Source organism: Strongylocentrotus purpuratus, unplaced genomic scaffold (assembly GCF_000002235.5).
Source record: "Strongylocentrotus purpuratus isolate Spur 01 unplaced genomic scaffold, Spur_5.0 spur5_scaffold_11, whole genome shotgun sequence".
Taxonomy (NCBI): Eukaryota; Metazoa; Echinodermata; class Echinoidea; order Camarodonta; family Strongylocentrotidae; genus Strongylocentrotus; species Strongylocentrotus purpuratus.
In genome coordinates, this window is record NW_022145596.1 from 26600298 (window position 1) to 26727900 (window position 127603).

General features: G+C 38.7%; 4 protein-coding genes and 1 long non-coding RNA gene across 6 annotated transcripts in view; 1 reads left to right on the forward strand and 4 right to left on the reverse strand.

Moving 5' to 3' along the window:
- Positions 1-8041, reverse strand: part of LOC763865 (post-GPI attachment to proteins factor 2) — a 21763-nt gene extending 13722 nt beyond the window's left edge. Inside the window, exon 1 of the mRNA XM_001199979.4 lies at positions 7789-8041. The gene's annotated coding sequence lies outside the window, so the exon portion shown is untranslated. The remainder of the gene's footprint in view (positions 1-7788) is intronic.
- Positions 8042-18620: 10579 nt separating this feature from the next.
- On the reverse strand, positions 18621-51348 carry LOC581674 (nuclear pore complex protein Nup54). Of its 2 annotated transcripts, XM_781661.5 has the most exons (13): positions 51191-51348; positions 48329-48559; positions 47109-47228; positions 41113-41178; positions 36918-37102; positions 35504-35691; positions 28584-28780; positions 27391-27445; positions 26633-26726; positions 25714-25821; positions 23986-24105; positions 21214-21324; positions 18621-20014 (listed from the first exon to the last, which is right to left on the reverse strand). In XM_781661.5, the coding sequence occupies exons 1-13, from the start codon at positions 51282-51284 to the stop codon at positions 19907-19909; spliced, it is 1677 nt and encodes a 558-aa protein (XP_786754.3). In that variant the 5' UTR covers positions 51285-51348; the 3' UTR covers positions 18621-19906. The 2 variants fall into 2 exon arrangements, with proteins under 2 accessions (XP_786754.3, XP_030836901.1); XM_030981041.1 differs by lacking the exon at positions 41113-41178.
- A 9633-nt stretch (positions 51349-60981) lies between these two features.
- On the forward strand, positions 60982-70655 carry LOC593831 (5-hydroxytryptamine receptor 1-like). Its single transcript, XM_011673440.2, has 2 exons — positions 60982-61556; positions 69652-70655. The coding sequence occupies exons 1-2, from the start codon at positions 61379-61381 to the stop codon at positions 70653-70655; spliced, it is 1182 nt and encodes a 393-aa protein (XP_011671742.2). The 5' UTR covers positions 60982-61378.
- Positions 70656-78478: 7823 nt separating this feature from the next.
- Positions 78479-110191, reverse strand: LOC105441868 (lysosome membrane protein 2-like). Its single transcript, XM_030981042.1, has 11 exons — positions 110137-110191; positions 108867-109008; positions 108096-108299; positions 101590-101731; positions 99388-99457; positions 98709-98890; positions 96447-96565; positions 91230-91303; positions 88110-88161; positions 80202-80390; positions 78479-79222 (listed from the first exon to the last, which is right to left on the reverse strand). Exons 2-11 carry the CDS (start codon positions 108945-108947, stop codon positions 79148-79150), a joined length of 1188 nt encoding a protein of 395 aa, XP_030836902.1. The 5' UTR covers positions 108948-109008; positions 110137-110191; the 3' UTR covers positions 78479-79147.
- Positions 110192-110195: 4 nt separating this feature from the next.
- On the reverse strand, positions 110196-112797 carry LOC115922314. Its single transcript, XR_004063420.1, has 3 exons — positions 112646-112797; positions 112083-112226; positions 110196-110294 (listed from the first exon to the last, which is right to left on the reverse strand). It is a non-coding gene; the product is annotated as an uncharacterized LOC115922314 (long non-coding RNA).
- Positions 112798-127603: the final 14806 nt, after the last annotated feature.

Below are 127603 nucleotides of genomic sequence, written 5' to 3' on the forward strand. Positions count from 1 at the left end.
CAATTTTATTGTTATGTTTATCAATTTTATTGTTATGTTTATCAATTTCATTTTTATAATTATGTTTATCAAAAAAGAAAAGAAAGAAAGCTAAAATTTGGTTGTGAAATTTATAATATTTTAGTCACGTGTTCTGAGAGTATTTTAGAGCAAGCTCTATTCTCTGCACTATACTTTTTCTTTCTCCTCAAACAAAGAAGTAAATCAAACAGCAAAGACAACATATTTTGCTCCATAGCAGCACAAATAACCTACAGCCTGTCAGGATCTTAAACTTCAGGAGATAATTATTATACCAATTTGTATACAATGTACGCTACCCATCGATCTCCGCTCCTGCATGTCAGTCAGTTAGCAAGCAGTTACAGCATATATATGCACCCCTAACGTAACATGATCATGGAACAGCTCCAGTACCTTGGGTTAGGCATCTTTTCCTAAAAGAAATGCTCTATTTCAAAATCTGGCACCCTTGCTATGTGAAGGACCAACAATTGATGGAGAAAATAGAAACAAGAGCAACAAAAATGGTACTAGAGATAATGAAAAACACCAAAGCTACCATGAGAGGCTGAAAGTTTGAAGCTTAATTCCCTGGCTCATGTCACCGCAGCCACCGAGGAGACATGATTCAGGTGTTTAAGTTGATGCAAAGCATTGACAGGTTGGACTGTACCCAATTCTCCACACCTGCAATCAATTCAACAACGAGAGGGCATGCTTTCAAACTAACCAAACCCAGGTGCAATACACCAAACTCAGGCAAGATTCATTCAGCCACAGAGTCCTCAACAACTGGAACTCCCTCCCTGACTCAGTACTAGTCGGTAGTATCTGCAACCTCGGTGAAAAGCTTTGAAGCCAGACTTGACAAACACTGGAAGAATGACCAATGTAATTCACCCTTCTCCCAGTAGACACTCCTAATTATGAATTATGACAATCCTGATATGACCCAGCAAGCAAGAGACAGAAGTAAAATGACCATGGTGCAAAGTCCGGAAGCTGGGACATCCCCCCTCCCCTGAAGTTAGACCTGAAAGCGCTTGGCAGCTGGAGACAGCTTTCTCTCAGAAGATTTGGTATTCAAGGTATTCAAGGTACATAAGAACAACAAGTTTTCAGAATTTGGCCAGTTTTTTTAGTATTGATCATTGAATTGAAATAAAGAGTAAAACAAAGTTAATCCTTGATTTTCATTCGTTCATCCAAGGGCAACATTCAGGTTTGACGGATTACACCATTAAAACAAAAAAGGACATTTAATACGACATGTTGCATTAATTTTTCAAAGGCAGTAACTGGATTTTCCCCCCTAGAGAATATACATATTTAGCTACATGTAATTGACAAAAAGTCTATCAAGATGGATCTTTCTTGGGTATTAAATGAGTTGCGTGAGCTGACTCTTAAGGTCCACTTTCAAGATAATAGCGAGCGAGAGGAATTAGGACAGGTCCATGGACAGGTCAGGGCAGAAAAAAGCAGGAAAATTTCTTCACACTAATTTACTTCACGCAGACAGCGAACTATGGCCGGTCACTTATTACTATTAGGACTTCAGGAGAAACAATGGCATGGTATATGACTATGATCTGTTAGAAATGTTGCTACAAAGAGATGTACACTGTAGCTAACAACTGTATAATTCAATTCATTTTCAGAGAAGTTACATTTTTCTGTGTAAAACTTCTCAAGAAATCAAGCTAGTACTTTTGTAGTAGTATAGTACAACCAGGCAGGGTGCACTACAGTAAAAAAAAAAAAAAAGGTAAGACAATTGACACAAAACAGCTACCGTAATTAACGTTGTATAAACCGCCCTCGTGTATTAACCGCATCCCCTCTTTTTCGCCCCTAAAAAAAAAAAAAAAAAAAATTGTGGGCCGACTCTGTCGGCAGCAAGCCAGGTCCATGTTATAAAACCCACACGGGAAGGCCTTTCATTTAACTGCGAGGTGCAGCTGAATGTGTAAGATCATTAATGTAAATTAAAAAACAGTAGAGGACCTAGGATTGAACCTTGTGGTACACCATGTAATACATCCTCATAAATGCTGCAATATTACAATAATTATATTAAAAAATAAAAATAACATATATAAAGCCAATTTGACTTACGATAGCTTGCTCATTTAGATCCTAAATTAATGATTAATCCAAGAAAGTCTTGTAGTCAACATAATTACTTGTCATCCATCTTGGTTTTAGTTGATGAATATTCATTTTTTCTTTTTGAACGTCCAATAGCTACGTACTAGTCAGCCCGGCTTGACCCAGTGATATATGAATATTCGTAAATCTAATATTAAACGAGTGCTCCGATTGGCCATTGGCTATGTTTTGGTAGATTGACCTGGAAATATATCGGCCGCCGGGTCATGTCATTAATAGTTCGAATGGATGAACGTACTGTTTCACGGTTCTGAGATAAAAATTGGATACGGTAACTCATATAAGTAAGTCCGTAAATTTCTCATTTAGAAATAGATAATCAAAATTTAATTACTCCAGATAGGAGTATACAAGTACATGTACATAGTATTTGTCTATCTGCTTTATAGATCAGAAAATTAGATCTAAATAAAGAAAATCGGGGGAGAAAATGTCGGGAATGAAAAGATGCAGGCGCGTAGCCAGGGGGGGGCGGTGGGGGCGGTCGCCCCCCCCAAAACGCCGGCCAAAAAAAAAAGAGAGAGAGAAAGAGAAGAAAAAAAAGAAAGAGGACGAAGGAAGAAAGAGGGAAAAAGAGTCGAGAACGGTACAACGAATCGTCAAAGCTTCCGCGCTTCGCGCGGGAAGGGGGAGACTGAGTTCAAATTAAGGATTAAGAGTCGGGAAAGGTACAATGAATCGTCTCCTTTCTCTAGTAATATAATGAAACGTCAAAGCTTCGCGAAAGAGGGGGGAGGGACTGAATTCAGACAAGGATTACGAGTCGAGAAAGGTACAACGAATCGTCTTCTTTCAAAGCTACCGCGCCTTGCGAGGGAGGGGGACTGAATACAGATAAGGATTAAGAGTCAGGAAAGGTACAACGAATCGTCTCCTTTCTCTAGTAATATAATGAAACGTCAAAGCTTCGCGCAAGAGGGGGGAGGGACTGAATTCAGACAAGGATTACGAGTCGAGAAAGGTACAACGAATCGTCTTCTTTCAAAGAAACTCCCCCCTCCCTGCACCCACCCCCCTAGGGAGCGCGCTTCGCGCGCCCTTAAAGTGATTCGCACGCTTTGCGTGCTCACTACCGCCCCCCCTAAAATGAAATCCTGGCTACGCGCTTGAAAAGATGTTCTGCTCCGGCTCTAGATTATCCCCACGGTGCTAGACATTTGGAGTACCATCTGTATTGGGGAATGTCAACAAATGTCAGTTTCATTAAAGAAATGACCCATATCAGATGGTTATTTCTGTCTACTTGTACTAGGGTATCTCCACGCTGGAGTTACGGGTCCAAATTATAGTATGGTCACAGTTGAGCGCCACATTACTTAACAGTAGACCAGTATAATATAGACCGAAAACTTCAGTCTCTGATGTCGACGGTTAATAGTTCCGCTGAGATTTCATCTGGCTTCTCCGACAGTGAATGTTGACAAATGTCAGTCTTAAAGAATGACCCATACCAGACGGTTATTTCTGTCTATAAGTATGTATAGACTAGATCTAGTAATGCTAACAGTAACACTAACAACACAGTATTTACACTACTACTAGTAGGTCTAAACTCTATACAGTAGGCCTATCAAGTAACAGTACTTTTAAACTAGACCCCTACTAATAAATTTAATAGTAGATATCTAGATGTCTAGTACTAGTAGTAGACCTATAGTAAACCACACATAGCTGCATTATTATCCTGGCTGTGTATTAAAAGTAGGGTGTCTGATCGCGCACCTGATGTTGTGTGCTAAAATGCTCCCAATAGAGATTGCACGCATCCCTATGTGGTCTACGTGCATTGCGCGACCATGCAAAATTGGTCAATGATTTTATGAACAAATTTGAAATTCAAACCTTTAGGCCTCGTGATCCTGAAGGTGAAACTCAATAAATGAGGTGTCATATAAAAGAGCAGGGTTTTCTCCATATTTCCCATAGGGGGCCACCCCCCGGAATTCTAAAAATATCTTGGTCAAATCAGCGATTGAAATGTTGTTTGCATCCTAGCTCCAAAATTTGCCACTTTCCTGAGCCGCCCCCCGCCCCCCCCCCCCCCCCCCCCCCGCAGCTTTAAAATAATAAAAAAAATTCGCTAGCCCCAAAGGATCATTGTGTTATGTGTGTGTATGGACTATTTGTGAGTGCAATTCTGCCTATTAACACATAGTGCAGTGCTAGAGGTCAATACGCATTAGCATTGACTCTCTTAGACCGAAAGCTTCAGTCTCTGATATCGTCGGTTGTTCCGCTGACATTGCATCTGGCTCCTCTGACCACCTCTAGTATTTCTAGGTCTACTGTATAACATACAAATGTCAGTTTTATTAAAGAAATGACCCATTTAAGATGTTTATTTCTGTCTATGACTCTCTAGAATCTATGCTTTACTGGAGTGTAGTAAACTAAAACTAGTAATACAAATAGATCTAGAGGTCTAGAAGATCACCCTTGGCCTTGTCTAGATGCTTAACAGGCCACTTTCCTGAGCCCCCCCCCCCCCCCCCCCCCCCCCCCGCGCGGCTTTAAAATAATATCCAGGTGCTTTTTTTTTCGCTAACCCAAGGGATCATTTGGCACAACGGTTTGAAAATACCCTTCCCACATATTTTGAATTAGCTAATTAGGGAGGCGTGAGCTCTGCTCAGTCCAAACCATACACTGTAGTATACATCGCGTAACATCTGCGCGTATTGTGAATGAAAGTATGGATAGCCGTTATCGATATTGCCATTGACTATAACGTGTAATCACTTCCGGGTACTATTGTACGAACGGCTAGCCATACTAGTCAATGGCAAATATCGCTGAGACAACGAGGCTCAAGCTGCAAGTTGCGCATGACATGCGTACGCTATGCATATGCTTGCATATTGCGCGATACAGCTGTTTGGCTAAATTAGCAAAACAACATAACTCTGCGTGTACGTCTTTTTCGTCGATTCTGATCAAAATACTATGAATATTGCAGCGTTTCGAAGGGGCTGTATCTTTTGGTAGAAACATCAGTGAGACTTGAAATTTGAAATGTATTATTCTGATTACATTTTTAATTCAAATATCAAACAAAAATGGTGAAAAACGATCCCAAATTGAAAATTGAATAATCGTTCAGACACCCTATGAAAAGCTGAGCTATTTATTCTCAAAATTTCGAACACCAAACTCAACTGGTTTCACTCAAAATCGGTACTTTAGTGACGATTGATGACACCTAAATAGCAGTAAAATATAACTTTTTCAACTTACCGATATTAGAAAGAATAGTTGAAAAGTTCAAATCGTGAGTCTACTGTCAAACTAGACCGAAAAATTTGGTCTACTGTCAAACTTGCCGATCAGCCACATCGTCTTTATTGCGTACATTTGTGTGTTAAACTGTTATGTGTGTGTATGGACTATTTGTGAGTGCAATTCTGCCTATTAACACATAGTGCAGTGCTAGAGGTCAATACGCATTAGCATTGACTCTCTTAGACCGAAAGCTTCAGTCTCTGATATCGTCGGTCGTTCCGCTGACATTGCATCTGGCTCCTCTGACCGCCTCTAGTATTTCTAGGTCTACTATATAACATACAAAAGTCAGTTTTATTAAAGAAATGACCCATAATATATCAGATGTTTATTTCTGTCTATGACTCTCTAGAATCTATGCTTTACTGGAGTGTAGTAAACTAAAACTAGTAATACAAATAGATCTAGAGGTCTAGAAGATCACCCTTGGCCTTGTCTTGATGCTAAACAGGCTTGTTTGACACCCGGCCCCCCCACTCCGGGGTCGGAATGACCCCATGCATGCGTGTTACCAAAATGTCCGGTAAAGGGGTACTTTTCGTGCGACAAAGTCCGGCCAGAGAATTGTAAAAAAAGGGGTGTATTAATTTTTCACCCGGAGATTCCTTTAAAAAGGGGGTGTTTTTTTTTTTTTTCTCTCATCTCTTTGGACTCTAGCCTATAATCTAGGCGGAGTGCCGAGCTTTTTTCTTTGCTGCTAGACTAACCCTAAGCAGAACGTCTGATACGGCGAGACTACGAACCGTGAGTCGCGAAGCGGCTCACCGCCTATAATCACTGGTCTAGCTTTAGTCGTTGTTTTTTTATTATCGACCATGAATCCGTGGCAGTTTTTCGTACGAAAAAACCTCATGAATACGAAATGAACTCAACCAATCAGAAACACGTATGGAGAAGAGTCTATGCATATGCATATTATAAATCATGTGACATTACGTCATTTTCTTCATCCAAGATGGCGGGTAGTTCATGCGACGACGATCTTCTGCGAGAAAGTTTATCATATGCGGCCAACAAACTAGGCATTCCTAATGGAAAATTCAGAGAACTGCAGGAATCCGCTATTCGTAGCGTTATTGAAGCCGGCAGGGATATTTTTGTTGCTTACCTACTGGTTTTGGAAAGAGTGCAATATACCAAGCAATCCCCTTGTGCTGTGATTTTCTACGCGACCACAGATTCTATGATTGGTCGAACGTAACATAAGTGTACCTTATTTGGTAGGGCTGTTGAATGATTCATAGATCCGCCATTTTGAATATGAATATTGATTAGCTAGACCAGTGATTATAGGCGGTGAGCCGCTTCGCGGCTCACGGTTCGTAGTCTCGCCGTATCAGACGTTCTGCTTAAGGTAAGTCTAGCAGCAAAGAAAAAAGCTCGGCACTCCGCCTAGGCTATTTGGACTCCTGAGAAATTATTCTGAATTTAGGGGGGTAGAGGTATACATGCATTGAGCATTTTTCCTGATTTAGGTCTAGGGGGGTCTCCAAGGCAGGAAAAGGCAGGAAAAGCCCGCAAAAAGCCCGGGGGTTCGGAAATGTTGGCAGTCCTCAGATAGGGGGTGCTTTCAAAAAGAGGGAACGAGCATATGCGTACCCTAAATAACACTGAGTGGGGGGGGGGGGGGGGGTTGGACAAGTAGCAATATAGAGGTCTAGGTCTAACAGTTAGAAGCACTCCAGCAAAGCATAGAGAGTCATAGACCGAAAACTTCAGTCTCTCTAATCGTCGGTTGTTCCACTGAGACTACGTCTGGCTCCACTAGACCTCAATAACCATCTGATTTGGGTCATTTCTTTAATAAAACTGACATTTGTTGTCATTCCCCAATACAGATGGCAACCCAGAGATCTCGTACCGTGGGGGTAGCTATAGCCAACAATGGCAGCTTTTTCTGTCAAAACATTTTCTCCCCGATTTTCTTTATTTAGATCTAGTCTAGGCCTAGACTCTAGATCTAATTTTCTGATTTCTAAATCAGATGTAAATTAGGTCGGTAGACTATGTCATTTGTCCTAATTACAGTTATCAAAATTTGACAACTTAATATTAAATACATAATTTACGGACTTACTTATATGAATTATCCAATTTGTATCTCAGATCCGCGAAGCAGTAACAAATGTCAGTTTTATTAAAGAAATGACCCAAATCAGATGGTTATTGCTGTCTAAGAGAGTCAATGCTAATGGCTGCGTATTGAATAACTCCGGGAAGCTGCGGCGCCGGTGTTGGAGCTTCCCGGAGTTACGTATTGAATAGAAAAGAAGTAAACTAGTGTTAGAGTCTAATTGAGGAAGAATCCGGAGAATTACCAGCGCTTAAACTTACCGGTATAATTATGATTAGATATCTGCTCCGTTAATGTAAATTCATCCTTCCCTATCTTGAAGTGCACAACACACAGTCTCCAGTCTCCAGTCTCCAGCTTGCTCGAGCTCGATTCAGATAGCGACGCGACGAGATGGTCATGCACGATATACTGGATGCATACTCTACGGACAATCAATGCGGGTGCCTTGTCTTTTGGCAAATAGGGGACCCACACTATAATCAGCTGATGCTTAGTCTACGAATGTAGTCCTGTTTTATCGATATTGCTGATGAAAACGGTGTACGTGTACGCAGGGAGATGTGATTTTTAAAAAAAATACAATTTAATATGTTCAAATTTGATAAGTCTATAGGCCTCAGGGGCGGCGATCCCGGGGGGGGGGGACGGGGGGGGGGACACGTCCCCCACTCGATTTTTGTAAGGGGGGATCGTCCCCGTCCCCCCCGGAAAATTTGAAAAAGTGCAAAAAAATCATGTGCAGCAAAATAATACTGACTGCAACACACTATTAGACTTTGGAGGGCCAAAGAGTGCAGCATTTAGACAAATAAAAATGCAAAAATCTTCTGGCTCGGGAGCTATGCTCCCTCGCATAATATCCTTCAAAATGTACAAGTAAATATTGTAGAAAAGTGAAGTGTGAAAAAAGTATATTATTTGTTTTCATACTGTTTTGCTAAGGAATATAATTTTGTAATACAACAAAACTTCAAAACCTGTAACGGGATAGTCACTTTCGTCACCTTCACCCCTAGCTCTCGTTCACTATGCTCACTCACCCGTGCTTTGGGCAGTTCCCCCTACCCCCCCCCCCCCCTCCGGCCCTCCCCGATAAAATTCAAACGTGGTTTACTTCTAATTCTACACCAGTGACTAATTTACAAATGTTACTGAAATGGCATGATTTTCCCTGAGCTTCCGGGGGCTCTGCCCCTGTTCCCCACGAAGGACCCTAAGGCGGGCCCCTAGTTGCTCAGCTGACCATAATTAAATGCCTAAAACCGCTGAGCTTCTGGGGGCTTCGCCCCCTGGACCCCACTCCGATTAGTGACCTGCATGCAAGTGTCACAAATAAGGTATCAAAATATGCTCATCTGTCCCTTATTAAATGCCTAAAAACTCTCTCCGCCCCTTGACCCACGCCAAATTTACACCCCATTTAACTGCTTTGCTCTATCTGATCGCAAATACTTTAGCCCCCCTCCCACTCTGAAAAACGTTCCGCGGGGCCTCCATAAATTATGTGACATGTAAGAGCGGTAATGATGCAGATTTTTTCTTCCCCCCCCCCCCCAAATAAACGTTTTTTTGCTCATTACGTCACTCCTCCCTCGTTCCTCGCATTTCGTCCCCCCGGTCATGAAAAGAAATCGCCGCCCCTGATAGGCCTACTCATCAATCGACACACTTGTTAGAAGTAATCAGCTTTAATAGGGTTATTACTAAATTTTCCACTAGTGATACCTAACAAAAGTTGACACCATGCAGCTAGAGTAAAAACATTGAGCACTGAGAAGGATATGAGCTAGCATGCAAAGTGCGTCCCAGAAAAAAACAAAACCGAGAATTATCGATGTTTTATCATAACTTAATCACAATTAATATGATTAATAAATGACACGTATTTGTAGGCCTAAAGCTTAGATCTTCCTCTTTTTTAATTTGATGCAACTAATATAATGCATAGTTCACGCATGAATGATTAAAATCAATTTAGCAGGGACGGGGACGAGGGGCCAAGCCAAAACGTTGTGGGGATTGGGGACAGGGGGGGGGGGGCTAAAGTATTAATGATCAGGTAGAGCGTAGCGATCGAGCGAAGCGAGTGGAGCATAAATTTACATGGGGTCCAGGGACAAAGCTCCGGCGGGGGTTAAGGTGATCCCCCAGAAGCTCAGGGGTTTTAGGCATATACGGTCAGATGAGCATATTTTGATATCTTGTTTGTGACACTCGCAGGTAACTTGCGTGGGGGATCGAGCCCCTAGCTATAAAGCTCAGGTTTTTCAGGCATTAAATAAAGGTCAAATGAGCATCCAGGGGCCCGCCTAAGGGCCCTTCGTGGGGTCCGGAGGGCAGAGGGGTTTTATGCATTTACAGTCAGATGAGCATACAGGGGCCCGACTTAGGGTCCATTGTGGGGTCCAGGGGGCAGAGCCCCCGCAAGCTTAGGGGTTTTAGGCATTTAATTACGGTCAGATGAGTATATTTTGATACCTCATTTGTGACTCTGGCAGTTTACTATTTTTCCTTTCTTTCTATAATAATAATCCGTTTTTTATATAGTGCTCAATACACCGATCCAACGATGTGCCTAATTAAGCGCTTTACAAATATCATTACCCCGGTCATCGGATTCAGGCTTACCCGCACACAGTGTGTGCACATTTTCCACTCCCTGCATGGGGGGGGGGGGGGGGGAGCATTCCAGCCAGTCGCCATTTTACAAGCGCACACTTGCTCGTCCAACCACATGAACGTTCGCATCCTACCGGGTACCCATTTAACACCTGGGTGGAGAGTAGCAAGTGCAGGTAAATATCTTGCCAAAGGATATTAATGCCGTGTCGGGATTCGAACCCTCGACCTTCGCATCTACAGTCAAGCGCCTTAAACCACTCGACCACGACACTTCTATCTTTCTATTTCTCTTCAACATACTTTTTCGAAAAAGTGAGGGGCCGGGGGGGGGGGCTCAAACCCCCAGACCCCAGCGATATCCGCGGACCCTGACATGCAGGCTTCTAATTAAGCATATGTTTCGCTTGACTGATAATTTGGGAATTGGTCATATTCCATAAACGCATGCAAAAGTATAATTTACAAAAAAGTGAGAAAAGCGTTTGAATTTTATTGGGGGGTGGGCAAAGCCCAAGGGTTGTAAAAATCAGTTTAGTAGGTAAATATAAGTAAGTACTAAGTAGCTTGGGAATGGATGGGATTTCTTCTTCTTCTTCTTCTTCTTCCTCGATCGGTAAATGCTACTTCATACAACGAAGATTACGCATTGCAGTGTGGTGTGTGCCATGTCCAAAATGTCTATTTCCCACTCTAGGCCTCTGTCATTATACGTGCATATTGATATCATTATGGGAGTTGAATTGGCAAATATTAGCCTGATAAAATATGTAGACTATGTTGTAGTGACTCCTTACTGTAGCGGAATTTGTGTAGCACTGATCTATTTCTATAACTCTTAATCTTGTAAACATACAGTGTAAACTGTGCTTACGTGATACCAACGTAATACAGATTTTCTACAATATTTACTTGTACATTTTGAAGGATAATATGTGAGGGAGGTTAGCGACCGATCGAGAAGATTTGTGCATTATTATTAGTCTAAACACTGTACTCTTCAAGGGCCCTCCAGGGCCTAAAAGTTTGTTTCAGTCTTTAGTCAGTATTTGCTTCATTTTTGTGTGTGCACTATTGGAAATTTCCGGGGGGATAATCCCCCCTAAAAAAATTAAGGGGGACGTGTCCGCCCCCCCCCCCCGTCCCCCGGGATCGCCGCCTCTGGAAGACAGGGTACCAAAAAGTCATTTAGCGGACGGTATCTGAATTTAAAAGAGAAAATCACATTTCTGAAAAGTTCATTTTCTGACCTTTCATTATAATGACACCTCAATCAGGAAAATGAGTTATGTTAATTTTGTTTAAAGTAATGCTTGCATTTCCATAATTGTATTAAACGAATTAAACGATCTTATCTCTTTAGAGGGAAAATAACCTACGAAACAATCATAATTATGAAAGCACACAATCATGTTTGTAGAAATGAAAAGAAAAATACTTCGTATCCGCTGCTCGGGATTTTTTGCGGCCGCCTTCTATTCAATAACGTCTCCCAAGCCTTCTGGAATGATCCCAAATCTTCTGTTTACAATTCTGCTCCTCTTTGTAAGGGCCGGGCGCGGCTTTAATCATGAGTGCTTTTACATGAACCTTTTATTGTCATTCCTCTTTTTTTCCTTCTCTATTTTTTTTGCGCCGCCAATAGGCCTGAGCTAGGGGCCCGTTTCTTAAAACCCCAGGAAAATCCCAGAAGTTTGTCATCGAAACTCCCAGGATAATACGTCGATGCATGTGGCGCGACATGATTCTGATCATGAATAAATATGTTGTAATGTTGACTGAAGAGCCAGAGTTCGTAAATTTGTAAGAAATGCAGTGGTGGGTACGGGAACATGTCCCGGCCCCCACTCAGTGTTATTTAGGGTACGCGTATGCTTGTTCCCTCTTTTTGAAAGCACCCCCTATCTGAGGACTGCCAACATTTCGGAACCCCCCTTTCGCGGGCTTTTCGCGGGCTTTTCCTGCCTTGGAGACCCCCAAAATCCAGAAAAATGCTCAATGTACCCCCTATATACGGAATAATTTTTCAGGAGTCCAAAGAGATGAGAGAAAAAAGAAAGAAAAAAACACCCCCTTTTTAAAGAAATCTCCGGGTGAAAAGTCAAATACACCCCCCTTTTGTTTTTACAATTCTCGGGCCGGACTTTGTCGCACGAAAATTACCCCTTTAACCGGACATTTTGGTAACACGCATGGTATCCCTCCGTTCTCGGAGTGGGGCCGGGGCCGGGGAGCATGTACGGAAACTGAGTGACTTTTGACTCGACTGCAAATACTTAAAGGGCGATCCTACCCTTGTAATATGTGTGAATTCAGACAAAATAAGGTAAACAGAATGGCGAAAGTTCGAAATAAAGCGGATCAATGATAAGAAAGTTATGATGTTTGAAATAGGAGATCACTAATTCTATGCGAATCTCAAATTGGCAGTTTCTGTTTTGTCATTTGGTTATGACGAATAGTCACAGCGTTACGAACATTTCGGGTTGCGGAGCGACTTCCAAATTGTGGGGGGGGGGGGGGGGGGAACAAAAAAAGGCACCTATAAAATGAAATATTTAAGCGAAAATATAAAAATGTTTAGACATTGGTATATACCCCTATATTGTGATTACATTATCAGGGATGATTACAATATATGTTTCTATTTGTACGTCATACAAGATATGCAGTTGGTTGTGATGGTCTGAAAATTCATTTGTGAGCAAGCGAAGTGTGCGAGGAAATTTTTTAAAGATTTGTAAGAGCAAAAGAGGAAAAACCTAATTCTGATTGGATTATAACTTATAAGCACATTCTCACAACGGAAGACTGAAAACACCTTCGATAAGTAACATAATTATATCATCTTTAAATGCGAGCGAGCGTATTATTGCGTTAAGTCGTTTGAAATTAGAGGCACGTTTAATGAGAGGAAAAAGGGAACACTTATCGAAAGGGATCAGACACTTCTTAGAAAAGTAAAGGAACACGTGCCAAAGTACAAAGGGTAATTGTATCAGAGGTGAAAATGGCCGAGGCACTTAATTCTTACACCTAAAAAAAATGTCACTCACCGGGCGGATGGAAAAAAGGCTCTTACGAGAATGGGAAATGGGCATTTGTCGACGAAAAAGGGGCACCCATCAGATTTTGATAGGGGCATTTATAAGAGAAGAAAAGGGGCATATATAAAAAGGGGATAGGTCCCTTATTAGAAAGGAAAGGAGCACGTGTCATTGTTAAAATGGAAATTAACAGAAGTGAAAAGGAGCACTTCTCGCACCTGAAAAGGGGCACTTATGAGAATGAAAAGGGGCACCGATTGAATTTTAATTGGGGCATTTATCGGAGGTTAAAGGGGGATTTTATGAGAAGGGGAAAGTGGCTCTTATTCAAAAGAAAAAGAGGTACATATTAAAATAAACGGGGCACTTATCAGAGATGAAAATAGGTAATTATGAGAAGTGGAAGGGGCACTTATAAGAAGGAAAAAAACACTTATTAGAAGGAAAAGGGGCACGTGTCAAATAAAAGGGGCAGTTATTAGAGGTGACAAAGACACTTTTCAGGAGGGGAGGGGTACTTGTCAAAGTAAAACGCGTATCTCTCAGATTTGAATAGGGACAAATATCGGAGGTGAAGGGGTACTTATCTGAAGTGAAAAGGAGTATCTTCTCTTACCTGAAGAGGGTCATTTACCAGAGATAAAAAGGGCACTTATGAGAATGAAAAGGGGCACTTTATGAGAAGGGATTGGGGCTCTCTATTTTTAAAGGGGACACTTATTAGAAAGGAGGAGCACTTTACAAGGTAAAAGGGGCACCTCACATATTAGAATAGGACATTGATGTTTCATCAAATAAAAAAAACCTCCAAATGTTATTGTTTATAACTAGAAATTTTAAATTGTAAAGTTGACGAATGTCAAATTATGTGAAGTCTGACATTTCCTAATTTTCTTTGGATAGGATGTCTAGAAGGTTCACAATCTGTATGAAACAGTAATTGATACAGAACATTGGGCCACTGTGCTGGTCTGTAAATGCAATTAATCATAAGCAGTGTTTTCTATTTAATATGTCACCCTCCCACTCCCCACCAACCCTGTAGACTAGAGTGAGCTCACACAGTACACAATAGCACAGAGAACACGCTATGATTTAATTGCCCTGTATTGTAGTAATGCTGATATTTTTAAGTGGCAAGAGAATGAAATGTTATACATGACTATAGAGTTACATAAAAGGTGCATTGCAGGAATTCTATTGTACAGTGATTAGAGATTATTAAAGAATATGGTAGAGTCAAGTTTGATATGTCAAGCTGCTCATGGATGTCCACAGGTTAAACCAGTTATATTGAATAGAAAACACTGCATATATATGCTTATCTGCATCCATGATGTCTCCCCAGCCCCCTACCCTATGTATGCTACCCTCCTGCATGGAGAACACATTGTGATTTGCTATGTTGCAATTCCAAAGACTAAGATTGGGTTGGACCTTACTATGACCGGCCGTTCATGCCACCGTTTTCTCTCACGATTTACCACTGACATTGGTCTCTCAATGGACGTACAAATCATGGTCACATATCTACAGAATTTACATTTTTTAATAGTTCATTATTGAAGGAAAAATATTATCTAAAGATCATAATTGAGAGACCAATGGTGAGAGCAACCAGTGGCATGAATGGCCTGCCACAGTTAAGTCCAACTTAAAGTCGATCTTAGTCTTTGTGAAACACCCCCCAGACGTATCAAAGTGGCAAGAGGGTAAAGAGTCGACTATAGAGTAAATTCTATAGGACTTCCTTTGTAGAATGTATTGAAGATTGGAGATGAGCTTATTTTTGTTATCTCCTTGGTAACTTTTGTACAGTGTATATGTAGTAGAGGTCTTGGGGAGATTGGTAATAGGCTGTTTTCTTGTTATGTACAGTATTCAAATGTAATGCACATGTCTTTAATAGTTAATTCCCTCATTATGAATAATTTCATTCAACTGTTATGAATAATTTCATTCAACTGTTATGAATAATTTCATTCAACTGTTATGAATAATTTCATTCAACTGTTACAAATGATTTGATTCCAATAGTTGGAATGCAAATTACATAAATTGTGTGTTGTAAGGTAAGGCAAGCAATAATGTCCGTCCTATCTAGCAATGACGAATGTATGGATTTGCACTAAAACAATTATTTGTAACAGGTAATAAAAATAATTAATCAGGAGGCTCTTCACAAAGACAACAAAAGACAAAAACTGTACATTTTTTAAAGGAAATATAGCATGGAGTAATGGTTGCTGTAAATCAGAGCACACCTTTAAAGGTTTTATTATTTATTGACAAGCTGTCCCCAATGTAGATGAAATTTCAGATTCCCTCAGCATATTTCAGGGTCAGTTCAAGAATGGGTCTGAAATGTGATGTAATTGAAAAAAAATAACAAACAAGTAGCAAAAGGCTATTTGTTTGTGTGTGAGTGATATTGAAAAAATTTCATTGAGAAGACAAAATGACTTAAATGGGTATATACAAGCCTGACAAAATATATGTAGTTAAATAGGTTAACATACCAAAAAGGATAAAAATGATGTTGTAAAGGGAGAGTCTCATAATAAGTTGCTACAATTATATCTATGTCTCTAATGGATTAGTGTTTGCGTCACGTCTATGGATAGAAAAAATGGATTGGAAAAAAATGTTAAAAAAAGAACAATTTTACAACAAGAAGTACAGAGAAGACTTTACTTTATTACATTATCTGCCAGAAGTAAACAACATGCATTTTGCACGGTATACTGCTGTGACATATCAATAAGTCTTGGTGGCCATAGTGACATCGTTCTGCAAAGTAAATCAAAACTTCACATTGGGAATGTTGAGTCTAAAGCATCGACATCCAAACTTACATCATGGATTTAAACTTTGCAGGATTTGATTTTACGCATAAATCAAGCCGAGTGATTTTTTTTTTACATCATTTCATTCAGAGCACAATATTCCTCTTTTTTGCGGCTGATCACATGGGACCACTGTTGAGGAAAGCATTTTCTAAATATGAGGAGGAGAAAAAGTTTTCAGGTAAAAGATCAAAAACTGCTTGTCTGGTTCATGAAATGGCTTAAAGGTACATGTATAACCAGTTTTGGAAAGCCCCCCTCTCAAAAAATGAAATGGAAGCTCTAATTACCAATCATGTGAAAGAATATGTTTTGAATAATACGTAGTACAAATTTTGCCGGGAAACCGCCTACTAATTGATGTATTTGGTAAATTAACATAAACATGTAGATCCGGCCTGGATAGATATCGCGTAGTGCCATATACATCTTTCTGTTTACAGTGCTTGTAACTTTACCAATTAAGACTGGGCCAAATTTCTTATCATTTTGATGATTCCAGAACCTTGCAGTATACACACCAATACTTATATGCTAGATGATCAACCTTTTCTGATCAATTCCAGTTTCTTTAACAATGCAATCGCATGACCAGAACTAGTCTATACCTTTAGGATGGACAAGGACAGATATTGAAAGCAGGACCCTTCGCCACTTCAACTGATGGGAGAAATACCAGCACCAGTCAATTGTACCCAAGAGCCATCACTTTCTTTTTTAGAAATGGAGGGAAACTTGTGTGAACATCGTCATTGCATAACAGTTTGTGACAGAACTTCAAAAACATGGTGTTTAATGGCAGTACAGCATTGGGATCACACAATTCATCTTTAATTTCAAAGTGAAGAATAAAATAAAGCTGTATAAAAACTACCTTTCTGACATTGCATCCACTGCGAACTACAAACATGAATCTGAATATATAAGACCAGATTTTATAAATAAGACCTGGGCCCCATTTCACAAAACTTGTCATCAGTGACAAATGACAGTTTTTGTTATAAGCTAGTAAAATCCTTGCTTCTGATTGGTTATCAGTAGATTTGTCATTGATTTTTGTCATTAATCATTGAAAAAAGGCTTTGTGAAACGGGTCCCTGATTCCTTACTTTTGCAATGTTCATTACACAACTTTGGTATGTTTTTTCTATTTTTTAAAAATCCAATTATTGTTTATAACTTGATTCCATAAGTTAAATCATACATGCATAGATTTGTTTGTATTTCAATTAAAAATTCCAGTCATATCATGTCAACTTTCAATATATTGCCCTAACCCTTTTCAATCTGACACACTTTTAAAAACTTATGCTTGCTGTCTATTCCTTTGGATTTTATGTACGGATTTGGATTGAGTTGAAGGGTGTGGGACAGAAGATTTGAGGGTCATGGTAATTCATTTCATCTTTTCTTGTCCCAGGTAGCCCCGTTTGCTTTGTTGAAATCTCTTCACCTGTTTTGTATCATGATCAGTCTATTGTTTTGTTATTGATTTTATCTGTTGTATGTACTTTTTTTTGTTCTGAAATGCCGAATACATAATAACAATAATCATAATTTGAAAAAATGTTTTGGACATTTGAATAAAGATTAACAAATTAATGATATGATATACATGTATAAACTTTTGTGAGGTACTTTCACACCTGTGTTTTCTATGTATTCCATTGATCTTTATATCATGCTCTTATTATTTTTACAGTGCCATCATTCCCTGAGGAAACTAGATGGAACTTCGACTGCGCGCAGTCAAAATGATGCCTCCATCATAGAGCAATTTTACAAACCAAAACAGAAGAAATTTTTCAAATTCAAGTTCAATTGTAATCCATTAACAGGTTCTCAGAATATCGTGATTACAAGCAATTTCTCATATACATATATGACCCTTTGATCTTTGACCTCATGACCCTAACATCTACTCAGTTCATTGGCTCTGCAAGATGTCCCGAGTTAAATAGCAATCCATCTGTCAGTTCTAATGAGAATGCGTTCACAAGCTATTTTTGCATACATAATGAGCCCATGACCTTTGACCTCATGACCCAAGAATCTACTCAGTTAATTGGCTCTGCAAGATACATACATGACCAAGTTTGGCAGGAATCCATCAATCGGTTCTTGAGATAACGCGATCATGAGCTGATTTTGCATACATAATGAGCCCTTTGACCTTTGACCTCATGACCCAAGAATCTACTCAGTTCATTGGCTCTGCAAGATACATACATGATTTAAGTTTGGCAGGAATCCATCGATCGGTTCTTCAGATAACGCGATCACGAACTGTTTTTGCATACATAATGAGCCCTGTGACCTTTGACCTTTGACCTAGTGACCCCAAAGTCTAATCAGTTCATCGGCTCTGCAAGATACATACATGATTAAAGTTTGGCAGGAATCCATCAATCGGTTCTTCAGATAACGCCATCACGAGAACGGGACGTACGGACGGACGTACGGACGGTACGACGGACAACCCGAAAACATAATGCCTCCGGCTACTTCGTAACGGAGGCATAAAAAGAAGTTCATTTAATATCACTCTCGATTGTTCCAAAGATTTCCAATATTTTCCATAGCAAAAAACAGCTTTCAGTATCATGATCTAACGAGGGAATCCTAAAAAATGAACTATGGCACTCCACTGCTTAGTATTGGTGCCTACGAGTACACAGAGGGTAGTCAAAAGTGAATAATGCACTAGTATAGTGTTCATACAAAAGACACCATGACACTTGCCTGCAACCTGGTCTACACAATAGTAAGCACTTATACAGTAGGCTTGCTGGTGCACCATGTGAGAGAGAGAGAGAGAGGATTGAGGAGTCCTGAAAAGGACTCCTCAAGCGCTGAGGATGAGTGGCGGGAGTGGCTCGACGTTTCAAACAGGTTGACTATCCGTCGTCAGGAGTAAGCACTTAAGCGTATAAATTGCCGGACAATGAGGTATAGTCATGTTTCCATTGGGATGGGCAGTACTAGTAGAATTCAGTGTTCCCACAGAAATCCGAGAACCAAATTCCATGACCAGATATTACATATTGGTTAGAGTAGCACATTATGATTATTTCATGTTTGTGATGACCTCGACCTCCCCTAAGAATTTCCATGACTTTGGGAGACATTTTTTGCCATAACTTTCTATCCCTTACCACAAGATTTTTTTCCTTATGATGTTCCAGTTTTTTCAATGATTGGGAAACCGTAATTTTCCACAATTCCAAAATTTGGGCATACACTTTTCAAAGGGCGAGTGACTTCATGAAATAATCAAAGGGCGTATATGAATGCAACCCACGAACAGGGGTAATATATCGATCCAAACGACCACTTGGGATGCTGCAAGGCTTGAATTCAGTCAACTTGGACCATGGGTAAACAACAGTCCTGCTGAGGAGCTATACAGCCTCTTCAGACTACGGAACAGCAAATTTGTAAAAAGTTGTAAACAAATGTAGGATAAAGAATCATGGTATAGCAAAAGGAGCGCACAAACTAGTAAAAAAATACATCATATGGATAATTGTTGGATAAAGAAACTAATTTTGAAGAATTATATTGACATGACACCTAATCATAAGCGTGTGTTCACACTAAGCCCTGCTAAATTCACAAAGTTTCTTGATATTCTGGTAGACTGAGTGCAGGGTTAGTACATAGCATATAGCAGCGTATGGGTTGTTTCGAGTAGTCCAGAAAATGTTGATAGAGCCCTTTCTAGGCTTAGGCTTGATCTGCTTCAGAGACAACAGAACATGTGTCATACCACCGGTGAACAACACAAGCACTGTCCCAGATCAGTGGTCAAGATATCCATTATAGAGTCCATTATAATTCAGCAACATTGGTATAAAGTGTGATCAACTGGTTGCTTCCTCCAACCCTCTCTCAATGAGTTTCAAATCTTCCAAGTCCTCTTTGATGATACCAACCAGATGACTGATGCCTTCCTGCTGCTGCTTCAGATGCTGAAGAAATATGTCAGAAACAGAGAGAGAGAGAGAGACAGAGAGGGAACATTAATTTCAACATGTGCTAAAAGCCACCTCATAAACTTTTTTATCTTATGCTATGGTCACATTACTCAAAACAAAAGTAGTCTGCTCAGCGGCCGAGCGGCGAGTTTCTAACCAATTCTGCCCGGCGTCTGCCCGGCCACCGAGCAGCGGCCCCCAGGCACTGTTTGTTTTTAGGGCATCGCTTGGTCGCCGCTGAAGTTTTAGCGCGGAGTTAAAATTTGGGCGGCGCCTGCTCACTTTTTACTCGCCGCCCAAAATACGCTCGGTGCCCACGCGCCGAGCTAATCGCTGGGCGATGCCTAATTCCAGCAGCGACCGAGCAGGCTACTGATCGGTCGGTCGCTGCTCTGATTTGTGACCATAGCTTTATATAATTTCAAACTTTTTATTAACTTGACTAATTTGATTTGAAAAGTGTTAAAGGCCACCTCAAGACCCTCTCTATCTATACACAGTATAATACCTTTAATGATTTGTAAACCACTTGTTTATTTTCTAAAGTCAAATTTATGATAATGGGAAAAGGCAGGCACCACAAATAAAAATAAATAATGGAGTTGCCTTCTAGGCTTGAACCCTCATATGGTACATCAATTAATTAATGTGCACACGAGTTACCTAAACCAAACCCTACCAGGTTCCTAACCAAGTCAGAGCTACGTTTTCATTTTTCACATTAAACAAGAAAAGTGCCATGCTCTACCTGATTTTACAAATTTACTGCCCCAGCCTCCTACTCATTGGTATGACTAATTGGCAGGTTGCTCTATGAAGCCTTAAAGCCCCACTGTACTACTAGTAGCGACTTGCTCCCTCTATATAGAAACAATGCCCGATCGGTGACCAGTGGTCCCCCATATCCTCTTTTTCTTGTGTTAATTAAGAGCTGAGTTTATGAGATAGCCACCTGTCAGTGACCTTGCTGGGTGGTCTAATCCCTCCTGTCCACACTAGTACAGATGGCCTTTAATACTATATCCAGATCTCAAAAAACATTGTGAGAGAAGTGTGATTTTGTCTAATTTTATATTGAAGATAAGAACCCATTGAATATTGCTCACTGGTAGAACTTAATGAAAGGTGGCTCTGTAAAGCCTAACTGTGTTTCCCAGATCTAATGAAAGGTGTGAGAGAAGTGTTCAAATTACCTGTCTAATTTCATACTGGAGATCAGAGTCTATAGAATACTGCTCACTGCTTCGACTGAATGGCAGGTGGCTCTGTAGACGGATCTGGGATAACATCTCATTCAGACGAGCCTGAATTAAAACAAATATACCCGACATGTAGACGTCTGAAATCATTCTACCAAAGTTAAAAGAGGCATCCCACACATATCATGAACTAGAATAGTAATCGGTTCCTGTTGTAAGCCTCCCAATAAACTGGCATTTCAAGTACATCACTCGCACCTACAGACATGTTTATTATGGTCAAGCTAGATGTAATCATGAGAGTCAAAACACAATGGAATACAAGTAAATTATTTGTCACAGAAGTACTTCATTCACTAATTGACATCATTAGGGCTGTACTTGACCCATTGAATAATGAGCCTGAGATAACAAAAATACATGTATGTATTACAACAAAATAAAATCATTAATACCAAATGGGTTAAATACCCAAAAGCCTCTATGTGAATTTTAATATTTTTAAATTGACACATTTGTTAATTAATAATGCAAAAGTTATAACCCATATCAGATTGAGATATTCATATTGTAAATTTGGATTAAGTTTTGTGAATTCTCACAATCGCCAATATATTTTAAAATACCTGTAGGTTACGTGCAGGCCCCATTTCAAATGCACACTGGGACAATTTGTTGATCAAGATGCTTCAGGTCTATTTTGTGGGGCTGCAGCATGCATGCTGGTGTTGATTGTGTGCGTGTGTTTACTTAATTTTCTTAAGTAATCACAGTGATTTATCAAAATTTTCAAACGATTTCTTGAGTGGATCATTACGAAAAAAGTATGAAAATAGTGTTAAACATACTACTAAGGAATAAGATATTTGGATGTGTGAGGGGCAAGAGAAAGTAGCAGCATAGAAATAATAACATCAACTTTCTTTGATTGAGTTCATGGGCAAGTGCGAAAACTCATTTAATGCCCTCCACCCGACTCTCAAATACACAATCAAGATTGAATGTGATGACGCTCTTTCGTTACTTGATGTACAGGTAGAAAAGTCAGCGCACGGCTTCACTACTTCCGTCTATCGGAAACCTACATTTACAAGTTAGTACACGTGCTGGGACTCTTTCAGTCCTACCCGGTACAAAATTGGTCTCATCAATATCCTCATTGATAGAGCACAAAGAATTTACTCTGCATGCAAACTCGCAGCGGAAATCATTCAAGTCAAGGATATCCTGCTCGAAAACGGCTATCCTGACTATGTGATTGATTGCTTTGTCATCCGTAAACTGAACAAACAGACAAAGACACCGGTCTTTGGGCCTAACAAATATCCTATGTATCTCAAACTACCATGGCAAGGGAAAGCTTCCCAAAAGTTTGAGAAATGGGTCAAGCGAGTCGTGTGTGTTGAATTTCTGACTGTTGAGCCGTGCATGGAATTTACTACAACTAGAACGTTCGTGTCTGTCCGTAAAGATGTACTCCCTATTACGCAAACTAGCAATGTGATATTGAATTCAAATGCCGATGTGAAGCTCGGTACATAGGGCGTACAACTCAGAGACTGGCAGATCGAGTAAAACAGCATGTGCCTTCCTTCATTCGGAACCGCCAGACCGGCGCGCGTTCTCAACCGCTGTAATGCAAACAGGGAAACGTCCGTACGGCAGACAACGCCAACTCTGCCATCGCTCAGCACTTGCTGAACAACCAAGATTGCGCTGAACAATACTGTTCATCTTGGTTCAAAGTTCTCTGCCGAGCGAGAAACTTTACTCATCTGCGCATGCTCGAAGCAACACACATTCAGTTGACCGTCCCGCTTCTATGCAGACAGAAAGAGTTTGTTCGGACGCTCGTATTATTTTAGCGATTATCCCGATATAACCAGCTGGCATTAAGCCTAATTTACTGTTACCTTAGACAGCCAATCAGAGCTTGTTCCTTTTAGTTTCTGTTTATATTGATATTTTTCGGCTTTCTGTTTCATTCTTGCGTTTTACTCTGATGAGTGCAAGTCTAAAAGCTTTAGTATGGCTCTTTTCAACACTATTCTCCGATTTTGTAGTACCAATCATCTTTTCAGAAAACTCATTTGAACATCCTAAAAAAGACGACAAACGGACACACAACGGTTTGGTGGGATATTCTAAAGTTAAGCCCTGGACTCTATTATCAAGCATGCACAATAGAGACCAGTGTACAACGTGTACCGCAATGCACAATGCTGTACATTGGTAGTATGTAAGTCCCGGAAATGGCTTGAAATCACGTCCAAGAGGCTATATCTAGGCGTTTTGGCAATAGCGAGAATTATACTTGAATGTTCTTCTTAAAATAATGCATTGAATATTTCAATAATTTTTTACATGAAATGAAGGTCACAATACCTGAATGTACCCAAACTGAATTTGTTACAAAACAATTGCCATTGCCCATGTCAGCTGAAATTGCGTTAACACCGTTTCCCAACCAGGAGCCATGAAATAATGATGCTGGATAGCAAAAAGGTTAACAGATATGATGCACAATGCCAATGGCTGTGTTCTGAATCCAATCATTGATACACACAGATTTTCAGAAAGTGATGCATTATTTTAAGAACAGCATTCAAAGAAATGTCAGGAAAACTTTGTCCAGGATTGACACCCTTTAGCTTTACAATGTCCAAGCCTCAGTCTGATAACATTTATAAGTTTGTGAGGTATGAACACTTGAAATTGTAAATCTAGCTTAGATATCCACAGTACATCACTACTCTAGTATCATACCTTCATCTGAGTTGGGGCATTTAACTCTGCCATCAGTCCCTCATGCTGTGTTCTGAGATGCTCCTCCTCCAACTGAATGGACACTCCCTGTTTTCTCTGAACCTCCTGTTGTGCCATGACCTAGGATTAACGCAGAAAAACGTTTTATAAAACCAACAGGAACTTTAGCTAGCACCTCCCTCATTACTTTTTTGACACAGAAAAGATGACCAGCATTTACCATAACTACCTTTACCTTTTTGCCAACATCATTACTGTCAATAATGCATTATCATTCTTATCATCACCACCCCCATCATCGTCATCATCATTGTCATCACTACATGTATTGCCAACATCACAATTATCATCATCACTAACACCATCACCTTCATCGTCATCACCACACCACCACGATCACCAACATCGTCATCACTACACCACCACGATCACCAACATCGTCATCATCACACCATCACCATCACCAACATCGTCATCACCACACCACCACCATCACCAACATCATCATCACCACACCACCTCCATCACCAACATCGTCATTACCACACTACCACCATCCTCATCACCACATCACCTCATCACCACATCACCACCATCACCAACATCGTCATCACCACACCACCACCATCGTCATCACCGCACCATCACCATCACCATCACCAACATCGTCATCACCACACCACCACCATCGTCATCACCACACCACCACCATCACCAACATCGTCATCACCACACTACCACCATCCTCATCACCACATCACCACCATCACCACCATCGTCATCACCACACCACCACTATCATTGTCATCACTGCACCATCACCATCACAGCACCATCACCATCACCACACCACCACCATCGTCTTCACCACACCACCACCATCGTCTTCACCACACCACCTCCATCACCAACATCGTCATCACCACACCGCCACCATCACCAACATCACCACCATCACCACACCACCACCATATTCATCATCACACCACCACCATCACCACACCACCACCATATTCATCATCACACCACCACCATCACCAACATCGTCACACCACCACCATCACCAACATCGTCATCACCACACCACCACCATCACCACACCACCACCATCACCAACATCGTCATCACCACACCACCACCAGCACCACCATCATCATCACCACACCCCCACCATCACCAACATCGTCATCACCACACCACCACCATCATCATCACCACACCACCAATATTACCAACATCGTCATCACCACACCACCACCATCACCACACCACCACCATCACCACACCACCACCATCACCATCATCGTCATCACCACACCACCACCATCATCATCACCACAACCCCACCATCACCACACCACCATCACCAACATCGTCATCACCACACCACAACCATCACCATCATCGTCATCACCACACCACCACCATCATCATCACCACACCCCCACCATCACCACACCACCATCACCAACATCGTCATCACCACACCACAACCATCATCATCACCATTACATTCATCATCTCCACTAGCACAAACTTCATTATCATCAACCATTATAGTCAACACCACTGTTATCATCTTCTTCATAAACACCTATATCCATATATCATTCATATCATCATCACCAACATCCTCTTCTCGATGTGTTTCATCATCATCATCAGCACTGTCATTGTCCTCGTTGTCATCATCATCATCACCAATATCATCACAATTCCAAGGCCTACCTGTAAAACCCTATGGGACAATTCCAGATGCCTCCTCTTATTCTCTGCTATTCTGGCCTGCAATGTGTTCTGCTGCTCTTGCAATCTTTCCAAGTCTTTGTTCACAAGCTGTCAATACAAAATAATTACTATGAAACAAGCACCACAAGATATTTGGTGGCCAGTTTTTATATACTTTGATTTATCATATAAAAAAGTTTTATCTAGTGCAATGATGAAAAATATGGAAAATGCTGCAACATTTTCAGATAAAAGAACACAAATAATGGCACATCGTTTCGCACAGTTTTCACATATTGAAACGTGATTTGACTACTAGCTGTAATATTTATGAGTTAGAGTAACTCTTCTCCTTCAATGTGATGTATTGATCATTTCATTTGGTAGTTTTCTGGTGCAAGATTTGCAAGTGGTTTAGCTTAAACAAGTTGTTTACTTAATAAAAATTAGACTTCAAGGACGAGAGCTTTCAAGTAGTTGATTGTACCCTAGCTCCCTGCCTGTATTGTATGTTTTCATTTTATTGTTTTCATGGCCACGTCTTAAGTCTTCTGAGATTAAAAGGATTGGGTATCTTTGCCTCAGATTCTAAAGACAAAATCTTGGATTTAGCTCATGCAGCAATCATAATTATAAACCTTAAAGTCAGTCAGGAATCCCATGAATTTTACAAGCTGATCATCTGTCTGATTATCAAGATATATAAATTTCAAAAAAAGTTTTCCAAACTGTTTTTATAACACTACAGTCTATTGGGAAAAATGAGTATGGTAAAACCGGTCACTCAAAGACTTATGATTTTTTAAAGAAATTTCATGATCTTTTTGAAGCGCAATTTTTTTAGGGCCACGTATTTCAGATTTGTAAACCTGTAAACATTGTTAAACAGTGCCTTTAAACAGTGTCATAATGAACTTACATCCAACCTTGCTTGATGCTGCTGAGTCTCTTGCTGCTGATACTCTAACCTTGTCTTAATGACATCAAATCCAACAAGTGGGACTGGGATGAGTCTATAACAGGATAAAGCACATAAATGTTATGAATATCCCAAACTGAATGATTTCTTTACTTGTGATAACATTTCTATTTTCCATTCTTTGTTTGCATGAAAAAAAATATTAACAAATGTAAGAATGAAGTTTTTTCCTTTGAACTGTGATGTATACAGGAAGTACAAGTATACCACTTTATGTTCTCCAATAAAAACAATAAAAGAAATTCTTTAAATGATGAAAAAGGGATATCTTACTTTTGTACTAAAATGAATTAAAATTATCTTACATGGCATTACAGTAACAATAAGACTTTACCAGTTTACGTTTCCTACAGAACAGCAATCTCAATATCTAAAATAATTATTAAAAAAAATCAAATCCAAATCAACTTTTCATATATTTATATTTATCCCATCATTTTCCAATGTTCAACAATATGTCTGCCCTCATTTGGATCAAATTGTTATCAAGATGTAGTGCACTTTTACAGCTTGTTATCAGCTTGGCAAAAGGGTCAGAAAGGATGCTTGCTCAGCAGATGTAAATTTGTTGAAAAATTAAAAGTGGTCATTTTAAATGTACTCTCTTATTAGTAGCACAATCAACACAAGGTCAGTATGTGTGACACTGCCAATCCATAAGCCAGGCAGAGAACAGGTTGTATATTTGCATAACATACCTGTCAGGATCTGGATTATCAAGCTGAGCTTGCCTCCATAGTCTTGGGTCATAACCTAGTTCAGACACAGACAGAACATGGATTTAAAGTCAGATTTCAATGCCAAGAATCATCTTCATGCATATGCTTTGAATTCTTAGAAATTTGGGCATTTGGTTTTATTATCAATATACAGTCAACCTCGACAGGACTGAGTGAAATGTGTCAACTTAGGCAATCTTTAACTTGTATGCAAGTCGTAGAAATACGACTTTGACGTATGTACTAGGGGTAGTGTACATGTTCATGTACATTGCCCCTAGGCCTAGCGTAACTGCCCCGTAGCCCTCCAACACCTTTCCAAGTCGTAGCACCACAAGGTGGCGCTTGCACAAATGAGCATCTGAGCATTTTAGTACATAAAATCCCATATTGTGTAAGTAAAATCAGTGTGAGGCACATGCAGAAATTGATTACTGGTACACGTTGCCATGTGAATTCAATGCTTTCCATTTGTTACTATTTTGGGAATTTGATGGACTTTGAGCAATTTGTAACATGTAGGCGATGATTAGACTTAAAAATATACAAGTAGACTAATACAGATGATTAACACGCGTAGGTCTATATAGAAAAATACTATTAATTTTTATCGACTCCGGAGGTTATTCGACACATGCGATGTCAACTTGTGCAAGGTTGACTGTATTCCGTGTCAGCATATATAGTAATGTGTGGGAAGTCTTTCATGCCACCAGGAAAAAGAAATTTGAGGAGAAAAGAGTTAACATTGTAAAAAAAAAATGGCAAGAAATATAATCAGCCAATAAAGAATAAGGAGAGTGAGATTGTGAGTGAAATAATGGTCTGTTCTTGAATAGAGCATATCACATTATATAACGTCCCCATGTGCTACTAAAGAGCTTTGGAAATTATTCCCCTAGCTTTAGCTACAGCAGCCGTTATCAGCGCACAGTGTATTTCAAGGAATCATCATACCAGGTTCCCATTTACCTTACCTGAGTTGAGTGTGGCAAATGTAAATCTTGCCAAAAGACACTAGTGACCTTGTGATCCACAGTACGGTGACATATCATCTCGACCGCAACACCTCTATCGAAAGAGATGTTCTGACTGAGCCTGTGAGAATGCTAGCCAGTTGACATGTGAACAATCCCAAGGTAACCCATAACCTGAATCTCTTTAACACTCACCTAGTGGAGGATTCTGAAGGTAGTGTTCTAATTGAGCCTGTGACAATGCTTGTCTAGGCTGCATGTGAACTACTCCTAGACTACCCAGCTGCTGCTTGTTGCTGGCTTGGTTAAAAAAGGTAAAGGTTTCTGTGGAAGGGATGCGTTTAGTAGCACCAGTAGGAAGACGTTCCAAGATGTAGACTACTACCTCAGCTCTGAAATGAAACAGAAAAGCAAGAAAAGATGCAGAACATGAAGAATACAAATATATTCATGCTTCTTATCATGTTGTATGTTTACATTTTATCATGTGGTATTCCAAGATATTGAACTCTAATAAATAGCTGTGAAGCAAATACAAGTGTACAATGAAGATTACTATAATGATCATTCTTATCATGTCATGTTTAACATGCAGGATTTGATGTTAAAGGGCACCAAAACCTTCATACTAAGTTACTTTTATAAGTTTAAGATATTTGAAAAATATCAGTGAAAATTTGAACAAAATTGGGCAAGGAAAAAGGAAATTAGAGCTTTTTGAAATGACTAGTCACTAGAGGGCGGTATTCAATTTAAAACAAATTACCTTTAAATGTAAAAAACTGTCAAACCGTTAACCTATTCAAAACTAGTCTCAAGACACATTTATTCAAAATTGCGTTTGATGATTAATTAACTCTGTTCACTTTGATGTGTATTCCATATGTATTGTTATTTGTAGGTTTATTTGCATTTTTAGTTTTGTATAAGATGTAATTGTATATCAGTCTATTTTGTGTGTATAGCGCTTAGAGACTTCAGTGGTAAGCGCTTTATAAGTAACGTTTTATTATTATTATTATTATTATTATTATTATTATTATTATCTGTGGACAACTCTCCTTGCCTTTTGAACATAAAATTTCATGTTTTTCCTTCTTTCTTGTGATTGAGATAATCTACTTCCCTGATAGCAAGATATAGAATGCAAAATGATATTCTACTTCACATGTTATGAAGTCGGATCAAGAACACAAATAAATATGAAGACAACAAAAAAAATTGTGAAATTGTGAAATTGTATGTACAAAAGGCATGAAGAGTTGTCCACAGATAATGTCATCAAATTGAATACCGCCCTCTAGTGACTAGTCATTTCAAAAAGCTCTAACTTCCTTATTCCTTGCCCGATTTTGTTCAAATTTTCACTGATTTTATTCAAATCTTTTAAACTTTACAATAAAAGTAACTTAAAATGAAGGTTTTGGTTCCCTTTAAATCTCTCTCGAGGATGTCTTAACCCTATCTAGCCCAGGGGGGAGGGCTTTAGAAGCCCCCCTCCCCCCTCTCTACATTTTTTAAGATAATTTGTTAACGCAATAGAATCTTGCGCTGAAATTTTACGACCTTTTTTCTTTCAGTCTTGTGCATCTTTTGAAAAAAATATTCTCGAAAATCAGACATACCGTTACAAATTCACGTAACCTTTTGTCTTTGAATGTCAGCTCGGAAATCGCTCATTTTTCGTGATTTGTGTGATTTGTGTACAAAACATATGGAAATCTCATTTTTCTAAAAAACAGATAAAACATTGGTTATTCGGTCTTGTTCATAGTTTAGGTGTTTATTATGTGGGTCAAATTAGTTGAATTATTGTTAGAAATGAAATAAAACAATACAATACATACCAGTAAGTTAAAAAAAAAAAAAAAAAATACATAAGATATTATCAAAACAATACATGTACTTAACATAATGAATAACCTGGCTCTTCAAATTTTATTTGTTGTATTATTATTCCAAATGGTCTAAAGAATATGTGTAGTGAAAAGTAATGTTTAAATACCGGTATGAAGAATATATGATTAATGGGTAAAAATGTGAATTTGATTACCTTATATGCATTAACTACCATAAATATGCAAATGAGTGAATTTCTCTTCCAAAAATGAATTTACCATAGAATTCTATACGCTTCACTTGACAGTCACAGGATAATATATGTAATAAAGGTACAATGTCCCATTTGCAGGCCCCAAAAATGAAAAGGTTAAAATCCCAACGGCATTCAAAAGATAATACTAATTTAGAACTATCCTGGGTGCTTGAAAATGTCTTTAAGTGGGAAAAAACGACTATTAGTTGTCGAATCGACTTAAGAGCTATAGAGCCAGTAAGTAATAGTCTAATACCCCATTCACAGTGGTTTTGAAATTTGTAGCGGCGTTGTAGCGGAGCGGCGACACCGCCATAACACCGCTACAAATGCATTCACAGTAGAAAAGTTATCCCGCTGCAGCAGCGGGATAAATATCATGTACCCATTCACGCTGCAGCGGGTGATTTTTATTACCTCCGTAACAAACACGTGTATGCATGGCTCATGACCCGCGAGTGACCCCGATATGACCGGAAATACTTCAGCGCGGGGTTTTCGATTGCTTGAAATTGCGCGCGCTAGCTGTACTTTACACACTCTTCCTCATGTAGCTAGCTCGACGTTTTAAAAAACCAGCATTTTTATTGCTTCCAGTCAGAATATTTTAATTTTTGAAGTGTGAAATATTTTTATTTGGATAATTATAATATCTACATAATAATAAAATCAATTTGAATCCACTGGTTACTTTATTTCTATTTCACTTTATGTTCCCCATTGCTGGAGAAAAGAGGTCAGTGATAGGTAAGTAAACAAATCACACGTGTTTGTCGCGGTGTTATAGCGGAGAGCCTTCACACTGAGTAAACACCGCGACAGCAGCGGGACTGTCCCGCTGCTGTAGCTAGGCGAACCTAGCGATAGTTTGTCGCGGCGTTATCGCGAGGCGGTGTTATCCCGCGATAGTTTATAACGGGTCCGAGCCTTCACACTGAAGACAACACCGCGACAGCAGCGGGACAGTCCCGCTGCTGTCGCGGTGTTTGAGGCCACTGTGAATGGGGTATAATTTTCAGACCATTGAACTAAATGGTTGTATGTTTTATTCTGCGCAAAGATTCAATCAGTTTAATTTTTGCCATTACAAGAAGTGGGTTATTGTCGAAAACTGTTCATGTACCCTTTACAGCTCATTTTATATATATGTTATTACCAAAAAAAAAGCCAGTCAGTCACTCAATTATTGTCTGACAGTAGGTATCACAGAAGAGCTGCATTGAGTGGGGACACGCAGAGCTCAACCATGCAAATTCTCTCTTTTTCAAGGAAGATTTTCATATCATGGAAAAAATAAATATTATAAAATTATATGTCTCTCGAAAGCTCAGGATTCTGTCTTTTATGTCATGTCATTTTCATCAAAATCCATCAATTACTTACGACACAGTTGCTTGAGATTTACCCTCTAATTCGTACCGTGTCACTTCGTTTGTCGTCATTTTTATTTGATCGCCGATTTGTATCCCTAGTTTTACCTCAATGCGCTTGAACGCCATTCGTCTTTGAGTTTTAAAAATCTGCTGGTTGGAAAGAGCACATCTTAAGCTTTATTTTCATATAAAAACTGATGGGGGTATGTTTAAAAAAAATCGTGAAAAATCAGAGTGAAAAGTTTGAAACAATTTTTATATATCAGAAAAACATACTTTAATTCAATTTTGATACAATACGAGAAGAAAGAGAATTTACTGGAGAATACGATCATGTAAATATTAAGAATGATCGCGAGATAGCGCTAGAGCGCCAATCCGATGAAAACAACTATACCCTTAGTCGATACGCTCTGAGCGAAAGTGAGAGAGGCCACGTGGCACCACGTGGCCCCTCACCGCACCTGCCGCTTGCCGTCCCATCAAGATCCGAAACGGAGCATGAATCTGAGGCTTCAAATATCGAAACTGGGCAGGATTTGGCGAACAAATTAGTAAATACATATATATTTCGACGGAATTATTATGCTAAGGTAACCTAAACAGATTTTAAAGCGATCACAAGACCAATAATACATGTTTGTGTTTTTCCACTCGCAATTTTTCTCGCACGTCATGCGAGTGAACTTTGAATTTCAAAGTGACTTTTTAAGAAATTCGAGAACAAACTTGTGTAATCTTTGTCAATTTATAGAGTGAAAATTTAATCAAATTTTGTGTTTCAATCTAAATAAAATAACTGTTATGACGGCTTTTCTGATCTTTGGAAAATTATTATTAACTTCCAATTAAATTCAGGCAGTGTCTTTTCAGTAATCATATCTGATTGATGCACGTCTGTGTATGAAAACCCAATGACACACACACACACTCGGTGATAGCTCGGCGGCAGTGCACCTCCCATACTGGTGTCTCTTTTCTTATGTTGTGATTGTGAACCCATGCCAAGGACTTAAAGGGCATTTATTGTTTTCCCAGAGTTTTTAAATTTAAGATCGTGGATTCAATTTATGAATTTCAATTAAAAGGGATTTGTTATTATTTTTGTTTATATAGTAAATAAGTTAGGTAGGCCTACTCAAATTTTCCTCATTACTTTCACCCCCACCCTCTCTCCATCCAAAGGCAAACTAATGGCAATCTGACAATCTGGACTTCTTGAAGAGTGTATTTCTTTAAGTTTAGAGCCATTTTCAAAAGCCATTTAAACTTTAGTTAAAGTAGGTTGATGGCCCAAAATGCTAAAAAGAAGTGAGTCCCATACAGGCGCGGATCCAGGAATTTCTTGCACTGGGGGGGGGGGGGGGGGGCACACATATAGGGGGGGGGGTAAGGTCACCTTTTTAGGTCAGCCATTGCCATTTTTTTTTTTTTTTTTAATAATTTTTTGGGGGGTCGGGGGTCCCTGTTTTTTAGTACATTTTGGGGGAATTTAGGGTTGTTATTAACATATTTTTTTTGGGGGGGGGGGGGGGGGGGGGGGGGGGGGGGGCACGTGCCCCCTGTGCCCCCCCCCCCCCGGCCCTGGATCTGCCACTGCCATACCTTCTATTGATGTGCCTAAATTCATTCCCCTACCATTAACGGTTTTCAATTTAGGCAGACTTGAAAACGCTCAAAAAAGCTTAAGGGTGCTTTAAAATATGAAGTTTTAAGAGTTTAGAGCCATTTTCAAATGCCATTTTAATTAATTTAAATGGATTTGATGGTCCAAACTTACAGAAATAAATAAGCTATATATCTTCGGCCTTATGCCAAAAGGGCCTTAACCCGATTTTGGGGGTTATTGAGTTATTAACATCACCTTGTAGATTTCATCATTCTCTTTAACATGATGTGCTTCACTTGTTGAAATTTGATTTATTTATGAAGATAATTATGAATTTCAAAAGGGCCTTAACGCGTATCTCATCTTTTTCCTTACGCCAAAAGGGCCTTAACCTACACGGCAAATCTTTTATCAATGACAGATTATTTCGTAATTTCCATTTTAATTCAATAAATATCAGTAGAAACACCATTAAAAACATGATTAGTCTAGAATAGACACAATGTACTTAAAATAATCACTGAAAGTATATGTCATGAATTTAGATCATGAAATCTGAGTGAGATTTAAATTAGGTGTGGATGCATGAAATGCGACCGACTCGTTGAAATATGCAGATGTCAACGTATGGGACTGTGATGAAAAATAAACAACAAAAAAGGTGTTCTAAATGTACGATCTCTAAAAAATAACTTTACCGAAAGCTGCATTATATTAATAAAAATATTCGGATATCAAAAATACTTTTTCAAACATTTTAATTAACCAGTTTTATCAGTTTTCGTGATCCAGTAGCCGTAGGAGGGCCTTTCTGGCAAACCAAATGTGTTGCGAAACAAGAAAATTTCCTTATGCCAGAAGGGCGCTAACTATGCACGCGTACGATAACAGCAGGTTAAGGCCCTTTTGGCATAACGCCGCGTAGGTTACGCCCCTTTTGGCACAATGCCGAGTAGGTTACGGCCCTTCTGGCATAAATACGCTGCATTCAAGTCTTATGCCAAAAAGGCCCTAACATGTTTTTTGCACATAGCATGTACAATTCTGAATATTTTATAACACATTTAACACATTTCATGTAAAACTTAATAACTTAACATATTTATTGAAATTGGCTTCAAAAACGAAAAAAACGACCACAAACTTTTGATTATTAGAGAGGCCAAAACCTTTAAACGCGATTATCTCGGAATGGCCAAAAGCAGTTAAGGCCCTTTTGGCATAAGGCCGACGATATATACCCCAGATATGTTGAAATTCAGCCCCTCTTGATAGACACTCTTAAATCTAGCCATGTTTCAAAACCCATGAAAACTTGTTCCGGCAACACAAAAATAGCCATTTGTCACATGCATCAAAATGGGCTTCATATAATTATTTGAAAAATTCCACAAAAAAAAATATTTGTCTAAAGAACGTGAAAAAAAATAGGCATGTAGAAATCCATACAGAGAACAGATTTCTTGAAAAGAAAGGTGATTCATCAATTAATTACAAAATTATGTCACCTTGAAAATGGCTAATTGTCAGTAATAGCCTAATTACGCAAAATTTGACCATTTCGTCTCTTATGTAAGTGGCCGTATTTTCAGAAGTACTTATTCAAATTTGACAAATGAGGTATCAAAACTCCTCTTTCCATGTGCTCTAAAAGGAAATTGGCAGGGGAAATGAAATGTAGATACTTTCAAACTTTAGCTGTGATACCTACTGACAGTGAAGTCTAGCAAGTAAACAGGTTTCCTTGCATAATTTGAATATTAGGACACTGCTAACGTTTAAATTTCATAGATAGGACATACATGACATATTCATAATTTCTGCAAAATACTACAGAATTTGATGTTGGCAGCAAAAGGGACATACGTGCAGTATCTTTAAAACCATTGCAACTACAGAATTTGTTTTAAAGGGTTTCCTAACGTTTAACCGGAATGGCTGTGAAACCTGTTTTGGATAAATTTTTTTTCAAGTATTATTCATGTATTATTTTATTGAATAGTGATTGGTCCCCTTAAAAAGCTAGTCCAGGTCTTACTTGTCATTTGGAAGGGGTCTGACATCCTCCACGCACACTGACAGAGAGGGCTTACTGCCCAGGATTCTGTAGAGGGAGTCTACCATCTGTTGCTGCTGAGATCTGATTTCTGTGTCTTTCTTGTTGAAGTGTAACACAACCAGGCCATCTTTCGTCTTTGCTGTGGGTTTTACACTATAGCCAACTGCCTATTGAGGATGCACATAATGAAGAAGAGTGAAAATCTTTCGGTGAGCAATCGTTATATAAATACCATTTGTCAATAAAAGGTGCAGGTTTTTGTTTCCTTTCACCAATGAGAATCTTATATTTCATAGTGTAGGACTACCAGGCCATATTTTGCCTTTGCTGCAGGTTTCAGGGTACATACTGTTTTGTGAGCATCTGTATACAAAGAAAGGCTGCTTATTCATGAAAGATACATATTTTCGTTTCCCTTCATCAGTTCTTCTTTCAGAAACCTGTCTTTCTTGTTGAAATGTACGCCCAGCGTTTTTCAACTGGGGTACTGCAAGATATCTACTAGGGGTGCCATTGGAAAAAATTAAGCTACACTATTAAATCATTTAGGAATAACGTCCATTTCATAAAAACAAGATCTTAGAAACTGCTATGTATTTTCGTCAGGAAATGGTATTTAAAAGATATTAAAGTGTACTTCTTTCTTACTTGCTTTGCTTGCAACATGTATAATCATGATGATTTCTGACAGCAAAGAGCGAACATAAAATCTTAGAAACCAATACGTATTTCTTGTGAGGAAATAGCATTTAAAAAACTTAAATCCTGAATACCTCCATCTTTGGGCAATAAGGTGCCATAATACCCTTCTATTTGACAGCCAAGTGCACAAAGATCGTCATATTGGGTTAGCAAGGTGCCCAAATACATCAACAGTACATTTGAATTCGCTTGTTCGCTTCACTCATGTCTTTATTGCGCAGCGAGGTAACTGAATACACAACTTTATATCTTTATTAGTGTGTCGATAACAAAATAAAAAATTACATTAGAATTTTATTTTTTTGCTTGCTCGCTTCGCTCCCTCAAATATTTAGAAAAAATTTGCTCATAAGTGTGTACATGGCACTTGAGGAGTATGTCCTAATGACCACAAAGTAAAATACTGCCAGATGTTTCTTCCTGGCTTTTTACCTTATTTTGCACATGTTGAAGTTTATTGAGATATATTTCTTGAAAAGATTTTCTAAAATCATAAAACAAAGAAAGCTCAGTGGTTGAGGCATGAATATTAAATTTCTGGGTTCATATTCATCCAACTTTATATAGCTTTACATGCCATTGCCCGCTGACTTCACATGCTGGAGTACAATATATTGTTATCTTCGCCAAGCACTGTTTTAAGAATTTGGACCCTAAATTGCTATCATCCTCAATCCTCATTGCTCCTCACTTTAAATCTACAGAAGGGGTTATCTGGGCTGAAGTTGACTGTGGTGTTCTGATTGACGAACCCGCTGCCTGTCCCCCAGAACGCTTGGAGTTGATTCCATTTGGCAAGGAGGTTGTCTCTCTCATCGCCATAGATGCTGGGTACCGAGAGAGCAGCTGCAAGGAGAACTAGGTTGTTGTCAACGCCTGGAATAAGAGCAAAAGGTTAAAGACACAAGGAGTGCATGAGATGTAATATCATGCAGCTTTCAAACATTGCGCATAAAACTTGACTGTTAAAAGAAAATGTGAATAGCAATATTAAGGATGATGCAATGGGAAAGATCCTTTGCAATGCACAGAGTTTTTGATGTTGGATGTGGATGTGGGGACTTCTTTACTGATTTCTTGACTCTATCTATATCACCTTTTATCATGTAGCCATCATATCCATCTCAGAGGCAACCAGGAGTGAAATAGTAGTATAAGGCGTCTAAAAATATGAGGATTTTTCGCTTAAACACTGTTAAAAGACGGGAGTTGCTGCTACCTTGTTTGGCGTTCAACAATAAGGCAGACCTGCCAAGTTGTATTTTGCATTTTCAGTATTCTTATTCTTATCAAATGAACATTCATTACCGTCATTGACTGGACAATTCTTTCAGTCTTTTCTGCAAATGTCCTTCATTTCAGTTCTAACTCTTAACTTAAGTGTCTCTATGTTGCTTCCAAAGCAATGACGTCATTAGCATGCACTCTACTTGCAGTCACATCGCATGCACAATTAGTACATACACACACACGTGTACGCATATTGGCAAGTTGTAGCGCCGATTTCACTTCAGTCCCACACGCAGACAATCGATGCTCGAAGCATCACACACATGCACAGTAAACATACAAACGGATATCCAAAGTCGACACACGTCTTTCAGCGCACGGAGTGCGCACCAGCTTTGCCCATATAGACTAATACACAATTGACACGGCGCGCGCAACGCCCATAGACTTACACACAACTGATTTTTTTTCTTCTTCCGTATTTTAACATGAAAAACGTACGTCCATATTTTAAGTTGATTTCCGTACGGAATACGGCAAATCCATACTTCTTGGCAGCTCTGATAAGGGATAGAGCAACGTCGATCTGGCGCTGCTCAGTGGCTGCCGGGCTCACGATCAATTGGGCAAAAAGAATTTCCATTTTCGGTTTAACTTAATAAAGAATTTGGAGTGGACTTTAAAAGATTAAGCCTGAGTCTATACGGTTGATCACACAGAATCTCGACCGTCGCCATTGGGTCCTGGTGTCGTATTTTGTGAACCGACGCTCCGATAGAAATAATGAAATATATAAAAAATTGCAGTATTGCACACCACAAAAATCACCCACCTTAAAACTCTTAACCCTTACTGTACTGGGCTATTTCGAGCACTCTCTGACTGGGGGGGGGGGGGGGGGGGCCTGGGAGGCCCCCCCCCCTATGATCTTGGCCGTCGAAAGTCTGATGATCGTGAAAATTTGCATGTTTGTAGATATTTACGTAAGAAAAAAGATACATGTAATTAGTTTTTTCCTAATATGCAAATTTTCGTCGTTATAGCCTAATTAATTATGCAAAATTATGCTAATTTTATGCATTTTACAGAAAACTCTACATATTTGTCCGTAGACTTGTGAAAAATCTTGTAAATGTATTAAATAAATGTTTCCTTCATCTCAAATTTATGAGGTTTCATTATTTTATGATATTTGAAAATGCATAGGTTAATTTGCATAAATTATGAATACGCATTCATGAATATCAAATCTAGTAATATATATGGGGAACTAGAATCATTACAAAAATTGTCAGACTCCACTTTTTTTATGTTAATTGAAACCCATTATTCATATGAAACTTCTTTTTTAACACAAAATAGTTATTTGATGTAATTAATAATGATAATTTATGCAAATAGATGCAAATTTGATGCGATTTTCAACTATTTATTTTTGTATGTATTTTATTGTTTTTTATTTCTTATTATATCTAATGTTTTATTTCTAATGTATTCTTTTGTTCTGAAAGTTACTTTGAGAAACATATAAAAGCAATTTGATATCAATTCATATCTTCACATTTCTGCTTGTACATGAATATATGCGATTATAGCACTTTTTTGATGACATGCGCATACTAATTGTTATATAACACCTTACAGGTACATTCAATTTCGACGAAAATGGTATCAAAATGTGCGTAAGACTTGAGGGAAAAAAGTCATGAAACGACAATTCAAAATTCCGAGCGGTTGCGGCGCGATCTCCGAAAATGTCGAGGGGGGGCCTTCCAGTCCCCCCCCCCCCACTACAGTAAGGGCAGCGCTCAAAATACACGGGGGCGGTGGGCGATTCACCCCCATGAGCTCCATAATCGCCCCCGTCAGGTTGCTCACAGGGGCGATTGAAAAATTAAAAATCGCCCCCGTGGAATTATACAATAAAGATTATCTTTTCTGATTTTCCATTTTCAAACCTTAAACCAATGAAATGGAACTTAGATGACGCTTACTCTACGAGTATTACCGATACAAACAACGGAAGCTCGCGGTGGGGCCGTCAGCACATTGGCTATACTGCTGGTAGTACCAGTGTGCACACTGACGCCCAATATCTGCTGTAGCTGGATATCGACGATCGCGCAAAGACTGAAACATGGAGAAGTTTTTCCCCGGCCCCCCCCCCCATTCAGGGATCGGAATGACCGCATGCGTGTTGCCAAAATGTCCGGTAAAGGGGTACTTTTTGTGCGACAAAGTCCGGCCCGAGAATTGTTAAAAAAAGGGGTGTATTTGACTTTTCACCCAGAGATTTCTTTAAAAATGGGTTTTTTTCTTTTTTTTTCTCTCATCTCTTTGGACTCCTGAGAAATTATTCCGAATTTAGGGGGGTACATTGAGCATTTTTCCTGATTTAGGGGGGTCTCCAAGGCAGGAAAAGCCTGCAAAAAGCTCGCGAAAGGGGGGTTCGAAAATGTTGGCAGTCCTCAGATAGGGGCTGCTTTCATAAAGAGGGAACGAGCATATGCGTACCCTAAATAACACTGAGTAGGTGGGGGGGGGGGGCCGGGAGTTTTCTGAAAAGTTTGAATCCTCTGAAATCTGGTGATTCTTAAAGACCAGCAAATAATGTAACTCGACCAGTAAATCAATATTGAGAAGAAAAAAAAAGGCATAAGATGTTGCAGGGGCGGATCTAGGCGGTTTAGGGGGTTTAACCCCCACCCCCCCCCCTCCCACTTGGGCTGCCAAGGAAAAATGTGGCCGCATGTTAGTAGATGCCAGGAAAACACCACTTCCGGGGGTTCAAAATAGCAACAACAAAAATCGCCTCGCCGCTACGCGGCTCGTGATCGATGCTCCACATCGTATTTGGGGTGGCCCCCCACCCTTAGCTAAAAGCTTGATCCGCCCTTGTGTTTTAGAAGGATATGGTAAAGACTAAAAGTAAAGAAAGAATGTAAATAAGGTTGCCCTGAATAATGAGGAGGAAATTATGTGCAGAACGGGAAGAAATGGAGAAAATGTCCTCACAGGGATAAAAGTCAATAACAGCTATGTAACAGATAAATTTCTAAGAGGGAAAATACCGACTTAAATAAATGATATTGATAAAATACCAAGGAGTTTCACGGGTACCAATTCAATGGAAATTTGTATGAAAATAAGAGCCCCCGTCTGCACTAAAAGAGCCCCTGTGAGAAGGCTCACGGGGGCTCTTTTTTTTTGGAAGAGCCCCCGTGGGCAAAAAATTAATTTGAGCCCTGAGTAAGGGTTAAGTATTTGATTTTTACCAATTTGTATATCATATTCTAGCTCATCCTGAATCGATTCAAACTGCCGATATAAATATGGGTTGCTAAGCAGTTCACTGTTCGCAGCATGAGGTTGTTATTGCCAGTGCAGCTAGCTAACGGCCGGCCGGGTCTCGGCAGGATGAACAAATCAGGTTATAAAAACATTAATGTGAGAATAATAAAACGGCTTTAAAAAAAATCTTCTTTACAACATACCAATCGAATACTTTTTTAAAGACAAAATAAATATTTATCTATTATTTTTAACACCGCATGCTTCTTTTAATAGCTGATAATTCATGCAGAAACGGCATGAGATATTTTGGAATTGCAGAAAATAAATAAGTGAAAATAACAATGATATATTATATTATCTACCTTGTTGCTGTTGTTGTTGTTGCTGTTGCTGCTGCTGCTGAGCACCAAAACCAGGCGCTAACCCACCTTTATAAAGAGGAAGAAATAACAACTTTAGTTTGGAATTCTGGGTTTGGCCGACAACATTTTCGTTTACAAATTTGCATTTGAGCACGATTGCCAAATTACGCTTTTGTTTAATTTACTGTTTTTTTGTTGACAGTCACACTTTCCAATATGTCTCATCGTCTTTTGCCAATGAATCCCTCTCTCTCTTTTCCTATTCATTCTTACGTTTGTTTTTTAAACTTTCATTAAAATAATGAAGGATTCATTCAGAAATTCAGGGAGGATTCATTCAGAAATCAGGGAGGTCTCTATCAATTGCATGTAGTACAACATAATAGGAATAATATTTCAAAAAATCATGGAGGGTTGGCATCTCTGTATTATAATTGTATTTGCCCTAATATCTGAGAGCACACACTAACATACAACAAAAACTATGGTCTTAGGGTGATGGCACTAGGGGATAAGACCTGGGGGGGGGGGGGTGATTGTCCAAGAACCCCTTCTCGGTAAACCATATCCCTACCCTGTATCCCTACATACATGTACATATCCATTAAATAAATGCTTATTACTGGTTGTAATAAATAGGCCTACAGCATACTTTTAACTAGGCAACGATTTTGATCTGGAATCCTTTTAAGCATTCAAATGAAACATGTCAGCAAAACACACATGGCCTGCCCTGAGTACTGACCCGTTTTCCTATTAAAGTTTCCTAGAAAAGTTGAGTTGGTGTCTGAGCGCGTAATAGCTGCTCTGTACTCCTCTCTAATATCTTGCTTCTTGTGTTGAAATTTGAGCAGAACACCGAAAACAAATTTTACCATATTGTTTATTTAGAGGAGTAGATACAACAGGACAAATTTCAGATCGGAAATCAGTCCATGAATGCCGATATTTAACTTTTCTGATTTTGCTGGATCTGGCCCTCACTGCACGAAGGGAAAGCTGTATAGCCATTTTATCCAGCATTTAGCTGGCTACTCAGCCACGGACTGCAAGTTTCATTGAGCTGATGTCGAGGGATTAACATTGACGATGATGGCCAGTGTTGTTCCTTTTGTGTTGGTGAGTCTTACTCTATTCATTGCCTCAGAGTGTCACAATAGATGTCCACCACTTCATTCAACCCACTACTGTCATGAGAAAGAAATACATCAACGTACACATTTCTGTGGCAGGAGACTTAGCTACTACAGCAATACTGTTTGTACTTTCCAACTTGAGATATTAAGATCTGGAGATGTGCAGCCTAACCCTGGACCGACTGCTGAAAATTCAGCAGTACCATTGAGATCAACAGAGCCAACAAATTTGATGTGTGCTTCAAGTATAAACGGGGCGATGGGGAGTTCTCGTTCTATATCATATGATCGCAGTGAATTACTGCTGCTGAATCACACCCACGGAGTAACACCTAATGTCTGGAATGTTATAACATCGTTAGGTATAAAGGCTAAAACTAGACAAGGTCATAAAGGTGGAAGGAATAGGCGTCGTAAATTAGCGGAGTCCATAACAAATGAGTCTTTTGGTAAATTTGGATTATGGAATGCTAGATCGATGAACAATAAGATCCCAATGATATGTGATTTTATTCTGTCTAAACACCTTGACATCCTTGCTTTGACCAAGACCTGGTTATCTGGTGATCAGCGAGACAACAAGGTGATTGCAGATCTCAAACTGACACTTCCTACACATGATTTCTTTCATATTCCTAGAAGGAATAGGAACGGTGGTGGTGTAGGCGTATGTATCCGAAAAACATTCAAGGCACACATTAATGAAGAATGGTCATGGAACTCATTTGAAAGTCTCGATCTTCTCGTCACTGAATGTAAAGAAACCCCATTTCGCATGATAGTCGTTTATAGACCACAAAGGGACAGGAAGCAACAGCTAACGTCGTCCATATTTTTTGATGAGTTTTTATCCTTTCTGGAAGTTTTAGCTTCTGAACCAAGAAAACTTCTGATCACTGGAGATTTCAATTTTCACATTGATAATGAGAATGACAGAGAAGCACGATTATTTCTGGATTTGATCGACTCCTTCGGTTTGAGGCAACATGTTGTTGAGTCAACGCATCGTTTGGGTCATATACTTGATTTGGTGATTACACGCATGTCTGATGAGTTTGTACAGGACTTGTCAATGACTCAATATCTTCCTTCAGATCATTCAGCTATAATTGCCCTCTTAAACACTGCTAGACCTCCATCCGTGATGAAAAATGTTTCCATTCGAAAACTGAAAGCAATTGATTTTAATAAATTGCGTGATGATATTCTCCATTCTGAACTCTATACATCCCCTACGAATGAACTACAGTCTTTGGTAGATCAATTTGTTCGTGTTCTCCAATGTCTTTTAGACAGGCATGCTCCTTTAGTGACTCTTAACGTAAGAAGCAGACCAAATGCACCTTGGTATAATGAAAGTCTAAGAGCTTCAAAGCAAGAATTGAGGAGACTGGAGAGGAAGAAAAGATCATCTAAACTTGAAGTGGACCGAGAGATATATATAGCTCATTGTTCTACTTATAACCAGCTCATCCTTCAAGCGAAGACAGATTATCATGTTGGGCAATTTCAAGATTGCGAATTGCGTGATCTGTTCAGAAAGGTAGATCGCATGTGCAATCCTTCTCTGACAGAGACTTTTCCTTCTGATAGCATCTCTGATGATGAAATGACAGAGAGATTTTCGTTGTTTTTTCATGAAAAAATTGAGAATATTTTGCATGGATTTCAATCTACTCCAAGAAACTCGCCTATGAGAGGTATGCATTTCCAGTTTCGACAGGTTCTCAGCAGTCTCAGTCCAACAGGTGATTAATCTCATGAGTAACTCTTCTTCTTCCAGCTGCTCGCTTGACCCAATGCCAACGAGTCTTGTCAAGATGTGTGCTAAGGAACTTGCTCTTATCATAGCTTGCATAATCAACATGTCATTTGAGGTTGGAATGTTTCCTGACTCGCTGAAAGTTGCTCACATTAAGCCACTCATTAAAAACAACAAGCTTAATGCAGATGATCTGAAAAACTACAGACCTGTGGCTAATCTTTCGTTCTTGTCCAAGATGATGGAGAGGGCAGCAGTATTTCAAATGAACCAATACTTGAAAACCAACAACTTGAATGCATTGATGCAGTCAGCCTATCGGAAAAATCATAGTTGTGAAACAGTGCTACTCCGTGTCTTCAATGATCTGCTACTGATGTTGGACAAGGGAGAGGAAGCAGTGTTGTTAATGCTCGATTATTCTGCTGTATTTGACAAAATATCCCATACCATGCTAATTGATCGTCTTCAGCAAAGATTTGGGTTCAACAGTACTGCACTTAGCTGGTTCCAGTCATATTTCACATGTCGCTACCAGTCAGTCACCATTCGAGGCACACTATCAGAGAGGCGATTGGTAACAAACAGAGTTCCACAGGGATCAGTGATGGGACCGGTTCTGTTTACCTTATATTCATCCCCTTTGGAGGACATTATTTCTGCGAATGGTTTCAACTATGCCATCTATGCTGATGACACACAGTTGTATACAGCTTTGAAAGGAGATGAAATATGTACAGTTATACCAAAAATTGAATTATGTCTAAATGAAATCAAATCATGGTCCGCGATGAATGGTCTTAAGATTAATGAGGAAAAGACTGAGTTGTTGCATATATCATCACGTTTTAGAACCAGAAGTCAGCTGCCACCCATAACGTTCGATGGACCTCCTCTTGAACCTTCAAGCTATGCCAGAAATTTGGGAATCATTGTTGATGATCAACTAACATTGAAATTAAGACATGTTGGCAATATGTGTCGGTCAGCTTCTTATGCAATTCACAAAATTGGCAAATTAAGACATTACCTTGATCAAGCCACAACAGAAAAACTAGTTCATGCATTTGTTATGAGTCGTATTGACAATTGTAACAGTTTGTTGTTTGGTTTGCCAGATTCTCTCATAGACAAGGTCCAAAGAGTTCAAAATTGTGCAGCTAGAATTGTCTCACGTAAACGTAAACGAGATCACATTACTCCCGTGTTATATGATTTACATTGGTTACCTGTAAGAGATAGAATCAGCTTTAAACTCTTAACAATTGCATATAAATGTAAACACAGTGATACTCCCATGTATTTGCAAAATATTATTTGAAGTCATCTACCAACTCGCAATCTCCGTTCATCTTCAAAACATACATTCACACCTTTAGTCACATCCACCAAAACATATGGGCACCGTGCTTTCCAGTATGCCATACCAAAACTATGGAACAATCTTCCAGAGTCTCTAAAACGTTGTCCTTCACTACATCAGTTTAAATCCGACTTAAAAACATATCTGTTTCGATCATGCCAGTCTTAAATTTAAATTTGTGTAGTAAACATGTGAATTTTGTAATTGATTTGATAATTGTAATTGCTAAACGGTGAAAGCTCAATATTCTTCATGTCTTTTCTCTCTTCTCTCTCTCTCTCTCTCTCTCTCTCTCTCTCTCTCGTATCTAAGCGCATAGAGACAATTTTGTAATATGCGCTATATAAGAATTGAACATTATTATAAAGGTAATACAAAGTTTTGGGAAATTTTGAAAATTGGGTGGATAGTGATTCTTCACAATTTTGTTTATATATTTGGATGCCCCTGTGGATGTATAGGCACTAGAAAAATTTGTAGCTCCTGAAAAACTTCTGCTTTCGAGAAAAATTGTATACAGAAATTTACCGGTGCTCCTGGTAAATTTTGATAAATTTCAAATAGCAATGGTAGCTGCGACCATTAAAATCTAAGATATCCTCCACGCTATGTGATATGTAATTTCCAAACAGGAATAGATAATCGGTGGTTTTTAGTCAAGAAGTATTGTTTTATACATGTAGCTTAATCAATATTTTGACCTTGAGATGGAGTTATACAACATAAAGAGTTTATTATTTACAATTTCATAACTTTAGACTCGATTTAAACTGCGACAGCGATCACTGAATATTTTAGGATTACATATATGCTTCCAATATGTTCATTTGAACCAAATTCATGACCCCATACCAAAACTTTGTATTACCTTTACCAGATACAAGGCCCTATTTTATAAAGGGCTCTGGAGGCAAGACCCCCTTCCCCATTCAATTTCCAGGACTCAACGCTAATATTTTTTAAAATCATTATTAATGCTGAGGTCAAACGTTTAACCGTCCGGTATCCGACCGTCCATGGCACTATCCGTTTTTAATTGGACGGTTTTGTTTTTTTTTGTTTTTTTGTTATGATTTAAAAAAAAAATTATTGGAAACTGGAAAGTCCAAAATGTACATAATTAGAAACAAAATCACTGAACAAAAACGGAGACTTTACTGACAGGCATACTTTGGAATAATGAATGGGTTTCACTTTGATTATGAAGCTAATAAATCAAGTTTTGCCAACATTATAGTCATCATAAGCCAGCCCTGACTGTTGAATGTTGAATTGCAGAGCAACAATCTTCACAATAACAATCAATTGCAAGATTGTAGATTGAGAAGTTGACTCTTAAAACTAAGTTCCCAGCCTTGAAATACATGAATAATACTTCACTGATGCCATTTATTTAAAATAAAAAATAAATAAAAAAATAAATAAATAAAAAATTGATTTAAAAAAAAAGTTTTGACTAGCGGTTAAACGGCATTGGAAATATCTGTGATGTTACAACACTAATCATTATGGGCTATAAGGTTGAGTCCATGTTAATTTCATTTAAATATGGAGGGGGTCCGGACTGAAAGTTTGGGTGCCCAGGTGTGCTGGGTGCCTGTTATTGTTGAGACCAGATTTTCTATCAATCTGACAACCACTCTGATCCATAATTAGCTAATGAGGTTATAGCTTTATTGAACATTAAAGGGAGGTGTTGTAAACAAATTACACCAGTTATCCCTCCAACACTCACTTGTTGTTGTTGTTCCTGTATTGAGACCAAACCCAAAGTTGAGGGCAGATGTTGAGGGAGCTGTCTGACCAAAACCGCCTCCACCAAAGAGAGACGAACCTCCTGGCTTGGCACCAAAACCTGTAGAAAGAACATAGAATAGTATTCATGCATATCTGCTGCAAATGCTAGTACTGTAGCTAAAAACAGAAAATATTCTTCCAACAAAAAGCAACATCTTCATCATTTAAATTTTCTTCAAAGGTTCTGTACTGGGCTGATGAACTGTTAGGCAGAAATTAGAGAATAAAGAATAAGTATTATCGGTACACTAGTGCTGTAGCTGAACAGCCAAACCGAACCGAACTCGACTCTCGATAATCTTTCTTTCTTGATCTTTCCCAATCCTCCCTCTCTCTCACATGGTGCAACCACAAGCCTTTTGTATGTATATCTACATCACCATGCAAGCCGATACTAAAAAGCAGCAAGAATACACGAGCGTACTAGGCACTGATCAAAACAAGTTCGGCTCAAACCCAATCATTAAAAAAATTAATATTTTAATTGTAACAATATCGGAAAAATTTTACAATATAAATAATGAAATAAATATATATTGTAGTATTTTAATTTTTTTATTCAGGAGAATTAAGAATTTTTTTATCTACCCTATTAAAAATAAACATTCATAACGACAGTAATTGAACGAGCCTGGGCTGTTATATTCAATATGACTTGTAACATTAGACAACATCAGTCTCAGCAAATCTTTAAAAAATATCATATATTGTCAAATTGAAAACACGATTCTTGTAAAATTGCAACTCAAACACGATTAAAGCTTAGCAGAGAGGTACAGGTGACGGCGGCCTGCGGTAGTGAGTTCCAGAGCCTAGTGGCATCTGGAAAGAAGCAAACTTGTGTCCGAGCATATGGCACTTGGTGTTTCTGGTCATGGCCTCTTAGCAAAGCAGGTAGTGATGGAGTCAGAACTGTCTGTCTGTGTGCTTATATAGAGAGGGCCTAACACTTTACTTTATCAGAAGTCTCTAAACGCTCTACAATAATGCAGTATAATCACCCTGGCTTTAGCAGAGCAGCTGTCACACTCTGCATTTCAAGGAAATAAATTCCTACCAGGTCCCCATTTACTTCACCTGGGTGGAGTGTGGCAAATGCCAATACTATCTTTACCAGTACTCTCTACTTTCATAGATAACAATTCTAACTAATCCTACCTCCTGTACTTGTGGAAGCTCCAAAGTTAAATCCAGATGCACTGCTGGTTGTCTGGGTGTTCCCTCCAAGCCCACCGCTTCCAAAGCCAAAGCCCCCTCCAGTGCTGGTTGTAGCTGTACCGATCGGTTTAATCCCAAACCCAAACCCAGAGCTGGTGGTGGTAGCAGTCGATGGAGTCCCAAAGCCAAGAGTTGGAGCTGTTGTTTTGGCTGTGCTACCAAAGGAGAATCCTGCGAGATAAAAAAAACAATACATTCAATTGCATATTACTTCATATACATGTATCTTTACCTTTACACAAGCTTTTGTACGAATGCTGTTGTCTCAGCATTCATTTCAGGATTTCAGTCCTTGCTATTAGATCTTAAGGCAAATATGACATATTTATGTTTGATAAGTGTTCCAAGAAACAACCCACCAAAGACCACCATCATTCATTAAAACATCGTTAAATGGCAAATTCTGAAGTAAAAAATTGTGGGCATCAACAGAAAGACAAGAGAGACATATTGGGAGACTGATGAAATCAAGGTGAAATCTACAATGCAAATTTGTCTTCTCATATTTTATAGTTTGACTGATTCATAATAAATTGTAAATCTTTGTTAAAGATTGTGTATTCAGTAAGGCTGCGACGAGTAGGCCTACTCAAATACTTGCACTGTTGACAATTACTAGAGTTAGGGTGTCTGATCGCGCACCCGATGTTGTGTGCTAAAATTCTTCCCATAGAGATTACACGCATCCCTATGCAGTCTACGTGCATTGCGCGACCATGCAAAAAAAGTCAATTTTTTTTTTTCAAATCGAGATTCAAACCTTTATCTGTTGTGATCCTGAAGGTGATAATCAATGAATGAGGTGTCATATGAAAGAGCAGGTGAATTCCAATATTTCCAAAGGGGCCTAGCCCCCGAAATTCTAAAAATATCTTGGTCAAAACAGCAATTTAAACATTGTGTCCTGGCTAACTCTGAGGTTTGTCACTTTTGAGATATGACGCCCCGATCGATAAGTAGTCCCAGTCCTAAGGAACAATTCTATGTGATTATATTTTCGCTAGCCCCCAGGGATCACAACTGATAACAGTTTAAAAATACCCTTCTCGCTATTTGGTGGATCAGCTAATTAGGGGGCGTGCGCTCCGCTCAGTCCAAACCATGGTTACATCGCGTAACATCTCCGCGCACGAACGAAACCCCAAATTCAATTATACATTATAGTGACTGAAATTATGGTTGGCAATTCCCTCGATAAACCCGGAAGTGAATACACGTTATAGTCAATGGCAATATCGCCAACCATACTAGTCAATGGCACATATCGCGGAGACAGCGTGGCTCAAGCTGCAAGTCGCGCATTGGCTTAGCAACATGCGTACTATATGCATACGCTTGCATATCGCGCGATACAGCTGTTTGTCTGAATTTAGCAAAACAACATCACTCTGCGTGGACGTCGTTTTCGTCGATTTTGACCAAAATGATATGAATATACCAGCGTTTTGGAGGGGCTGTAACTTTTGATAGAAACATCGGTGAGACTGGAAATTTGAAATGTATTATTCTGATAACATTTTTTATTCAAATATCAAACAAAAATGGTGAAAAACGATCCTAAATTGAAAATTGAAAAATCGTTCAGACACCCTACTAGAGTACGATTTCTCGTACTCGAATACTCGGCCGCCATTTTTCCTTTTTTTCCCCCGGTCTCCTGGCACTGTCCAGGCCGACACTTACCCGTGCCCGAGAGCTAGCGCTGGCATGGTACGGTGAGTAAAAATGTTTCCAGCTCAATCACTGTCAACGTACCACTCAGAAACTGGGACCAAAATGTCCAGATTTCTGTTTGGACTCGGAGGAAAAGTAGTCCGTCATCTTTGGTTTTCAAAAATGGATTGTCTACTATTATTATTATTATTAAATTGGCGCCTTCAACGACAAAGTCTCAAAATAAAATCATGTGAGTTTTTGGAGACGGACCTGGGATACTTCAAGGGACATAGTACCTTATACACTACATATTCATAATTCCTGCAAATTAAGTTCTACAGAATTTGAGGTTGGCCGCAAAAGGGACATCTCTAATATTTTGAATTCTTACCTCTTTTATTTGGCAATCTATCCATCAAAAGAAAAGAAATTTATTCCTCTAACAGGATTTTATAGACTAGTCACTTAAAATATAGAATAATGATAAGCAAAATACTTCCGATAGAAGACAGAGCATTTTTCTGCCCAGAATTCAGTCACGCAATTTGTGCGTGGTATCTCCGTTGCCATATGACACCTCATTTTTTGAGTATCACCTTCAGGATCACAAAGAATAAAGGTTTGAATCTCGATTTGAAAAACTAAAATTTGACCAATAATGCATGGTCGCGCAATGCACGTAGACTGCATAGGGATGCGTGCAATCTCATGATCTCTGTATGACTAGACCTAGGGTCTAGATCTAGACTAGTCTAGTCTAGATCTAGGTCTATCTGACTATGGGAAGAATTTAAGCACAACATCGGGTGCGCGATCAGACACCAATCTTTGTTTTATAATAAACAAATTAGTAATTAAAAAGTTAGATTTTGGCATTGGCCTCCCTACTTTAAGAATTATCAGACGGTTACTTCTGTCCAATTTGGCTCTAGACTAGATCAGATCTATTTGTAACTATTCGCTACACTCAGCATGCATAGGAACAAAGTGGTCGAGTATATCCGGTCATAAATACTACTATAAATATCTTTCACTTTTCACAGCTACAGTACTACAGAGCAGACAGTATGAAATCTCATTGTTGAGTGATTTATATACATCTTTAACGTGGAAACATTATAGACCCTGTAAGAGAAAACATCTCACCAGATGTTCCAGTTGACGTAGAACCAAATGCACCAAAAGATGGTTTACTTTGCCCGCCAAAAGTGCTCGGAGTACTTCCAAAATTGAACGACATGTTGATTGATGTTGGTTTGATTGGTTTGACGCGCGCTCGAGAAATTAGTTCTAAGGTTTGACTTGAAATAGTCTGTAGATGGCGCAATTGTGTATGATCCATAGAGATATACAATTTGGTTTTGAGTCAGACCATTTTTGTTCCTTTTGTAGACTAGAAGTAGAGACATACCAACATTTATTTTTAGATTGTCTTAAAGTTAAAAGATTATGGCAGGAGGTAATTCAAAAGTTACATTTAATCGAAATTGACATTGATGATTGGAAACCCTTTTTTATGGGAATATCCGGCAATACTGCGAGAATATTTGTAATAAATTGTATCATATTTTTAGTAAAGTATATCATTTTTATTTCTAGAAAAGAAGGAACTTTGCCATCTGTACAGAAAACAGTACATATGCTTAAAAATTACAGAGACGAGGAATACAAAATAGCCTTCAAAAAGGGGAAACTGGGGATGCACTTACAGAAATGGGAACAAATCGATGCATTTTTACTTTAATGGATGTGGGTATTATTATTATTATTAGTATTATTAATTCTCTCTCGTGTACAGGTGGACAAACCGGAACAGGTTGCATGCAGTGTGTGTGTCGGCGTGAAGGGGGTATGATGAGATGGGTGGGCTAGGGGGGGGGGGGGGGGGTTAACAGTTTGTGTGGTGTGAGTTGAGGGAACAGGTTGCATGCAGTGTGTGTTTGTGTTTGTATGTGTGTTTATGTGTGTGAAAGGTGGTGTGGGGTAGAGGGGAGGGGGGGGGGGGGGGGGGGGTGTGAGAGTGTTGTGATAGGATGGTAATATGTAATTTTAAACCTTCCTCTACTGTTATTTTGATTATTCACTGTTACATGCAAGACTTTTTTTTTTCCTTTTTTTTTTCTCTATGTTCATTGATTGATGTAACTTATGAAATGTCTTGTATCAAAGATCTTGTTTTATATTGCTTATCTTGATAATTTCTTGTTATGTGAATTTCTTGTTATGTGAAATTGTGAGGAAGGAAATAAAATATCATTTAAAAAAAAAAAAAAAAAAAAAAAAAATATACATACCGGTATTAGGGTACAATATATCTCTATGGTATGATCGAATCTCTTTGAAATTTAAACCTGCGGGCGTTCATACAACACCAAAAACACCTAGGTCTAATCTAGGCATAGGCGCCGAAAAAGTAGGGGAATTGGGGGTGGGGGGGGGGGGGGGTTACCCCCCAAATAAAATCAAATGTCGCTTATTTCTAATTTCGATACCAGTGATTTACAAATGTTGCTGAAATGACATGAGGATTTTTTTTCTCAACTTCTTTTGTAAAAAATCTTTTTTATGCGTTTGTTGGAAATTTACTGATTCCCAAATTTACAGTCATGTAGGTAAAACTAAACTTTTTTAGAAGCCTTCATGTCAGGACCTGCAGAACGGCGGGGCTCGGGGATCGATCCCCCGTCACTTTTTTGAAAAAGTATGTTAAAGAGAAAAAAAAAAAAAAGAGAAAGAAATGAGGAATATAAAAATATGCTTATCTGACAGTAATTAAATGCCTAAAACCTTGAGCTTACGAGGGCTCCACCCCTAGACCTCATCAAGGTCCCCAAAGGCGGGCGCTTGGATGCTCACCTGACCGTTATTAAATACCTAACACCCCTGGGGGCTCTTTCCGGGGGCTCTCCCCCCCCCCTGGACTCCACTATAGGACACGGGCCCAGTGAATGCTTATCTGACCATAATTAAATGCCTAAAACCCCTGAGCTTCCGGGGGCTATACCCTTTGGACCCACCAAGGGCCCTAAGACAAGCACCTGAATGCTCATCTGACCGTAATTAAATGCCTAAAACCCCTGGGTAGTGAGCACTATTTTTAAAAAATATATTTTTGCCCCTGAAAATTAACACGAAAAAACACGAATTTAGTTTTAGTGAAAGTCAGAAACACTATGTGTGACGTTAAATGCGTATAATTATGTACAAATACATTGAAACATAATTATTCTAAAGACGAACTTCTACTGAATTGAGTGCTTCACTATACTGATTTTCACCCTGTGTATCTATTTCACGTTTGCATAAAAGAAGTGCTTATATATAAAAACACAATAATACCCTCTACCCAGGGGCGTCGCTAAATGGGGAGGGGAGTGGGGTGCGACACCCCACCTGTCTGGATATTGTCGTTAAAATTGCGCTGCTGTCGGGAAAAAATAAGAAAAGGGGGAGCGGGGGAAATTAGAAGGAAAAGAAAAAAAAAGACAAGGAAAAGAAGGGAAAGAAAGAAAAGAGAAGAGAAGAAAGAAAGAGAAAAGGAAAAAGAGGAAAGAGAGGAAAGAAAGGAACAGAAAGGAAAAGAAAGAAAAGAAAGAAAAGGAGAAAAGGAGAAAAGGAAAAAAAGAAGAACAAAAAAGAGGAAAAGGAAACAAAAAAAACGGGGGAATAAAAGGGAGGAGAGAGAGGGTGAAAGAGCCTGAGAGAAGAGGGGTGGGAGTAAGAAAGAGGGAGAGAGAGAGAGAGAGAGAGAGAGGGGGGATGTTGAAAGGAGTCGCCACGTCGAGGGAGCAAGAAAGATACGCATAGATAATTATGTTGCTGTGTCGGGTCCGCTGTTGGTCCATCCTCATGTTGATTAATAATGTGCTGATAATATTTTAATTTGCATTTTCCTAGTCTCAACTGATGTATTATTACTTTCTCCTTTCTATATTGAATGTTTTCTGTTTTTGTGACATATGGCTGAATTCGCCATAAATGTTTTCAATCTAATCCGGAATACCATTGAAATTGCCAGATCTCTTTATAAACTGAAGACAATGTGGTGAGTCAATTCTTCCTTTATGTATACAATTTCTATATAGTTCAATGTTTTCTTTCAGCGCTCCTTTTTGGCGAGATTGTCTGCAATTTTGTTTCCTCGAACACCGCATTGGGAAGGTATCCATTCAAAGTTTATCTCTATATCTGACATTTTTAGTATTTTAATTTTGTACAAAATATCAGCAACAAGGTATTTTGAACTTTTTGGCTGCTTTCTAGAGCCTGAGGAGCTGACAATGAATCTGTTAAGAAAACAACTGACATTCCTCTACAATATTTTAGCCACTCCAAGGCCATCATCGCTACTAATTCTGCCCTCATTATGTTTATTGATGATAACTTATAAGTTTTTGTTATGCTCAATTCTGGTGTATAAAAAACCAGATCCAGTATCTTTGTCCTCTAGTTTAGATCCATCAGTGTATATTTTTAAACAACCTTTCCTTCTTGTATGTATTCTTTCTAATGCACAATTCTTCATATCTGGAATAGAATTTTGTTTCTTATTAATAACTGTGTGAATATAATAGGATATATTGGGCGTTGAATAACACCAGAAAGGTTCGATTAACACTCTTTTACTCAGTTGTTCAACTTTAAATTTATAAAAGACCGCTATGAATGGCGGTCCTTATGAATTATAGCGAGGTAAATTATGGTTTGCTCGCTATTCAGTAAGGGCCGCTATTCATAAAGGAATGGTGTTCATTTTGTCTCGCGTTATGGATAGCGAGCTTGACCCATTCAATCACGAGCTTGTCATATCCTAGCAACTTATTTTTTTCAATTTGACCTAGCTCGAAAAATGTCATTATACTCATTTTTTCCATCACGAACGGATTAGTTGAAACAAACAGTGGGGGGGGGGGGGTGTAGAGGCCAACGAATACCGACAAAACTAGCGACCAATTTTGACGTTTCATTATTAGTAGAGAAAGAAGACGATTCGTTGTACCGTTTTCGACTCTTATTACTCCCTATTCATCTGAATTCAGTTTCCCCCTCTCGCGCGAAGCGAGGAAGCTTTGACGTTTCATTAAATTATTAGAGAACGTTGACGATTCGTTGTACCGTTTTCGACTCTTAATAAGCCCTAATTGTCTGAATTCAGTTTCCCCCTCTCGCGCGAAGCGCTGAAGCTTTGACTTTTCATTAAATTATTAGAGAAAGAAGACGATTCGTTGTACCGCTTTCGACTCTTAATAAGCCCTAATTGTCTGAATTCAGTTTCCCACTCTCGCGCGCAGCGCTGAAGCTTTGAAGTTTCCTTAAAATATTAGAGAAAGAAGACGATTCGTTGTACTGTTCTGGACTCGTCTAAATGAAGATTTCGCCTTCCGCGCAAAGCGCGGATTTTTTTCTGGGGCGATTCATCACAATATAGAGTAAGGAAGACGATTCGTCGTACCGTTGTTGACTCTTAAACCTTGTTTGAATTTAGTTTCCCCAAAAAATTTTAACCTCTGATTTCTTTAGCTGATATTATAGAAAATTGAAACTTCGAGAAAATACAAATATTGTAGTTGTAGTTACTCTCAAAGTCGTCACAGCGGATAAAAAGTCACAGTTCGTAGGGAAAAAAACTTGTCGGCCGACCGACAATGTACATCTCACCGACTTCAAACTTCTGCATTGATATAGTACACGAGGATCTAGCAAGAATACCGACACAGCTGACCCGACATAGCAATATATTTACCTGTGTCTTTCTTGCTCCCTCGACGAGACGACTCCACCCAACAACCCCCTTCTCTCTTTTACTCCCACTCCTCCTCTCTCAGGCTCTTACCTCTCCCCTCTCTCCTCTCTTTCACCCCCGTTTTTTTTCTTTCCCTTTTACTCTTCCCCCTTTTTTTCTTTTCCTTTCTTTCCTCTCCTCCCTATTTTTATTTTTCTCTTTCTTTCTTCTCTTTTCTTTCCTTTCTTTTCATTTCTTTCCTTTCTTTTCCTTTCTTTCTTTTCTTTTCCTTTTCTTTTCCCTTTCCCTCTCTTTTTTCCCTCCCCCTTTTCTCTTTTTTCCCGACGGCAGCGCAATTTTACCGACAATATCCTGACAGGTGGGGGGGGGGGGGTGTCGCACCCCCCACACATCCCCCCTTTGGCGACGCCCCTGATTAAATGATCAAGATTTGTAAAATACTGGATTATAACCAACATCAAATTGAATTCCGATAAGAACACTACGCTTAAAATGTTTTTTCTTATTTTAAAATAAAAATCCCACATCTGTCATAATTTTGTTTTACTATCACAGGCTCGATAGCAATTTCACTTTTAATTTGGAATTCGATTTTTTTTTTAATGACCGTCCTCCGGCAAGCCTTCTGTTCTTTGTTTGACAGTTTGATCATCCACTTATTAATTACTAACTGGATTATTCCGTTGCTAGAGGGAAGATGTCTCCTGTTGTCTCCGCTACTAAACGGCCTACTAGCTTGCTCTTCTAACAACCCTTCATCTTGACGTATTCTGTGGCAGGTTCAAGCTCTCCGGTATAAGAATATAACTGGAGTACAGGAGTAGAGCCGGATTTTAGAAATAGAGGGGGGACGTACTGGGTGTCATGGAGGCACTTTAGAAATAAAGAGTATAATAGAGCGATATAAGGAGACCGTAATACAGTGAGGGGATGGTATGAGACGTGATCTAAACATTCTCGCTTAACGTTCCTCCTTCTGTATGTCTCCCCTTCCCTCCTGTTTTCACCATTCAATGGAATGGGGCACATGTCCCCCATACCCCTCATTGCTACGCCACTGTGATAGACTGTCGTCGTCGAGACGGACTAACCCTTGGTAATTTTTAATTAGAGTCGCTCATAATAGTTTGTGTCGTCTCTAATTGCCTCTGGCGGCATCTTGATAGTTATAGGAGAAATATGACAATAATTCTTCCTCTCTCCCGTTTATACGCTTTCCACTGATCACTTTTGCAAACCATTGAGAACAAGAGGGCTGAAAAGAAAGAGAGAAAAAATATATCTATGCTTCAAGTGGCTCTATTCCTCCTAAGCATCATAAACATGTCAAAGATGAAGAACAGATCCGTGTAAGTCCTTAGCGTCGTAAGGTGGTGCTCCGAAATTAATCACGAAGTCGATGGGAAAACGAAAAAATAGGCATGATAGGGATTCTTTTTTTTGGGGGGGGGGGGGGCTTGATGAAGCTGTTTTATTTAATTTTTTTTTTTACTCCAAATGAATTACATCTGTTCGCAGGCAGTGGCGTAAAGGTACAGAGACGGGGATCGATGGGGGATGGGGTAGAAGGGGGTGGAGAAAGAAAGGAAGTCATAAGAGAGAGAGACAAAAAGGGGGGATGTGAGATGGTGAGATGATGAGATGATGATGGGCAGGCGCGCCGGAAGCAGTTTGGGATAGGGGGACATTCCAGGGGGCTCACCTTTCAGGGGTAGTGGCGTAATGAACAAAAATGCTTGGGGTGCGGAAGAAAAATCCGCAACCCCGCGGAACGTTTTTCAAAGTGGAGTATCAACGATCAGGTAGAGCTAGCGTACTGTAGCGGCGAAGCGAGTGGAGCGTAAATTGGCGTGGGGGTACAGGGGCTTTGGCCCGGCGTGGGTCAACGGACGGAGGACCCGGAAGCTCAGGGGTTTCATTATGGTCAGAGAAGCGTATTTAGATACCTCATTTGTGACACTGGCAGGTCACTAATTGGCGTGGTGTCCAGGGGGCTGAGCTCTGAGCCCCATGAAGCGCAGGGATTTCAGGCATTTAATTATGGTCAGATGACGAATTCAGGGGCCTAAAACACTAATTAGGGCTAGTCCTGACCTGAAAACGACACAAATCTCGTCTTTCCGCGCCTGGGAATAGGTTAGGTCGGACGAAAAATAAATACCGACACTGTTTTGTACCGAAAAGCAACCCACCCTTCACATTCATTTAAACACCATTGGGGATGACACCGGGGGATGACACCCTTTCCCATCGCTCCTTTTCCCAACGCCCCCTGCGGCGTTGCTATCGCAACAAGCTGAATGCATCCCATAATCGTCTACTTCGCAGATAGGCAAGAGATACAGTAAAGGTCGCTCTGTATTTGGTCACCGCGGAACTCTGTGATTTTATCATGATTTACTGTCCACATCTGGCCTAGACAGTCAAGTTTATGATTTGTTTGTCACGGTGGAAATACCTGCACTTCCTTCGGAAAGAAGCGATTAAATGATTCTGTAACAATAACCACGAGCATTTTGCGTATAACAAGGTAACATTTTCGACTTACGTCACAGTTTCTGATTTATGGAGCAATTTGATAAGGTTTTGACCGCTGTTTTGCCGTTATGTATACAAATTGTGAAGGCATCTAAATTGCAATTCATATCAAATGTTACGATTGACGCTTTTAAAAGTCCAGTCCAGGGATCGGCTATAAAGTAATGTCATTTATTTTATTTTAAAAAACAAGGAAGTTTCCTCATACGTGTATGTAAAATGGATAATGATGCCTGCATAACAGAGGGAATCTGTTAAAAAGAAGGAGACCCATTTGGCCACCGCAAATATATGAACAATACTCACCATTTAAGCGATCGACGCTGGATATTGGTTCTCTGCATTCGTACTCATTTCGAGATATCCTACTTTCACATATTTCAAGGATCACACCAAAAAAATATTTCTGGCTTCAATGCCCAAAGTATACTTCAAAGTATGGACCGACTGTTAATTGAAATGAGATACTCAACGTATTTTTTCCTGGCCAAATAGGTTGTAGGATTCTTGAAAATACTTTTGTGCTTTTCTTTATTAAGGAGGTTCCTTATTTACAGGGTAAGTAAATTGCTATTATAAAACGCAAATAGTAAGACCTCAGCGCATATGCTAACAAATAATTGTGGTAATAAAGCTTACATTGAAGATTTTATTAAGCATCTCGTTCTAGACCTTGACTGATTTGCGTGCGCTGATCTGAGCGTAATTTCTAGGGTGATTTGGTCATAATTTTTGTTTTTGGTCAAGGTGTTATACACATATTATATTTCTACTTGTATTATGAAGGGGAGTAGGCCTTTTCACGGCGCGGGTACTCTAACATAAAACGAGTAGCAAGACACTTTGATCCTTTGATCCTTTGTCGCTATTTTTGTTCTGTTAGCTATCGAAACATTGGCGCTGGCAATAAGGAAATATAATACCATCAAGGGAGTGAAGTAAAACAGATATTGTCTGCTGACGATAAATTTTTTTTTGTGAAAGATAGAAATTCTATTAATATGCTAATTCGGAAAATTTATCTGTCTTAAAGTCATTAAAGTAGATATTCATTGATTTTAAATCTAGCTTTATTTTCATTATTGCAAAGTTGAAACTTTGATTCGACAAGGTTATCAAAATTCAATGCTTGGAAACATTCGAAGTAAAGATTATTATAAATTACAAAACGCTTAAATACAGCCCCGGCAAAGCACCTGAATAGCTCTCCGAACGCTGCTGAGATGTGTGAGATCACAGCAGGGACATGATTTGCACAAGCAGACGATGTCCCATGACAACTCACACATTTTCAGTGCCTGTGTTTTCATCTTCTCTTGAGTTCTTTCTCTTACTTCACTACCGTCAGGCTAAATGTATAATCTATTGCCTCACTCTAAACCCCGCGCATGGTTTTATTTTGATGACAAATGCAGCGATACAAAAATAAAGGAATCTGTCGCTTGTAAACAAAATAAGACGCCATTGTATATTCAGCTGCACACACCTGGGTATGTTCGGCGTTTCAAGAGGGAACACATGCCGTCCTTAATATCAATCCGGGGGCTTTTCAATTTGAAAGTCTGGTTCATTTGATTGTTAATTAACCCCTATCCTGAGTATTTACAAGCAAAAGATTTTAGTTATCAGAATCGGGTCATGTCCCCTTTTGATCGGTTTGACATGCCATTACATTTATATACACTAAACTCATTATAATTTGAGAAATAATAGCTTTGCAATTATGTTCATTCTTTATAGGATGTCGTCTGCTTGGGCAGTATTGGTCCCTGTTATGACGTCATTAAAACATCGTTATTTTTCTGGCGAATCTCTCGTATATCCTAGCTGCTATGGAGGTGGTTGTATTTTTATTTTTATAAATCACCCGATATGTAGCTGACCTCAAACTTGTACGATGGCCATCTGTTAGCTTACCAGTTTCTAGTGATACATTAGTTGACATATTTGTGATTTTCTTTGAATTTCACCTTTAAATACAAACTTTTTGCGGATGGCCAAGGATAATGATATACCTTAAATACCGAAACTTAGATCAGCAAGTTAATATATTAGGGGTTCATTTTCCTCCTTGTGAAAACATAAGAAGAATTTCAAGGAGGTACTTGAACTCCAAAGATTTACGTAGGCTAGTTAAATAAAAAGACCATTACTATGATGGAAGAGAGGGATTTAACACTTTTGGTTAAAACAAAAATCGTTAAAAACATATAGGCCTTTGCATTGTCAAAGTTAAACTATGTCCCTTAGTGGTTACTTACTGACTGAGGTGGAAAATCAATTTTTAGTTTGTTATGGGCTGAAGAGAGTATAAAGAGAAAAATAATTCATCTACGCGTATACGAGGGGTCGGGTTAAGAATGACGACTGTTAAACTTTGTTAAGACACAACGTATAAAGTGGTTCAATGGAGAACAAAATTTTGGATGGAAACTGTACTTTAATTATTATTTCAAAACAGTAAGAGGAATATTTTTGTTTTCATGTGACTATGATACGTCCAAATTAACACTGAAAATGCCTCAATTGTATGTAGAAATGCTGAAGGCTTGGCAGGATATGGGAAAATATAGAAACTTGGAAAGTGAAGTGAATCCAGTGATATTTGATAATAATAATAATATATGTATAAAAGGTAAGGTGATTTTTGATAGTGATTTATTTGATAAAAGCATATGCCATGTAAACCATATTTTGTATGGTTATGTGAAGCGTGTGGATCATTTTCAAAGTCTTGGGATTAATGCGAATCTATATTGCTTGAGATAATCGACATTGCTCAAGCTATATCAACTAGTCAAATTTCGGCAAGTTAATTGTTTAAAGATTTTGATATAAACTAGAATATTTCTGGGCAGAAAACTGTATTTCACAATTTGATTTATTACTCTTGGTATAGGGCATGGTATTGTTGGCTCTAAATGAATAAAAAAAGGGGTTATTAATTTTAAAGAATTGCTCACTATTATACTGTATCGTTTTCTTCATTTGTTTTATAGTATTATGTTGTTTGTTTTTGTCAGAAAAGAAGGCTATATCTCGACGTTTAAGAGATGTTCCCTGACCACGCACAAGAAGGACACGTTACCATCCCTCAAGATGAGGACGGTCCTCTGGAAACAAACTATGTTGTCTTCTCCTTCACCTTGCTCCTCGTTTTTCTCATTGTCATTGGCAACAGCATCACCATCCTCGTCTTCTCGAGCACGCCTAAACTCTGCAACCAAACTGGTAAGCAATACATATTTAGAACCCCGTGCACTTCGTGTCCGAGGGGGGGGGGGGGCTTTGAGGCTAAAGCCCCCCCCCCCCCCCTCACGCGCTAACCCCCCCCCCCAAAAAAAAAAAAAAAAAAAAAAAAAAAAAAAATGATTGTTCTTTAGAGAGCAACAATTTGAAGACAAAAAATGTGAGTCACATAATGTCGTTTGGACATTATATATCAGAACTGCATATTCTGAGATTTTCATGGTCGCAACTACCATGGAATGGCCGTACCGACATTCTGCTAAATGAGCCAATGCTTTCTGCTCCACTTAACGTCCATATGCGGAGTCGTTTATCAACTAACGGCTAGGCCTATTTGAAATATTTGAAATTTACCGGGAGCACCGGTCAATTTTTGATTATTCAATTTCTCGAATGCAGAAGTGTTTTAGGGGATAATTTTTTGGTGCTTATAATACATCCACAGGGGCATCCAAATAGGCCTATATCAAAATGTTATAGAATTACTATCCATCCAATTTTCAAAATTTCCCAAAACTTTGCTTTACCTTTAATATACTTAAATGGCTTTTGTATTTAAATCATGCTATAAAAAAAAAGAAGAAGCTGAAATCCAAAATATGAAACGAGAAATACAAAGTCTTCTTTTTTCAAAAAATTCAAAACTTTTTCTTGGAAATATCAGAAATATTATGAGGAGAAGTTATGTTTGTTTTTGGGAGGGGGCATATATGAAGATAGCTACATTTCATTCCTAAATTTGTCGAAAATCCAATCGAGATGGATCCCCAGAATGTCTCCCCCCCCCCCAAAAAAAAAAAAGAAAGAAAGAGAAGCTTGGACGGTTCGGGTGCGCCCAGTTTCAGCCCCCTTCACCCCAATGGGTTAACTTGATACAGATAAAAACGCAAGTACTGGTCACGTGATTACACTGTGAAAGAAGCTCTTCAGAAGCCATTGGGAAAGGTTGATTTAATAAATGATAAGGAATTGACTCAATCTTTGTTAAAGTGACATGTGCCGCAAACAGAAATTATATGGAACAAAAAACTCATGTGGCACGGAAGTTTGCACTGGTCCTTACCTATCACCTATTTCTCTTTTAATGTTTTTTCGAATATGAGGGCATTTGAAGCGTATTTTTTAGTAGTATTAACTATTCTTCCAAACTGACATAAATTCAAGGGGAAAGCACACTTACGTTTTACCTTTACTGGAACCCAACCTTTTTTTTAACTTTAAGCGGCGTCATAAATATTGAAATAATTATATTCAGGCCTATTCGGTCAATGACCAAATGATAGCAGTGTTGTTTTTATCGATTCTTATTTATTATCTTAATTTGAGATATAACTGTTTTTAACCCGCATTTTAGAGATTGGCGTATTACACTGCTGTGGACTGTATACAGTCAACACCCCCCCCCCCCCCCTTCTTGAGCAAAAAAATAAAAAAAGGGTAAAATTGTGGTTACCATCTTTAAAAAAAAAACTTTATTTGCCAGGGGTCGAGGCTCGTCTTCTTTTTCTTTGTTTTAAGGTTAAATTGTGGTTACCATCTTTGTTTTTACTACTTTTTTCCAGGGGTGGGGTGCCGGGCTCCCCGTGCCCCCACCCTGGATCCGCCACTGATTGTCTATTTGTTAGTTTGATAATGGCAGCGAAAAAAACAAATGCATAACAATATTATAAAACGTCGCTTATCGAAATTCTCCTAATTTTTTGGTTGCCAAGATCAACGTTCATTCCTGTTGACAAAAGGATCGAAGTCGAAGAAGCCACAATTACACGAAACAAATTAATTTGCGTCATGATTAGGCACAATTCAGCCCCGCAACCATTTTTTTTTATCGGAAGTACAAAATTGTTAAAAACGTTAACGAATTTGTGGAGAAATCCTTTCAATCGTTCCATATGAAAAAGATTTAGACCACATTTGAAATCTTGAACGAAATTAAGTTATATGCCCGTAATAATTTGGCAACAGAATATATTGTGCCAGCGATGGGCAGAATATTGCCCCCTCCCCCACATTGTAGAGGTGTCGTGGATATGTCACTGGACTGTGGATCACAAGGTCTGCGTTTCGAGTCCCGCCGTACAAAAATCTTGGAGGTGGTCCGTATAGTGGGACGGTTTACGGCCCGGCGCGCTGCGGTGCGTTGCATTATACTACTACTATACGGTCTGACATGGCGCGCGCGTGATTGCTATTGCTTGGGAGGATTTTTTTTATACCGTGGGCACAACCGTACGTGCTCCAAAGCTGCTCGGCGTCCAAATTTCATCCGTAGGAAGCCTTGACAGAATGTGAAAAACGTGTTAGACCTTGATTAGAACGTGAGAAACATGAGGCACCCCATCAGAACGTGACGGGCCGGGAGGGAACGTACAGGCATAATGTGGAAGACCTTAGGCCGGACCGTGGTGCGAATTGGAGCCTCCGGGATAGCACACTATGAACATGACTGACAAAGAAAGCGGACAAAATATACAGTTCCTCAGATAGACAATGGAACATCCCTTCACTGCTATTATGTAAAAATGTGTAGAACAGGTGTCACATCAGTTAAACTCACATATCCCTGGTCACATGCGTATTCACTTTTTTACATAATAGCAGTGAAGGGATGTTCCTTTGTCTACCTGAGGAACTGTATATTTTGTCCGCTTTCTTTGTCAGTGATGTTCATAGTGGCAGCCCCCTTTCCCTTCCACGGACCTGTAAGCCCCAGTCCCATATAAAGCCGGACCAGCACGGACGAGCACGGACCACTCCGGACCATCCTGGACCATGGTCTGGGGTGATCCGGGATGGTCCGGGATGTTTTGTTCAAAAAAGTGTGATGCTTTTAAAGCTACAGTCCCATATACGTCCCGGACCGTCCCGGACCATCCCGGACCCCATCCGGGGTGATCCGGGATTCGGTCCGTGTTGACACCGTGTTGGCACCGGGGTGGTCCTGGATGGTCCTGGATGGTCCTGGATGGTCCTGGATGGTCCTGGGCGGTCCGGGAGTCGACCCCGGATGTTTTTGACGGTCAAAAACTGCCGGGGTGGTCCGGGACGGTCCGGGACAATAGTTTGATCCGGGGTGATCCGTGTAGCCACCGTGCTGGGTCCGGGGTCATCCGTAGTGGCGCCGGGGCGGTCCGTGTTGATCCGTGGCAGTCCGGGAGTGAGTTATTGACCGCCCAGGACCATCCAGGACCATCCAGGACCATCCAGGACCATCCAGGACCACCCCGGTGCCAACACGGTGTCAACACGGACCGAATCCCGGATCACCCCGGATGGGGTCCGGGATGGTCCGGGACGGTCCGGGACATATCGTCGGCCTAAAGCTACAGTCCCATATACGTCCCGGACCGTCCCGGACCATCCCGGACCCCATCCGGGGTGATCCGGGATTCGGTCCGTGTTGACACCGTGTTGGCACCGGGGTGGTCCTGGATGGTCCTGGATGGTCCTGGGTGGTCCTGGATGGTCCTGGGCGGTCCGGGAGTCGACCCCGGATGTTTTTGACGGTCAAAAACTGCCGGGGTGGTCCGGGACGGTCCGGGACAATAGTTTGATCCGGGGTGATCCGTGTAGCCACCGTGCTGGGTCCGGGGTCATCCGTAGTGGCGCCGGGGCGGTCCGTGTTGATCCGTGGCAGTCCGGGAGTGAGTTATTGACCGCCCAGGACCATCCAGGACCATCCAGGACCATCCAGGACCATCCAGGACCACCCCGGTGCCAACACGGTGTCAACACGGACCGAATCCCGGATCACCCCGGATGGGGTCCGGGATGGTCCGGGACGGTCCGGGACGTATATGGGACTGTAGCTTAAAAGCATCACACTTTTTTTGAACAAAACATCCCGGACCATCCCGGATCACCCCAGACCATGGTCCGGGATGGTCCGGAGTGGTCCGTGCTCGTCCGTGCTGGTCCGGCTTTATATGGGACTGGGGCTTTATGCCAAAAGGGCCTTAACTGCTTTTGGCCATTCCAAGATAATCGCGTTTAAAGGTTTTGGCCTCTCTAATAATCAAAAGTTTGTGGTCGTTTTTTTGCTTTTGAAGCCAATTTCGATAAATATGTTAAGTTATTAAGTTTTACATGAAATGTGTTAAATTTGTTATAAAATATTCAGAATTGTACATGCTATGTGCAAAAAACATGTTAGGGCCTTTTTGGCATAAGGCTTGAATGTAGCGTATTTATGCCAGAAGGGCCGTAACCTACTCGGCATTATGCCAAAAGGGGCGTAACCTACGCGGCGTTATGCCAAAAGGGCCTTAACCTGCCGTTATCGTACGCGTAACTATGCGCGTAACTATGCGCGCGTACGCGCGCATAGTTAGCGCCCTTTTGGCATAAGGAAATTTTCTTGTTTCGCAACACCTTTGGTTTGCCAGAAAGGCCCTCCTAACGCAAATGGATCATCCGTGTAGGTTAAGGCCCTTTTGGCGTAAGGAAAAAGATGAGATACGCGTTAAGGCCCTTTTGAAATTCATAATTATCTTCATAAATAAATCGAATTTCAACAAGTGAAGCACATCATTTTAAAGAGAATGGTGAAATCTACAAGGTGATGTTAATAACTCAATAACCCCCAAAATCGGGTTAAGGCCCTTTTGGCATAAGGCCGACGATATATGGGACTGTAGCTTAAAAGCATCACACTTTTTTTGAACAAAACATCCCGGACCATCCCGGATCACCCCAGACCATGGTCCGGGATGGTCCGGAGTGGTCCGTGCTCGTCCGTGCTGGTCCGGCTTTATATGGGACTGGGGCTTAAGCTACAGTCCCATATACGTCCCGGACCGTCCCGGACCATCCCGGACCCCATCCGGGGTGATCCGGGATTCGGTCCGTGTTGACACCGTGTTGGCACCGGGGTGGTCCTGGATGGTCCTGGATGGTCCTGGGCGGTCAATAACTCACTCCCGGACTGCCACGGATCAACACGGACCGCCCCGGCGCCACTACGGATAACCCCGGACCCAGCACGGTGGCTACACGGATCACCCCGGATCAAACTATTGTCCCGGACCGTCCCGGACCACCCCGGCAGTTTTTGACCGTCAAAAACATCCGGGGTCGACTCCCGGACCGCCCAGGACCATCCAGGACCATCCAGGACCACCCCGGTGCCAACACGGTGTCAACACGGACCGAATCCCGGATCACCCCGGATGGGGTCCGGGATGGTCCGGGACGTTCCGGGACGTATATGGGACTGTAGCTTAGCCCCAGTCCCATATAAGGCCGGACAAGCACGGACGAGCACGGACCACTCCGGACCATCCCGGACCATGGTCTGGGGTGATCCGGGATGGTCCGGGATGTTTTGTTAAAAAAGGTGTGATGCTTTAAAAGCTCTGTAGCTTTTATACGTCCCGGACCGTCCCGGACCATCCCGGACCCCATCCGGGGTGATCCGGGATTCGGTCCGTGTTGACACCGTGTTGGCACCGGGGTGGTCCTGGATGGTCCTGGATGGTCCTGGGCGGTCAATAACTCACTCCCGGACTGCCACGGATCAACACGGACCGCCCCGGCGCCACTACGGATGACCCCGGACCCAGCACGGTGGCTACACGGATCACCCCGGATCAAACTATTGTCCCGGACCGTCCCGGACCACCCCGGCAGTTTTTGACCGTCAAAAACATCCGGGGTCGACTCCCGGACCGCCCAGGACCATCCAGGACCATCCAGGACCATCCAGGACCATCCAGGACCACCCCGGTGCCAACACGGTGTCAACACGGACCGAATCCCGGATCACCCGGATGGGGTCCGGGATGGTCCGGGACGGTCCGGGACGTATATGGGACTGTAGCTTTACGTGATAGACCGTGAGAAAACTTGGCAAGACCTAACAAAACTTGAATACAGAGAAAAAATGACCAAAATCCTACGTCGCACTACGTACGTTTCAGGCAAACAGGGTTGCCATGGCCGCCGAGAACATCCCTTGGCAAGACATAGACATCAATTTACATTTGCTACACTCAACCCAGGCGAGGTAAATGGGTACCTGGTAGGATCCTTGAAATGCACTGTGCGCTGATAACGGCTGCCAGATCTAAAGCTATAGGGTAATAATTTCCAACGCTCTTTGGAAGCGCATACAGACTTTATATCAAAATGTGTTATGCGCTTTATACAAGAACGGACTAACATTGTCTTATTTTCCATTGTGGCATACTTAAAAAAAAATTCTCTCAGAAATCGACACAATTTCAGAGGAAAACTATTGGAATTATAACTCCAACTTAATTCATCTACATGAGAACAGTAATAGCAGGAAACTGTAAATTGAATTCAGCACGCACAATATTATTAAGCGGACACTTTTTTTTTTTTTTAGAAGTCCAAAAAAAATCGCAACGACTCAGCCAGCCGAAAAGTCGCTGAGTGGGGGGGGGGGGGGGGGGGGGGGGGGGGGGGGGGGGGGGGGGGGGGGGGGGGGGGGGGGGGGCAAGCGGACACTTTTTTTTTTTTTTTGGTCTCGAAATTTCAAAATTTGACATTTTTCTTCGTTGGGGGGGGGGGGATAAGGTCACCTTTTTAGGTTAACCGCGGGTATAATTTTTTTTTTTTTTTTTTTTTTTTTTAATAATTAAAAAAAAAAAAACCCAAAGGGGGGGGGGAGGGGGGGGGGGGGTTTCGGTTTTTTTTAGGGGGGTTTACACACATAAAAATACCAAAGGGGGGGGGGGTTTGAACCCCCAAACCCCCCCCCCCCCCCCCCCCTGCGTACGCCCCTGCGGGCCACAATGTCTGTTATTGTCATGGTTGTTAATGCGATGCAAATTAACACGTGTCTTTTTTTGTCACTCAACATTAAAACCAGCATCACTGATGAATAATTACTCTGTGCTGGTGCATACGTAAATGACATAATTTGTAAATGTGACTTTTTTCCCTCTTTATATTCATCCCACAAGAACAGAAGAAGGCTTACTTCGAATGCTGTTCGGCTTTTACATCTTACTTATGTTTTCATTTTTATTTTCCCCCCATTTTCCCCCGTCAACATTCTCGCTTTATTGAAAGCGACACAATGTAAAAGGGAAGGAAAAAATGTAAATATACTACATGACAGCATTATACGTTAAGTAAACACGAACTGGAATTATATGAACACAACGTGACGTTTGTCGAATGCATAATGATGTATTGTTGAAGTATTCCTGCCTGATCTAATACACAGGTAGACATTTAGTCACTTACATTTTCATCTCTACCGATTAATTTCTTCCATGTATACTATACTTTCATTATTTCTCATCAAATTAGTATAAAAATTCGAATGTAAACAATATTTTGGGTATATAAACGAAAGCACTGACCCGTATTATCTCTTTCATTGACCTAATTCAAATTTATATTTTATTGTCCAATGATTGGAAATTTGTTTCGTTTGCATGTCAGTACAAGATTACGGATTATAAACATCAATAAGACACAAATGGATATAGAATAGTACATTTGACTTGAACATAGATAACACAAAATGCGATAGTTTAACATGCAACATGCGAATAAAATTCGATTCATAATTCAAACTAAGTAATTCAATTCAATTCATAATTCGGATTAAATTAAATTCACAATTCAGATTAAATTCAATTTATGATTCTGACCAATTCAATTCATAATTCAGATCTAATCCAATTCAAATCCCGATCCGTGTAACAAACTCTCTTTTCTCAAATAATTTTAGCGGACAGGGTTACAAGAACTTGGATACGGCACTTTGAATATACATTTTTACATACTAAATGCTTTGATTACATGCAAGATAAATTAAAAAGGCCGTACAACCCATGGACTAAATTATCATGATTATGCTAAACTTAGTACGTAATTTTTGAAGAAAAAACACAGGAAAAAAACTAAATGAATTAAATAAATAAATTATCAATATCGCAATTGAAATAACACCTCGTATGCAACTTGCGTATTACACAATGCAGAATTCAAATCAATCGACATAATCTGCATCCAGAAAAGGTAGCACATTGCGCATGGTTGCTTGAACATGAGCCGATAGCAAATTGAACACTTTAATCTAATTTCATTTTTTCTCTAGGTTTTTGTTTGATCAACCTGGCCATCGCAGATCTTCTCACTGGCCTCATCTATCTACCCTTCAGCCTACCATGCTCCCTCAACGGCGATTGTCTGATAAGGACTAACCGAGCTCTCTGTCTCAGTGTCGTAACGGTGTCGTATACGTGCTACTGCGTGTCAGTCTATACCCTCGTCATTGTTATGATTGACCGTTATCTTCAAATTGACCGACCATTCCACTACAACGATATCTTCAGCAAGCCTAGAACTATAGCAACTCTGGTATCGCTATGGCTCATCATATTTGCCTTTTCTGCCGGTTTTATTCTCTCGCGACCTCAAATCATCGTCTTTGATGAAAATATCTACCACTGCACCCTTGAAGCTGGCAATAAGTTATCCTGGCCGTATACGTATTGCGTAAATATATTCTGTTTTTTTCTACCTGGGCTTGGGATCTGTGGCTGCAGTTTCAAGATTGCGATCATAGCGCATCGAGCGCGCTCGCGCATCGCTGATCAAGAGGCAGCCGTGGCGTCATCAGAAAACTGTCGTACAGAAAGGAATCGAGCCGTCAGAAATGTTCGAAAATCAGACGTACGCGTTGCCCTGCGGATCTTTGTAGTCGTCGCAGCTTTCATCATATGTTGCATGCCATTTAACATTGAGTTGATATACGCACGTCACACCATGCACATGTTCCCGGACAAAGCTGCCGTAACGACGGTTCTCATGGTTGAGATCAACAGCGCATTGAATCCCATCATTTACGTCACGACGTATTCCAAATTTCGACGTGTCTTTAAAGCCAAGTACTTGAAGTTCTGCAGGAGTTCGAATCATGGAGACTCTGTAATCTGGACGGTGACGAGTCAACATCGAGATCAGTACACGCCATCAAGACGTCGAACGATTGCGATGACGATGACTGTCTCGCCTCCGAACCACAGGATGTCTAACGTCATGTTGATAAAGAATGTAGAAGAAAGGATTGATGAATGCGTGGCTCAGCTCGATGTGTGATTCGATCTCTATGCCTCACGATTAATATGCGCCGTTTGTGCTCGCAATTATCGGTTTGATGAACATGAACAAAGTGAAAATTTCCTGCAGTTAAACTTTGGTTTGATAAGTGTTATCGATCATGTGACAGCCGCATGCCGATATGTACATTAATTCGCTACTCGCTCTTTTCCATCATGATCTTGGGGATGTCTTTGATGTCGTAGTTGAGGTTAAGTGAGGTTACATGAGTGATTGCAGTTACGTGAGGGCTTTGGCCCCTTTTATACCAGGACAGCAGACGACATCTGATAGATTTGTAGTGGCCCATTTTACTTCAGATAAATGCCCCCTCCTCTTTTAATGAGTGGCCCTTAAAGATGAAGTTGAGTTCTGGTCATGCGATTGCATTGTGAACGAAACGGTGTGGAACCGACCAGAAAAGGTTGATCATCTAGCATACAGGAATTTGTGTGTATTGCAAGGGTCTGGAATCATCAAAATGATAAGAAATTTGGCCAAGTCTTGGTAAAGTAAACACTTGCACAGAAAGATGTTTATGGGACTACACGAACACGTGGCGTAAAAAGCCGGCCCCCGATTTTTACGATGTTACATGCATATTTAGAATATGAAGGCATTTGAAGAGCCATGCTTTTCAGGGAACATGTCTTAACTGATGTTCTTCCATACTTGCATAATAAGAATGAGTAATGCTCACAAATTATTTTTCACCTCTTCCCAGAACTCAACCTTCTCTTTAACACCTTTGATAAGTGCCCCTTCAATTTGTCACTTACCCCTCTTTTAATTTAGGTGCCCCTTTTCCTTGTCATAAGTGCCTCATTAACAAAAATATATATAAGAACTTCCTCTTTTCATGAATGCCTAGCTCCTTCACCTCTGATAATTGCCCCTATGTATTCAATTATTTGAGATCCTCCTTTTCCTTTTAATCAAGAGTCCCTTCCCCTTCTAATAAATGTCACCTTCACCTCTGACAATTACCCCTATTAAAATCTAAATGACGCCCCTTTTATTCTGACACGTTCCCCCTTTTCCTCTCAAATAAATGCCTCGCTACGCTCGCTCGCATTCATAATTGATTACATGTTAATACTTTGTAAAGTTGTTTCAGTCTTTCATGGTTACATTGTGCTTAAAATCAAACAGGATTTCCCCCCTTTTTATAAGATGTAATATTTCACACTGCAACCTCACAAATCGATTTTTTTTAACTTCGCAAATTTATTATTCAGACCATCGCACCAACCTGCAAAGTATGATACTTTAAGCCCCCATCACACTAAAGTAGTTCTCACTACGTTCTGAAACCGTCCTAGAAAATCGTAAAACGGGTGGTGGTCGGGGCAGAATGTGTAAAAAATATCTATAATACGATCCTAGTTCGTTCATAAACGGTCCTCAAAACGATCTGTTAATTTAAGGACTTCAAGAGCGGGCTCGGACTGGACTAATGTCTCTAATACGATCCTAGTTCGTTCATTCACAGCCCACAGTACGTCCAACTCGTCTGTACCCGTCCACAGACAGTTTATATCAAGTTCAGATTGGGTAAATTATATACATTTCCAGGCAGTCCAAACCATTTTCACTACTTCGAAACTTGTTTATAACCCGGCCACCTCGTTCAGAGGCAGTTCACCTCGTCCTCATCTCGTTCTTAGTGCGTCCGAACGCACTCCTATCGAGCTGTGCAATCCCGTCCTGGTTCGAAGGCTATACAAACCCAGCGCTTTCTTCCTAATTGATGCTCGACCACATCACGTTGTAACACGTTTCTAGTAGGATCGAAGTACGGCAATTCCGTTCGTAGTACGTCTATCTCGTTTTAAGTCCGTCTAAATGCAGGACGGGAATTTTTTTTTAACAGGCTCAAAGTTCTTGAGCACCCTTCCCGTCCTAGCCAGTCCGAGTCCGTCCATAAAGTTCTTAAAAGATCGTAAATAGTTGCTCATACGTTCACTCCGTTCGCACACAGTTTGAGCCCGTTTTGCAACATTTTCGAGAACGTAGTGAGAACTAGTTTGGTGTGATGGGGGATTTAGCAGTATCTTGAAGCATGCAGACTCTACAGAGAGAAACATATTGAAATACTCCCTCATAAAGTAATCACATATATTTATATACCCATGTCTAAAAATTATATATTTACGCTTTGAGGTTTCCCTTTGTAGGTGCTCCTTTCTCCAGAAAGCGCCCTATGTTGGTGCCCCCCCCCACACTTTGGAAGACACTCCTCAGCCCCTGTTGTAATATAAATCCGACACTTATTCCATGTATCCATAATTTCCACAGTTCAAGAATCCAGTCAGTCAAAGTTGGGAATCATCATTCAAATGAAATGATGAACAATATAGGTGTCCCCCAAGGTTTCGTCTTATCTCATGTTCATTTCTCGTTGTACACAAGTAATTGCACGAGTACGAAAACCTCTCGCAATTTAATTAAATATGCTGATGATAATAATAATAATAACAGGCTACCTGTTCAGTTACCCTCATGAATACATATCTTAGGGGGGGAGCTGATGGGGAAATATTATGAGGCATGGTTATTTATGACGCATGTTAATTGTAGACAATACAGTAGTCATCACTCCTTACATCTGGATCTGAAATATATTCTCACCAAAATTGAAATTGGAATTAATCGGATTATTGAAGTTAAAATGGTAGCCTAAAATGACAGTATGTGGGGGAGGGGGGGGGGGTCTTCTAATGAAATTGAGGGGCACATGCACGTTGTAAATAATTGGCTGTAATTATTGCATGTTTATTGGAGACCACCAAGCTTGAACACATCACTGTCCGTGTTGGCTTCAATATTGTTATAGAGCCATCTGTGGCCTTTAACAACACTACTTCATATATCCAATTCATCTCGAAGACTAAAATGCGTTCTTTCTCTGAGAAAATTGGCAAAATTAACCAAGTTAAAGGTAAAGACCAGTATTGGAAACGCCCCAATTTCAAAAAATGAAATGGAAGCTCTCATCACCAATCATGTGAAAGAATATGTTTTGACTAATACATGATGATAACAAATTTGCCGGGAAACCGCCTACTAATTCATATATTTGGTAAATTTGTTTCTCTCATGGTCTGTGAGAGATATAGGGTAGTCCCATATACATCTTTCTGTGTATAGTGCTTGTAACTTTACGAAGAATGGGCCAAATTTCTTATCATTTTGATGATTCCAGAACCTTGCAGATGCTAGATGCTAGATGATCAACCTTTTCTGATCGATTCCACAACGTTTCTTTCACAATGCAATCGCATGACCATAACTGGTCTTTACCTTTAAGCAATTTTGATCGTAAAATTTTGCTCTGATATAAAAACACAATTTTTAATGAATGTTGTGGTGTATGCAGATATTTAGAGGTAGCTCTTAAAAAGAAGTTTATGAAGTGTGCCAACCATCACAGAAAACTGATGGCCATTGTGTGTTGTGAATGGGTGTTGCAATGCACATTATGAATGGTGTCTGATCAGAAATATCAGAAATTAACAAAAGACATAACTCCGTTTCGTTGACATCAGCCGTAGACGAAAGACTTCATGCATGGCTGATTGTCAACGAAACGGAGTTAAGTCTTTTGTCAATTCTGTTTTTTGCTATGGCAGGCAGCCAGTGAAAACGAATTTGTTTGCTAAAATTATAAAAATGTAAGGGCTACTTTAAACAAACAAATCTTTGTCATTCCTTGCTCATTTTTCCTGATTGAGGTGTCATATGAAAGGGCAGGAACTCAATTTTCTAGAATTGTGATTTTCTCTTTGAAATTCAGATACCGCCCGCCAAACGACTTTTCGGTTTCCTCTCTTCAAATTGATTTTAATCACTCATGCGTGAAATATGCATCATAATGAGTTGCATCAAATGAAAGAAGAGGATCTAAGCTTTTCAAATATGTGTCATTTATTAATTATAAATGTGATTAAGTTATGATAAAACATCGATAATTCTCGGTTTCGTTTTTTCTGGGACGCACTGTATAAGAAGATCGAGAATAGTTTGTTGTGGCTCACAGAATCAAACGCCTTTGAATAGTCTATGAACATAATAAAAGCTTGTTGATCCATGGCAATCACCTTCTCAAGTAAAACTTGCAAACATACAAGCATGTCTCTGGTCCCTCTGCCTTTTCTGTAGGCAGCCTGGTCCTCTGGTTGCTCTTGTTCTAACTTTTGTTTCATTCTGTTAACAATTATCACGAGTAAGATTTTGCTGGTGTGACTGATAAGGGCAATAGTCCTGTAGTTTCGGCACAGTTTTTGATCCCCAGATTTTAAACAGAACAACAAATTCCTGTATCTTCCATTCATCTGGCCAATGGCAAGAAGTCCAAATGGTCGCACACAATTTGTGGAGAAATAGCTTTCACTAGTTCGGCTGATATTCCATCAATTTCTGGTGATTTCCCTGCTCTGAGCTTCTTCACCGCTTGTTCAACTTCTGAAAGAAGTAGCACTGGTTCTTGTTCCATTATAGGGACCAGCTCTTCTGTTTGCGGACACTCATTAATTGGTCTTTTGAAAAGCTCAGTTCCATATTCTTTCCAGCGGTCCATTGTTTTTATCCTCTGATTTAAAATGATGCCGTTCTTGGCTTTTATACATGATTGTTGTGCTTCTCTGGGGTCGGTCTTGACTGATTTGATAGCTGAGTACATTTCTATGGCTTTACCAGCTATATTGAAATCTCTCACTTCCTTACATCTTTTTTCCAACCAATATGCTTTATCCTTATCTTTCTTTGGATTTCTGATCTTAGATTCTTGTACCTTTCTTCCTTGGCTTTTAAATTGTACCTTTATCCTGTCTTAATTTGCTCTTTTCTTCAGATAGTAAAGAGAACTTCAATACTAATCCAGGGCTTCTTGGCACGTCTTGTTGCTTGACCAAGGGTTGCTTCAGCAGATTCGTTAAGTACTGTTTTATACACTGTCCATATATTTTCTGATGAAGATTCTCTGTTAGTTTCTATTTCAGAGAGATTCTTCTTGAATTTGGTTTCTGATGAGTTCAAGAAAGACTGTATAGAGTTTTGGGGTCCTTAAGGGATTTGACATTCAGTCTTCTTGATTTTGATCTCTTGCTGACTTTAGACACTTTAATTTGCATCTTTGCGACTTACAGTATATGGTCCGTATCACAGTCTGCTCCTGGGAAAGCTTTGGCATCTTTGATGCTTGACTTCCACCTGCGCCTGATCAAGATGTAATCAATTTGGTTCCTATACCTGTCCCCATGAGATTTTCAAGAGTATAGATTCCTCTTGTGGTGGTCAAACATTGTGTTTGTTATATTAAGGTTATTGACATGACAGAATTCTGCTAATTTATCTCCACTCATTTCTATTGCCAAGGCCAAATGTGCCTACTCCACACCTGATGTCTTCACCTTTTCCAATCTTAGCATTGAAGTCTCCCATGATTACTAGTGTGTCACCATTGTTTACTTCATCTTTGGACGCTTGGACGTTTCATTAAATGATTACTCTTAATCCTTGTCTGAATTCAGGTTCGTCCACCCGCGCGACACGCGGAAGCTTTGACGTTTCATTAAATTATTAATTACTCTTAATCCTTGTCTGAATTCGTTTTCGCCCCTCCCGCGCTAAGCGCGAAAGCATTGACATTTCATTTAATCGAGGCACAGGTGATGCCAAATTAATAATAATAATAATCATAACCACGTAGATTACGAAAAATGACCGTCTACAAGAAGACTAGTCCGGTATGGAGGAACCATCTAACTTTTGGTAAATTTCATTTTGATCGAAAGATTGGACCTTTTTCATGAACCTCCACATAGTCTTTTAAGACGTATTTTCTCTGAGCGGTATAGCAAACCGATCCAAATTTACCCCCTCCAATTTTTCTATATTTTTTTAAAATTTTGATATAAATTATAATATTTCATTGTTATATTTTTGCCAACTGTGAATCAATAAGTTATCCGGCTGGAATCCGGCCAATCATTCAATTCATTCAACGATGTGTGTTACTGTTAGTCTTACATTTATATTATTGTCATTATATACTTGTAGAGCTCTCTCGAGAGGAAGAGAGAGAGAGAGAGAGAGTGGGAGAGAGAGGGAGAGAGAGAGAGGGTTCGTGGGAAAGAGAAAGTGTGTGTGTGTGTGTGTGAGTGGGGGGGGGGGGGGGGTAATTGCTTGATGGAGCCGGGAAAGAGCGAAGAGAAAGATCCCAATGGTCGAGAGAGATGGAGCCAGAGAGAAGGGGGTGGGGTAGGTCATACAGAGGCCGAACCAGGATGTTAAATAGTTTTATGGGGTGAATTATAGTATAGGCACATTTTTTTTCTTTCTCTCTCTCAGAAAATTTTCACTCTGCATTGCATCTCATCGGACATTTTCAATTAGCGTGGGCTTGGGTATATCTGTGTGTGCGGGGATGCGGGAGTGTGTGAGAGTGTCTGCCTCTCCTCTCCTCTATCGCTCTCTCATTATTTTTCCCCTTACAACTTAAATAGTTCTGTCTGTCAGTCTGTTCCTCTCTCATCCCATTTATTTCGCCCTCTCAGCATCTTTACCCATCTTTGCAGTCTATTTTGGTTTCCGTGAGGAAGGTCAAGGAAGAGAGAGAAAGAGAGGTGTAAAAACAATGATGGAAGAGGAGAAGGGGGGGGGGGGGAAGAAATAGTAAAAGAGAGCAAGCTATAGAAAAATCCAATACTAGAGAGAGTAATCATGGTAATGAATAACATAACAACTTTAAAATCATTAATGTTAAACATGTTAAAGGTAATTATTACAGAAGATAATCATTACAGTTTCATATGTTGTTCTCGAAGAATATGCATATAATACAATAGAAATGTGCACCAACTTTAATATTATATACTAAATTCTAAATAGGCCATCATCAACTATTTACATGTCTTCCAGAGAATTGTCCTTAATACGATATCACATTTTCAACCCAATTAAGATGAACAAATCTTAAATGAAAACAAACCACAAACTATAATTGATTATACCTGAGTTTGGCAATAAATTGAGAGCCTGTATGCAAAAATATATATTGACACACATTGCGAGATCAGGATAAGGACAAATCACCCCTCAGCCCCCCGCCGCCCTCTGCTCCCTTTCATGAAAAAGTTATTATTATTCATAATTACTTTGTACGTTAGGCCTTTAAAAAACATGGGTCGGTCAGTCGGAATTTCTTTCTTTCTTTCTTTTTGTTCCTCTTTCTCTTTGGGCTGATAGTTTTTTAGTTTTTTGCTTCAATATATATTTTTTTATTCATTACAAATTTTATTTCTAAAAAGCGGTTAATTTTTGTTTTTATTTTTTTAAACGCCGACCGTAGATTTCAACCTTTTTCTTTTTACGCCTTATGCTTCTCGATGATGATGGACTTTTGACGCTTTATAATTATCTCCATTCTAAAAGGAAAGTTTCCCGTGACAGCTCAATTCAGTTCGATTCAATTAAATTTGTTTCCATTTTTAAACAATGTGAACTCAAGTTGGCTACATGACATGGGCAAAATGACAGCAATCAGATCATAAGATACAATGGTGTCATAAAATACAAAGTGTTTACAACTATCTGTAGACATGCATGACTAATGGGCATCTTATAAGGCAACATAATTTTTTATTTTGTGTTAAATAGAAGGCTTTACGCAGATAATCTTCTCGCTTTTGCAAAATATGAGGGGGTCATACTTTTTTAAACCTTGAACAGCCATGTGTTACATCTCTTATACAGGGAACAACCCAGTATGAGACCTTATTTCAGCTGATTTAATGCCATCTTTTTCTTCTTTTTTTCTTTTCTTTTAAATACTGATTCTTAACAAAAATAAACGCATTTAATTTTTCGTCTTGCTAATAAAGTCATGAAGTATAAATACAATTAATTGTCAATTTTCTTTTCGCTTCATGCCCTGTCTTTCGAAAGACACATATAAAAGTAAAATAATTGTAATTCACAATGATAATATGGTGGCATGAGAGAGGTTTAAAGGAGTATACCTCCTCTCAATATTTAGCGCAACTCCCATCACTTGCGGGTGCCCCTTATATTTCCAAGTCCTTGATCTGTGACTATATAGCAATGGTTTCATCAAGAACACACGTCTTTAATTTACATTGCAATAATATAATGTGTATCATTTTGGGGAAGTATCGGCAGTTCATGGTGCAGTCACTGGATAAAGTCGGAGGGGGGATTGTTGGAGAGGTAGTGTCCATATCGCTTCATGTTCTCCCCTATCCTTCCCCTTTTCTATGTCTTTCCCGTTTCTTTCGTTAGTTTATTTTGTCATTCGAATGGGGGCACTTGCCCTCATCATGCCCTTTCCAAAGCTACGTCACTGAGCATCAGAACATAGTAGCACTATTACCATCAGAACATATTAATACTATTATTCAACCAGTGGCATACGGAGCAAAAAGCCATGATGCCAAACTTCTCTCGGTTGATGTGTCTCTGGAGACCGCTGATTAAACGACTTTATTAACAACAGAACCATAATCCTTGCTCTCAACCTCATCAGTATTCTTGGTGGAACTCAGATGCTGCTTTTTGACAAACAGACCACACAAAAAAGACAAAGGAGGAATATAAAGAGAAAAGGAAAAGAAAAATAGATAAGGGCAAGGAGAAAAGAATAAAAGGAAGGGAAAATAGAAAGAGACAGAGAAAGAGAAAGATAAAGAAGAAAGAAAAAAAAGAAAGAGAGAAAAAAGAAAGAGAAATGAGAAAGGGAAAAGAGAAAGAGAAAAGAGAAGAAACATAGAACAAAGAAAGGAGAGAAAAAAAACAATTTGGTAATTAATATCAAAGTGTTGCTCCTAAGATGAAACACAATTTTGATAGAAGAAGAGACATTTTATTTCCATTGTATATGAAACAAGATTTCATTTAATAATAATAAATAAATAATAAATGTTATTGAAAACGAATATTGATGGAAGAATTCAAAATATAGGTTTTCTGCGTACAACACAAAACCCAAGTTTGTTTTGGATTCTATCATCAATATTTTTCTTCAAACAAATATCCTTTTGAAAATCCTGGCAGAGTTGAGTGTTAAATGACATCCTATTCACATCCTTCCAGTTTAAGTGAAATTTGCCATCAAATTTGTATGAAAATTTGAGGCTCCCAAGACTTTAGAAAGGAAACTCCTCGTGCATTTTCATTACAGACCTGTAGCTCTAATCAAATCTATTCATTGAAATAAACAATTTGAGAAATACAAAATAATGCTTAATTAAAACAAACTGACATATTGAATCATAGAATGAGTTGTCATTCATATGGGGAGGATTTATTTGTAATTTACATGGGGAGGAGGAGGACATTGTGTCCTAACAGATACGCCACTGTTTTCTAATGATTATCCTTCATGTTCATAATTTAATTGCTTTGTTTTTATTATTTTTTGATTTGTTGGTGTTTCTTTGTATAGATTTTTAAAGAATTTTTTTTTTTTTTTTTAATTGGGTGGGGGGGGGGTGAAGGGGGTGTTCGAAACGTAGAATATGGTGCTACCTTGCTCTCTTCATCCATCAATCTGTCTTTTCTCGCTCTCCATGCTCGCCAGATGAGAAAATTGATGAGTCCGACAACGATCCCACCCCCTACAGATACGAGTAGGACGATGACCGTGAGCACCACATACTGGGGGATCTGGACGTAATTATGATACAAGTCTGTATATTCCACTGGGAGGGTCGCGCTCTGAAAACAAAGATTTAAAAGGTTGGAAAATAAACGATAATATCAACGATGACCAAATAACAACTATACTCAGGCGCGGATCCAGGATTTCATAGGGGGGGGGGGGAGGCCCAAATTTGAAATAATGCGAGTCAAATATACGTAATGGTGACCAGCAGTGACGTAATTAGGGGTGCGTGGGTGGAAGCGCGGAAGCTTTGACATTTCAATAAATTATTAGAGAAAGAAGACGATTCGTTGAACCATTCCCCAAAATAATCCTCATCTGAATTATGTTTCCCCCCATCCCGCGAGAAGCCGCGAAAGCTTTTACGTTTCATTAAATCATTAGAGAAAGAAGACGATTCGTTGTACCGTTATGACTTTTAATCCTCGTCTAATTTCAGTTCCCCCACCCGCGCGAAGCGCAGAAGCTTTTACGTTTCATTAAATCATTAGAGATAGAAGACAATTCGTTGTACCGTTATGACTTTAAATCCTTGTCTAATTTCAGTTTCCCCCCTCCCGCGCAAAGCGCGGAGGCTTTTACGTTTCATTAAATCATTAGAGACAGAAGACGATTCGTTGTACCGTTCTTGACTCGAATCCTTGTCTAAATTCAGTTCCCCCCCCCCCACCTCCCGCGCGCAGCGCGGAAGCTTAGACGTTTCATTAAATTATTAGAGAAAGAAGACGATTCGTTGTACCGTTATGACTTTTAATCCTCGTCTAAATTCAGTTCTCCCCACCCGCGCGAAGCGCAGAAGCTTTTACGTTTCATTAAATCATTAGAGAAAGAAGACAATTCGTTGTACCGTTCTGACTTTCAATCCTTGTCTAATTTCAGTTTCCCCCCTCCCGCGCAAAGCGCGGAAGCTTTTACGTTTCATTAAATCATTAGAGAAAGAAGACAATTTGTTGTACCGTTCTCGACTCTCAATCCTTGTCTAAATTCAGTTTTCCCCCCGATTCGCGTTTCATCAAATTTTTAGAGAATGAAGACGATTCGTTGTTCCGCTCTCGAAAATAATTATTATAAAATAAACTAAATTATTATTTTCTCCCACCCGCGCGAAGCGAGGAAGCTTTTACGTTTCATTAAATCATTAGCGAAAGAAGACGATTAGTTGTATACCGTTATGATTTTTTAATCCTCGTCTAAATTCAGTTTCCCCCCTCCCGCGAAGCGCGGAAGCTTTTACGTTTCATCAAATCATTAGAAAAAGAAGACAATTCGTCGTACCGTTCTCGACTCTTAATCCTTGTCTAAATTAATTCCCATCCCCTCCCGCGTGAAGCGCGGGAGCTATGTTTCATTAAATCATTAGAGAAAGAAGACAATTCGTTGTACCGTTCATGACTCTCAATCCTTGTCTAAATTCAGTTTTCCCCCCGATTCGCGTTTCATCAAATTATTATAGAAAGAAGACGATTCGTTGTACCGTTCTCGAAAATTATCCTCGTCTGAATTCAGTTCCCCCTCCCCTCCACGCTTCGCGGAAATTTGACGTTTCATTAATTCATTAGAGAAAGAAGACGATTCGTTGTACCGTTCTCGACTCTTAATCCTTGTCTGAATTTCAAAAATGTTCTTTGTCTTATTCCCTTTTCACTCCTCTCTTTTTTGGCCGGCGTTTATGGGGGACCACCCCACCGCCCCCTGGCTACGCGCCTGCGGTCAGATGAACCCGGAAGCTCAGGGGTTTAATTTACAGTCAGATTAGCATTCAGGGTCCGCCTTAGTGCCTTAGGCGGGGTCCAGGGGGCAGAGCCCGGAAGTTCAGGAGTTTTAGGCATTTAATTACGGTCAGATGATTTTTGTTACCTAATTGTTACAGTGGCAGGTCATTAATTGGCTTGGGGTTCAGGGGGCGGAGCCCCAGAATCTCAAGGGTTTTAGGCACGTAATTATGGTCAGATGAGTATCAAGGGGCCCGCATAAGGGCTCTTGGTGGAATTCAGGGGGCAGAGCCCTTGGGGTTTTAGGCATTTAATCATGGTCAGATGAGCATATTTTGATACCCCATTATAATGTGACACTGGCAGTTAACTATTTTTTCTTTCTCGCTCTCTTTCTTGCCTAGCTGTAAATTTAGGAATTTGTCATTTTCCAACAAACGCATAAAGTGAGGAAAAATCTCGGAAAATTATCTCATTTCAGCATTATTTGTAAACCACCATTATGGAATTAGAAATAAACCACGTTTGAATTCTATTTCTCCAAAGCCCCCCCCCCCCTCCAATCTACACCTTGCTGGCGGGAAAATTGCAACTGATATCACTTACCTTTCTTCATTCTCTTTTTTTTTCTTTCCCTTTCTCTCCTCTTTCCCTTTCCCTTCCCTTCCATATCTCTCTTTTAGGTTTTCTGGGGGGGGGGGGGCAAGGTCATTTTGATCCCCACCCCGCTCCACACATTGTTGGCGGGATTAACCGCAACTGATCTCCGCTTCTTTTCTCCCTTTTCCTTTTTTTGTTCCTCTTTTTTGTTTCCTTTTAGCTCTCCTCTTTTCCTTCTCTCTTTTTTTTTTAGCGGGACGGGGGGGGGGGGAGGCTTGGGCCTTTTGCCCCCCCCCGATCCACAACTTGTTGGCGGGAAAATTGCAACTGATATCCCCCCCTCTTTTCTTTTCTTCTTTTGTCCTTCCCTTTATCTTCTCTTTTTCTTTTTCTTTCCCTTTCCTTCCTTCCCTTTTATTTTTTGATTGGGGGGAAGGGGGAAGGGGGAAGGCAACAGCCTGGGAGGCAAGTCCTTTTGCCCCCCCCCCCCGATCTCCTTCTTCCCTCTTTTCTTTTCTTCTTCCTCTTCTTTTTTCCCTTTCCCTTCTTTTCCTTCTCGCTCTCTCCTTTTTTTTTTTTTTTGCTGGGGGGGGGGGGGGGTGGCCAAGGCCTGCTCGCCCCCCTGGATCCGCGCCTGACTATACTACTACTCCTACGACTACTACTACTGCTACTTCCACTTTTGCTACTCATACTACTACTAGAAATAATAATTATAATGATAACGATTATATACTCATAATAATAATAATAATAATAATAATAATGATATTTATGATAAAATATTTTCTTATTAGGTGCAAAATTCTGATCTGAGGATTGTTACAATAAAGACAGACTGTACATACACATATAATAACAATAATATAATTACTGACATGGTATATGTTAAAATCGGAATAGATAATTGATAATAATCAGAGTATATTTTTATCGATTTGAAATTGCTCATTGAAATTTAATATCCTTACTACGGCTTTGTTCATTATTCACTCTTATTCTTTACTTATTTTCTGTTATATGTTACATTGTATTGATGTTTTCGATGATGTTTATATTGTTCAAGTAGTTTGTATCTTCATATATGTTGCATTTGTTTACAGGAGCCCCTGGAAAACAGTACTGTGATTACTGACGGGGCTACCCTGTTTACATAAAACGAAATAAATAAATAAGTATTCATAGATATACATAATATAAAGTACGTAATATTTAGATATTCATAAAATTTGCATGGGTCTTATCGTCTGTTAAGAGACAGAAAGGACAAAGAAAACTGATAATTAAAATTAAAATATGACATGCAGAGAAGAGAGGGGGGGGGGTCTTAACGTAGTTATGTAACGAGCTAATCGATAGTCATGATAACTTCTGTAGGTTTTGTGGGCGAGACTACTCTTTATTGTTTAATGTCCTTGGACGTAAAATATAGCCGATAGGCATTTTTCTCACCAGCCATTGACCTCTTCAAAATTTAATAAAAAGTTTAACTTTTAATAAATCCAATTTATCCAAATCTATACCGTGTGAGTAAAAAAAAAGGCTTACACCTAGAAAATTGCTAATTATTTTAAAAATTATTATACATCTCATGAAAGAGTGTTTTATCCCAAATCATTTGGCATCATTTGTGTGTGGTATGTATTCACGCTTGGATGAACAGGACTTTAACGGATGTTGATAGAATACTTGACCGGGGTAGCTCGGTACACATGACCATCTTGGACTTTGCTAAAACCTTCGACAAGGTTCCACATGAACAACCACTGGAAAAGCTTACTACGGGATTAGACACCACATACATCGGTGGCTTAGAAATTTCTTGACATTCTGCACACAGAGAGTGACTTGTGAAGGTAAGGATGTCATCAACAAACAAAGTCCTATCCGGGGTGCCCCAGGGTACAGTGCTCGGGCCGTTACCGTTCCTGATGTATATCAATGACGTTCCAGACCTGCTGAATAGCCAAACCAGACTATTCGCAGATGACTGTTTGGTATACAAGGAAGTAGAGAATGAGATGCACACAGACTCCTTACAGGCGGATCTTACATCTCTGGAGTCGGGGCAAGATATAATAGGTGGAACATGAAGTTCAACGCTTCCAAGTGTTCAGTGATAATCATCTCGAATAAGAAAAAACCTCTGACAAGGGATTGTATCTTTTGTGGACGAGCTCTCATCCTTACTTGGGAGTAGAAATAGAGAGTAAACTGACGTGGGCGAACCATTTTAAAACACAGCCATGAAAGCCAACCGCACATTAGGATTCCTCAGGAGAAATCTATGGTTTTGCCCAGTGAATGTGAAAGCCCTCGCAAACAAGACCCTGGTAATACCAGTATTAGAGTACGCAAGCTGTGCCTGGGATCCATACAGGGTAGGGCAAATTAATAAAGTGCAAGCGCGTAGCCAGGATTTCATTTAAGGGGGGGGGGGGGCGGTAGTGAGCACGGGAAGCGTGTAGCGCGCTCCTTAGGGGGTTGGTGCAGGGAGGGGAGTTCCTCCCGCGCAAAGCGTGGAAGCTTTGACGTTCCATTAAATTATAAGAGAAAGAAGACGATTCGTTGGACCGTTCTCGACTCTTAATCCTTGTTTGAATCAAGTTCCCAAAGCTCTGACATTTCATAAGATTATTAAAGAAAGAAGACGATTCATTGTACCATTCTCGATCGACTCTTAATCCTTGTCTGAATTCAGTTCCCCCCACCCCCTCCCGCACGAAGCGCGGAAGCTTTGACGTTTCATTAAATTATTAGAGAAAGAAGACGATTCGTTTTACCGTTCTCGACTCTAAATCCTTGTCTGAATTCAGTTTCCCCGCTCTCGCGCGAAGCACGGAAGCTTTGACGTTTCATAAATTATTAGAGAAAGAAGACGATTCGTTGTACCGTTTGTAATATATTTAGATTTTGATGTAATATTTGATTTTCATTTTGTTTCATTATGCATGATTTATAGTCGTACGTTTTAATTATTCATTTTTTGATCGTTTATTGTGTTGTATATTGACTTTGTAAATTGAATAATTTCAGCTTCCCAGCTGCATGTTCTTTTATTTCAATAAACCGAATCAAATACAAATTCGTTGTACCGTTCTCAACTCTTCCTACTTCCTCTTCCTTTCTTCTTTTTTCTCTCTTTTATTTTTTTTTGGCTGGCGTTTTTTTTTTAATGGGGGGGGGGGGCGACCGCCCCACCGCCCCCTTTGGCTATGCGCCTGATAAAGTGGACGCAGTTTAAAGGAGGGCGGCACGCTTCGTAACCAGAAACTACCAAAGGGACTGCAGTGTCACACAAATACAGACCTGCCTAGAATGGGAAACACTGGAATGCAGGAGGGAAAAAAGTCGTTTAGTTATGCTGTACAAAATCAAAAAGGGAAAGGTTGGCCTAACGCAAGAGGACTACATACAAGTATCAACAGGGTCAAGGTAAAGAAGAAACCACCAATGCTCAATAGAAATCCCCTTTGCCAGAAAGGACGTTTATAAATACTCCTGTTTCCCAAGAACTGGACGAGCATGAAACGCACTCGACCAGCAGTCTGTAACAGCCACATCTGTTGAGAACTGTAGAAACACACTTTAGCATGTACCACCTGCCATACAAGTTAGCGACATGCGGAATACCGCCCTGCTGACTCCAAATTTAGAAGGTTTAGAAGGTTCATTGTTTATTGTTTGCGAGAGTGCAAAAATCGACTTGCGCCAAAGTGATGCCTACAGCATATATTATGTAGGGATAAGAGGAGTGGAGAGAAAGAATCGAATGTATCAAATGAAATGCATTGCATATGCTTTTTGCAGAAGCAAAGCCACACACACACACATACTCGCACAAATTTTCGTTGATTTTTTATATTCGATATTTAATATGTGTGGTATTATTAATTTTGTTAGGGACTTTATTTGAATTTGCAAAGACCGAATTAATACCCAAATCCCAATTGTGTTATTCAAACATCACATATTCAACTTTGGCGCAAGTCGATTTTTGCACTCTCGCAAACAATGTCTCCTGTTCATCCAAGCGTGAACACATACCACACAAAATGATACTAAATGATTCGGGATAAAACACTCTTTCATAAGATTCATAATAGTTTACTGTTCATAGATGATTTTTAAATTAAAGTAGATATTCATTGATTTTAAAAACTAACTTTATTTTCATTATTGCAAAGTTGAAACTTTGATTCGACAAGGTTATCAAAATTCAATGCTTGGAAATATTTGAAGTCATGATTATTATAAATTACAAAACGCTTAAATACAGCCCCGGCATAGCACCTGAAGAGCTCTCCGAACGCTGCTGAGATGTGTGAGATCACAGTATGGACATGACTTGCACAAGCAGACAATGTCCCATGACATCTCACACATTTTCAGTGCCTGTGTTTTCATCTTCTCCGAGTTCTTTCTCTTACTTCACTACCGGCAGGCTAAATGTATAATCTATTGCCTCACTCTAAACCCCGCGCATGGTTTTATTTTGATGAAAAATGCAGCGATTCAAAAATAAAGGAATCTGTCGCTTGTAAACAAAATAAGACGGGGTATGTTCGGCGTTTCAAGAGGGAACAAATGCCGTCCTTAATATCATTCTGGGGGGGGGGTTTTCAATTCGAAAGTCTGGTTTCTTTAATTGTTAATTAACCGCTATCCTGTGTATTTACAAGCAAAATATTTTAGTTATCAGAATCAGGTCATATCCCCTTTTGAATGGTTTGACATGCCATTACATTTATATACACTAAACTCATTATTTTTTGAGAAATAATAGCTTTGCAATTATGTTCATTCTCTATGGGATGTCGTCTGCTTGGGCAGTGTTGGTCCATATAGTGACGTCATTAAAACACGTTATTTTTCCGGCGAATCTCTCGTATATCCCAGCTGCTAGGGAGGTGGTTGTATTTGTATTTTTATAAATCACCCGATATGTAGTTGACCTAAAACTTGTACAATGGCCATCTGTTAGCTTACCAGTTTTTAGTGATACATTAGTTAAAATATTTGTGATCTTCTTTGAATTTTACCTTTAATAAGCAATTTTCTAGGTGCAAACTTTTTTTTGACAGAAGAGGCGTAAATATTCACTCCTGAATATTGAACGCCTATAAACCTAAACAACAGCAACATGTGTATTTTAATAACCTTGATTGGTTGGTTTTACCTAACTGCTAAGAAAGCATGTGTATGCTTGTAAGTCCTCTCTGAGAGACTTGGTAATGAGGGGTAATTCCTTACCAAAGGGCACTATAGCACATCGATTTGGCTTCGAACCCGGGACCTCCCGGTTACGAGACCACTGCTCTACCACTGAACCGTCACGGCTCCCATGTAAATGTTATTCACGGACAAAATTGTAGAAATAACGGGCGTTAAAAAGAAAAAAAACGATTGTTAAAATACTCCTTAGAAAATAGATGAATTTTAGAATGGTTATATCCTCACCTCATTTAACCATACCAGTGGAAGATACATGTCCCTAATATGCTCTGCTTGTCTGGGGATTGATCAAATGAAGAAGAAGAAAAAAAGAAATTGTTGGCCTGAAATTCTCACAATCCGTTCTCTGTGGCCTCTTCATATCAAATATAACCACAGTACCATCTCCTTGTCATAAAAGTTTATTTTTATAGCAATTATTGGATGATTCCATTAATTTAAATGAATTTATATAATTCCTAAATTATACAAACACAACTGAAGTATGATTATAATAGTATTCAGTAACGAGAAGTACGAGTCGAAAAGGTTAGCATATCCCATGTGGTCAGGCAGTGGAATCACACAAAGTATTTCAAAGTAATTTAATATTCAAACTAGATTTTAATTCGTCACTTTGACGAATTAGGTGGTCTGTCTTCAATCTTATGATAAATTTGAATATTTACTTTATAGAGAAAGGGAGAAGTTATATAGACATGTAAACAATGATGATCATGATGATGATGATGATGAACATGATAGTGAACTTGATAGTAATGGTGATGATTATAATGATGATGATGATCATAATGATGTTGATGATCATCATCAACAGACCATGATGACATCTGATTGGAAAAAATGAGTAGACATTTAGATAGAATATAGTCTCAGCTACAACATACTAAAAAATCAACAAAAACAAAGCAGAAATAACGGCGATATTGCTCGCAAAAGCCTGACAGAAATGTAGAATCCAGATTTGAGAAAAAGTCATCTCCCATAGGGATTACACGCAAAAAGTGATTGATCAAGTGATAATAGGGTGATAATAGGGTAATAATAAAGTAAATATGGTTGTTTATTACATTATTTGCGATTCTACGTGTTTTAATATTCAAAGGAGACGGTACAGCGAAAGGTCAAAAAGACAAAAAAGTGAAGAAAAAAAATGTTGGAGACGCCCGGACGCAAACCAGGCGTCTCGAGGTCGTAAGTCAAGTGCGTAAAATACCGATATACCAAAACATTTCCCATAGCGATTACACGTGAACGGAAAATGGAATTCTCACATCCCACATTGCAAGTGAAATACGAGCATGATCCCGGCATCTGATCGAAAAATAGCTTATTGTCTCAGCTACAACGTACTCGAAGCTCAGCGAAAACAAAGCTAAAACGACGGAGATATTGCTCGCGAAAGACGGGAATGTAGAATCGAGTTTTGAGAAAAAGTCATGTCCAATAGAGAATACACGCAAAATGTGAAAAATTGACATGCCTCCTTTAATCGCAAAAATACGCCGTGATGCCTTTGTCAAAATGAAAATTCGTGGCAACTATATTTGTAGAAAATTATCTCAGCTAAAACATATCAAAGTTTGGAAGAAAATCGATCAATATTAACAGAGATACAATCAATTTTCCGTAAATATGCTGACGTCATAATATGCAAAATGAAATTTTGAGTTCGGAGGCCATTATGATGACGTCATGAGTTAATTGAGGGTCAAATGAGACATGAAATCATATCTCCGATCCATACTCTATCAAAATGTGACAAAAAAATTGGGGTCACCTTGCATCCTAAAGAGCTACAATGGTTTTGTATAGGCATGTTTTTGCCCATATATGCTATGTATTACAAGAGCTCGCGCGCACGGACATGTATCTTAAATGGACGCTCATTCCGTTATTAATGGTCAGAAAAGGATGAACAAGGTATCAAAATGCTTGGAAAAATGTGTCAAATATGATGACAGAAAAAATTTAGCGATTCTATGTTGAAAAATGCCAGAACACGCGAAAAATGTGCGTGTGCGCGTTTATCGGGGAAATGCTTAAAATGGCCTGAAACGTATGCAAAATGAATTTGAGACGATTTCGAGCATTTTGAAATTTTGCGCGCGCGTTTTTTGACCTGAAATTGACCGGACGGATATTGACCTTAATCATGATAAATATGAATGAGAAATGACTTTCTGTTATGAAGATATGATCATGAGTTGAAAGTAAAAAAAAATGGCGCCTGGATGATGTCATGAAGACTTGATGACCTTGAAAATGTTCCTGTCACGTCTCATGACAAGGACCTATGACTGTGCCAAAATTGAAAGAAATTGACCTAACAGATCTTGAGTTATCCGACACACAAAAAAGTGCGGAGAAATAAAAAGAAAGAAAGAAAATTCTGACGAAAACAATAGGTGATCTGTCGTAGACGACAGACCACCTTATGAGGTACAGAGCCTTTATGAAAGGACGGTGCATCTTGCATGGTATTCAGCTTATGGAGTGAAAAAGTAATGCAATAATGAGAATCATTTTTCTCTATGTGAAAGAACAGCTGCATTCATTTCTAATCATTTTTCTTTCTTTCACCTCTCGCAAATAGTCACTCAGTGCAGTATTGTAGACTTCCAGTGTACGTACGTAAAACAAACATTCTTTCTTTCACCTCTCGCAAATAGTCAGTCAGTGCAGTATTGTAGACTTCCAGTGTACGTAAAACAAACATTCTTTCTTTCACCTCTCGCAAATAGTCAGTGCAGTATTGTAGACTTCCAGTGTACGTAAAACAAACATTCTTTCTTTCACCTCTCGCAAATAGTCAGTCAGTGCAGTATTGTAGACTTCCAGTGTACGTACGTAAAACAAACACGAAGTACATTTTTACATTTTTATCTGTAAGAGCTAAAGGACATTTGTATGATGGACAGGATGTAAATTACCTGAGTGGAGAGCGGCAAATGTAGATTAATGTTTTGGCTAGAGGTCATTGATTCGGTGGCAGAGACTCGAGTCAAACCCCATATTATGAGCTTCATTAGTCCGGTGATTCATTCACTACTACTAATAATAATATTCCGCTATAATATAGCGCTTAATACAAAATGCTCTAAGCGCTTTACATTACCCCGGTCATTGTGCACACAGTCTCCACTCCCTGGGGAGCATTCCAGCCAGGCGTTACTTGACGCTCAAAAACTGTTTGACCAACAATGACTACATCACGACACATCAAAGTACTATCTTTCAATATAACTTGAATCGTACTATAAACATGTATTTGGCTAATGAAGGTTTATATTTTCGAATAAGACGGGATGAATAAATCATAGGCAAGATGATTATCATACTCACGGGATAAAATCATATGGTCCAACCTTGAAATTCACCTGAGCCCGCAGATTTCCTCTGAATGTAACACCAGATAACTGAGGAAAATACAATTATAATCATGATAAAACACTTGGTGACGTAGTAGTCTAAATATTAGTCATAACTCTTAAGGTATACCACTAATTCATTGTTATCATTGATGTCCAATATGCGAAAATAATTTGATTGATTTTAAAAACGATTATATTTTATGTATTTTAAATTATTATTTAGTAATAGGTTCAACGGTAATATATAGCAATTCAATTTTGTATACCACGTGGTCTCATTGAGTGCGATTACATGGGGGCGGATCAAGCCGACAAGAGGGGGGGGGGGCAAATTTTGAGAAAAATTTAGCACCGATTCATTCAGCCGGTGAATACGCAGGAGAGGGGTGATGAAAAGGAGAACCATTAATTATTTTTGGTGTGAGCGAAAATGTTATTATTATTATAATTTTTTTGTGGGGGTGGGGGGGGGGGGGGCCCGCTTTTGTTTTTTGTTTTAAAAAGGTTAAATTTACGTTTTAATTCTATTTTTTAAAACAGTTTTGGGGCTGGGGGGGGGGCAGGCCGAAAAAATCGCCACATGGATCCGCGCCTGACAGTCTCTATTGTGCAAGACATCGAATATGTACACTGTTGGTCATAATGGTGGAATAATTATTTTCACCTCAATTTATTGAATGATTTTGATTTTGTCCCGAGACCCAACATATCTTCTATGTGGGCATGCCTTGAACCATAATGCATGGCCATACAGAGGATTTTTTCCTGTTGGGGACTGGGGGAAAATGCAATGAATTATTGAAATGTTATTGCATTTTCTTTGTTATTTTGTTTTTGTCGGGGTGTCGACGTACCCTAGCGCCCGCTGCGTACAGTCATGATTCATTGGCTAAGCAATGGCCTCGTTACTGTGAGCCCCCAGGATCAAAACCGTGTCGATGTGCTATATTAGTGCCCTTTTATGAAGCATTAATCCCCATTACTGTCAGTTATGACTTAAGGACGTAGGTCCCCTAGTTGATTAGCATAGTAGCACACATATGCTTTAGCAGTCACGCAAAACAAACACTCCCTAATTGTCATTCAATAAAATCTGAGAATGTATACTATTATCTAGATCTATTAGGAATAAATCATTGTCAAAATCATTCAATAAATTGGGGTAAAAATAATTATTCCACCATTATGACCAACAGTGTATTAAAATCAACATAAACATATGAGAAAGCGAAAGGGTATACGAAGAACAGAATGATGGAATCCGATCGAGATGGAGAGTAACAATAATAACAGATATATCAAACAGAATAATAAATATCTAATATTTTCTAAGGACGGACAAAGAACAATTAACATTTTAAAAGGCGCAGAAGAAGTAATGATGAAGAAAAAAAATAAAGAAGGAGAAGACGAGGAAAGCTGATGAAGAACAACAAGGACTTATTAGAACATGAAGAAAAAGGAGAACATAAATAAAAGGAAAATTAAGCGGACTTTTTACCGGTTCAATTTCAGCCTCTACTCCATGAACATTGAAGTCAGGTGTCATGCCAATGACGTCATCAAAAAGTCTATCATCCCCAAAGAGAAAATGTGGTGATGACAGATAAATAGGTGCTTCTGTTTACGAAATATTCAAGACAGAAAAAACAAACTGTTTTGTTTAAATTTTGAAACATAATACATTTTGGATGTTCAGCAGGTGAATTAATTTGTCTGCATTTAATTCGTCCATTTCGCGGCATTCTTGCGAATTTGGACACCTATAATCGCATATATAAGAAATATATTTGTTGTCTTAATGTAAAAGTAGAGCAAGCGGTCTGTTAGGAAGGGGAGACAAAATTTAATGATATTAGAGGATTATTTTTATTGCGGTATCTAAACAATTTTACGAGCCTGACTTGTCCGTACGCTGGGGATACAATCAGTATTGCCCAGGGTCGTTAGGCTCACCACGTTTTTGGTTTGGGTCGGGGGAGAAGTGGGGGGGGGGGGGGGGGGGGGGAGAGTGTGCATGATCCTGTCCGTAAGGCCCCCCCCCCAACAAAAAACAAAAAACAACAAAAATCATTTGGTTGTCCTCGACTGCCCGCTCGTCATCTTCGGGCCTCTCATATTTTTTGTAATATTTTTTTTTAATTGTTTATATTATTTATTTATTATTATTATTATTATTATTTTTTTTTTTTTTATTTTTTTTTTTTTTTTTTTGGGGGGGGGGGGGGGGGGAGAGCATTCTTAAATGCCAAATATACCATTTTATGCATTTTGCAAGGATCAAAATGCGTCCCGTTGCCAGTTTGGCCTTTTCAGTACGCAATTCTGTATTTATTAAACTTGCCATTTTTATTTTTCTATGTCAAGATGCCGTTCATTCAATTAGGTTCTGAGCATTTTTAAACTCATTTTAAAGCCTATCTGTACTAGTTTACAGGAAGGATTAGACCACCCTGCAAGGTCACTGGACAGGTGGTTATCTCATCAAATCAGCTCTCAGTTAACATAAGATAAATAGGAACATGGGGCCAAAGGTCACCGATTAGGTGTTGTTTGCTATATAGAGGGTGCAAGTAGCTATAAGTAGTACAGTGGGGATTTAAAAGGTGCTGTCTTTCGAAGCCAAAAATACTTTCTGTGTTGGTCTTGATTTGATTTGATTTGATTTATTGGTTTCTGCATCTGTTTTCTTTTTTTCATCCTACATTTTCATGAACATAATATGGTTTGATACAATATTTTAAGTGTATATAATTCATTAAACTAGTCTTTTACCATATTAAAGTGTTTTATAGACTTTGTTTGTTTAAATGCTTGACATCCCAATGAATTTTTATTTCTTTATGAAAAAATATTAATACAAAAAAATAAAAGAATAAAAATGGGGGGGGGGGGAGGACAATTTTTTTTTTAAAAGACACACAAAAATGAAGAAAAAAAAAATAATAAAAATCCGCCCACCCACCCGCCCCTACTCCAGAAAAGCAATCGAGGACAACCAATTTTTTTTTTTTGGCCTAAGCTGAGATTGCCTGGCTAATGCCGGATGTAACGCTCAGGATTTCAGACGGGAAGTCACCTTCGCTCACCCGTGTCTCTTGTCTGTGCAAAACCAGCAAGAGAAGGAGCCCCATTCGCTTGGCCAGGCGAATAGAAGAATTGTTAAATTATACGGCTAGTCAAAAGATATTACTTTGTCGCCCGGCCGGATCACTCTCGACATATAATGCTCTAAGTAATGATTTGCATTCATTGTTGTTGTTATGTTTCATTATAATTACTTTGCTGACTAGTTCGATTGATAAAGAGTTTATCATGGTAATCAGCTCTCTATAAAGACCACGTCAATCGCACATAAAAATTATTGGAAGGGAGCTTTATGCCCTAGTTACGATAACTTTTTCTCTATCCCTGGCGTTCCAGAGATTGCATTATCTCAACTTGTAAAACATTGTTTTCCCCTGAATTATTATTTTTTTAATTTATTGCCAGATACAAATGAATAAAATAAATATACACAAAATCAAAAACAACAAACAATACTAATAATACTAAAACAAAAAATAATCATAATAATTAAATGATAAAATCACGAATCGGTCAAGTAAAGAATCCGGTAAGCAGTAGCGAAATAAAGCAATGATACTGAAACAGTAAAGGGAAGAAATTATAATGAAATAGGAAGGAACAGCAGTATTGATACTTATATAGCTACTCTGGGCAAATGAGGCCACATATTATTAATTTTTACTTACGAAAATAGCATTCACTGACATTGATCAATCCTGTAGGGGGGCAGGTGGTCTGATCAGGGGTGCAGAAATCGATGTTAGTGGGGTAGATGCTGGCATTGGCATACAGGTACTCTGGTGCACTAAAGTAATACAACCATATACCACGAAACTCCCGGTATCCCTTAAACACCAACAAGCCAGATCTGCAAATTATTCAAACAAAATTTTGCTTAAATATTTAAATAACAGCTCAAAGAAAATCAGTTATTCCGCGAAACCACACTCCCACACCACCTCCTCTATTTATCTTTTCATTGAGAGAGCTCGTATGGGTTACAATTGTATCACAGCATCACATAGTTTGTATAATGGGTTTGTACTCGTTTATGATGCAGCTTCTGTACAATTTGAGGAATGTAATATCAAATGCTTGTCATGAACGCTAAACTTGGACAGTGATTCATGAACATTTTTTTCTTTTAATGCAGAGAAGTTTTCCACTCTAAGGGGGGGGGCAGGCCGAAAAAATCGCCACATGGATCCGCGCCTGACAGTCTCTATTGTGCAAGACATCGAATATGTACACTGTTGGTCATAATGGTGGAATAATTATTTTCACCTCAATTTATTGAATGATTTTGATTTTGTCCCGAGACCCAACATATCTTCTATGTGGGCATGCCTTGAACCATAATGCATGGCCATACAGAGGATTTTTCCTGTTGGGGACTGGGGGAAAATGCAATGAATTATTGAAATGTTATTGCATTTTCTTTGTTATTTTGTTTTTGTCGGGGTGTCGACGTACCCTAGCGCCCGCTGCGTACAGTCATGATTCATGGCTAAGCAATGGCCTCGTTACTGTGAGCCCCCAGGATCAAAACCGTGTCGATGTGCTATATTAGTGCCCTTTTATGAAGCATTAATCCCCATTACTGTCAGTTATGACTTAAGGACGTAGGTCCCCTAGTTGATTAGCATAGTAGCACACATATGCTTTAGCAGTCACGCAAAACAAACACTCCCTAATTGTCATTCAATAAAATCTGAGAATGTATACTATTATCTAGATCTATTAGGAATAAATCATTGTCAAAATCATTCAATAAATTGGGGTAAAAATAATTATTCCACCATTATGACCAACAGTGTATTAAAATCAACATAAACATATGAGAAAGCGAAAGGGTATACGAAGAACAGAATGATGGAATCCGATCGAGATGGAGAGTAACAATAATAACAGATATATCAAACAGAATAATAAATATCTAATATTTTCTAAGGACGGACAAAGAACAATTAACATTTTAAAAGGCGCAGAAGAAGTAATGATGAAGAAAAAAAATAAAGAAGGAGAAGACGAGGAAAGCTGATGAAGAACAACAAGGACTTATTAGAACATGAAGAAAAAGGAGAACATAAATAAAAGGAAAATTAAGCGGACTTTTTACCGGTTCAATTTCAGCCTCTACTCCATGAACATTGAAGTCAGGTGTCATGCCAATGACGTCATCAAAAAGTCTATCATCCCCAAAGAGAAAATGTGGTGATGACAGATAAATAGGTGCTTCTGTTTACGAAATATTCAAGACAGAAAAAACAAACTGTTTTGTTTAAATTTTGAAACATAATACATTTTGGATGTTCAGCAGGTGAATTAATTTGTCTGCATTTAATTCGTCCATTTCGCGGCATTCTTGCGAATTTGGACACCTATAATCGCATATATAAGAAATATATTTGTTGTCTTAATGTAAAAGTAGAGCAAGCGGTCTGTTAGGAAGGGGAGAAAAATTTAATGATATTAGAGGATTATTTTTATTGCGGTATCTAAACAATTTTACGAGCCTGACTTGTCCGTACGCTGGGGATACAATCAGTATTGCCCAGGGTCGTTAGGCTCACCACGTTTTTGGTTTGGGTCGGGGGAGAAGTGGGGGGGGGGGGGGGGGGGGGGGGGAGAGTGTGCATGATCCTGTCCGTAAGGCCCCCCCCCAACAAAAAACAAAAAACAACAAAAATCATTTGGTTGTCCTCGACTGCCCGCTCGTCATCTTCGGGCCTCTCATATTTTTTGTAATATTTTTTTTTAATTGTTTTATTTATTTATTTATTTATTATTATTATTATTATTTTTTTTTTATTTATTTATTTATTTTTTTTTTTGGGGGGGGGGGGGGGGAGAGCATTCTTAAATGCCAAATATACCATTTTATGCATTTTGCAAGGATCAAAATGCGTCCCGTTGCCAGTTTGGCCTTTTCAGTACGCAATTCTGTATTTATTAAACTTGCCATTTTTATTTTTCTATGTCAAGATGCCGTTCATTCAATTTAGGTTCTGAGCATTTTTAAACTCATTTTAAAGCCTATCTGTACTAGTTTACAGGAAGGATTAGACCACCCTGCAAGGTCACTGGACAGGTGGTTATCTCATCAAATCAGCTCTCAGTTAACATAAGATAAATAGGAACATGGGGCCAAAGGTCACCGATTAGGTGTTGTTTGCTATATAGAGGGTGCAAGTAGCTATAAGTAGTACAGTGGGGATTTAAAAGGTGCTGTCTTTCGAAGCCAAAAATACTTTCTGTGTTGGTCTTGATTTGATTTGATTTGATTTATTGGTTTCTGCATCTGTTTTCTTTTTTTCATCCTACATTTTCATGAACATAATATGGTTTGATACAATATTTTAAGTGTATATAATTCATTAAACTAGTCTTTTACCATATTAAAGTGTTTTATAGACTTTGTTTGTTTAAATGCTTGACATCCCAATGAATTTTTATTTCTTTATGAAAAAATATTAATACAAAAAAATAAAAGAATAAAAATGGGGGGGGGGGGGAGGACAATTTTTTTTTAAAAGACACACAAAAATGAAGAAAAAAAAAATAATAAAAATCCGCCCACCCACCCGCCCCTACTCCAGAAAAGCAATCGAGGACAACCAATTTTTTTTTTTGTTGGCCTAAGCTGAGATTGCCTGGCTAATGCCGGATGTAACGCTCAGGATTTCAGACGGGAAGTCACCTTCGCTCACCCGTGTCTCTTGTCTGTGCAAAACCAGCAAGAGAAGGAGCCCCATTCGCTTGGCCAGGCGAATAGAAGAATTGTTAAATTATACGGCTAGTCAAAAGATATTACTTTGTCGCCCGGCCGGATCACTCTCGACATATAATGCTCTAAGTAATGATTTGCATTCATTGTTGTTTGTTATGTTTTCATTATAATTACTTTGCTGACTAGTTCGATTGATAAAGAGTTTATCATGGTAATCAGCTCTCTATAAAGACCACGTCAATCGCACATAAAAATTATTGGAAGGGAGCTTTATGCCCTAGTTACGATAACTTTTTTCTCTATCCCTGGCGTTCCAGAGATTGCATTATCTCAACTTGTAAAACATTTGTTTTCCCCTGAATTATTATTTTTTTTAATTTATTGCCAGATACAAATGAATAAAATAAATATACACAAAATCAAAAACAACAAACAATACTAATAATACTAAAACAAAAAATAATCATAATAATTAAATGATAAAATCACGAATCAGTCAAGTAAAGAATCCGGTAAGCAGTAGCGAAATAAAGCAATGATACTGAAACAGTAAAGGGAAGAAATTATAATGAAATAGGAAGGAACAGCAGTATTGATACTTATATAGCTACTCTGGGCAAATGAGGCCACATATTATTAATTTTTACTTACGAAAATAGCATTCACTGACATTGATCAATCCTGTAGGGGGGCAGGTGGTCTGATCAGGGGTGCAGAAATCGATGTTAGTGGGGTAGATGCTGGCATTGGCATACAGGTACTCTGGTGCACTAAAGTAATACAACCATATACCACGAAACTCCCGGTATCCCTTAAACACCAACAAGCCAGATCTGCAAATTATTCAAACAAAATTTTGCTTAAATATTTAAATAACAGCTCAAAGAAAATCAGTTATTCCGCGAAACCACACTCCCACACCACCTCCTCTATTTATCTTTTCATTGAGAGAGCTCGTACGGGTTACAATTGTATCACAGCATCACATAGTTTGTATAATGGGTTTGTACTCGTTTATGATGCAGCTTCTGTACAATTTGAGGAATGTAATATCAAATGCTTGTCATGAACGCTAAACTTGGACAGTGATTCATGAACATTTTTTTCTTTTAATGCAGAGAAGTTAAAATCCACTCTAAGAATCACCTTGTTTTCCACTCCATAAGTTAACTAGGTGGAATCCATCCCAAAGTAGTGGTTAACATATCTTTTGGGAGTGGATTCCACTAATATGAGCGTGAATTTCCACTCAAAAACAAAGGGATCCCTAATTAATCAAGACAAAATCACAAAAGCTGATTTCCATTCCCTAGGGAGTTGTTAGACTTACCGACACACATAGGTAGAGTAAACATACACCTCTTCATCTTTGTCTACGAATGGATGCATTATCGTCCCATCTGAAATGTGGAGAAAAAATAATAGTCTATAATAATATTTGACAACTACTATATTTATCTAGGCGGAGACGCCCATATGGAAACGTTGTATCATCCGCTCAATCTGACTTGCGTGCATAGAACAAATAAGCATTTTTCCATGAAAAAGTGAAGTTTTCTAAAATGTGCGTCTCTTTCCAGCATTGGGGCGCCCGGAATTCACTCGGGTAACATTTCATAAAGTATAATATAGAAAGACCATATGCAAATTTTCTGTACTTTTGTTGGAAAAAATACATTTATCCAGCACAAAGCCGTCTCTTTTTGCGTTAGAGAAGAGCAAATAGCGAGTTTCAATCACACTTTGGCCGCTCTCGCATGCTCTCACTCGTTTCACTGTGGTCAAGCGACTTTGGGGCGAGCGGTTAATGAAAATACTAATCGTTAGCTTTCTTCTGGTATTAAACATGTTTTGATTGACTGTATAATTTTGTCGGAATAAAGGAAACAAAAAGGCTCGACCAATAACTTATCAGTGTCTGAGTTGACCTTTTGACCTTGAATTCCCTGATGCAAGCGCACTAATGACGTCATCTTCGCCAAATCGGCGTCTTTTATCGTAAAATGCGACACTTTCACAATGTTTATACATCTTTTTTTTAACTATTAGTAAGATTTAACATATTTTTTCTGATATCACTGAAGTTTTGGGTTTTATTTAATGAGTATTTTTAAAATAAGAGCCATTTTACTGTTTTAATTTACTGGATCGTACCATAAAGTCGCAGGGTAGAAAGATGCATTTTCCAACAGCGCCAAATTTAATTGATGTTCCGACATTCTGTTAAATGGGTTCGTGTTGTTAAGAATCTACTGCTTTCTGCTCCAACAAACGTCCACATGCGGAGTCGTTTATCAACTAAATTATTCAAATTTATGGATGCTCCTTAGCTACCCATGTGTTTGTGTTGCTGTTGAAGCATTTCATTCACCTGCTATCATTCTTTTGTACTCCAATTGCCAGGACACAAAATTCATTTTGGTTTTATAGTTTCATCGGAGTCGTTTATCAACTATATGTATTCAAATTTATGAATGCTTCCTCCCCAGGTGTTTGTGGTGTTTATGCATTTCATTCACCTGTTATTATTCTTTTTACTCCAATTATTGTTAGAATACAAAATGCAATTTGGTTTTATAGTTTCATGCAATAAGTAAGTCAATAAAAGAGTATGTTCTGCACAATAAAAACAATGTGTGTCCCTATTGTACAATGTAATGAGTCCCCTCATTTTGTAATAGTTAATTTACCCATTCACATAATGGAACTACCTGCCCGATGAAGCCAGTGGCCTGTGACCCCTGAGTACTCAACAGTCAGCACCGTGTGGGAGTCAGTTTGTGATCAAATTCTTTTATGAGACAAATACAAGCAAACGTTTCCATATGACGGGTACCTGAAGGTGTTGTGGCCGGTCTTGTGGGTATGTCATCGGACTATGGATCGCAAGGTATGCAGTTCGAATCACTGATATGGCACTAGTTGGCAAAACATTGGTGTCCATTTACCACTCTCCACCCACTTGAAATAAATGGGTACCCGGAAAGATAAATTCCTTGAATGCCAGGGCAGGGCGCCTTTCAGGGTAATTCGGTTAAAACCGGGGTAATAGTAGTAAAGCGCACAGAGAAATTAGTATAAAGCGCTGTATGAATGTAATGATTATTATCATAATCATAATTATAATATTTCTTCCTCTTTATTTCTTCTTTTTCCTCTTCTTTTATTATTACCATCATTATTATTGTTTGTATTATTATTATTATTACTACTGTTGTCGTCATTCTTGTTTGATTTTTAAAAATTATTATCGATATTATCACCATTAATTTTGGGGGTGTTTTTAAGGGTATGTTGGTTGCATCCTCTTTTGAAAGTAAACAGACAAGAGTCTATGAAAAATCGGGTGTATCGGATAATAGTGTAATTGGCAAAGTATGAAAAAGAACCGCGAAATGTTCGAAAGGCAAACTCTTATTTCATTGTTCCTTATCAAGCCTAATTAGTAGAACTATATGTTTCTCATTGGTTGATTATTATTATTTTAATAATTAACACTATTTTCAGTACCACTGTCACCAATATTACTGACCTGTTCCATTCAAGGCATTGGCGTAGTCTGTAGTCCACCAAGGTAGTAACTTCTCCCTGTTCCACATATCCATTTGATTGAGCATCATAAGATCATCTTCACCGGTATACACCGACCAAAAGCCATCATCACTGTTGTTATACTGATAGAGGAAGATAGAATATATAGTGGTATCAATTAAGATGGGATTTTAAGAATTACAGAAAGGGAGTAAGAAAGGGAGACAGATGGAGGGGGGCACCATTAAGCGCCGACTAAATACCATCACTTGTTCTCAAAAGAAGATCATGAAGGAGAAAATTAGAGCTAGTTATTATTAACTATTACCAACAGAACCCAATTTGTCTCTATTAATGATTGTAACACAAGTATTTGATCAATAACTTGTAAGGTACCACAAGGCTCTCTTGGGCCCGCTTCTTTTTATTATCTATATAAAAGATTTCATAAATTCATTCATGGTTCTTTCGTTCCTACACTTTGCAGACGACTCAAGCATTTTTTGCTCACATCCCGATCCTATAGAATTCTTCTTGATTTTTGAATTGCTTTTTGTAGTTGAATTGATACAAGCAAACAAATTATCCCTGAATCTGAAAAAAACTAATTATATGATTTTCAGCAATACACTATGTCAGCTACCAGTTTTGGTTAATGGATTACCCTTAACCCAGATAAACTCCACTCAATTTCTTAGTCTTTTTATTGATTGAAAACTCAAATTGATCATTTATGCTAACTGTTGTCTAGGAACGTAGGTGTAATAAATACTAAAGTTGAAATCTTTTTTTGCATCTCATGTCTTAAAAATATTATATTCAACTCTGTCGCTACCGGATCTAAATTTCGGGGTGCTAGCGTTGGGAAATTGTTCAATAACAAAGATCAATTTTTATGATCCAAAAGAGAGCAATAAGAATAATAAATCTGGCAGATTTCCAGGCCCACACAAAATTTTATTTCTTGCAAATCGTTTTCTGAAAGTCCCTGATTTATACATTTATTTCCTCTGAATTTTCATGTATCAGCTAAGCAAGGATAATTTGCCCAATATATTCCCTCCTATGTTCGCTTTGAACAGCGTTATTTACTCCTATCCCAAAAGACAAATAGACCATTTCAATCTCCCCCCAATCCGGACAGTTTTTGCCCCCAAAACAATCATGTATACCGGTCCCTCTTTTTGGAATGGTTTGGATTCGGAGGTTAAGAAAGCACCATCGTTAAATTGCTTTAAAGATACTATGTCCCTTTTGCAGCCAACATCAAATTCTGTAGAACTGTGCAGGAATTATGAATATGTCATGTATGCTCTATCTGTGAAATTTAAACGTTAGCAGCGTCCCAATATTCAAATTATGCAAGGAAACCCGTTTACTTTCTAGACTTCACTGTCAGACACCATTGAGTGACTGACTGACCCTTTTTCATCTTTGGTAATAACATACATAAAATGAGCTGTAAAGGGTACATAATCATTTGTCTACATCAATAACCCACTTCTTGTCATGGCCGAAAATACACTGATTAAATCTTTGTGCAGCATGAAACGAACGACCATTCGGTACAATGGTCTGAAAAATCAGACTATTACTTACTATTATTACTAAGTCGATGTGAAAAATAATAGTCGTTATTTTCCCACTTAAAGACATTTTCAAGCCCCCCCCCCCTTTCTCTAGGGAAGTTCTAAATTAGTATTGTCTTTCAAATACCGTTGGAATTTAACCTTTTCATTTTTTTGGCCTGCAAATGGGACATAGTACCTTTAAATGCAAACTTCGAATTTTTCTTTTAAATTCTTACATCTAATACAATTGTTTGCCGTCCCCACAGTACTTTTTTCTGCAATGCTAATCTTAATTGTTCATTAATGATGCATATTAAACTAATCACTTTGTGCTATGCTTACTAAATTGCACGGATGACTACGCATTTTAACCGGGTGACTCTGGGTATTGGTGCTGATGCATTATTTTGTATACAAATGTCCCTTTTTGTGTGTTGTAAGTTCTCTCCTCTAAATTACGTCTTTCTCTACTGCTACTGTTTTTCATCTACATTACTTATTTTTCCAGGAACCTATATTATACAAGCACTGCTTTTTAATAGGTTCCTCACATTCTACTTAATCTATTATATGAATTGAGAATCATTGAGATGTGCTCATTTATCCTACAATTGAATTGTATAATTTTTATTATATATATGTATGTCTATATTTTCTGTAAAATGTGGAACAGTAAAACTTGAAACTTGACATAACTGAAACTGGTTGGAGAATGAGAGAGTGAGAGAGAAAGGGGGAGGCAAACACACTGAATGAACCAAAGTGCCATCATCACTTTTGGGGGAAGTGGGGGGGGGGTGCACCGTTAAGCGCCGACCAAACACCATCACTTGTACGGAAAAGAAGATCAGGAGATACGAGCATGAGTATTAGTTAAATATATAACTGAAACTGGTTGGAGAATGAAGAGAGGGAGAGAGAGAGAGAGGGGGGGGGGAGGCAGACACCTGAATCAACCAAAATACCATCATCACTTTTGTCGGGTCTGAGAAAGAGCAGGGTAGAGTTAGAGAGATAAATTAGTAATTAGTATTAGTAATATTTTATTTTGTTGCTTTTAAGCTATTGACCATGTTGAAAATTAAACTGAATTATACAGTACCACCTGTGCGCCTAGAAACGCCTGTATTAAGCGCCTCATTAATGTAGTTATTATTAGGTGGTCTGTCGATGACAGATCACCTATTGATTTTGTTAGAATTTTCTTTATTCTTTATTTATTAGGTGGTCTGTCGATGACAGATCACCTATTGATTTCGTTAGAATTTTCTTTCTTTATTTCTTTATTCTTTATTCTTTATTAGGTGGTCTGTCTATGAGAGATCACCTATTGATTTCGTTAGAATTTTCTTTCTTTCTTTATTTATTTATTCTTTATCAGGTGGGCTGTATAACGTACAGACCACCTTATAATTTCGTTAGAATTGCCTTTATTTATTTATATCTTTTTCTTATTTCTAACCACTTTTTTGTAAGCACGATTACTTGAAAATGGCTCAATCAAATGCCTTCAAATTTAGCACACATATGTATAGGCATATGTACAAAGTACAATACCGTTTTCAACATTGACCTTGACTGATGACGTCATTTAGGCGCCATTTTGTAAAATTTTCGGAAAATCAACTCATGATCATATCTTCATAACCAAAAGCTATTTCTCATTCATATTCATCATGATCAAGGTCAATATCCGTCCGGTCAATTTCAGGTCAAATAACGCGAGCGTGCGCGTACGTCCGCGCGTCTCAAAATCATTTTGCAAACGTTTTAGGCCATTCTAAGCATTTTATAAAAAATCGCGCACACGCGCATGCGTGCGCGTTTTTGCGCGTAAAACTATTGCACAAGATAGAATCGCCATTTTTTTCTTTCATAATATTCCACATATTTTACAAAAAAATTGATACCATGTTTATCTCTTTATGACTATTAATGACGGAATGATCGACCGTTAAAGATAAATTTCCGTGCGCGCGAGCTCTTGTAATACAAAGCATATATGGGCAAAAACATGCCTATGCAAAATCCATTGTAGCTCTTTAGGATGCAAGGTGACCCTTATTTTGTTTCATATTTTGATGAAGTATGAATCGGACATATGATTTCATGTCTCATTTGACCTTCAATTAACTCATGACGTCATCATAATGGCCTCCGAACTCAAAATTTCAATTTGCATATTATGACGTCAGCATATTTTGGAAAATTGATTGTATCTTTGTAAAAATTGATCGATTTTCTTCAAAATTTTGATATGTTCTAGGTGAGACAGTTCTATACAAATCCAGTTGGCACAATTTTTCATTTTGACAAAGGCATCATGGCGTATTTTTGCGATTTAAGGAGGCATGTCAATTTTTCACATTTTGCGTGTATTCTCTATGGGACATGACTTTTTCTCAAAACTTGATTCTACATTCCGTCTTTCGCGAGCAATATCTACGTCGTTTTAGCTTCATTTACGCTGAACTTCGAGTATTTTATAGCTGAGACAAAAAGCTATCTCAAATGTACCCTTCATTTTGTCTCAATTTTTGTTGGATCAGCCCACCTATACTGTTCCAAACAAGTATTACAAATCTAGTTTATTTATTTATCAGGTGGGCTGTATAACGTACAGACCACCTTATAATTTCGTTAGAATTGCCTTTATTTATCAGGTGGGCTGTATAACGTACAGACCACCTTATAATTTCGTTAGAATTGCCTTTATCAGGTGGGCTGTATAACGTACAGACCACCTTATAATTTCGTTAGAATTGCCTTTATTTATTTATTTTTCTTACATCTAACTACTTTTTTGTAAGCACGATTACTTGAAAATGGCTCAATCAAATGCCTTCAAATTTGGCACACATATGTATAGGCATATGTACAAAGCACAATAATGTTTTCAACATTGACCTTTACTGATGACGTCATCTAGGCGCCATTTTGTAAAATTTTACGAAAAACAACTCATGATCATATCTTCATAACCAAAAGCTATTTCTCATTCATATTTATCATGATCAAGGTCAATATCCGTCCGGTCAATTTCAGGTCAAATAACACGCGCGTGCGCGTATGTCCGCGCGTCAATGCGCGTGCAAAATTTTTAAATGCTCAAAATCGTCTCAAAATCATTTTGCATACGTTTTAGGCCATTCTAAGCATTTTATAAAAAATCGCGCACACGCGTATGCGTGCGCGTTTTCGCGCGTTAAACTATTGCACAACATAGAATCGCCATTTTTTTTCTTTCATAATATTCCACATATATTTACAAACAAATTGATACCATGTTTGTGTCTTTATGACTATTAATAACGGAATGATCGACCGTTTAACAACAATTTCCGTGCGCGCGAGCTCTTGTAATACATAGCATATATGGGCAAAAACATGCCTATACAAAATCCATTGTAGCTCTTTAGGATGCAAGGTGACACCAATTTTGTTTCATATTTTAATAGAGTATGATTCGGAGATATTTTTTCATGTCTCATTTGACCCTCAATTAACTTCTGACGTCATCAAAATGGCCTCCGAACTCAAAATTCCAATTTGCATATTATGACGTCAGCATATTTTTGGAAAATTGATTGTATCTTTGTAAAAATTGATCGATTGTCTTCCAAATTTTGATATGTTCTAGCTGAGACAATTTTCTACAAATCTAGTTCTCACGAATTTTCATTTGATTTTTATTTGATACTTCCATTTGATAATTCCATTTTCCGTTTACGTGTAATCTCTAAGGGAAATGTTTTGGTACATCGGTAACGCACTTGATTTCCGACCTCGAGGTCCCTGGTTCGAGTCCGGGCGTCTCAAAAAAAAAAATTTCTTCACCTTTTTTTTCTTTTTGACCTTTCACTGTACCTTTTCCTTTGCTTATTAAAACACGTAGAATCACAAATAATGTTAAAAACAAATATATTTACTTTATTATTCCCCTATTATCACTTGATCCATTACTTTTTTAGTGTAGTCCCTATGGGAGATGACTTTTTCTCAAATCTGGATTCTTCATTCCTGTCTTTTGCGAGCAATATCGCCGTTATTTCCGCTTGGTTTTTGTTGATTTTGGAGTATGTTGTAGCTGAGACTATATGCTATCTAAATGTCTCCTCATTTTTTTTCAATCAGATGTCATCATGGTCTGTTGATGATGATCATCAACATCATCATGATCATGATCATCATCATCATCATCAACATCGTCATCACCATTACTATCAAGATCATCATCATGATGATCATCATGATGATCATCATTGTTTACATATCTATATAACTTCTCCCTTTTTCAATATAGTAAATATTATAATCTATTATAAGACTTGAAGACAGACCACCTTATTCGTCCTCGTGACAAATTAAATTCTAGTTGTTATTAATTTTAAATAAAACTGACACTCGTTTCAATAGAGGTAGGATGAAAATGACAGAGAGAAAGAAACAATCATCGGTATACACAAAAGAGATGTCCATCATATTAACTATTATTGTAATAAGAAAGAGTGAGATGGAATAAAGCGAAAAGGGATGATAAATAAACAAATGAAACTGGTAGGAGAGATGGGGGCAGACACCTGTTTCGACCAAAATACCATCATGACCAGTATTGTACTGAGAGAGAGAGAGCAGGATATACTTAGAGCGAGAAGGAGTACTGACAATAATTAATTGAAATTGGTAGACCAGTGTGGGATTAAAGAACGTGGAAAGAGAGAGAGGGGGAGAAAGAGGTAGAGAGAGGGCGCGAAATAGAGAGAGACAGAGAGAGAGAGAAAGGAAAAGTGGGAAGGGGCGAAGGGCAAAAAGGAGAAAGACAGGCAATCAGACAGAGAGATTGAAACAGTGAGAAAAACACAGGATGGGCAATGACAGATTGTGAAAAGAGAAACGGCGACTTCTAGACAATATGAACACAACGGAAACCGCTTACCCCCATTAGTATCCCAAAGTTGGTAAAAGGAATGACTTCTTTACCAAGAATCCTTTGGGCTAGTTCCAAATACTTGTCCGGATAGCCCCAGACGAAGCCATCCACTGACAGTTCTATGATGACATCTGCTTTGGAAAGCTCGTGAATGAGCTCCCAAGCCTTCTGCACCAAGTCCGGGGCGTTCTTGAGCCAGTGGGCAATAGTCTATGAGGTTAAGAGGAAATGTCATGAAATGAAAGGAACGCTGATGGTTCAAAACTTGACTACTAAAGAACTGTGACGTTTCTGAGTATTATGCATACTCGATAAGGGACTGAGTTTTTCATTGTGATTCGAGATAAGAATTTACTAAACAAAAATACCACCCCGAATTTAAAATTGAGTTCAGATAAGTGATGAGTTTTCATGGGACAAAATGTTCAACAACTTGGTTTTGGCTCCGTGGACCTTTTAACATCGAGTGAAAAACATGGAAGATGCCATTTCTACTCATCCAAAATCCACTGTGAAGGGGAGGATCTATGTTTTTGCAGGATGGAGAGGCACAGAAGTCAGTACCAAATTTTGACAAATCAAAAAGAGAGGAAAGGTCATCAAATTTTCAGGTTGCAATCTACACATAAAGATTTCGGACTAGCAAAAATAAAGACACATATGCCAAATTTATCAGATTATCAGGTGCCATTTGGATGGGAAATTGAGAAGGACTCGACTTGTAAGTACGTATTAGGAGTATGTCCTTCATTTGCCACAGTCATGTATCTTACTCACAAAGACAGGACCGTTGATTGCGGTGAAGGTGTCTGATTCGGGACCGACAGACATCTCCAGATCAAAGACAAAACTCTTCATGTTGAGGTAGCTTGCTGTCCGGTTATCGTAATGAGTTATGTTTACCTTCGGACGATACTCCCTGGTGTGTGGTTGAGAAATTAAAGAGTTTGATTTTATTTAGATTTTATTTGATAATTATAGAGATACATCGTCATCATAAAAGCTAAATATTATTATTATTATTACATATATCATTAATTGTATAATCACTTAAATGTATGAATGGAAAGCCATATGCTTGATTAAGAGTGTGAAAGAGATCGATGTCCAACAAGTAAATTTTGTTACCTAATTGTCAACATTTTCAGGGGAGTCGCCAGACCAATTTGAATGGGGTGTCAAAAAGTAAAAAGGAGGAAAATTGTGATATTTTTGAAAACTGATACCTTTTTTGATTTTCCTTAAAAAAAAAATCAATTGATGTATTGAGTTAGACATTTTGGTTAAAGGTAATACAAAGTTTTGGTATGGGGTCATGAATTTGGTTCAAATGAATATATTGGAAGCATATACGATCCTACAATATTTAGTGATCGTTGTCGCGGTCGAAATCGCCTCTAAAGTTATGAAATTGTAAATAATAAACACTTTATGTTGAATAGCTCCCTCTCAAGGTCAAGATATTAATTAAGCTATACAACAATGTTTATTGACTAAAATCAACCGATTAGCTATTCTTGTTCGGAAATTATATAGCACAACTACATATTCTGAGATTTTCATGGTCACAGCTACCATTGTACGGCCGTAGGAGCTATTTGAAATTTATCAAAATTCACCGGGAGCACCGGTAAATCTTTATATTTAATTTTTCTTGAAAGCAGAAAGGTTTTAGGGGCTAAAATTTCTGGTGTTTTTAATGCATCCACAGGGGTATCCAAATATATCAAAATTGTAAAGAATCCCTATCCACCCATTTTTCAAAATTTCCCAAAACTTTGTTATACCTTTAACCAGATAATAATCTTTAAAAATAAATACATGTACATAGGTCTCTTTATGATAACAAAAAAAGAATATGGTGCCTGAGAGAGAGAGGAAGGGAGAGACAAAAGTAGAGAAAGAGGGAAAGAAAGAGGAAGAGAAAGAGGGAAAGAGAGAGGAAGAGAAAGCTGGAGAGAAAGAGAGCGAGAGAGAAAGAGAGAGGGGGTGGGATAACGGTGATTATGTAGGCCTATATACATTCCTTTGTCCGAGGTTTACCCACCTGTAGGTATAAGGTCCCAGCTCTACTAGTCTGGCTGGTCCACCTTGTAAGTACTCCTCGGGGTTGGTGAGGTTCCAGAACCAGAACTGGAAATAAATTGGGATAGGGACCTCTTCCCATAGAGGGTAGGCCAGGGCGCTGGGGACAATGATTCCCTCCTGTTACATAGGAGTGAGAGAACGGTGGGGAGAGAGGGACAGCAGAAGAGAGAGTGACGGAGAGAGAGGGAGAGAGAGAGAGAGAGAGAGGGGGAGAGAGAGAGACGGTGAGAGACGATGAGAGAGAGAGAGAGAGAAAGAGAGAGAATTAGAGGGGATGGAGAAGGGAGGGAGCAGATAGAGACAGACAAAGAGAAATGGGCAGAGAAAGAGAAAGGGAGACAGAGAGAGAGAGGAGAAAGAAAAGGATGAAAGAAAAGGGGAAAAGAAAGAGGAAGATATGAAGGAGGTGAGTGAGGGATAAAGATTTTGGGATTACAACATCCTCACATATACAGGTATTTGTATTTAAAAAAAAAAAATATTTAGGTTTTATTTCTACATTAACTGCATATGAAAAGAATTTACAAAGTAAGGTATAGACAAGGTATCAAAATATGTACATAATATTTGATAGATACAACAGTAATAAAAACGATTTAATGGCAAGTCATTAAATACAAATGATGCTAAAAATAATCTGCAGTAATGAGGAGGAAACCTTGGAAGCATTATGCTTGTAATTAAGGTTCCCTTTACATAATACGTTCGTAACATAATTTATATTAAAAAAAAAAGGAACAAAAACGGGTGTGTGGTCTCTAATCATGATGACCTTAAACATTCTCATACCGAAGAAGAAGTTTATGTTTCAAGTGATATTTAAACGTAATTAAACTTGGCAGCTGTTTGAGCGATATGTCCAATGAGTTCCAGTACACCAGACCAGTATAAATCAAAGTTTTTTTTTTTTAGTAAGGTTCTCATTTTGTGAAAGTGAAAAAAGGAAGACTGTCGGGTTGGATAAGTTGTTGATTCTTTTTGAATGTCGACGAGATGGCATGAGGAAGTTCCTTAGAATTTAATCGAAACATAAAACAGCCTAAAAAGAAATTATACAAGTCATGAACTTTCAATATTTTATTTTCTAAAAATAAGCTATTAGTGTGGCTTAACCTATTAGTGTGGCAGATTATTCGTATGACGCGTTTTTGAAGTATCAATAATTTGTCCAACTGGTAATTAAACGAATTACCCCACGCAAGTATGCCATAGTTAAGATAAGGCAAGATAAGCGTTGAGTCCAAACTTTTCAAAATATATTAATAGGAAACGACATTTTTAATTTATTGATTATGCCAATGTTCCTTGATAGTGTTTTACTTAAATGTAAGTTGTGTTCTTTCCAAGAAAGTTTATTGTCAATGATAAAACCAAGGAATTTTTACGAATCAACTAAGTTTATAATTGTTTTATTAATGTAAACATTGCCAGGCAATCCCGAAATAGAGTTGCTGAAGAGCATACATTGAGTTTTATTTAAGTTCAAGGAAAGTTTGTTAGCACAGATCCACTCTTCAACAAGCTCCATTTCAAGATTTATAGTTTCAAGTAGTGAATTGGGGTTTTTATGTGAGAAAAACACTGAAGAATCATCAGCAAATAATATAAACGACAAAACATGTATAGCTGACAGGAAATGGTTGAGAGAGCATAATATTATGTCTGTTCGTCAACATTATAGCACGACCATTCACCACAGCTTATAACGTTAAATGGTATATATAGTGTCTTCAATCCTTTGTATCATCAAGTTTTTTACGTTACTATAAAAACAAAATAGCAAAGATTGATCATAGATCTAAAAAGAAAAAAAGACATTCCTTTCTACTGCGTCAAACCCGTTCTATAAAGTTGCTAGAGTAACTTCTTATTTAATAAAATAGGGCAGCTTGTTTTGTAACTTACCTGTTCCAAGACTTTTAAAATGACGACATCTGTGACGGGAATGAGAACGATTCCGATACTGGCCATGATCGCACCGGTCACACCCCAACAAATCAACTTATTGGACGAAACCCTCGCCATCTTCAATATTATGACGTGCTTCCTCTGTGAAAAAAAAAAAAAAAAATCTGAAAAATATTGCATAAGCTGAAGCACGATATATGTTTCTTGGCCAATAACTATTATTAGCAATTACAGTAGGAGAAACGTCACAAAACGTGTGAGTGTCAAATCATTTTAGAATATCATCAAGTCCAATAGAAAACATAATAAAATCATAAAAGAAATTATTCAATAACTATATCATTCAGTGACACCTGTAAACACTGTTTCGAGAAAACAATGCAAGAAATTTGCAAGAAGTTTATTTGTTCACTTAGTTGAACAATACAGTTGTTCATCGTCTAGACACCCAACGAGACAAGATAAACTGCGGTAACTACGAAACAAAATAGAATACAGACACAATCATCATTGCTTACATAATTTGACAGAATAGAACACCCATCATGCATGGTACTTACTTCTTTAAATTTTGTACACGGTCTAAAATTCAATTTTTTTTATGACGATCAATATAACTCTCAAAATATAAAATATGAGTGGTCGACGGTTATGGTGAATTCTGAAGAGCGACTTCTTTTCCTCGTAATCGTGGTAATAGCACGTACATCATTGATACAGTTATGTCACCTGACTTCCATACACCCTAATTTGTTTTCATTTGGCCTTGTGATGCACTTAACAATTAGCAAACTTCTGTGATTACTGAAGCAAACAAATGCAAAGTCTTATAAGCAAATGGCGTTCAACTCTGTATTTACCGAGTCATCAAGGCGCTATTAGCATAAGTAAATCAACAATAGTATGAGACTTATCAAAATACTTGCCAGTGCTGACTAGCTATTTAGTTTTTATGAAACTCCTATTCTGACGGGTCATGTATCTATTGTTTGCTCACCGAGTGGAACTGATATGACTGCACCTGATTGTTCGTGATAAAAAATATTTTCATAGCAATTAGGACCATCACCATGACCGTAGTTTTACACGATTTGAATTATAAAAATTATCATAATCATCATTCAATTAATTATAATTAACAACAATTTAGAACCAGACGACTCCGTTTACTTCGATTCAGATTATTCAATTTCGTTTTATCAGCACTGGACATGTGGGCCTGTATTGAAAACTAGAAAAGAAAAATATGAAAACTGATGAAGAAAAGGAGTGAAATGAGAAAAGTAAATGAGGAGAGACGGAAGTTATCCTGACCTCACTCGACGAGGCTGTGATATCGCTTTTAATCCAAACTGTAAGACTGGTGACACCCTACACCCCTCCCCATTCCCCTCCCTGATACAAGTGCCACATCAATAAATAGAGTACATTAGACCAACGCTTAGTAACTACAGTTTGTGATAGCAGTAACATCTTTCCTACGTTGTTCAAACCTAAGTTTTGCGTGGATCCTTAAGTACCGATATATGTAATGTTCAATTGTGTTGATTTCAAAAGGCAGATCGCCGAAGTATGATTGTTAATGTTTAGAGGGGTAAATGTCTGATGCTATTAGATTGACCTGTTTCTCCCACAGACCCATAGTTTACAGACCAATAACTGATTTAGTCGACCTGTCATGATTTGATAAGGCATAAGTTTTTTAAGTGTTTTCCCAACAAATTATCTCAGATAAAGAGATCAAAGTTCCCAGGGCTCGGCATAGTAAGCTGCTTCCTAAGAGTCTGTTGTCTGCCTATATAAATTTTATATCCCTAAATATACCGGCATTATGAAACATATTGAAGATAAGCGCACTTTGTTGAATATTTGAAAAATCCTTGGTACAAGAATTGCTACCGTGGGAGGGGAGGAGGTGCTTTTGATAGGAGAGGGTCATCAGCTAAAATTTGACAACAAAGCCGCTGGAAACAATTTTATTGTTCAGTCTTTATCAGACTTCGTGGGCTACCTACTCCGTCATTGTTGCAATAAACCTGTAAATTATTTGATATCAGTTTTTTTAATTTTACTCCAAAAATTGCAATTATATAATAAAACTTATAAATCGTATCTAAATGTAACAACACTTGTATTGTTTTCCTTATCTTTTAATGAACATGTACTTATATGCCATGTAATTTTGCCTGTGTAACTTGAACAATTTCAGCTATCTGCTGCATGGTCGATGATTTTTATCTCAATAAACCACACCAATACAAAAATACAATAGAATATATCAACGATATGTTATCTACAGATTGTAAAATCTTTGCAGAAGTACAAGTAGTACTACAAAGGGAAAGAACGGACACCGACCCCCTGGGACAACTACACCGGACACCTACCCCCCCCCCCGACAACTACCCCCAGACAACTACCCCCTACGGCAACCATCCTCTAGGACAACTACCCCCGGACAACTATCCGTGGGTAGTTGTCCTAGGGGTAGTCATCCAGGGGTAGTTGTCCTAGGGGGTAGTTGTATAGGGGGTAGGTGCCCGGGGGTAGTCATCCTAGAGGGTGGTTACCCTAGGGGGTAGTTGTCCTAGAGGGTAGTTGACTGGGGGTCATATTGCTCCGGTTGTCTCATTTTCGCTCGCTGGACGTATATAGCAGACGGCAATCGGCGGATTAGACGACACTTGGTAGTAAATTTATATGTGAGATTGCTTTGCTAAATATAAAATACAAGAACATTTTCCATATCTTTAAACTATCATTGATATCTGATAATTAAACAGTTATTAAAATAAACCTACCAAACTACATAATACAATGAAATACTTGACTTAAAGTAGGGGAGTTTGATGTGGTGCACAATTGCACCTCTCTGTAAATAATCGAATAGTCCATGGCGATCATGAATATTCATGTTTTCGCTTACCTCGGCAAAATGCTTGCCTATACTAAATGGAAAAATTACGGTGGGGGTTGGCTGAAATGGACATAATGAACCGATCAGAACTGATCTATGATAATTCATGCTTGTTATCCTTCGTGTGCTTGACCTATAACCTTTCAATCGCATGGGAAATTGCGTCCAAATTTCGACTTGTTTCACATGTGTTATATAGGCAATGGCGAGCTAGCGACCTATTTTGACCAAATTACGGTGGGTGAACTTTCAAAAGTCAATGGGACATGAGGGTTCCAATGAAAGAGCTAGTGTCAACGTACGTCGGGATGAATGGGCTTTTCGTTTAACAAAAAAATGATTTTTTAACGATTCTTTTGGTAAAAGTCAGTAGGCTTACATGTTGGGCTGCTGGACTCTGACGATAGGTGGCGTTGTCCAATGAGACTATTCGGAGCCATATGGGTTATCCGGAGGTGGATGTCCAGGGGTTAGGTGTCCAGATACGAGTTGGAATATATTTACAAGGAGACGATTTGTCGGCTCAAAGTTGGTAATAAAGTTTCAGCAAAGTTTTTTTGAGCACACAACGTGTTCCTAAAAAGAAAATCAGATTTGAATTTTCCATGGGGCATATTCCCCCTTTCCCTGCATTCGTCATATCGACATGATATTGATTATATGAATATGCCTAATATTTTAGCAAGCAATAGCAAGTGATACCAAAAAGAGTTTTTTCCAACTCAATCCCTTTTGTCAATTCTTAAAGACCGTCAATACTACTGGGTCAGAAGGGATTAGACCACACAGCGAGGTCACTGACAGGTGGCTATGTCATTAACTCAGCTCTCAACTAACATAAGAAAAAAAGGATCATGGGGGATCAACAGGCACCGATTGGGGAAGTTTTCTATATAGAGGGAGCAAGTAGCTACAAGTAGGACGGTAGGACATTAACCTAAAATCTTCAACTTTTAAACGTTTAGGATTAATAACGACACAATTGAATACATGAAATATCTTCTCTCATATTTCTCATAAGAGTTCTGATTATGATAATTACACTGTAGGATTCTTCACTTGATGAGTATTTTACAACCTGTAGATGATAAATTGTTCATATACACTGTTGGTTATAATGGTGGAATAATTATTTTGCCCCAATTTATGGAAAAATTTTGACAATGATATCCTAATAGATCTAGATAATAGAATACATTCTCAGATTTTATTGAATAATAATTTGTGAGTGTTTGTTTTGCGTGACTGCTATAGCATGAGTGTGCTACTGTCCTAATCAACTGGGGGACCCTACGTCCTTAAGTCATAACTGATAATAATAAGGATTAATGCCTCACAAAAGGACACTAATATAGCACATCGACACGGTTTAGATCCTGTGGCCTCACAGTAACGAGGCCATTGCTTAGCCACTGAATCATGATTGTACGCAGCGGAGGTTATGGTACGGGACAGCCCCCACAAATACAAAAAAACAAAGAAAATGCAATAAATTAACAATAATTCATTGCATTTTGCCCTGTGTGGTCATACCTTGAACATAATGCATGGCCCTACAGAGGAATTTTTTCCAATTTTGTTTTCCTTTTTTTTTTAAATGAAATTGCTGGCGGCCATCTTGAAAAATAGCCCGACTGTCATGGAAAATGTACCGAGCGGCCATTTTGAAGAAGAAAGAGAAGAAGAAAACAAAGGCCTTCTCCTTCCTATTTTTCAAAAAGGCAGGATGCTAAACATGTTTTTTTTATCTGACTTAAAGGCCGTCTGTACTAGTTTGGCTAGGAGGGATTAGACCTCCCAGGGTGGTCACTGACAGGTGGCTATCTCATCAACTCAGCTCTTAATTAACATAAGAAAAATAGGATCATTTTCTAAATGGAGGGAGCAAGTAGCTACAAAGTAGTGCACTGGGTACGCAGATAAGACAAATGTGATGCTTATTGGATAACGATCAGTTCTTAACGGAGTAAATGATTTTTCTGTCACACTAAACGGCAGCTGTTTGAAAAGAGTAAAAGTGGCAAAATACGTTGGACGGAACATGTTGAACTGAAGTTATCAAAACTGCTGGAAAAAAATATAAGTGTACTTAAAGGTACATGTACTATGTCCCATTTGCAGGCCAAAAAATGAAAAGGTTAAATTCCAACGGCATTTGAAAAATAATACTAATTTGGAACTTGCCTAAAAAAGAGGGGGCTTAAACACGTTCTTAAGTGGGAAAATAATGACTATTAGTTGTCGAATCGACTTAAGAGCTATAGAGCCAGTAAGTAATAGTTTGATTTTCAGACCATTGTTCCGAATGGTTGTACGTTTTACGCTGTGGAAAGATCCAATCAGTTTGATTTTGGCCATTACAAGAAGTGGGTTATTGATGTACACAAATGCTCATGTACCCTTTACAGCTCATTTTATGTACATGTAATAATAATAATAATTAGTGCTGTAGTCAAACGTTTAACCGTCCGGTATCCGACCGCCCATGAGGTATCATCAAGTTGCGCTTGAGCTTCTCTATCTGTTCTTGACATCGGTTTATCTCTCTCATCTTTTTTTCTTGCACAATGTTGAAAACGATTAAATCGCGTATATACTGTCATTTTGCGCTATAAAAGAGCCATTTGAAGCATATTTTACATTTGCAAATATCTTTCTTAAAAAGAAAGCCATGGACTTCTAAGAGGTATCATTATGTTGCGCTTGAGCTTCTCTATCTGTTCTTGACATCGGTTTATCTCTCTCATCTTTATTTCTTGCGCAATAAAGAAAACGATTAAATCGCGTATATACTGTCATTTTGCGCTATAAAAGAGCCTATTTGAAGCATGTTTTACATTTGCAAATATCTTTCTTAAAAAGAAAGCCACGGACTTCTATGAGGTATCATTATGTTGCGCTTGAGCTTCTCTATCTGTTCTTGACATCGGTTTATCTCTCTCATCTTTATTTCTTGCGCAATAAAGAAAATGATGAAATCGCGTATATACTGTCATTTTGCGCTATAAAAGAGCCTATTTGAAGCATGTTTTAAATTTGCTAATATCTTTCTTAAAAAGAAAGCCACGGACTTCTAAGAGGTATCATTATGTTGCGCTTGAGCTTCTCTATCTGTTCTTGACATTGGTTTATCTCTCTCATCTTTATTTCTTGCGCAATAAAGAAAACGATTAAATCGCGTATATACTGTCATTTTGCGCTATAAAAGAGCCATTTGAAGCATATTTTACATTTGCAAATATCTTTCTTAAAAAGAATGCCATGGACTTCTAAGAGGTATCATTATGTTGCGCTTGAGCTTCCCTATCTGTTCTTGACATCGGTTTATCTCTCTCATCTTTTTTTCTTGCGCAATGTTGAAAACGATTAAATCGCGTTGTCAGGAAAGAAATTTATTTGTTTCGCTCTCTGGTCTGGAGTGTTCTTTGTTAAGGTCAGGTGAAGATGTTAAGGTCGAATGTTTTCTTTTCAGGCCAAGATGTATTGTTCCTTATGAATAGGCCTGGGGAAGTCATTAATTCAGTGTACATATTTTATCTGTTGTTTGGCACACATTTAGGAAGCCTTTTTTTCAATACAAGTATTTTCCTTTGTAAGATCATTTCCTCTCCAAATATTTGTAGTCATGTTTTAGAGTTTACTTAGTAACCGTAGGGTATATTAAGAGGTGGATTTTCTGGAATCGAGGAGAACCACCTAAGCTATAATAGACTTAACGTCATGTTAGAAGTCGGCAATTAAAGTCAATATCTGAGGGTAATTCCACGTCGGGACGAGAGGCTAGCTCAACTGCCACCCGGTTCTCCATAGCTTTCGTCGGGGGCTAGCTCTTGTCTGGGATCGGGACGCACACCATCGTATCTCAGTCTGCGGAGGTCAAGAATCCGGGGCGACTACCGGGGCCAAGTGGAGCAAAGACGCTGTCTGCGGAGGCCAGGACCAAGTGGACGACACGAGCTGTGACCGGCGTCGATGTCAGACGGGAAACTACCCATCCAGAATTATTTTGTTAAAGATAAGTTTAATTACATACTGTATTATTACTGAAACCAAAACAAAGTGTGTGAAACAGGAGAAATGATTGGAAATTAAACGTTACAATTTAACTTTAATTAACAAGCTCTATTTCCCTTTATTTTGTGTGTCCGTAGCAATAATAAAAAATAAAAAAAAGTCTCTCACGTGACAATTTGGAGGTCCCACCGAGACATTGCTACTTATAAATAATTTCAAGAAGGGAATTGGATATTTCTCCCCCTCTTTTCCCCGCATACGAATTTGATGTTTAATTGATGTTTGGGGTTGAAATATAGGTTAAAAGAAATTATCAATGCTAGGTTGATAAAAGCAATAATGTCAAGAGTTTAGTGGATTCTCCCCAAGGTTAAAGGACAAGTCCACTCGAAAAATAACTTACTTTCAATAAAAGCAGAAAAATCAAACAAACCAATCAAAAAAAGTTTGAGCAAAATCGGATAACTAATAAGAAAGTTATGAATTGTTGAAAAAGTATGTAAAACTATGGAACAATGAGATTCACAACACAAATTGCCAAGATGGTTATCAGTTTGTGAAGTCATGTCCTCACAACTTATCAATTGCTTTACATAGTTTAATCCAATTAATTTCCCTTTTTATCCCCCAAAACTTGATTTCCCCATGCCTTTGCCCAGGTTATATGATTTGTATCATATTGCGTGCATGACATTTCCCAAAAACTTTCATGAATTTGAAGAATTGATACTATTTTCTGAATATTGTATTTCATAATTATTGATTTTTATGTAAATAGTTTATCAAAATTCATTTTTTTCATGATTTAACTGGACAAAAATTACTCTTTATTTGTGCATCCACACAAACACATATTACTAACAATCTAACTTGGATGCTGGTGTGAAGAAATAGGATTCTAACGGTGAAAATAGGAAATTTAAATTATTTATATACAGAAAATAATTAGTGGTTAGTGAGGACCATACGTCACAGACTCATGAGTGAGTTGCCAATTTGTTTAGTGATTTTCAAAGTTTTTCATGTCATTAAAAATTCATAACTTTCTTATTAGCAATCCGATTTTGCTCAAACTTTTTTTGATTGGTTTGTCTGATTTTTCTGGTTCTATTGAAAGTAAGTTATTTTTCGAGTGGACTTGGGCTTTAAGCCCTTGATAACGCCTATAGACTATGGTAGTGCTTAGGCGGGTTGTGCATTATGCATGGTATTTTTGCTCGATTAGAGATTCCAGGTTTGAACTACTATAGGCTTTGAATGTTCATGTTGTGAAGTTGACCGGTGTTTCGCATGGTTGAATTTTGTGTTCTCGTTAGGAGAAATTCTAGTGTGCTTGTTAGAAGGCAGTAGGGGTTAATTGTCTGGTGTGAAGCGGACCGGTGTTTCGCATGGTTTAATTAATTGTATGCTCATTGGGAGATACATTCTAGTGTGCTTGTTAGAAGGCACTAGGGGTTTGGCATTTGATGCTGGTGTTAAAGCCTAGGTTTTTTGTAGTTTTGGAATCGATGTTTAGTCGCTATGGCTAGTGTCGAGCAAATTAAAGAGTTTTCTACTTTAGGTAGGGAAATGGGTCTTAGTGGAGGCGAGTTGAGTAGTTTTGTTTCTGAACGCTGTCAGGCGGTAGAAATAGAACGAAGAAGAGAAAAAGAACGCGAAGACCGGGAAAGAGAGCGTGAACATGAGCTCAAGTTAGCGCAGTTGCGTAAGGATGGAGGAAATAATGTAGCTCAGTTAGGTGGGGTTAAACTTGTTGTCGGTCAATTTGATGATGCCCACGATAAATTTGATGCTTACATTACCAAGTTTGAAATGATCCTGAAAAGTCAAAAAATCCCTAATGACGTGTGGGTACTACATCTAATCTCTAATTTGAAAGGGAAGGCTTTAGATGTAGTAAATGGAATGAGTACAGATGATCGCCAGAAATATACCGTAGTTAAGAGTGAGTTAATGCAATCTTATAATCTCACTGAGGAGGGGTATAGGCGTAGTTTCAGATCTGTTAGGCCTTTGAACTTTGAACGCCCAAAACAGTTTGCTAATCGGATGAAAGGTCATTTTGATAATTGGATAGGTGCGTCAATGATAGACAATAGTAGGGCTGCTCTTGAGGATCTGATGTTGCGAGAGCAATTTTTGATGGATTGTCCAAGAGAGGTTGCTAGGTTCATCAGGGAACGGAAATGCACTAAGTTTGACGAGGCAGTGGAGTGTGCAGAGGTTTATGTTAGTGCACACGGACCTCATGTTTTCTTTGGTGGAGAGACATCCGAAAGAAGCCGATCAGATCCGAAGGGGGGTAGTAAGGGCCCTAATCAAATAGGTAAGACTAATGCAAAATTGGGCGAGGTTCAAGCTAGGGCAAAGAAAGTGGAAGGTATTAAGCCCTTCCAAAAGAAGGGGTGTTTGTGTGGGAATCCCAATCACATGAAGAGGGAGTGTCCCCTGTTATTGAAGTCTATGGCGGCTCAGGGTATGATGTTGTTAGGGGGTGATGAAGTCCCGGGGTATATGCTGTTCATAATGAGCCTAATGGGGGTGAGATTGAATCTGAGGCCGTAGAGTTGACAGCAGCTTGCATTGCCGAGTCGGTGGTCGATAGTGAAGTCATTGAAAAAGTTGGAATGGCTTACGATGATATTGAGGCGATGGTCAATGATATGCCTGTCGTGTCTGGGAGGTTGATGCCTGGGAATGTTCCCGTTTCCGTGCTACGCAATTCAGGTTGTAGTACTTGTGTTGTGAAAGAAGCGTTAGTTAGGAAAGAGCAATTCACAGGTCATCATGTTAGAGTCAGGTTAATTGATGAAACGATAAGGCGTTTCCCCTTGGCAAGAATCGTTGTTGATTCGCCTTACTTCGAAGGAGAGGTTGTGGCAGTGTGTATGCCTAGATGTTTGAATGACGTAATCATTGGTAATGTGAGAGGGGCTCGTCCACAAAAAGAGCCTAATTTCCATTGGGTTCCTCAGGCTGACATAGAGGTCACGTCGGAGGTCGTGCCGGAGGTCACTGGTTTGGAAGATTCGAAGTTGGAGAGAGAATTTTTAGATGAGTTGAAGTCTACCGCTGATGGCGTTTGGTCTGATGGGGACGGTATTAGATTACAAGCTGTTCAGACTAAGGCAAAGAAGTTAAAAGCTTGTTTTACATTTGCAAATATCTTTCTTAAAAAGAAAGCCATGGACTTCTAAGAGGTATCATTATGTTGCGCTTGAGCTTCTCTATCTGTTCTTGACATCGGTTTATCTCTCTCTCATTATTTCTTGCGCAATCGAAAGAAACGATTAAATCGCGTATATACTGTCATTTTGCGCTAAAAAAGAGCCATTTGAAGCATGTTTTACATTTGCAAATATCTTCTTAAAAAGAAAGCCATGGACTTCTAAGAGGTATCATTTTGCGCTATAAAAGAGCCACTTGAAGCATGTTTTACATTTGCAAATATCTTTCTTAAAAAGAAAGCCATGGACTTCTAAGAGGTATCATTATGTTGCGCTTGAGCTTCTCTATCTGTTCTTGACATGGGTTTATCTCTCTCATCCTTATTTCTTGCGCAATCGAAAGAAAACGATTAAATCGCGTATATACTGTCATTTTGCGCTATAAAAGAGCCTATTTGAAGCATATTTTACATTTGCAAATATCTTTCTTAAAAAGAAAGCCATGGACTTCTAAGAGGTATCATTATGTTGCGCTTGAGCTTCTCTATCTGTTCTTGACATCGGTTTATCTCTCTCATTATTTCTTGCGCAATCGAAAGAAAACGAGTAAATCGCGTATATACTGTCATTTTGCGCTAAAAAAAGAGCCTATTTGAAGCATGTTTTACATTTGCAAATATCTTTCTTAAAAGGAAAGCCATGGACTTCTAAGAGGTATCATTATGTTGCGCTTGAGCTTCTCTATCTGTTCTTGACATCGGTTTATCTCTCTCATCATTATTTCTTGCGCAATCGAAAGAAAACGATTCAATCGCGTATAATCATTTTGCGCTATAAAAGAGCCATTTGAAGCATGTTTACATTTGCAAATAACTTTCTTAAAAAGAAAGCCATGGACTTCTAAGAGGTATCATTATGTTGCGTTTGAGCTTCTCTATCTGTTCTTGACATCGGTTTATCTCTCTCATCATTATTTCTTGCGCAATCGAAAGAACACGATTAAATCGCGTATATACTGTCATTTTGCGCTATAAAAGAGCCTATTTGAAGCATGTTTTACATTTGCAAATATCCTTCTTAAAAAAGAAAGCCATGGACTTCTAAGAGGTATCATTATGTTGCGCTTGAGCTTCTCTATCTGTTCTTGATATCGGTTTATCTCTCTCATCATTATTTCTTGCGCAATCGAAAGAACACGATTAAATCGCGTATATACTGTCATTTTGCGCTATAAAAGAGCCTATTTGAAGCATGTTTTACATTTGCAAATATCCTTCTTAAAAAGAAAGCCATGGACTTCTAAGAGGTATCATTATGTTGCGCTTGAGCTTCTCTATCTGTTCTTGACACCGGTTTATCTCTCTCATCATTATTTCTTGCGCAATCGAAAGAACACGATTAAATCGCGTATATACTGTCATTTTGCGCTATAAAAGAGCCTATTTGAAGCATGTTTTACATTTGCAAATATCCTTCTTAAAAAGAAAGCCATGGACTTCTAAGAGGTATCATTATGTTGCACTTGAGCTTCTCTATCTGTTCTTGACATCGGTTTATCTCTCTCATCATTATTTCTTGCGCAATCCAAAGAACACGATTAAATCGCGTATATACTGTCATTTTGCGCTATAAAAGAGCCTATTTGAAGCATGTTTTACATTTGCAAATATCCTTCTTAAAAAGAAAGCCATGGACTTCTAAGAGGTATCATTATGTTGCGCTTGAGCTTCTCTATCTGTTCTTGACATCGGTTTATCTCTCTCATCATTATTTCTTGCGCAATCCAAAGAACACGATTAAATCGCGTATATACTGTCATTTTGCGCTATAAAAGAGCCTATTTGAAGCATGTTTTACATTTGCAAATATCTTTCTTAAAAAGAAAGCCATGGACTTCTAAGAGGTATCATTATGTTGCGCTTGAGCTTCTCTATCTGTTCTTGACATCGGTTTATCTCTCTCATCATTATTTCTTGCGCAATCGAAAAGAACACGATTAAATCGCGTATATACTGTCATTTTGCGCTATAAAAGAGCCTATTTGAAGCATGTTTTACATTTGCAAATATCCTTCTTAAATAGAAAGCCATGGACTTCTAAGAGGTATCATTATGTTGCGCTTGAGCTTCTCTATCTGTTCTTGACATCGGTTTATCTCTCTCATCATTATTTCTTGCGCAATCGAAAGAACACGATTAAATCGCGTATATACTGTCATTTTGCGCTATAAAAGAGCCTATTTGAAGCATGTTTTACATTTGCAAATATCTTTCTTAAAAAGAAAGCCATGGACTTCTAAGAGGTATCATTATGTTGCGCTTGAGCTTCTCTATCTGTTCTTGACATCGGTTTATCTCTCTCATCATTATTTCTTGCGCAATCGAAAAGAACACGATTAAATCGCGTATATACTGTCATTTTGCGCTATAAAAGAGCCTATTTGAAGCATGTTTACATTTGCAAATATCTTTCTTAAAAAGAAAGCCATGGACTTCTAAGAGGAATCATTATGTTGCGCTTGAGCTTCTCTATCTGTTCTTGACATCGGTTTATCTCTCTCATCATTATTTCTTGCGCAATCCAAAGAACACGATTAAATCGCGTATATACTGTCATTTTGCGCTATAAAAGAGCCTATTTGAAGCATGTTTTACATTTGCAAATATCTTTCTTAAAAAGAAAGCCATGGACTTCTAAGAGGTATCATTATGTTGCGCTGAGCTTCTCTATCTGTTCTGACATCGGTTTATCTCTCTCATCATTATTTCTTGCGCAATCGAAAGAAGCACGATTAAATCGCGTATATACGTCATTTTGCGCTATAAAAGAGCCTATTTGAAGCATGTTTTACATTTGCAAATATCTTTCTTAAAAAGAAAGCATGGACTTAAGAGGTATCATTATGTTGCGCTTGAGCTTCTCTATCTGTTCTTGACATCGGTTTATCTCTCTCATCATTATTTCTTGCGCAATCCAAAGAACACGATTAAATCGCGTATATACTGTCATTTGCGCTATAAAAGAGCCATTTGAAGCATGTTTTACATTTGCAAATATCTTTCTAAAAAGAAAAGCCATGGACTTCTAAGAGGATATCATTATGTTGCGCTTGAGCTTCTCTATCTGTTTCTTGACATCGGTTATATCTCTAATCATTTATTTTTTCTTGCCGCAATCGAATAGAACACGATTAAATCGCGTATAACTGTCATTTTGCGCTATAAAAGAGCTATTTGAAGCATGTTTTATTTGCAAATTATCTTCTTAAAAAGAAAGCCATGGACTTTCTAAGAGGTATCATTATGTTGCGCTGAGCTGTCTCTATCTGTTCTTGACATCGGTTTATCTCTCTAATCAATTCTTGCGCAATCGAAAGAACACGATTAAATCGGTATATACTGTCATTTTGCGCTATAAAAGAGCCTATTTGAAGCATGTTTTTACATTTGCAAATATCTTTCTTAAAAGAAAGCCATGGACTCTAAGAGGTATCATATGTTGCGCTTGAGTTCTCTTTCTGTTCTTGACATCGGTTTATCTCTATCATCCATTATTTCTTGCGCAATCCAAAGAAACACGATTAAATCGCGATATATACTGTCATTTTGCGCTATAAAAGAGCCTATTTGAAGCATGTTTTACATTTGCAAATATCTTCTTAAAAAAGAAGCCATGGACTTCTAAGAGGTATCATTATGTTGCGCTTGAGCTTCTCTATCTGTTCTTGACATCGGTTTATCTCTCTCAACATTATTTCTTGCGCAATCCAAAGAACACGATTAAATCGCGTATATACTGTCATTTTGCGCTATAAAGAGCCTATTTGAAGCATGTTTTACATTTGCAAATATCCTTCTTAAAAAGAAAGCCATGGACTTCTAAGAGGTATCATTATGTTGCGCTTGAGCTTCTCTATCTGTTCTTGACATCGGTTTATCTCTCATCATCATTATTTCTTGCGCAATCCAAAGAGCACGATTAAATCGCGTATATACTGTCATTTTGCGCTATAAAAGAGCCTATTTGAAGCATGTTTTACATTTGCAAATATCTTTCTTAAAAAGAAGCCATGGACTTCTAAGAGGTATCATTATGTTGCGCTTGAGCTTCTCTATCTGTTCTTGACATCGGTTTATCTCTCTCATCATTATTTCTTGCGCAATCGAAAGAACACGATTAAATCGCGTATATACTGTCATTTTGCGCTATAAAAGAGCCTATTTGAAGCATGTTTACATTTGCAAATATCCTTCTTAAAAAGAAAAGATGGACTTCTAAGAGGTATCATTATGTTGCGCTTGAGCTTCTCTATCTGTTCTTGACATCGGTTTATCTCTCTCATCATATTTCTTGCGCAATCGAAAGAACACGATTAAATCGCGTATATACTGTCATTTTGCGCTATAAAAGAGCCTATTTTGAAGCATGTTTACATTTGCAAATATTCTTTCTTAAAAAGAAAGCCATGGACTTCTAAGAGGTATCATTATGTTGCGCTTGAGCTCTCTATCTGTTCTTGACATCGGTTTATCTCTCTCATAATTTATTTCTTGCGCAATCCAAAGAACACGATTAAATCGCGTATATACTGTCATTTGCGCTATAAAAGAGCCTATTTGAAGCATGTTTTACATTTGCAAATATCTTTCTTAAAAAGAAAGCCATGGACTTCTAAGAGGTATCATTATGTTGCGCTTGAGCTTCTCTATCTGTTCTTGACATCGGTTATCTCTCTCATCATTATTTCTTGCGCAATCGAAAGAACACGATTAAATCGCGTATATACTGTCATTTTGCGCTATAAAAGAGCCTATTTGAAGCATGTTTTACATTTGCAAATATCTTTCTTAAAAAGAAAGCCATGGACTTCTAAGAGGTATCATTATGTTGCGCTTGAGCTTCTCTATCTGTTCTTGACATCGGTTTATCTCTCTCATCATTATTTCTTGCGCAATCGAAAGAACACGATTAAATCGCGTATATACTGTCATTTTGCGCTATAAAAGAGCCTATTTAAAGCATGTTTTACATTTGCAAATATCTTCTTAAAAAGAAAGCCATGGACTTCTAAGAGGTATCATTATGTTGCGCTTGAGCTTCTCTATCTGTTCTTGACATCGGTTTATCTCTCTCATCATTATTTCTTGCGCAATCGAAAGAACACGATTAAATCGCGTAATACTGTCATTTTGTTTGGCGCTATAAAAGAGCCTATTTGAAGCATGTTTTACATTGCAAATATCCTTCTTAAAAAGAAAGCCATGGACTTCTAAGAGGTATCATTATGTTGCGCTTGAGCTTCCTATCTGTTCTTGAACATCGGTTTATCTCTCCTCATCATTATTTCTTGCGCAATCGAAAGAACACGATTAAATCGCGTATATACTGTCATTTTGCGCTATAAAAGAGCTATTTGAAGC

Bases quoted from the DNA above. Each gene is read 5' to 3' on its own strand.
- LOC581674 (XM_781661.5), bottom strand. From the start codon at position 51,284: ATGTCGTTCAATTTTGGAAGTACTCCGAGCACTTTTGGCGGGCAAAGT. The intron at 48,560-51,190 runs GTGAGATGTTTT...TTTATCTCGCAG, and splicing joins TACGTCAACTGGAACATCTG to GATTCTCCTTTGGTAGCACA. The intron at 20,015-21,213 runs GTAATTTGAACA...ATATTTCTTCAG, and splicing joins TCCAGTATGAAATTAGACAG to CATCTGAAGCAGCAGCAGGA.
- LOC105441868 (XM_030981042.1), bottom strand. From the start codon at position 108,947: ATGAAGAGTTTTGTCTTTGATCTGGAGATGTCTGTCGGTCCCGAATCA. The intron at 98,891-99,387 runs GTAAGTCTAACA...AATAATTTGCAG, and splicing joins TACTCTACCTATGTGTGTCG to ATCTGGCTTGTTGGTGTTTA. The intron at 96,566-98,708 runs GTAAGTAAAAAT...TTTCGTAAACAG, and splicing joins TGTCAGTGAATGCTATTTTC to AAGCACCTATTTATCTGTCA.
- LOC593831 (XM_011673440.2), top strand. From the start codon at position 61,379: ATGTTCCCTGACCACGCACAAGAAGGACACGTTACCATCCCTCAAGAT. The intron at 61,557-69,651 runs GTAAGCAATACA...TTTTTTCTCTAG, and splicing joins TAAACTCTGCAACCAAACTG to GTTTTTGTTTGATCAACCTG.